Consider the following 126569-nt stretch of genomic DNA (forward strand, 5'->3'; position numbering starts at 1 on the left):
AATAGTTGTTGGCCTACCAGAAGGATTATGGGAATAGCAGAAATGTACATTGTGTACCGCTGCCTAGATCCCAAGTAACGTATCTTCAAGTAATGGCTAGGTGCAGATTTATCAACATCTGTTTCCTTCCATCCAATAAACTGAATGCATTCTATAAATTAAATATATCTGTTCTTGCTAGTTGTAACAACAAAATAGACAATGCTCTTGTACATTTGTGTCTAGTCTCCCGTATGTGCCAGGAGACAAAGTTATTGTCCCTACAGGTGGGATCAGCTGGCCTGGACAGCCCGGCATTCGGTGTTCAGGTGGGTGAGCATGGTCGTTACCAGCTCCGGTAGGTCGTATTCATGTTTCCAGCCCCAGTCGTTGCGGGCATTTTCATCATCAAAATTCATTGGCCAACTGTCGGCTAGAGGGCACAAGAAACAAGACACAGATTAGTTCAGCAGACTTGCTATGCCATGTAGATGGCCTCTATTGGCAGGAGTACCAGGCGGATTAAGTTCTCCTGCATTAAAAGTGGTCAGCTTTCAGTTTCGGCAAAGCCGAGGGTCCTGGAGTAGGGACCGCAACTATTTACTACTTGGGAAGAACAAGTCATAATGAACAACTATATAATGCATTAGTTAGGCTAATTAAAAAAAAAAAAAAAAAAACAAATCCTGGACCAACGGTGTGACACCTTTACTCATTTGATGTGGCCGATCATAAGGTGGATAAAAATAAAACCCAAATAATTGGACCAACAGTTGACAGTTTTAAAAACCAAAGATTCTTAAAGACATACAAACGATTCACGAAGCTGTAAACAAAAAGCAAAATTTTTGAAGATTTTTTTTTTTTTTCTTTACAAAAGAAACGTCTAAGCATATGGAAGCCACATGTCCACTTTTTCGTCCAGTCCACCAATTCTGGCCATATGATATGGGCATTAAATCCCTGGGCTTTGGAATATTCAAGCCTCTTACTTCACTTTAGAAAATATGGCCAATTTGGTAGATTTATAGGAAATTGTACCAACTCCATATAACCTAATAGTGCCACCATCACCCTGCACAATGGAGCTATTCTGTGTGATGAATATTCATAATTGAAAAAAAAAAAAACAACAAACTAGTATTGTATTCAATTATTGATGGCATCTGCTAATGGGACTTGGCGCCTCAATTGTAGTTGCACCCATGGCAGCTGGAACATCTGTTTGCATTACATGCCCAAGCGACGGAACTCTTCTAGCGAACAATCAAGCTAAAAATAAAACTAAAGCTAGCCGCTCTCACTTTTCAGTCTATGGACCTTGCACTTACCAATAGCCTGCCGGACGGCATCCATGTTGTAAACCACCTCTAGCTCCGGCAAATGTTTCTGCACCTCCTGGGCCAGCTCCTCGGGGCTGAAACTCATGGCGTTGATGTTGTAGGTCCTCATTGTGAGAGATTCAGCCGGAGCCTGCAGCATCTCGACCGTCGCTCGCAGGCAGTCATCAATGTACATCATCGGGAGACGGGTGTCCGGCTTCAAGTTACAGACAAATCTACCCGTCTTGATGGCATCATGGAATATCTGGACTGCGTAATCTACAAGGAGAAAATAGACCCCTTAATGCTTCATAGATGTTCTAGACTACTGGTCTCCAACCTTAGTTGGGGTGGGAGCTACTTGAGAAAAACGAGACGTCTTGAAGAGACACATTTTATGTTTGATAGCTAAAATCTGGCTAATAACCTGAATAGACAGGCACCACACCCACTTTAAAGTGCCGATGCACGTGGAGAGTGGTCAGTGGGGAGTAGGGGGCTACTGGATGGTTTGTGCAGACAGAACACAGTGGATGGCCATGTCCCTCATACCCTTTCAAAGTGCCCAATCTGTACCTCTGATGCCTGTTGAAAGCTATCAGCGGGGAGCAGGGTGCTGCTGGATGTATTATGCAGGTGGGACAGCAGATGGCCTGGTCCCACCCTCCTACCAAACAAGTGCCCGGTCAGCTGTGAGCCTGCTGGCAGTGTCGGTCATGCACTGCCGCCGCGTATGACATGCACATCCTATGCGTGGGATGCGCGCCATCAGGTTAGTGCTGCAAGGCGAGCTACACGCCGTGCTACCGTTGTAGCTGTAAGGCGAGCTACCCAGATTGTGGCCGCTAGACACCAGTAGCTCGTGAGCGACAGGTTGGTTCTAGACTTTGCAAGCTTACTACAATGCCTCATTTCAATGCCAGCAGGGACAGTCATTGAAGATCATTACTGTTCTGGTGCATCTATGTACGGTGTATAAAGTGCCATCAGTAGAAGCTATCTACCCATAGAAAAGAAGATTATTTGGTTTGGCCCCCAGCAACTTTTACCAATTACATTATTCTTTATCCTGTACTTTTTAGGTATATTTTACGATCAGGAAAACTGCCCACTTTCATTGTCCTTTGGGTTGAAGAAAAAAAAAAAAAAAAGGTACTGTCTAGACCAGTGGTTCTCAACCTCAACCCTCAAGTTTCCCCAACAGGCCATGTTTTGAGGATTTCTGTCCGTGGAAGCATGTGGGATAATTACTGACCCTGCAAATTAGATGAACTCACCTGTGCAGGATTGAAGAGATCCACAAAACATGACCTGTTGGGGGTACTTGAAGGCTGGAGTTAAGAAATCCTGGACTAGATAATGTTCTACTACAATCACAGCCTAACTCACGACTCACCATTTCCCCCAATATAACCAATGAGGGAGAAAACGCCTAGAGAATGATTATTCAGTAGACAGACGCTTGTAGGGGAGATGTATCAAACCTTGAAGAGAGATAGAGCACCAACAAATTAGCTCCTGTCATTTTACAGGATGTGTTTGAAAAATGACAGTTAGGAGCCAACTGTTAGGTACTTTCTCTCTCCAAGGTTTGATACCCCTCCCCCTGTATCCGTTTAGTCCACGTTACAATAAAATGTCTCATCTTTCAACAATGTTTGTAAGTAACCAATGTAATCTGAAATAGTGTATGCAAATGTTTTACCAATTAGGCCCATGTTCTACTAGTATATAGGGACAATATTTAACAGAAACCACCACAGCGGTTTACAGGTTTTGCTGAGCATTCTTTGTTAATGCATTGTTAAATAGAAGCTAAACATATTGTGCATTCAGTCTAAAGGAATCTTGACTGAACTGTAAGCGCTACAAGGTCAGGTGGCATATTTACTAAAACTTCTAAAAGAAGAAAAGTGGAGACGTTGCCCATAGCAACCAAAAAGATTCTAGCTATCATTTTTATCTTGTACAGGGGGAGCCGTATCAAGGCTAGGACAAAGAAAGTGGAGCGACAAACTACCAATGAGCCTCTGTCACTTTACAGGCTTTGTTTGGAAAATGAGCTGATTGGTTGGTATTTTATCGCTCTCCAAGCCTTGATACATCTCTCCCACAGTCTAGAAAAGGATAGCTACAATTGGATTGGCTGCTTTGGGAAACACCTCCCCTCTTTCTGTTTACACGAGACAGCTTACCCGTCGTCCCTCCTCCAGGCTGGGAGTCTGCTGAGATAATGCCGGGATACCGCAGGCATCGGAAGTCCAACCCGTATCGGTAGTGATAATACTGTAAAAAGAAAATGACACTGTATTTGACCTCAGATAGCCTTGGCTCAAATAACCAGCATTAAGCAGGCACTCACAATAGGAAATGCTGTGTTTACTTCCAGCCAGAGACTTACGTTTTTGGCTGGCATAACCTCCTGGATCGGCAGATGTATGCTAACTTTAGGAGACTGTCGAATCAGCAGAAAGAATGCTTCTTGTGAAGTAAATACGCCATTCAATTAGAACACGCCTTGGCAACTGAGCATTACCGAATGAATAAGGGCACAAGTCTGGATTTCACAAGTCGAGCTGTGAGCCAAGTTAACCCCATCCGTACAGCCAATACCGACACATTCATACCTTAATATATTAACAGGAGTATTTAATATATAAAACACAGTTCATCTTTTTCTGGCTGTGAGCTAAAGAGAAGAAAGGCTACCGGTGAGTACAATTTCTTCTTAAGTTCATAAAACGCGTGGTGAACACGTCTCATACAATAAACTAGCCGGACTACTTCTTTTACGTTTAACTTGCTTCATCCCTTTTGGTTTTGTTCAATCTTTTTTTCATCTCCTATTTCTCGGTTTGTGCCCTTATCTCTCTCTGACTTTTTTAGCAATATTTTCTATTTTGGAAAGGGCTTCTACATGAATAGATGAACAGGGGTTGGAATAATGGGTGAAGTGCAACAGAGAGAATAGTAAGATGGGTGGGAGCATTGTGAAGAATTCATACCTCTCCCATTAACTCTGCGTGGACTTTAGAAACCCCGTAGATGGTCCTTGGCCTCTGTATACACAGATCAGGGGTTGGGTTTCTTGGAGAGGTCGGTCCGAAAGCCCCTATCGTGCTGGGTATAAACAGGCGTAGGCCATGCTCTGCAGCTATGTCCAGGATATTGTGTAGACCTGTAGATTGTACATTACAGTTAGCATAGTCGGCAGGGCTAGAAGTAACACATGGCCACTAGTAAGTCAACTACTTATCTTACCAGTAATATTGACTGCTCTGGCCAGAGGGACATTTGCCTCGCCAACCGCGCTGAGCAGGGCGCTGTAGTGTATCAGCCAGGTGATCCGATTGTTTACCACTATTTCGCGGAGATTCTTGTAGTCCAAGATATCGGAATAAATGAAAGGTCCTTGGGGAAAGGAAAGGTCAGCTGTTTGATTGACTAGAGCGGGTTATTTGTTAGGGGTGCAAGTGTTAAGCTGGCCACACATGTAAAGATTTTCTGTCCAACCAGCCAACTAGTTGATTGGTTGGAATGAAAATCTGGTAACGTATGGGAGTAACTGATGATCAGCAATTTGCTCCTAAATGCCAGAAAACAGATGAAATTGGCCGTCAGACAAGTTTGTTAAATGTTTGATCTAAACAATTTGTTCAAACAACAGTTTTGGTCCATTTATCGGCGTTTGGGAGAAAATTGCTGATTGTCATTTACTCCCATACCTTACCAGATTTTCATTCCAACCAATCTCCTAGTTGGATGGTTGGACAGAAAATCTTTAGGTGTGTACCCAGCCTAAAATTTACGCTTTAAAATGTAAAAAGGCAGGCCCTGCCAAAATTCTTTTTTGTCAAATAGGTGCACTCTGTCGGATCCCGTGACAGATCTTAGATATTTTAAAGAACCAATAAATATATAAAAACATACACCCCTACGTCCTGGTGAAGTGCAAACCATAAACGGTGATCCTTATGTTAGGCTATGCTGCTCTTATTTGCCAATACTCCAGGTTACACGAGTGCAACTGCCGCTGAGTAAAGTAGGGCCACACACTGTATGATCCTAGAACTCTGTGTGGTCACCAACACAGTCAGCCTGGCTTCCTGACAATGTGGAGAATTTCCATGAACTCTCCTCCATAAAGTACCTCCTGAGTCTACAGTTTAAAGGGCCCAGATTGTCCTCCATTGAGGTTCACCTACAGGCCATACTGATCAGCTAAGAAACCTCATTGCGCTATGATCCAAAGGGCTGGTCCCTACACTGGTAATATGGGCCCAGCTGTCCAACTTCTGAGCAAAACCTAAACACATTTGTGTCTAAATGAAGACTAGACTAAGAGGTCCTTTTGCGACTGAAATGGACCTTAGTACTATCCAACTTCTGCACTGCGCTCTCTTCACACTAGAAAATGTACATACAGACCATAGCATTGTACCACCAGCGGTAGCGTATCTTCCCCACCCCCTTTTCACTGCTACAAAAGCATAAAGGAACACAAGACGCTGCACAGAATGTAAAGACTTGCAGTTCATGTAGAATTTTGTGCAACGGTGGAATAGAGCCAACGTAACCAGAACCTGTTCTCAGCTCAATCAATTCATTTTATCTTTACAGGACCGCCTGAAATGCAATCAGCGCACAGTGCAGGGTCTCTTACCACTATAGAAGACATCGTCTGGGGGCTTCCGGATGTCAGATAGGATAATGTTATTCTTCCCAAATTGTTTCCTACAAAGAGAAACGCGCACTAGTCACCGTCTTACACTCAGCTGCACAAATGTCCATACCACAAAGCTGCATGTATAGGAGACTTTATAGTAAACCCTGAATACGACCCAATCCTTCGTGTAATATTTCCCACAATTCAGTTCAAAGGCTGTTAATGTTACAGATGTAGCCAGCCTTACCTTTTCCAATACTGCTGGGCAGACCTGCTGCCAATGTACATCTAGGAGGGGTACATTTGCCCTCGCTTTACATTTGGTAGGTATCTAGCCATACAGAACTGCAGGGGGTGGGGAGGGGGATAATTAGATTGGGAGCCATACAGTTGCAGCTTTGCCACCAAAGTGGACCCTTTTATTGTGGAATGAGGTGTACGCTACAAGACACATTTTTCACTAAACTTTAATTGAATCAAAGCTTTCACCAAACCCCTTGTGCACAACATATTTAAAGATCTATCTCGAGCCATTGTAATCCACAAGCAGAGAGTTCCCAGGACTCCTGTTTAACGGCAGCCAATCACGAATCGACAGAGTGGGAAACCACTAGCGATTGGCTATCAGTTGAGGGAAGTCCCAGGGACCCCCTGCTTTGCTCATTTTCCATTGGTTGTTGGAAGCGTGCAAATGAAGTCATATTAAATAGGATATTTTCCCATCAAGGGTTTTGTACAATTATATATTATTTCTTTGGTATAATGGGTAGGGCTCTTAGAAATTTCTTTAAATAGAAAAAAAACGAGTGAGAGATGCATCAAACCTTTGAGTGAGATAAAGTGGAGAAATTGCCCATAGCATCCAATCAGCTTCTAGCTATCATTAACTCCCCACGGTCTGTGAAATGAAGGTTAGAAGCTGATTGGTTGCTATGGTCAACTTCTCCATTTTATCTCACACAAAGGTTAGATACATCTACCCCCAAGGTGTTTGAACTGGTGACCGTACCTTAGCAGTTTGGCGAGTCCAACTCCCAACTGGCCCAATCCTCCTGGGGGAGATAAAAGTACACATGTATACAGGGAAGAACAGAATGCAGAGTCAGACAGAAGAGTGGTCAGGAATCACAGATATGCTGGTAAACAAGCGAAGGTATTCCTGAGCCGTCATGGCCAGGGGAGGGGATCATGGCCACAGGCATAGAACAGATTCACTCTCTTACTTCCTACACAATAGTCTTAAATGCACAAACAAACAAACAAACAAACAAAGGTTCAGACCATTGTTACTGATGCTGAGGAAACCTATACAGATGGCAACGTGCACGTCACATATCCATAGTTACCCCTCACCATATAGTTTACACTAGTACAGTATCGTTTCAGCTATAGGGGCTATTCCACTCTGTGTAACAGAAAAAGTTTGTGGTTGGCGTAAGCAATGGAGGAGTGGAAGGAGCAGTGAGATGGGCAGGCAGAGGAGAGGCAGGAGCCGTGAGATGGGCAGGCAGGGGAGAGGCAGGAGCCGTGAGATGGGCAGGCAGGGGAGAGGCAGGAGCCGTGAGATGGGCAGGCAGGGGAGAGGCAGGAGCCGTGAGATGGGCAGGCAGGGGAGAGGCAGGAGCCGTGAGATGGGCAGGCAGGGGAGAGGCAGGAGCCGTGAGATGGGCAGGCAGGGGAGAGGCAGTATATGCAAGAAGGGCAGGCAGGGCAGTGGCAGGAGACACAAAAAGGGCAGGCAGGGGAGAGGCAGGAGGTGCAAGGAGGGCAGGCAGGTGAGAGGTAGGAGGCACAATATATAGAAGAACATGTGGGGAAGGTGTGTGCTGGATGCAGAAGGAGCAGGAGACAATAGTATGACATTGCATGTTTTCTAGGACAGAAGAAGTTACCCAATAAGTACATATTCAACAATCAATTCACAATCCTCGTCTGCAGAGCTCAGCAGGCGATCTGGGTATGATCACGTACCAGTGATGAGCACACGTGGGTGGTCTGCCTCGGAGAAGGACACAGAGTGGAAGTTGGCATCTGAGGTCACCTGACGAGGTGAGAAGCCGATAAAACGAACAGCTGTGACAGTCTGACACCCGCACACGGGGCTCTGCAGGACCTGCTTCGCCCCTCTCGTTAACGTCCTCACTACAGACATCTCTGGAACAGAAGACTGAGAGGAACGGACAACTTAATAGCCTGGAAAACAACATTTCCATGATATACGGGAAGGAGAGCACTAACTGGAGCTGCAGCATTCACTCTTACCCAGCCCCTATAATAAGTAATAGCAGTGTTATATACTGTAGCCCAGTATACAATCCATCACAACTACAATGACATGACACATTACACGGATGTTTTCAGCAACAGTTTAGGAGACAACACTTCTATTCCCTGTAAAGACTGGTGTTCCCCAAAAAAATAAAACAAAACTAAAAAACTGCTTATCCCAAATGATCTCATTGCATTATACACACACGCCCATGTCAGCCGGGAATCTGCGTCCTGAGGGGCCATGTAAACTATAGGGGTCTATTTACTAAGCAGTGTTAGGAGACAGAGTGAAAAGTGATAAGAAAGTAATAAGGTGCCAGCCAATCAGCTCCCAACTGTCATCTCACAGGCTGCGTTTGAAAAATGACAGTTGGGAGCTGATTGGCTGGCACCTTATCACTTTTCACTCTGCCTCCTAACATTGCTTAGTAATAGACCCCATAGACTGCAATTTGGTGCACCCCAAATCTGTAAGTGGCCATTACAAATAAGGGGGGTGAGCATGTTCTGCTGAGTACAGCACCACCTTAGATGGGGGTTCAGTCCAAAACACCAACACAGTACTACAATATTTATATATACAGTCAGACTTCACATGTAAACTACTTTAGGTGACCCCAAAAACCTCCTGTACACCACTCGACCTGTGTATTTCTTGCAGTGGGTTCTAGTGATTATATTATGTGGGTTTGGATCTGAAAGTTTGCAAGTGGGAGCCAGTCTGTACAGGCCGGTTCTCAGCCAGCTCAAGTGTTAAGCTGTGGATGAGAAAGCCCCCCTCTCGGTGTCAGATTGCTTGCGTGGCACAGCAGGAGACTTTAAGAGGATGCTGAGGGGTCACGTAATCCCAACTCAGGCAATCGATGGTTAAAGGGGGGGGTCTCGCTGCCTGGATCAGCTTCTCAGTCTCCGCACCACAGGCAGCACCCAGTGCAAAGTACTGTACATATAAAAGACTATTCAAAGTCGCCTAGAACTTTGTATTTTCCCTCTCAGATCACCGAGATGAGAAGACGGGTGTTAGACCAGACATGATTAACTTTGTTGTCTTAAATTCAGAAGCCAGCAACCCCTGGTCAATTAAATATTTTATCTACAAATATCTTTTAGATCAATTTGAGCAGATTTTCCTTAGAAAGTCAGCGGCGAAACAGACCAGCAACTTAGGGAATCAACAGATGAGCAATTAATACCCAACAGTCGTGCTTGCATAGGGGTGTGGGTAATAGCCGGAAACATAGTAACTGCATTAAAAAAGCCGGATACAATGTAAACTGTACTGAAAAAGCCGGAAATCCATAGAAAATGTATGAGAAAAGCCGGAAATCATATTACATGTATTGAAAAAGCCGGAAATCATAGTAAAGTGCATTAAAAAAAGCTGGAAATTATAGTAAATGCAATGAAAAAGCCGGCAATCATACATTTACTCTGGATTTTTGGCTTTTTCAATACATTTACTCTGGATTTCCGTTTTTTTCAATACATGTAATATGATTTCCGGCTTTTCTAATACACTTAGGGTCTGATTCAGACGCACTCGCAAGCGAGTCGATGGTGGACCAGTGCGCACGCGCGGTGTGAGCGAGCGCAAAAAGCACTCGCTCCGTGGCTCACTACAAAAGGGGCAGCTGTTGATGTTGATTGACAGCTCGCACCATTTTGGAGGCGTGGCCGGGGGGGGTGACTTCACAAACGGAGGCATTCCCAAGCGAACGCCTGCCGTTTGTGGGCGGCCCCACTGACATCACAAGTGATGTCAGTGGGAGAGCTTCCGTCTCTATTAGAGCCAGAAGCTCTCTGGGGTTTGCGGCCAAGAGACCCTACCACAAGGGTCTCGTCGCAAGCCCGATGGTCTTGACCATCACGACCATCATCCTGGCCGCTCGCAATAGCTGTGGGTGGTCACCCACAGCTATGCGAGCGGCCAGAGGCCAAAACTAAAAAAAAAAAAACAGCACCCGCCCTGATTCAGAGCGAGCGCTCGCTTTTTGCGAGCGCCTCTGAATCAGGCCCTTACTATGGAGTTACGGCTTTTTCAATGCATTTACTATGTTTCCAGCTTTTACCCTCTTCCATTGCATAGGATTAGGCAACAATAAGGTTACATATTCTTTTATATAATCTTGCATCCCCCCCTCCAACTGTATAACCCAATAAAATGGTAGGACAACCAGTGTCTCCCCATCAGTTGTGGAACTACAAGTCCCATCATTGGATCTTCTAGATCCAATAACTGGAGAGTCACTTGCTGCATTCCAGCTATACTGCAATAGCACATTACATAACCACACTGATGATGGTTTCCCTTACAGACTATATGACGTGGGTTTAAGAGTTCCAGTTTGCTAGAAGTAAGACCTTTAGTGCTCCGCACAGTTTCCGTAGGATAAGTCTGCACATCCCATTAATTACATTTGGATTGGAGACAATCTGTTTAATTACAGACAGGTTCTGTGTGACTAATATCCAGTAATAGTGTTCCCAGCATATAGTGCAATAACCCTGAACAATTTACACCCTTTGTGAATCACTAATCACTAGCCGATCTCCTTCCCAATTACACTGTGCTCCACACATGCAATTATTCCCCATGCAGAGATTACAGCGATTCATCCTGTCTGATGGCAGAAGAATCAATTCCAAGCGACGTTTGTAGAACATTAGATGCAGCCGATCTTCAGTCACAAGTGCAGCTCACACATACTGTAGTAAAGTCCCATCAGACTACATTCCGTCTATGGGACATGTACCTTGCAGTATTCCTATAGTAATAGGGCAGCCTGACCCGGCTATTCCTGCTATGTACATACATGTATACAGAAATGCTCATGTGAGATTACTCAAAAAAAAAAAAAAAAAAAATGAAATAAGGTTTTATTACTTCTCTGCAATGGTATAAATTCTGTATATCTAGTGCAATAACGCATGAACTCAACTAGACCATCTCCTGTACACGGCTACCTTTCTGGAACACAGAAATATACATACACACACTTTTTTAACCCTTTAAGAAAAAAAAAGTGATAGATTAAAAAAAAAAAAAAATCAAGCTCAATAAAGAATGGATCACAATAACTTGACAGGTAGAAGTCAAAAAAAGTTTCCAATAGAAAGCTCTTACCCACTGAGCCATGTTTTCCAAAAATACAATTAATCCCGTCCAATTTTGTTAGGATTTAAACAAAGGACATATAGGGAATCCCTGTATAATAGAACCAGGTGCAACAATACAATACATTATAATATATATAAACATAAATACAGTGACAGCTGTCTTCTTGCCTTACCTCACAACTGGCTGTGTGTATGTTTCTGACAAGACCAAACGTGTGCCTGGCTACTTATAGGACACATCCTCCAGAAGCGGCCAATTGGAGCCTGTGATGGAGTAGGTGTAGTCCCATATGTCAGAGGGACAGGGGTGGAGAGAATGGAGCAGAACACCAATACTCCCCACGTCTCCCAGCCCTCCCTCCCTGACTCATCTGCAGTGTAGGCATCTGGTCATGAGCTGCTGCTGGCAACATGTCCCTCGTGCTCTTCCCCGAATAGCATTCCACCTGCAGCCCCTGCATGGTGCCAGGGAGCTGGACAGCTTCCAGGGACCGCTCACGCCAGCTCCTGATCCCAGCATTAGCAGGCTGCTATACAAGTGTTCCTCATTCATAACCGGGAACCTGGTCATCCATTACCACTGAGCAAGTGCACAGCACCACTCCTAATGCAGATCTCAGTATCTGCTTATTCTGTATGATGGCTGTAACAGAATGCAGAGAATCACCATCTCACCTGCACAGCACCACTCCTAATGCAGATCTCAGTATCTGCTGATTCTGTATGATGGCTGTAACAGAATGCAGAGAATCACCATCTCACCTGCACAGTGCCACTCCTAATGCAGATCTCAGTATCTGCTTATTCTGTATGATGGCTGTAACAGAATGCAGAGAATCACCATCTCACCTGTACAGTGCCACTCCTAATGCAGATCTCAGTATCTGCTTATTCTGTATGATGGCTGTAACAGAATGCAGAGAATCACCATCTCACCAGCACAGCACCACTCCTAATGCAGATCTCAGTATCTGCTTATTCTGTATGATGGCTGTAACAGAATGCAGAGAATCACCATCTCACCTGCACAGCACCACTCCTAATGCAGATCTCAGTATCTGCTTATTCTGTATGATGGCTGTAACAGAATGCAGAGAATCACCATCTCACCTGTACAGCACCACTCCTAATGCAGATCTCAGTATCTGCTTATTCTGTATGATGGCTGTAACAGAATGCAGAGAACCACCATCTCACCTGCACAGCGCCACTCCTAATGCAGATCTCAGTATCTGCTTATTCTGTATGATGGCTGTAACAGAATGCAGAGAATCGCCATCTCACCTGCACAGTGTCACTACTAATGCAGATCTCAGTATCTGCTTATTCTGTATGATGGCTGTAACAGAATGCAGATAATCACCATCTCACCTGCACAGCGCCACTCCTAATGCAGATCTCAGTATCGGCTTATTCTGTATGATGGCTGTAACAGAATGCAGAGAATCACCATCTCACCTGCACAGTGTCACTACTAATGCAGATCTCAGTATCTGCTTATTCTGTATGATGGCTGTAACAGAATGCAGATAATCACCATCTCACCTGCACAGCGCCACTCCTAATGCAGATCTCAGTATCGGCTTATTCTGTATGATGGCTGTAACAGAATGCAGAGAATCACCATCTCACCTGCACAGTGTAACTCCTAATGCAGATCTCAGTATCTGCTTATTCTGTATGATGGCTGTAACAGAATGCAGATAATCACCATCTCACCTGCACAGCGCCACTCCTAATGCAGATCTCAGTATCGGCTTATTCTGTATGATGGCTGTAACAGAATGCAGAGAATCACCATCTCACCTGCACAGCGCCACTCCTAATGCAGATCTCAGTATCGGCTTATTCTGTATGATGGCTGTAACAGAATGCAGAGAATCACCATCTCACCTGCACAGTGTAACTCCTAATGCAGATCTCAGTATCTGCTTATTCTGTATGATGGCTGTAACAGAATGCAGATAATCGCCATCTCACCTGCACTTCTCCCATACTGTATGCTGGGCACAAGCCCTAATTGTAAAGCGCAACAGAATATGCTGAAGCTATATAAAAAGGTTAATAAATACTTCTTCTAAATGCATACACAGATCTACAGTACCCACTCTTATCCTGTATTCTCCTGCAATTCTCAGTAGGGATCTATTTACTAAGCCATGGATGGAGATAAACTGAACAGAGATAAAGTTCCAACCACTCAGCTCCTAACTGACATTTTTCAAACACAGCCTGTGGCATGGCAATTAGGAGCTGATTGGTTGAGACGTTCACTTTACCTCCATCCAAGGGCCGTATTCAATTAGACGCGAAAAGATGAAAAAGTTTTGCCTATTGACGCTTTTTCGCCTGTTTGCGTCTTATCTCAAAATTCAATTCCAGGTCGTTTTCGCCTAAACAGAAAGTTAATGCACTGAAACAGTTTCTCCAATGAATGACAGGCGGAAAAAAAATGCTAAATCTCTATTTTGGGGTGGAAATGTGGGAAATTGAATCAGAACCCTTTGGACACCCCCCAAAGGACAAATCAGCCAAAAAAATAATAATCTTAGAACACCCCAAAAAAGACGTCATTTTTGAGGGAAAAATTAAAAAAAGTGGGGGGACAAGGATAAAAAGTAGCGAAATAGCTTTCTTGGATGGGCTGTATGGATGTGGCAGGTGTTTTTAGGATTGCAGGTGCATGCAGCCAGTGTTTTTGTGATTGCAGGTGCATGCAGCTGGTGTTTTTAGGATTGCAGGTGCATGCAGCCGGTGTTTTTAGGATTGCAAGTGCATGCAGCCGGTGTTTTTAGGATTGCAGGTGCATGCAGCAGGTGGCTTTTTCACATTTTAGAAAAGTGCACTTTAGAGACACAAATATATGCTAGCACCCATTTTCACATACCCCAAATTTGACTGGACTATTTATTTTCACCAAAAAAATACTGTTTTCTATCATTATTCAAACACTTTTACAAATATGCTTTTAGAAAGTATTTAACATAAATTAAGGACACAAAGTACGTTTATTAGGGCTAATAGTACACATCTGTAATGATTTCCACTGTCAGTGCATCTTATTTTGGGGTACAGACTGATTCCCCCAATCTATTCAGTACTTTCCGCCTGTTATGCATTCGCCTATTTGCGTTTTCGCCTGTTCTGTAATTGAATAGGGCGAATCTCGGGGATGCGCATGCGGTGAATTCGCATTTCAAGCAGGCGAAAGCAGCGGAAAGTACAATAGGTAAAAAGTTTCCGACTTTTCGCGTCTAATTGAATATGGGCCCAAGGCTTAGTAAATAGACCCATTCTGTAATGAGCGACAACTGACCACCACCACTTCTCTTAGATAGGTGTGTATTCTAGACCAGTCATTACGTAGACATTGTCAGAATTTTGACATTAGGGTAATGCTGCGGGATGCCCAAGCCACACTGCACGGGAACTGCCATAGTGAATGGCACAGCCTTGGCATGATGAGTAATGAAAGTAGTGATTGCAGGGTGTTAGAGAAGAGTGGGTGGCACAGCCTTGGCATGATGTGGAAGGTGAGTAGTGTTGGCGAAGAGTGGGTGGCAGAGCCTTGGCATGATGTGGAAGGAGAGTAGTGATGGCAGGGTGTTAGAGAAGAGTGGGTGGCACAGCCTTGGCATGATATGGAAGGTGAGTAGTGATGGCAGGGTGTTAGAGAAGAGTGGGTGGCACAGCCTTGGCATGATATGGAAGGTGAGTAGTGATGGCAGGGTATTAGAGAAGAGCAGGTATAGCAAATCTCAATTAAGATAGAAAACATGTTGTCTATGTGCAGCAGCTAAATGTCTACTTCCTGATATTCCTGCACGTAACCCTCATTACCCAACTTAGGGCCCGACTGAGATTTGTACCCGATGGTTTACATACAAATCCGATGTTTGTGTCCTGCGTGATCGCTCACAGCCCTCCTTTAGCTGCACCATGATTAACATGCTTCGGCATTTTTGGGGGTCAGAGCAGGAACAGAGACCAGGACCGCTGTACCCCCGTTTTGCAGGCATGCCGAGCCCAGGGTCTTCTTCGTAGGATGCAGACTTCCTGTACCCAGCTAACCATATGTGACAGTCAGTCTGAGTGAGCTTCAGCTGAAGCAGATTGGTCGAGGGCTGCATCCATCACAACAGACGGTAGCGATTGGGATCCCATGCTGAGTCTTCGGGCGCAGTACCTGGATCGCAGATGCATGCAGGAGACGTCTGTTTCTTATAGACACCTCCTGCTGCATTTGCATTTTAGTTGTACGATGTTGAATAGGCGCTTCCCTGCATCTGCACAATACTGCCCACATCACAATCAGGGCTTTAACCTGTTCCCACAGCCCATTGCAATCTATTCTATCTCTATTATATTGTACATATCCAGCAGCGCTTTATACCAGCTATTTGCATCTCCATCACCCCCCGCCATGCTACATACACTGGGCTATATTTAGAGTGTGCAGTACACGGAGGATTGTAATTAGAAGTTAATGTACCTTGAATTAATGACTGGCGCATTCCCTCACTTATCAATGTAACGGGAGTAATGATTACTGGAAGCAGGACCAAGCGACCCATCCATGAAAGCAGTTCATTGGCATCCTCACGCCATCCATCATGATAGGTGGCACCTTTATAGAGGGTGTCGCTTAGTAATGAACAGATGCTTAGTGACATCCAGGTGATTTTAAGGAGGCAAAGCTGCCAATTCATACAAACACATTGTCGTCTATTCTACACTAATATTTGGCCATAAGAAGTCCTGATTGCTGTGGGCATGTGCCCTGGGGCTATCCAGAACCTAGAACTGTCCCAGGAGTGAGCACACACTCCCCAGCTCTCCATGTGTGCCCCCCCACGTAATAGAACAGCTCCATAGTGATAAAATGGGAATTATAAATGCACCCCATCCTCTAACTTTTGCCATTTACTGAGTATTTACTGTACAACAGGAGCGTATAACAGCCAATGGTCTGTGGTCCCCCCATGTTCTCCTGGGGAGATGTGTCAAGGTTTGGAGAGTAATAAAACGGAAAAAGTTGCCTAATGCAACCAATCAGCTTCTGTCATTTACTGTATCTAGCGCAGTCTATGAAGTGACAGTTAGAAGCGGATTGGTGGCTTTTGGGCAACTTCTCCACTCTCTCTCTCTCCAAGGCTTGGTACATCTCCCCAAACGAACCATATGTGAAATGTGTACATGCAACGATACATCTCCGTAAGCCTAATACAGAAGTTGGCAGCTATTCCGCAGCTATTAATAAGCATACTGGCTGTATTTGTAAGTGTCAAGCTGAAATGGATACAGTGTACAAATCGGTTTTATTGACACTTTGTATATAAATAAAGCATAAAACCATGGGAATAGAGTTTCATATCTCTGCATCGTGGCATGACTGGGAGCGGCCATATCACTATGGGGCCTATTCCTATGGCCTCCGAAGATGAAGTAATTGATCTCGCTGCGAGGGATACTTAAGTATCCAGCTTGCGGGGGGGGGGGGGGGGGGAGAGATCTCCAAAAAGCAGCTGTCCCCTCTGTTAGCATTGCAGCTACAGATGTAGCTGTGTTACTTACCTCCTCCCCGTCGCCCTGGCTACGCATGCGTGACCCGGGAAGGTGGTGAGGAGGCGGCGGAGGGATCCCTCTTCGAATCCCCGGAACTCCTTCCCACGAGAACAAGCGTTGTCTGAAGATGGCGCTTGTTCTCGTGGCCCCTGATAATGAATGGACCGGTAACTAAAATATGTGGAAACTAGCGCTCCCACATGATTACCGGGCCATCTACCGATGATGAATAGGCCCCTCTATCATTCTATCTAATTGTAATGGACCATGCAATCATAGGCCATGATTCTGATGTGGACAGTATTGCACAGCAAATGCAGCAGGAGGCACCTGTAGGAAATAGACACCTCCTGCCTGCAACTGCGATCCCAGTGCTGCATCCGAAGACGCAGTATCAGATCACTATGACAACCATCGGTAGCGATGGTTGCAGCCTTTGGTCAGTCTGCGTAAGCCAAAATTTAGATTGAAGTGGCAACTGGTCTGCCAGGTCCAGAAGTCTGCATCAGACAACACAGACCCTGGCACGCCTATAAAACTAGGGTGATATGCCTCCGTTTTGTAGACTGGTCCTGGACGCCGACCCCCACATGCTGCAGCAGGGGGATCGCGAGCGATCACAAAGGACCCATCCTGCACATGAGAATCGCATCATACGGCGCACTTCCTCCCCATTGCCACTTGAATTGCAACATTTTGCCAAGAGGGGGGGGGGTTTGAAAGGGCTCAATAACATGGCACCCGGTCTCGCGTCTGTCAGGGTGGGATTGCTGGTTACCATCGGGTTTATGTACAAGTCCGAATCAGGCCCATAGACAGCAATAGAACAGTGCCACCTAGTGGCCTCTTATGCCTTCATGCAACATTTGGGTCTCGAACACGAGTGGCGTTTCATTGAAAAAATTGTGTTCCTAAAGATTAGTAAAATATTTAAACAGACAGCCTAAAGCTTTTAAAACAAACAAAAACATTTACAAATGTAATCGTATTGTATCTACCAAAAGATAAGGCACCTGGCCCAGATGGTTTCACAAATAATTTTTATGTTCATTTTCAGTCTGAACTGGGCCCAATCCTTACGGCACTGTATAATGACTCTACCAAACAGCCTGGATTTCCTGATGAAATGTTGGAAGCTAGGATTATTACTATCCCCAAACCTGGCAAGGACCCTACCAGACCCCAAAATTATCGCCCAATTGCCCTTTTAAATTCTGATATTAAAATATTTGCAAAAATTTTAGCCAATAGACTTCTTCCTGCTTTGATAAATCAGGATCAAGTGGGATTTATTTTGGCAGACAAGCCCCCGATAATACGAGACGGACATTTAACCTTCTCAATTATTGTGATAAAGCTTCTGTTCCCTTGCTTCTCCTATCATTAGATGCTGAAAAAGCCTTTGATGGGCTCCATTGGCTATTTTTGTCCAAGGTCCTCGCTAAATTTGATCTGGAGGGGTTCTTCCTCAGGCCAATCCTTGCGTTATATACAAATCCTTCAGCTAGGTGTCACGACCAGAGTTTCTCGGCATGGTGGTCGACGGGTATTACCTGGCGGTGGCGCTGGTGTTTGGCGAGGGGCGTTGGCTGTGCGTGGTTCTGCGTGCATGGTTCTGTGCGGGCATGTTGTCACTTTGGGCTGGTGAGGCCTGGTGATGCTTCCGTTCCACTCCGGCATGGGCGCCGCCATCTTGCCTCCGGTCACGTGACCTAATCGCCCAATCCTGGTTTGTCACATGCTCTCTCTGGCCAGTCACGGCACAGCACTTGGTATTTAGGGAGGTTCAGAGCCTCACTTCATTGCCAGTGCAACGTGTTTCTCAGCATAGCTGAGAGAGAGTTCCCTGTGCTCACCACCTGTTTCCTGTGATACGCTACCTGCCTGCCTGTCTGCTCCAACCCTGCTGGACTACCCTGCATCCTCCATTACCTTCCCCTTGCCTGAGTACCTGAGGCTGCTGTTCACCCTGTACCTTGCCTCCACTGACACTCTGCTGGATGATCCTTCCTCAGCCTGCATTCTTCATTTCAGCCGCTACACCTGATTTCTGCAGCCTGTCATCACCTGGACATTTCCCTATTAACCAGTCACTACCTGGACAGTTCCCATTGTCTGCCACTACCTGAACATTATCTATTAACCAGTCACTTCCTGGACATTGTTCATTGCCTTTCACTAACTGGACTTTTCCCATTACTTCACCACAGCTCCCAAGTGCACTTAGTGCTATATCTGGACTTTAGTTTTGTCATATTCATGTCTATCAAACCATTCAACAAAAGTTCCACCTTTTCATTTAAACCTGCTTCAGTGTCTGCTCCTATCACCACCTCGGGCCCACAACAAAACCAGAACCTCACACTAGGGTTCTTAGCAATGGGTTTCTTTCCAATGCATTTTTTATTTCTAATTGAACCAGACAGGGGTGTCCTTGATCTCCCTTAATTTTTGCCCTTTCTATTGAACCGTTAGCTGAATGTATTAGATCTCATGACCAGATCACGGGTATTCTAGTTGGTTCCTCACATCATAAAATCTGTCTTTTTGCGGATGATGTGTTATTGTTTGTTACCAATCCGGAAATTACCCTTCCCGCTATCCGTTCTGTCCTCCATAGCTACTCTGAAGTTTCATACTACAAATTAAATAGTTCTAAGACGGATGCTTAGGCCCTTAGTATTGATCAAACACTCCTCTGGTCTCTTAAATCTAGATACACATATACGTGGTAGACTGTATCGTTGAATTATTTGGGTGTTCAGATCCCTGCTGACCTTCACTCGGTTATTGATTGCAATTATCTTGCTCTATTAAAACAGTTTATGACATTAACTAAATCGTGGATTAACTAGGAAATCTCTTGGTTGGGCAGGTTAGCTGCTGTGAAAATGATGCTATTACCCAAAATACTTTATCTCTTTAGAGCCATCCCATATATAATGCCCCACTATTTGTTTAATCAATTCTATGCAGTTTCCTCCTCCTTTATTTGGAACAGGAAACGTCCCAGACTTTCTCGTGTCCGAATGTCCAGGTCCAAACTTAGAGGTGGTCTTGCTGCACCCAACCTGGAATTTTACCAATTTGCCAGCTGGCTTGCGCAATTATCTGATTGGCTTGTTCTCGATTCTCCCAAACCCTTGGTGGCTATTGAACGTTCTTAATCTGTGGACATCCCCTTAGGGGATCTCCTCTGGTTGGACACTGGACATAGGCCGGTATCGAGATCCCTACTAAGAAGCACTTGAGAATCTCTACGAGTTTGGGATACATTGCTTGGTATTATAGGAATTATTAAACTTCCCTCAGACCATTTATCTCTAAAAGCGGTATCTAAACTTATTCCAGACCTGTCCCTGTCTCTCCGGTTGTATCAAGGGATCTCTAAATCTTTTGATCTTTTGGTTGATACTGGTGTCAACACTTTTTTGCAACTACAGTCACAATATGGTGTCCCTACCCACGATTTTTATAAGTATTTGCGTGTACGTCATATCCTCCAATCACTTTTTAGAAGTGATTTGGCTCCTCCTCAGTCCTTATCTATCCTTTCCATTTTACATACTCCATCCTTGAAAGGTGCTCTCTCTGTCTGGTATAAGATTCTTTTAGCTCCGGGTGAAAGAGATAGGTTGTCAATCCAAGCTAAATAGGAGGATGATCTGCATATTTCCCTTTCTGATGAAGAGTGTGACAAGATCTTTCAAAATATTTTGAAAATGTCTCAATGTGTTAATCATTCAGAAATGTTGGTTAAATTAATACAGAGGATTTATTTTACTGCTGAACGCTTGTGTAAATTTTGGCCAAACTCTTCTCCACTTTGTTGGAGACAATGTGGAGAGGTAGGCTCTCTCCTTGCCCAAAAATTCAGAGGCTCTGGTTTGAAGTATTCAATCTTTATATATATATATATATACACACACACACACACACACAGTAACTAGTATTAAGTTACCGCTTCGACCTGAAACAGCCCTTCTTCATCATTATCTGCCCTTTCTTCAAACCCATTGTAGATAGGTCACAGGACATATCTTTATTGCCACTAGATCAACCATAGCTCAGCTTTAGAAAAACTGTAATCCACCATGCCTTTATAAAATTGTAGGATATGAGGATATGTTCAAAGGAGTTATGATATGGAGACCATTGGTTTAAAATATTCCACATCTGTTACTTCCCCATTAACCAAGTGGCGATTGTGGTTTGAATACTATTCTACCTCCAAGTAGTTTTGTAGTCAGTGTTAGGAATGTCAATTTTATAATGACCGGGGCTTTTGTTTGTTTTTTAATTAGATTTTATTTACAGAATTATATGGGATTTTCTCTAGTTATTTCTGTGTTTCTTTTTTGATGTTTCAGGATTGTACCTATGACTCCCCCCCTTTTTTTTTTTCTTCCTTTTGTAACCTTTTTTTTTTTACATTGTATTGTTGTTGTAATTGATACTTGGATTGTCTAATGTTAGATAGATAGATAGATAGATAGATAGATAGATAGATATCTCTCTATATCTCCATCTATGGCTGCGAGTGGAAGAAGGATGAGACATCACTTCCGGAAGTGGAGAGGGGCAACAGGATGTATCGAAAGATGTTACTTCCGGCGCGGCAGGAATCTGAGGCTTTGGAACGCAAACCGGAAGTGATGAATGAAATGCACGCATCACTTCCGGTACGCGGCAAAAAAATGCGGGAAAAGAGGGGTATAAATACCCGTACTACACATCAGCAAGACATCCAAGCCTGAGGAAGGAGGAAGAACTCGAAACGCGTTGCCTGGACGGCCTTAGTGACTGACTTATCTGGATTTGACTGCCATCTATCCCACACTTGAACTCTTTTGCGGTGGTGCCATGGTTTGATACCCAGGACCTGAGCGCTATACCAGCCCACCGCAATCGTCCAAGGAGGGTGAGAGACCATATTGGCAGTCATAATTTGAAGAACCACCATATTGTCAGTTATATTCTGAAGCACTTTTGTATTTATTTTTCATATATGTGAATAAAATATCTGTTTTTAATCTGGTTTTAGTATTTCATCTAAGTGAATATTACATTCAAAAAAAGGGTTAAAAAAGGGTTAAAACCATGGGGGTATATGTTATGACAAATGGGAAAAGAACATTTTGGAGAAGAAAAAATTGGGACAAGCTATTAAAAACAGAAGTTCATGGGATAAAATGACATGGATAATAAGAGAAATATACAGTAAAAGGAATTAAAGCTTGAATAAATAAATAGGAGTAATAAATAAATTAGTTATAATAGAGACTGTTCTTATCTGTATCAGCATAGAGGGATCACTCACCAATGCGTTTTGTCTATGAGATTTCTTCACTTCCTTTTACTGAATATTTCTCTTATTATCCATGTCATTTTATCCCATGAACTCCTGTTTTTAATAACTAGTCCCAATTTTTTCTTTTCCCATTTGTCAGAACATATACCCCCATGGTTTAACCCTTTTTTGTATGTAATATTCACTTGTACAAATGTATACCACGGTTTTAGATTATACTATTGTGTAAATTAAATTAATTTTATATTTATATATTTATCCACCACTGCACTGTGTCTTCATTCACTTATTTTATGCATCTGCACTTTATAACCCGGCTTAAACACAGGTGCTTATTAATTGATTAAAACTGTTTGTCTATAGAAATTCACTTGTTAGAAACTAGACAGTCGCTGAACAGCACACCCATCTACATACCACCCACAGCACCTATCCCTTGCCTCCAAAACTGTACACCTGACACCCTAAATACATAAAGGGAGGCCAGATTCTACTCCTTTTTCCATAAGCCCATTTTAGTGCTGTGTGCTACATTTGGCTTTATTGTATATTGTTTACTTATTTGTTGCATCTTGAAGGGGGGGATTGTTATCTGTTATTGGTGCCATCTTATCTTCACTTACACACACAAAAATATAATATAATATAATATAATATAATATATATATATTGTGACACAGCCAGATTAGGGGTCCCTCTCCTGGGTAGAGGACTCCTTCCTTACACACACACACACACAGCAGCAGGGAAGCAGCACACCAGTCTGGATGCGAGTACAAGCTGGTCGGCGCCAGTCTTTATTGTACAATGTCAGAAATAACAAAGAAAACATAAACATAAATCCTAGCCCTGTCGGGGCACTAACTTCACAGGTAGTTCCCTCACTACCAGAACCTGGCAGGGCCTAATGCCCTCACCAGCAACAAAGCACAGCACAGTACTTACAGATAGGTTTTCCAAGTGTCTCTGAGCAAACTCCCTGTCTGCTCTCCCAGGTGAGACAATCAGCCCTCAACACACTAGGCTTATATTGGCCACTCTCAGGTGGGAACCCAATCAAGCCTGTTACCAGGCTAAGAGAGCCAAAACCTGGAGTGGACATGGGTGGAGCCCTCCCTCTCCTCTCACCCACAACCCCCAGGTCCCAAACCGGCTTTTCAAAAAGCCGAAACTCAAGCCTGCTACACTGCACACTTTCTCCTGGAGGTATAAAACACATAAGACAGGAATCTGGGATAAATGTCCCTGTCACAGACCACTTTACCAGTGATCCGATCACTATTACATATATATATATATATATATATATATATAGTGATGGGATCACTGGTAAAGTGGTCTGTGGCAGGTACATTTGTCTCAGATTCCTGTCTTATGTGTTTTAAATCCCCAGGAGAAAGTCTGCAGTGTAGCAGGCTTGAGTCTCGGCTTTTTGAAAAGCCGGTTTGGGACCTGGGGGTTGTGGGTGAGAGGAGAGGGAGGGCTCCACCCACGGCCACTCCAGGTTTTGGTTCTCTTAGCCTGGTAACAGGCTTGTTAGGGTTTCCACCTGAGAGTGGCCAATATAAGCCTAGTGTGTTTAGGGCTGAGTGTCTCACCTGGGAGAGCAGGCAGGGAGTTTGCTCAGAGACACTTGAAAACCTATTTGTAAGTGCTGTGCTGTGCTTTTGTTGCTGGCGAGGGCATTAGGCCCTGCTAGGTTCTTGTAGTGAGGGAAGTCACTTGTGAAGTTAGTGCCCCGACAGGGCTAGGATTTATGTTTGTTTTCTTTATGATTATTTCTGACATTGTACAATAAAGACTGGCGCCGACCAGCTTGTACTCGAATCCAGTCTGGCGTACTGTTTCCCAGCTGCTGTGTGTGTAAGGAAGGAGTCCTCTACCCAGGAGAGGGACCCCCTAACCTGACTGTGTCACAATATATATATATATATATATATATATATATATATATTCGCACTCAATACATCTTCAAAAAAAAAATCAAAAAAAAAAATCAGGTGCTTGGATATCAATTTTAAAACAAACAGAAGCAGGCCAGCACACCTTCCAAGTAGCAAAAACAATAAAAACATTTATTCAGAGACACATGGTGCCATCATGCTGTATTGTATCAACATAATACTTATCAAAGCCATGTAGTTGAAATTTCAGGCATAATGATAGCTCCCAGCCCTGTTTCGGTGTGTCCACCTTTATCAAGGTGGACACCTCTCTTCAGAGGTCGTGGATGGAAACCACTGGCCAGTAAGTGTGTTTTAGTCAGTTGGTTTTCTGAATATTTCTGTGGTAAACATACCCGCTGCAATTGAGATCAAAACATCTAAAAAAAGAAATGCAGAGTGGACTGCTGGAGCACATAAAGCTAATCGATCCAGGTAGAGCATTTAAGGAATCAACAAAGGCTACCGGCGCAAGGGCACCGCCTGTCCATATCATAAACAGATTGTCTATGTAACGTAAATAAAAAACTATTAATTTAGAATATAGATGGTTAGACATAATATGGTCCTTCTCATAATCTTACATGTAGAAATTGGCATAAGCTGGAGCCATATTGGATCCCATGGCGGTGCCCATGAGCTGGATGAAAAATATATTGTCAAACAAGAAGTAATTTTTGTGCAGGATAATTTCCATGAGAAGAAATAGGAACTCACTTGGTGGCCCATTATAATGGCATCATGGCATCCATTCCTTCTACATTATCAATATTAGTATATAGGCATTTGACATCCATTGTTACAAGTAAACACTGTTCTGGTGGCTGTCCAAATGCTTTCAATTTAAGAAATCTGTGGTATCTCTCACATAGTAAGGTGTCTCTTGCACTATAGGCTACAGATAATAGTCTACGTATTGTGATAATGCATGACTGAGTGAGCCTCTGATGGAAATAATGGGTCTACCCGAGGGTTGCACTAGGGATTTGTGTACTTTTGGTAATATATACAAAAGGGGTTCTTTGGGGGAATCCTGTGTTAAAAAATTAGCAGTCTGTTCATTGATCCACCCACTGGACAATCCCAATTTAATCATTGAATCTCGCTCACGTTTATACAGGCCCATAGGATCATAGGTTAAAACGCTGATAGCAAGAGGAGTCATTTAACTGTCGTAAAACCTCAGTAACATAATCCAATTGATTTAAGATTACCACACCCCCGCCTTTATCAGCGGGGTGAATTATAATATTGGGATTATTCTTACAGTTTGTATCGCATCTATCTCTTGTAGTTTTTAAGTCCTGATGGTATTTATTTTGTCGCTTTAATTTAGATAATGTGTCAGATTTAACTAGTCTAATGAAAGTATCAATTGATGGATTGTTCGAGGGGGGAAACAAATGAACTCTTGGTTCTGAATGGCAGAATTGAATCACTTTTCATGGGTTGCTTAACAAAAAAACTTTTAGTCGCTACTGCCTATGAAAACGGTATAATTCCATTTCCCAAGTGAATGCATTTTGTTTATGGGTTTGAACAAAGGATAAACCCCTAGATAAAACAGACATCTCAGCTGGTTGTGGCGTATAGTCAGATAAATTGAAAACCACTATCTCCTCATCCCCCGTTGTGATTTCTCTGGCTTTCTTTCTATGCCTGATGCCCCCTCGCCTGCAGGGTTTTTTTGTTTTGTTTCTGCTGTGAGTGTAGACCTTTTCTTTTTAAAAAAAAGGCCCTTTTGTGTGGAAAAATTGTCTGAATCACTCATAGATGTATGCGATTCTATATCTGTGTATGTATTATCAAGTTTCCCTCTATCCACCTGACCCCCTCTCCATGGGCATCTTGTGGTCTGATTTAATAACCAAGGGTACACCCTCAGTTTTTTACAATCGTTCCTTAGCTTTAATAAAACAAACTATACAAAAAGGTAAGTAAATCAAAATCTGAAAAGCTGATATATTATTTTCCAATTTGGACAACCACTCAGTACTTGTGTCACCTTTTAAGGTCTCTAAAGCTGGGCATACACTATACAAATTTCTGTCAGATATCTGTCCAATCTGGCTGGTTGGAATGAAAACCTGGTAATGTATGGGAGCAAATGACAATCGTCCATTTGCTCACAAACAATGGAAAATAGCCAAAAATGGTTGTTCAGACAAATTGGTAAAAACACACAAATGTAACAAATTTGAACATTTTTTTTTTCATTGTTTAAAACCATATGATAGACTGTCATTTGCTCCCATACATTACCAGGTTTTCATTCCAACCAGCCAGATTGGACAGCTTTAGCGATTGGATTCAAATGAAGCTATTTCCTTCTTAAGGCTTTCAATGTCAGAATTAACCTGTTGGATCACTAAGATCATTAGGTCGAAACTACACTGGTTCAAGATAAGACACCATTGTCTGCAGAATTCTTTGTTGTTTCTACCTATGGTTGGTTGGTTCAGAATACGAAATCTCCTAGGAATCAATCTGTCCTTGTGATACTGTGATAAAGTCAAACCATGTAATTCCAATTCTATGTATCTTTTCTTTAATTTCACAAGGTCAGAATAAACATCTGCGGGGCTATCTATATCGAAAGCTAGTTGATCAGTCTCTGCTAACAAAAGCTTGGAAATGTCTTTCTCCAAAAAAAACCTTTTGGTCCCAGTCAGGTCTCCAACAACTGTATCAAGCCTCAAAAAAATGGGCTTAATCAAACAAAGTGCTAGGCAAAAACTCTTCAATGTAGGTTTAAAAGTTGTGGTGCAATTCTTAGCCAAACAGCATGATTTGGTGATCCATAAACATATAGAAAATCGCACTCAACACGCCTTCAAAAACGTGGGTGCTCGGTTATAAATTTGATATATAGCAGCACACCCCTATTTGACTCTCACCAAAACAAATGGAAGGTGTGCTGGTTTGCTTCTAAGTAGCAAAAAATATCTAAACATTTATTCAGAGACACATGATGCCATCATGCTGTACTGTATCAACATAATACTTATCAAAGCTATGTAGTTGAAATTTCAGGCATAACGATAGCTCCCAGCCCCTACAGCTGTTTCGGTGTGTCCACCTTGATCAAGGGTCAGTCATAATAACTATGTCAGCAGAGGCTCTATAAATACTATAGAAATTGATGGTGAAGCCACTCACCTGTGCAAACACCTGATTGACATAAGTCTCAGATCAGAAAACGCCAGTTCATGAACGATGGAACTCAAGCAGCATTCACAGGGAACAGTGACCTGCCAAAGGGTTCCGCCAAACCTCACTGTCCATAGTTTGTAAACATTACGCAATTGCCCGAAATATAAAAAAGAAAAAAAAAACAAAAACAAAACCCAATCATCAACATAAATAAAAATATAAGTAAAAATATGAATGAAAAATATCTGAAAACCATTTCCTACACTAATGAGTGTATAAATTAACTTATCAAAATGAAACTACATAACATTCAAAAAAAATAAAGGTTGGGTATAAACAAAGCAAAATTAGAAAAATTGTTCAAGTAAAAGTGCAGATGTTAGTATACACAGCATGAGGATAAATCATGCCAAAATCAGAAACCGCTCTAAATTAAACACCTCAAAAACAGTCCATAAAGAACAATGTTCCTCATATCCTATTCCAAGAACATATTAATTACTCCCAACAGTATCACTCTAGCATCTAGCAACATAGCTCCAATTTGAAAGAACGCATAATTTGGGACCACAGGATCACCGGGTGCAGTGTCTGTTAATCGCAATCCTCACACCCCCCCCCCCCCCTGTGCATCTCATGGTTTATGGATTTCTGTCCTCAGAAACTAGTATTAGAGCCTTACTTACCCAGCCAAATAGACAATGTCATCTAAAGAAATACTGAAAACCACTAATTTAGGAACTTCTCCTGAAAATTGTAGTTTCCGCACGATTTACGTAACCAGCCTATATAACAAAGTAATAAAAGATATGTTATGAGTTAGGCAAACTAACAGACTACAGTCCCCATTTTTCTAATGGGGATTGCAGTCTGGCCCTATTCACCAAACTATGGGCTTCAATATCACTGACAAGGGGGGGGGGGGGGGGGGGTCGTCTTCTGTTCCCTCTCTGGTAGTTGCTGCAGGGTTCTAAAGTGTGAAGTTGTTCCCTGACAGATTTCACAATGAGCAGTAGCTTTGCCGAGATAGCTGCTTTTCATAAGCGCTGTCCAGGCTAGATAATTCTGAAAACAGAAGGAATTTTATATGCCTTGTAGAATTTAAACTACTAGGCTGTGTCAGAGTACACTTAAGAATTAAACATTTAAGGGGTGTCCCCTTTTTATGGTCTGAATTGTATAATAGTCCTATTACAGTTAATAGGTGGACTTTTGTTGCTGGTTAATAGTGATTTCACGGTTGGGAGGTCTCAGGTCTCTCGCCCCCACCCAGTTAATGGAATTGTCGTCTTTATTATTTTGCGGGGAAAAAAAAAAAAGGTAGCAGTGGCGGTCTTACTGTAGGTTTTGAGGTGCTCTACTCGCCAATCCATGGTATTAGGCTGATTCTACCCTTCTAGTGCCTGCGACATACCACTGATCCCAGTGGTCGTTTTTGTGTCATTTGTAGGGGAGTTTGAATACCTTGAGTTGCGAGTGATGGGCTGGCAGTTGGTTTCCATCTAATCATCAAGTTGTTGGTGATGGGCTGGCAGTTGGCACCCATCTAATCATTGAGTTGTTGGTGATGGGCTGGCAGTTGGCACCCATCTAATCATTGAGTTGTTGGTGATGGGCTGGCAGTTGGCACCCATCTAATCATTGAGTTGTTGGTGATGGGCTGGCAGTTAGCACCCATTTATTGAGTTGTTGGTGATGGGCTGGCAGTTGACACCCATCTAATCATTGAATTGTTGGTGACGGGCTGGCTGTTGGACCCCATCAAGTCCTTCCATTGAATTATTTGGGCAAGATAGCATTACAATGTGTAGGGCTATTCTTTCTTAGCTACCATACCTTTTTCCCTCCTTTCAATAAATAATGAAATAAAGCTGAGCATTTTCCAAGCCAATACAGTAATAATGTCCAGATTAGAGGTCTATAAGAGGGGAGCAGCCAGCTGGGGGATTTTACTTGGCCACAACACGGCTAACAATCTGTCCGAATGTGTGCCTGGAAAGGTGACTGGTTGTAGTGGTAGATCCCTCTCTAACGTTCCTCTGAAACCGCACGCATCTGACCTTGACCACCTAAACCAGTTAAATGCTGCTTCAGACTAAACTAGGTACAGCCCAGTTATTTACAATGTACTCCTCCAGTTTCATAGGTATTCTGTACATCTAGGAGGTGGAAGTTACATTAACCAATCACCTGTCTGAAGCCTCCAGCTCACAGAACAGTTTTATCAAGCAACATATAGGAGGTGCTGGATAAGCTTACAGGCAACAGAAGCCAGCTAGATAAGACCGACTCTTACCTGCTGGAAGCTTATGTTCATGCAAATCATATGACGCTCTGCCCTAAATAAAACATTCCTCTGTAATGAGGTTATCCAGAGGAGATATTACACTGCTCCAGAGCAAACCAGGTGACAGAGATTAGAAGCCTTCACGGTACCTGTATGGTATAGCCACATATATTGTACAGTATGGTGCAATGGTGTTTAGCCACCTCCCTGGTAAACAGAAATTATAAAATTGGCCAATGCTCCATGAAGATCCAGAAAGAATATTTTACTAGTGAAAAATGGAAAGGTCGCTCAATATAAAATTGTTTTTATCTCAACCAACCATTTAAAGCACAGTAAAGAAATATCATGGGTACTAGGTATTTATTATTATTATAATATTTATTTATATAGCACTTTCCTCCAAAAAAAAGTCTCAAAGTGCTTTTGGTCAATATCTTATTTTTATTTATGGGGGGTTATATATAGTGGGAGTTATAATCTGGGACTCCCAATATTACAGTGGTATTGTCATAAGTCTCCATAATATGCATTTCACAATAGACCATACAAGATATCAGCCATCTTGGGATCTAGGACAAGTAACCACTATTGATAAGGACGCAGCCTATCCGTTCACTTGTCGCACCGTGCCTCAGTGATGTCACTGGTAGTACAGAGACTGACAGGCATCATGTGACCCCCAAGTCTACACCTGTGGCCTCAGGTACATCCTGTTCTATGGTCAGATTGCTCTGTTGTACTGTAACTGGTAACATTTGCATTAAATGCCGCTGATCCCTTATTACAGATAGGCATCTATTTATGTCACAACATGTATTGTTTACAGTTATCTGGCACCAGGTTGTCAATTATTGGACTAATCCCTCATTCAAACAACAAATAAAATCTCTACTTTTAAAAGGCCTACAAAACAAAAGGCAGCTGTCCCTGCAGCTAATGAGTATACTCAGGTCATTTACTTTGGCTTAAATCTGATTTACAGACTCAGCTCTTCACAGTGCTCGGTCACCCATTCCTGGGGGGAGATCCCCAATATGTAATAATAACACATTGCTCTGAACGGTCAGTTTATAGATAACCAGAAATGTCTGGACCCTAGAGCAAACTGTGATGACACCCCCTTATGTACAAAGATCCACCTGAACCAATGTGTACTCCAACCCCATCAGTACCCAATAAGACAGAATACTACACATTAGCAGCAACCTGGCACATTGCTCTCTATTATACATACACAGCCATGTCATTATTATCCCGGGATAATCCATTTATGACACCTCGCTAGCACTAGGCATGCATTTACACTGGCCTCAGTACAGGTCTCCATATATATAATATTATGATAAAACGGGCAAAGTTACCACCATCAATATCCAAGGGATCACCCCACTTCACCTTCTAATCCCCACAGGGACCCTCTCACTCTGTGTGCCAGGACACACTAGTCTGTGACTCCTCCTAACACATGTATTGCTGTGGTTACATGTTACATGTAGTCCTCTTACCTCTGTGCTGCTATGGAATGATTTCCCCCCTTGTAAAACCCCCCCAGCTCTGGGATATATAGCGGCTGCGCCACGTGGGGCTCAGCCTAGCCGCAGCCAGAGCCCGGATTGGCCGCAGTCCAGAGCTTTGTTACAATGTATCCATAATAGAACGCTGCAGTGACGTAACAAAGGGATGGGTGGTGCATCCTCCTGGGGGAGCGTTGGAGGTGTGTCTGTCGGTGCCAATAGGAGACGGCGTGGTCTGGTGTGACTCGGTATCGGCTCCGCCTCCTCTAGGAATTCTCTGCTCTCTCAGCAGCTGCAGGGACCTGGTGTGTGTAATATATCACGCCGGCTGCTGCCATGTGACTGCTTCATAACCCCGACCTGTGCTCCATTACAAGCTATACATAACATTACACAGACATATACACTCATACACAGGCACCAGGGGCAAACATAGTAATAGTCATACCAGCCACAAACAGGCACACACACCACACACAGGGGTAAATTTGATTAAATCGTTTGTTTGTTTATTTTATTTGTAGCTGATTTTGGAGATGTACTAAAGTCAAAACTGACTTAAAAATCAACCAAATAACCGACTTTCGATCAAATTCGGACATAAGACCAACATAGATACTTTTATATAGACAACTATAGATACCAGAGTATTACTAACGGTCAGGGTACTTCCTCATCTTTGCGGCCCCCTGCTATAGGCGCTGGTTACGCTACTTACGTATCTTCACTGGTCAGTGAAGATACGCAAGTCGTGTAAAGATCAGCCAGTGTCCAACGTCATTCCCTACCATCCAAGTGGGCATGGAGGGGGAACATATCCATGTGGCAAGCGAAGCGAGCGTGCAAGGGGCTGAATGGTATTTCCTCATCTTTACGCTACTTGAGGAAGTACCACAGTCAGTTTTAAAACCCAACATAAATCAATGCAAAACGCCGGCAAACCCGATCAAACCATAACCAGCCCCGGACCCTTCAGCCTGGTCTGGTCATGAAAAATCGGGGGTGGGGGGGGGGGCGTTGGCAGTCAAACGGTGTGGGGTCCCTTTGATTTTCCACTAACCAGCACCAAGCTGAACCAGACGGGGGGCTTACACTATAGTAGAGAAAGAAACAGTGTGGGGTCCCCTTGCCATAACGAAAACCCAGTCCTAAATCGGTTAGCCCAGGGCTGGGAATGCTCAGAAAGTCGGGACACTGCGTGGGTGTCCTGTCATTATTTTAATATTTTCTTCATAGTGTGACTACAGATGCCAGCAGGCATTGAATGTCTAGGTATGCTGGCTTTTGTTGTTCCACAAGTGCCTGCATGCATTGAATGTCTAGGTATGCTGGCTTCTGTTGTTCCACAAGTGCCTGCATGTATTTAATGTCTAGGTATGCTGGCTTCTGTTGTTCCACAAGTGCCTGCATGTATTTAATGTCTAGGTATGCTGGCTTTTGTTGTTCCACAAGTGCCTGCATGCATGTAATGTCTAGGTATGCTGGCTTCTGTTGTTCCACAAGTGCCTGCATGCATTTAATGTCTAGGTATGCTGGCTTCTGTTGTTCCACAAGTGCCTGCATGCATTTAATGTCTAGGTATGCTGGCTTCTGTTGTTCCACAAGTGCCTGCATGCATTTAAAGTCTAGGTATGCTGGCTTCTGTTGTTCCACAAGTGCCTGCATGCATGTAATGTCTAGGTATGCTGGCTTCTGTTGTTCCACAAGTGCCTGCATGCATTTAATGTCTAGGTATGCTGGCTTCTGTTGTTCCACAAGTGCCTGCATGCATTTAATGTCTCGGTATGCTGGCTTCTGTTGTTCCAGAAGTGCCTGCAGGCATTTAATGTCTAGGTATGCTGGCTTCTGTTGTTCCACAAGTGCCTGCAGGCATTTAATGTCTAGGTATGCTGGCTTCTGTTGTTCCACAAGTGCCTGCATGTATGTAATGTCTAGGTATGCTGGCTTCTGTTGTTCCACAAGTGCCTGCATGCATGTAATGTCTAGGTATGCTGGCTTCTGTTGTTCCACAAGTGCCTGCATGCATGTAATGTCTAGGTATGCTGGCTTCTGTTGTTCCACAAGTGCCTGCATGCATGTAATGTCTAGGTATGCTGGCTTCTGTTGTTCCACAAGTGCCTGCGGGCATTTAATGTCTAGGTATGCTGGCTTCTGTTGTTCCACAAGTGCCTGCAGGCATTTAATGTCTAGGTATGCTGGCTTCTGTTGTTCCACAAGTGCCTGCAGGCATTGAATGTCTAGGTATGCTGGCTTCTGTTGTTCCACAAGTGCCTGCATGTATTGAATGTCTAGGTATGCTGGCTTCTGTTGTTCCACAAGTGCCTGCATGTATTGAATGTCTAGGTATGCTGGCTTCTGTTGTTCCACAAGTGCCTGCATGTATTGAATGTCTAGGTATGCTGGCTTCTGTTGTTCCACAAGTGCCTGCATGCATTGAATGTCTAGGTATGCTGGCTTCTGTTGTTCCACAAGTGCCTGCATGCATTGAATGTCTAGGTATGCTGGCTTCTGTTGTTCCACAAGTGCCTGCATGCATGTAATGTCTAGGTATGCTGGCTTCTGTTGTTCCACAAGTGCCTGCATGCATGTAATGTCTAAGTATGCTGGCTTCTGTTGTTCCACAAGTGCCTGCATGCATGTAATGTCTAGGTATGCTGGCTTCTGTTGTTCCACAAGTGCCTGCATGCATGTAATGTCTAGGTATGCTGGCTTTTGTTGTTGCACAAGTGCCTGCAGGCTGGTGTAATTTATAGGTAATAGAGGGCTTGATTCAGCAAGGAACGCAGTTGCGTATACACACGCAATCGGTCGCTGCGCATGCCTAGGCATCGCAGTGCGCGTGAAAGAACTAGCAATTGCTATGGGAACGGTATCTGGAGAGGCTACGCAGCTCCAGAACAGAGCGATTGCCAGGAAGTGCCGTTTGCGGGTGGTGATGGGGGGTGATCATGCGAACGCCGGCATTCCAGTGCGTTTCAGGGGTGTGAAGAAATTAGCCACTGCGTTACCTGACACCTCCTGAGGTCTCATAGCGTGCGCAGAAGTTAGCAATTCCTGAATGAGGTCTGGGCTTCCTTAACTTTGTGCATGGGTCCGCTGTTACTCAATGTTCCCGATTATTTCGCTATGTTCCCCTAGTATACGGATGTGAGTAAGAGGAAGTGGGCGTCCTTATGTCAGGCTGCGTACGCAATGTGAATGCAAACATTTACATATCACCGCTGATATTAGCAATGCAGTTGCGTGCGTACAAGCAGAATAGCGTTCCTTGCTGAATCAGGCCCAGAGTCACAGGGAGAATGTTGAAAGAAATTCGAAGCAAGATGCAAATCCCAAATTTTATTTTATTTACAGCACACAATAACAAACATATCAGTGGACTTCCCCTCTACAAGCTGAAATGTTAAAATGTTTTAGTTTTGTGAACCAATCACTTATTGCCCTGCATTCGGGCAGTATTTTGAGAAAACTTCCATAAACGGGAGGGTTTCGATGCATTCAGCCACTCAGATGCAGCCGATGGCCACCATCATCAGTCCGACGCATGACCTGCCTTTACTTAACCCACGTCTGCACCCCCTCCCACCCCAGTCTCAGCCCCCTTCACGCAAGGAGCCGTAAGTGCTAAATGTGATTTGATCGGCAGGCGTACGGTGATTCTGTGCAATGTGAAATGGCGCATTTTACGGGAAGAGGGGGGGGGGGTTCCCCATGTCTGCAGGAGACCCAGGATGACTGCTGAAAACTTTATTATGTTTGTAGCTTTTATTAACTTCCTTAAAAGTCCATGAAACAGCCCCAAATGCTGCTATCCCTAGATAGGGCCCAGCCACATCGTGATTCACTAGAATGTCTTCACCTGCAGGTGACATCTGCTGTATTCATACCATCACCTAAAGCAGCATTTCTAGGAAATCCAAACCTGACACTGACTGGTTTGTGCTGGTTTCTATGTCTGCACTTAATCACGCCTGACAATTTTAAAACTATTTACACTGAAGTGAGGACAGAGGTCGCTTCCAGGAACTGTGGGCCTGATTCAGACCCGGACGCTAAAAGGGGCCGGGTATGCAAATGTCGCGATCTCACTGTCTGGTGTAAGGACGCCCTTATTGTCTTAGAGAGCGACAGATGATCTAATGCACGCCGGGATGAAGACGCCCACTTTTCTCTCTTAACACACGTCATCTCCAGGAAGTGTATGAACAATCAGAACCATCGGAGCTGCACGCAGCGCTTGAGGTAGACCCTACCCCGCCACAAGCACTGCGATCACTGCAGGCTGAAATACAACCAAGTGACGTGTACAATGACGCTTCCATGTTAATTATGCACACCCATAAAACTCCGTTTTGACGGCCAGACACGCCTGCGTTCGCAGCACTACTCCCCCGTTCACAAGCACCTTCCCGTTACCACCCACAAATGGCGCTGTCACTCAAAGTAGCGTCCAGTCTGTGTACTACGAGCGCACAATTCCCGGCCACAGGGACTGGTTCGTGAATGCGTACTTTGACGCATACGTGCGAAAATCACCCATAGCGAGCGTCCACAGCTTAGTGAACAGGTCTGAATCAGGTCCTGTGTTCTCCATTCAGCCTGCTCACACAGTATAAATATATAAGGGCTGCCCCCACCACTTTGGCGTCTCTTACCGTAGTTGATCCTCACTCATTGCTGTCGTTTTGCTCGGATTTGCACATCTATACTATATTCGTCTGTCTCGTCTCCAAAATGCATGTATGGCACACTTGCCTACGCTCCTGGAACCTGTGGGAGGCTCCTGATTTTTCGTGTAGCTCCCCGCACCCCTGGGAAAGTAGGCACTCCTCCCACATCCCACCCTCTACCTAGTGACGTGGGCAGAATGGGAAGAATAATACCGGGAGTCCACAGATCCGTGAGGAGACAGGGACTAATGACTCAATTCTATGGCAATCACATTGTTTGGCCAAGAGGTGGATTATCGCCACCCCCTATGGACCTGCGATTCCAGGTATTATCTAACCATCCTGCCTACTTCAATAGGAACTGGGTGGCATGTGGGAGAACCACCCACTATCCTGGGGGACTGGGGCAGTCAGACGCCAGACCCCATAATGATATCACTTCCACCTCCACCATGACAAGGTAAAAAGCAGCGGGGGTGGAGGGGGGCTACTTTCAGTTGGGTGATAGGGGAAACCATGCTGGCATCTGCTCTGAGCAGCACTAGTATATAAGAAACAGTGAAGGGCCTATTGTGTGCCACTGCAGGGGAGCATGACCGGCACTATGGCAGTGTGACGAGTGATGTAGGGGCATGCCTGGTGCGTGTGTGTGGTCTACGCAGGAAGTGTGGCTATCTCCATGGTGGGCATATCTGGCACCTACCTTCAAGCACTTTACAGTGCAGCTATAACCAGTGGCGTCTCTCCCCGCATTGTCACCTGGTGTGGGGAGGGAAGCTGTGCTCGCGACGTAGCCGCGTGCCACCAAAAAAGGGGTGTGGTCACGTAAGTGGGCATGGCCTCACTGCCCAAACCCCTTAGTCCTGACTTCCGTGCTTTTTACTGGGGATCCCGGCTGGGGTGCAGAACGTGCGGACTGCCCTGTGTGCAGTGCCGGCTCCCTCACAGTGTCAGGAGCTGAGTGCTGCAGTTAATGCTACAGTGCAGCACTCGGCTCCCGTCACTGAGGGGGAGTCTGCACCTTGGGGTCGCCCCTCGGTGGGTGACACCCAGGTGCAGCCCGCACCCCCCTTGTGACACCACTGCCTATAACAAGTAAAAGTTTGGGTTTTTTTTAGTGATAGGGTGAGAACTGCACGGCCTGCCTTTACTTGATGGCTGGAATAGTTTAGATTAATAAGAAAAGAAAAAGAGAAGAGAAAAGAAAAAAAAAAGAAAAAATTGTTTTGCCATATTTCTATAAGTGTGCATCCCACATCCATATGCAATGCAACCCTATACACAACTCACACATATATTATATACTGTATATACCTTTCTCAAGATGAAACATCAAGACAAAGGAACGGTATGTATCGCCACAGTGACTAAAACATCATCCAAGCCCCACCTACCCATCTATGTATTATATCTAACAAAACCAAACTCTGTATATAATAATGGGCTTAGCTAACATGCACAATCAGCCTCATGTACAGCCATGGCCAAAAGCTTTGAAAGAATTGATTTTCACAAAGCATCCTGAGACCATTCATGTGGGGGGCTGCTTCTCAGCACAGGGAGTGGGCTCACTCACAATTTTGCCTAAGAACCAGGGCCGGTTCTCCCGTTACGCATGGTACGCAGCTGCGTAAGGCGCCACATAGTGAAGGGCGCCTCAGCTGCGTACCATGCGGGCCGCGGTGCAGACTGTGTCTCTGTGACACAGCTGCACCGCGTGTGTAGCGCTGACCGGACGGAGTTCGGTCAGCGCTACACAGCACAAACACACAGCCGCCAGCTGTGTGTTTGCTTTAGCAGCTGATGAGAGTCAGACAGACTCTCATCGGCTGCTGCTCCCACTGCCAGAGCCGGACATCTTCCGGCTCCCGCAGTGGGTAATGGGATTGACGCGTCACTCCCATAATGCAAAGCGGCGGACGAAGGAGCTGATCTCGGCGGCGGGACCAGGAGCAGGAGCTGGTGTCAGGTAAGTGTTTTTTTTATTATGTCTCTACTGCGGGGGGAGGTTGATTACTACTGGGGGCACTACAAGAGGGGGGACTATTACGAGGGGCTCTATAAAATGGGCACTGCATAGGGGGGTACCACTACTGTCGGATTCAATACAATGCAATGTTCACAGGGAATTTTTTTTTTCGTCTCCTGTCTGCCCAGCAGTGACTGGATCCTGTGGGCCTATTTTCATGGTGGGCCTGGAGCTGCAGTTCCACCTGCCCCATCACTACTCTGGCCCTGGTGAGTACACATTACAGGGGCCTGGGTTACAGCTTGAATTTTGGTTGGTGTTTGATGGTTTAAATAGCCTTTTCTCTCTGACCCTTAACTTTGTTGTCCTCTCCTGTCCCTGACCTTGGCTTGTCCCCAACCTCAAATCCTAAATAGACAAACATTACATACAGGACAAGAATGCAGGATCACACTTCCGGCACACTAATCAGCACAACACACACTTGTGTATAAGACTCTGTAATAATATTATACAGTGTAATATCTGAAATAAACTAAAGATTTCTAGTGCACATTTGATCATACTGTGAATGCCCATCTGATGTGACAAGGTGACCTCAGACGTTACCTACATTGGATTTCTACAACATCTGCATACAATATATATATTGCTGTAGTGACGTAGCTGTAAGTAACCCTAATTAAAAACACCTAGCAGTAAATGGGTGAGGTGAATGGACATCACTGGGCTCATTAATACGGATCACATATCTGCTTTGCTTTATTCTCACTCGGTGAGAGATTGATCAAAGCGCAGAGAGATAAAGTGGAGGTAGATAAACTACCAACCAATCAGCTCCTGTCACTTTTCGAACCCAGCCTGTAAAGTGACAGGAGCCGATTGGTTGGAACTTTCTCTCTCTCCAAGGCTTGATACATCTCCTACTTGGTCCGAGCTGATGGGAAGGTGGTGATTTGTGCCTGGTGTGTTACTAGAATGAAGCTGTATTTACACATTAGCAAAACTCTGCAACACACGGCGTGTATTGCATCAGGCACATACTAAGCGTTACAAGGGTAGACCCCTGATTTTTAAACTTCACAAAGCACTTGCACGTGTATGAGCTCACGGATTACAGAATTAGAGCAAGTCTACTGCACACGTACAAGCCCTGAGTACACAACAGGGGAACACGGTCTCTGAACTCAGCCAGACCCAATTAGACTGCTTCTAAAGAAACAATAAAAACATCAGCACTGTTCGTGTAGTAGTTAGCATCACTGCCTCACAGACCTGAGGCCATGAGTTCAATTATGAGCAAAGCTCTAACCATGTGGAGGTGAACAAAATAGGATGGCTGGTGCCCTAAGGGATAGGTTGTGGATTATTAAGACTACAGCCCTTGGAGAAAAATTAGAGTTATGGTATAACATACCTCAGTTAACATTTTCTTCGAGGTTTATATGGTCCAAAGGTTCTACTTTGGGGTATGTAGTGAAAACGATTCATTGCACCAAACAGCTTACTGCTTTGAAGCTACCAGCATGCACTGGTCCTCTTCACTATACACCCCGCCCACAGCCACAGGCATTCAGTTTGTAAACCAAGCCTAACGGCAAGAGACGTTAAGTGGAGAAGGAAGTACATCGCACACAGGAAACACTCAACATACGAAGAGGGAATCAGTGATATACAAAAAAGCAAAAGAACAGATCCCAACTGAGGCCAGGTGTGTCAGGGTGGGTGCCCTGTGGACCTCGAAGAAAAAGAGTTAACTGAGGTATGTTATACCATAACTCTAATTTTCTTCTTCAGGGTTCATACGGTCCACACGATCTACCTTGGGGACGCCCTAAAGCAGTTCCCTTAAGGGTGGGGACGCTCCTGCACAGAGAGGAGAATCCGCAGCCCAAAGGGAGCATCCTGGGAGGCAAAAGTGTAAAATGCATAGAAATTGATAAAAGTATTGATAGAAGACCAAGTGGCTGCCTTGCACAGCTGTTCAGCCGAGGCGCCATGTCTAACCGCCCACGATGGTCCCACAGACCGAGTAGAATGTGCTGTCACCTTGTTTGGGACAGGGAGACCAGCCTGTGTATAGACCTGAGAAATAGTCGTACGTAGATTTCCTGATGAAGCTGGTACAATCCACATAAATACGAAGGTCTCGAACCACATCCAGGGAAGCTTCACCTGTAGCCAGGTCTGATGACAATCTCCTCATTTATATGGAAACGGGAAACCCCCTTTGGAAGGTAACCCGCCTTAGTACGGAGGACAGCTCTATTTTGATGAAAAATCTAATATGGAGAGCGACATGACAGAGCTGCCAGGTCAGAAACTCTACGAGCCGAGGCGATAGCGAGGAGAAAAAGAGTCTTCGCTGTCAACCATCTTAAGTCCACCGTATCCAAAGGGAGCCGTCTGCAATGCCCTGAGGGACAAATGGAGGTTGCAGCCGGAGAACCCCCTGCAGGAATGTTCTAACATCCGGCAGAGGGGTAATTCTGTATTTGAACAAAACTGACAATGCAGAAACCTGAACTGTCAGGGTAGCCAGGGGAAGATCTAAGTCTAATCCAGCCTGAAGAAAAGAAAGTATTCTTGCGACCTTGAAAATCTTGGGGTCATATTTTCTGTGAGAACACCAAAGAAAAAATGAATGCCAAATTCTGTGATGCGGGCGGAAGCAGGCTTCCTTGCCCTCAGCATCGTCTGAATCACAGAGACCGAAAGATCTTTGGCCTTCAAGACGGCAGACTCAATAGCCATGCCGTCAAAGTCAGCTGAGGTAAATCCAGATATAGGCAGGGACCCTCCACTAGCAGATACAGCCGTAGAGGCAGTGGAAGTGGACTGTCTACGGATAGACATGTCAAGTCGGAGAATCAATGTCTCTTGGGCCAGGCAGGGGCTATTAGTATTATCCTGCCGCCTTCCTGCTTGAACTTACTCATGACTCTTGGGGAGGGAGATTGGAGGAAACAGGTATGCCAACCTGAAGTCCCACCTCACCGCCAGAGCATACACAAAGGCGGCTGAGAGGTCCCTTGTTCTGGACCCATACCAGGGGACTTTGTGATTATGACGTGACGCCATGAGGTCTACATCCGGTACTCCCCACTTGTCCACCAGAAGTTGAAAGACATCCGGATGAAGAGCCCATTCTCCAGCGTGTATGTCCTGGCGATTTAGGAACACCGCTTCCCAGTTGAGAACTCCTGGGATGAATATTGCCGAGATTGCTGGAATATGGCATTCTGCCCACAGCAGAATTTCCGCCACTTCCTTCATGGCTGACAGACTTTGTGTGCCTCCCTGATGGTTGATGTAGGCCACTGCTATCGCGTTGTCGGACTGAACCTGGACAGGCCTGCCTTGTAAGAGGTATTAGCGCTCTGTGCACTGCGCAAAGCTCCAAGATATTTATTGGTAGGAGACTTTCCTGAACCGTCCATCAACCCTGAAAGATGTGATGGCCTGTCACTGCTCCCCATCCTCGCAGGCTTGCATCCGTGGTGAGGAGAACCCAATAAGGGAACCATAACGGACGACCCTTGTTTAAGAGAGTCTCCTCCAGCCACCAAGCGAGGGAGAGCTGAACCTCTGGCGAGATGCAGATCATCTGAGGCTTTATCCGATGATACTGACCATCCCAATGAGCCAGAATCCAACTCTGCAGGGACCTGGAGTGGAACTGGGCATAAGCCACCAATCGAATGTGGATACCATGGAGCCCAGCACCTGCACTGCCAAGTGTACTGACACTCTTTGCTTGCAGAGAAGACTGAGTACACAAAACTGTAGTGCCACAATCTTGTCTTCTGGTAGAAGAATCCCCTGTCCCAGAGAATCCAGCAGCACCCCCAAGTGCACCATCTGCCGAGTTGAAGAGGAGACTTTTTCCAATTGATTATCCAGCTGTGCTCTTGTAAACAGACAATAGTCATCTGCAGATGACCCTGTAACATCTCCTGAGATTGTGCTAATATCAGGAGGTCGTCCAAATGTGGCAGTATCCTGACTCCTTGTCGTCTGAGATGAGCCGACATGACTGCCATTATCTTGGTAAATACCCGAGGGGCTGTGGCCAGTCTGGCCACAGCCCCTCGGGTAATTACCAAGACAATGGCACAAAGAGCGAATCTGATTTCCTGATGGAGCTGGTACGATCCACGTAAATACGAAGGTCTCGAACCACATTTATGGTATCTTCACCTGTAGACACGTCTGAAGATTGAAAGGCCGGAACTACAATCTCATTTATATGGAAATGGGAAACCACCTTTGGAAAATAACCCGCCTTAGTATAGAGGACAGCTCTATTTTGATGAAAAATCAAATATGGGTAGAGCTTGAAATTAGTAATGTTGCTAATCTACCGCCAATCTTAGAATCTTTGGTGGGATCGTGCAATCGAAACATGCAGATATGCATCCTGTATGTCCAGGGAGACCATGAAATCTCCAGGCTCCATCACCAGCATAAGTGACTCTAGGGTTTCCATACGGAATTTTGGCACATGGATGCATCTGTTGAGAGATTTCAGATTCAGGATAGGGTGATGCAACCCATTTGAGTTTTCAATCAAAAATACATTTGAATAATAACCCCTTCCCTGTTGCGTCACAGGAACGGGAACTATGACTCCTGACTTCAGTAGGGCCCCAACAGACTCCTGGTAGGCCGAAGCCCTGACCGGGTCTAAAGGAGTGGTTGTACCCACAAACCTCTGAGGGGGATGCCTCAGAAACGTTATGGCATAACCATGAGACCAGCTCTCGAACCCAGGCATCCGTAGTTGTCTGATACCAGGCCTGGGAGAGCTGTAAAAGTCGGCCTCCAACACTGAGACCCCCCAGGGGGAGACCCACCTCATCAGACTTACTATCTGGCTTGGAGGCAGGACGTTTGTTTGACCAAGATTTTTTGCGGGCATGACTGTCTAGAAGAAGACTGACCTTTTGCCCTACTCTGCGAGCGAAAGGACCGAGCTGTCAACTGCCTTAATGGTAGTCGTAGATGGCATTTCAGCCGACTTCGGTGTTGCCAGAGAAGTCATTATATCATCCAGCTCTGGTCTAAACAGTACCTTCCCCGCAAAAGGCAAAGATTCAAGAGCCTTCTTGGAACCTGCATACACCTTCCAGATCTTTAGCCAAAGGGATCTTCGAGCTGCATCCGAAGTTAACGAGACCCTAGAAGCCTAAATACCTGCATCAATGACCATTTCCCCCATATACACAGCTGCTTCTCACATCTGACTGAGAAGAGACTGCTGTTTTCTGGTAGCATCAGGCATAGTACCTTCCAGAGATTTTGTCTAATCTGCCATAGCTTTGGCCACCCAGGATACAGCCATAGCTGGTCTGGTCATAGCTCCAGATAATGACAATTATTTGAAATCAATGTTTTCAAGTTTTTTTTATCAGTAACCTCTTAAAGAGGATGCTGCAGGAATGGCTAATGTAGTGCTCCTGATCAACCTTTTCACATGAGTATCTATCGTTGGGGGAACTTCCCATTTGTTACACTCACCAAGAGCAAATGGGTATGGAGAGGTTATATTCCTTGTAGCATGGAAATGCGTACTAGGAATACCCCATGCCTCAGACATAAGATTCGTCAGTTGCTCAGACTGTGGAATTTAATCCTTAGTTACCTTCTGACGCCTAAAGACCGGAGCCTTAGAGGTCAGTGAAACCTCCTCTTCCTCTATACCGAGGACAGCTCTAACCGCTCTCACCAGAGATGGGACATCCACAAGGGACTGATGGTCTTCTTCCACTGACTAAGACCCAGAACTCTGAGTATCAGAGTCTGAAGAGGAGTCCGGGTTGTCATGAGGCAACAACTTCTCTTATGCCCTGCTTTACCGCCACCTGTCTATCTGGCTGCTGAGAGGCTATAGACGGCGCTGTACTCTGACTAGAGTGAGCAGTAGATATAACCCAACAGGAATTCATAAGGGGCCTACATATAGAAGGATGCAAATGCTGTGAACACCCCATAGCATGCGGAAATACCGCAGCCGAAGCTCGCGCTTCTGCAACTTTGTCAACTAAGTGTGACAAAACCTGACACCCGGGTGGCTCTAGCGCTGGAGCAGATGTACCAGATCGAACAGGTAGCTGTTTACAACAGTAACTACACAATCCATCCTGGTTAACATCCTGCTCAGACAGGCCTGAAAAACAAGACTCACATGATCTGAGTACTGGCATATCATCATTCTCACCTTCACCTTTATACATGACAAATGTATAAATGGTATAAGGTGTACAGTATAAATGCAATGTGACCCTTTATAAATGAAACCCCCCACACCCTTCAGAGGGATGAGGAGAAACACAGTGATAGGTATAACTGACAGTTTGGAAACAAAAAGGCAGTACAAATACAGCAGCTAGCATTACAGTCACATACAATGCATACAGTCAGGTGCAAAAATTTTGGGACATTGATAGAATTTTCATATTTTGGCCTCTATTCACCACCACAATGGCTTTGAAATGAAACAAACAGGATGTGCTTTAACTGCAGACTTTCAGATTTAATTTGAGGGTAATTACATCCAAATCAGGTGAACGGTGTAGGAATTACAACGGTTTCTATATGTGCCTCCCACTTTTTAAGGGGCCAAAAGTAATGGGACTAGCAACTCAAAAGCTATTTCATGGACAGGTGTGGGCTATTCCCTCGTTATTTCATTATCAATTAAGCAGATAAAAGGTCTGGAGTTGATTCTAGGTGTGACATTTGCATTTGGAATCAGTTGCTGTCGACTCTCAATATGAGATCCAAAGAGCTGTCACTATCAGTGAAGCAAGCCATCATTAGGCTGAAAAATCAAAACAAACCCATCAGAGAGCTAGCAAAAACATTAGGCATGTGTAAAATCAACTGTTTGGAACATTCTTAAAACGAAAGAACGCACCGGAGAGCTCAGCAACACCAAAAGACCCGGAAGACCACGGAAAACAACTGTGGTGGATGACAGAAGAATTATTTCCCTGGTGAAGAAAAACCCCTTCACAACAGTTGGCCAAATCAAGAACACTCTCCAAGAGGTAGGTGTATATGTGTCAAAGTCAACAATCAAGAGAAGACTTCACAAGAGTGAATATAGAGGGTTCACCACAAGATGTAAACCATTGGTGAGCCTCAAAAACAGGAAGACCAGATTAGCGTTTGCCAAACAACATCTAAAAAAGCCATTACAGTTCTGGAACAACATCCTATGGACAGATGAGACAAAGATCAACTTGTACCAGAGTGATGGGAAGAGAAGAGTATGGAGAAGGAAAGGAACTGCTCATGATCCAAAACATACCACCTCATCAGTGAAGCATGGTGGTGGTAGTGTCATGGCGTGGGCATGTATGGCTGCCAATGGAACTGGTTCCCCTGTATTTATTGATGATGTGACTGCTGACACAATTAATGAATTCTGAAGTGTTTTGGGCAATATTATATGCTCATATTCAGTCAAATGCTTCAGAACTCATTGGACAGCGCTTCACAGTGCAGATGGACAATGACCCGAAGCATACTGCAAAAGCAACCAAAAAGTTTTTTCAGGCTAAAAAGTGGAATGTTATGCAATGGCCAAGTCAATCTCCTGACCTGAATCCGATTGAGCATGCATTTCACTTGATGAAGACAAAACTGAAGGGAAAATGCCCCAAGAACAAGCAGGAACTGAAGACATTTGCAGTAGAGGCCTGGCAGAGCATCACCAGGGATGAAACCCAGCATCTGGTGATGTCTATGCGTTCCAGACTTCAGGCTGTAATTGCCTGCAAAGGATTTGCAACAAAGTATTAAAAAGTGAAAGTTAGATTTAGGATTGTTTAGTTTGTCCCATTACTTTTGGCCCCTTAAAAAGTGGGAGGCACATATAGAAACCATTGTAATTCCTACACCGTTCACCTGATTTGGATGTAATTACCCTCAAATTAAATCTGAAAGTCTGCAGTTAAAGCACATCTTGTTTGTTTCATTTCAAAGCCATTGTGGTGGTGAATAGATGGCCAAAATATGAAAATTCTGTCAATGTCCCAATATTTATGCACCTGACTGTAAATACGCACAATTTCTATTGCAAATGGACTCTAAATCAACTAACAAGGCCCGCAGGGTTAATGGTAGGATATAGAATGCTATATACCAGATCCAAAAGGAGAGGATTACAGGGAGACAGACCAAACTCTGAGACCAACAGTTACAGCAGTACACACACAAACGCTAACTGTGAGCGTCACACCACGAGGTGGTCAAATATTGGGTTGGGGGAGCGCCTATCTCCCCTAAGCTGCGATTTTGATGACACGGGTACGCTGGCCTCATAGTAGTAGACGCTTACTAGTGCGCTCTAGTGCGTCTACTACCCATCCCCAGCGACAGACTAAATGGACCCGGCCACCTTAGTGAGGACACTTCACACGAGACCTTCCCCCGCAGCTGCACCCGATGCGTCTCCCTGTGAGGAATCGCCTTACCTACCATCTCCATGCCTGACTGCAGTCCGGACCTCAGCAACAGCCGCTAGCTACGCCATGCAGATGCCCGCCGAAAACCTCGGGGCATATAGCGGTACTGGTGTTCCGGCGTCGGTGGAGGTAGTAGGAGTCGCAGTACCTGCGTCAATAATGGCCCTGGTACTGCTAAACTCAGTAGTTCAAAAACTAAGGTAAATCATAAAAGAAAAAAGCCTGGGATTGCCTAGGCAGTCCTGCTGTATAACAGGAGCGTAGTGCCGGGCACTAAACAAAAAAACTGCATGCCTGTGGCTGGGGGCGGGGTATATAGGGAGGAGGACCAGTGCATGCTGGGAGCTTCAAAGCTGTTTGGTGCAATGGATTGCTCCAACTACGTACCCCAAGGTAGATCCTGTAGACCAGTGATTCCCAACCTCGGTCCTCAAGACACACTCAGTCCTGGTTTTCGTGATATCCATGGTAAAGCACGGATGGTTAAATCAAAATAACTGAGATACTAATTAAGTCAGCTGTGCTCAAGTATGGTTATCCTTAAAACCTGGACTGTTAGTGTGCCTTGAGAACCGTGGTTGGGAACCCCTGCTGTAGACCCTATGGAACCTGAAGAAGAAATAGGAGCTCCCAGATAACTCCAAAAGAAATATATAGATTACAACTGTATAGCCAGCGCTGTATAAAACTCCACTTGCGATTGGTACCAAAATCTGCAACACCTTAATTACTCAAATGTGTTCACTATCGGGGCTCCCTAGCAACTGCACCCTCTGTACACACAGTACTTAAATCCATTCAGTAATATTATTCCTGAATACAAAATATCTGTGTGGAGTTTGTACATTCTCCCTGTGTTTGTGTATGTTTCCTCTGGGTGTTCTACTTTCCTCTCACACTCTTAAAGTATACTTATATGTTAAATGGCTTCTGATAGGACTGTGTGCCTGTCCATATGATAGTGAATATAGAGTAGATTGTAAGCTCCACTGGGGCAGGTGAATGAGTGAAATATCCTCTGTAAAGCATTGCAAAAATATGTGCACGCCATATAAATAACTGTTAATAAATACATCTCATTTGCATACATTAGCTAATGTATGTTTAAATCCGTATGAGAAATAACCACATATTGGTGTTAGAAGTCACTGGACACAGTTACTACTACGTTGCAAAATTAACGCTACGTAAAAAAAAAAAATTCAAAACATTCCAACGAACACACACAGGAGAAAAAGCTTCCACTCCCTCAACATCACGTTAACGACCTTTTATCAACACCTGCAGCTTGTCAGGTTGCAATTTGTGTTTTATGGAGTTGCCATATCGTAAAGTACTAGTGTACAATTACATCTGAGCAAGGGTTTTTGTTTTTTTTTTCAACTGACATTACTTATATAAACTACAGAGAAGTAAGTCAAGCGCATGTATTCGTGATTTAAAATAATTTTATGTTGTATAACAGGGGAGTTGGGATAGACCCCTGGATACCAGCAGCTGCTATATCAGATCAAGTGTGCGCAGGTTCTAACAACCTTACATATAGATAATGTCCTCACTGCACACTGTAATCATATACGTACCAAATAATCAGATGGTTATCTGTAAAGAACAGCGGGGAGGGGTTCAATAGACAATGGTAGAAATAGGTTGACACAAAATGGTCAACGGTCAATAGGGACAAAAGTTTGAAACACAAAAGGTCAACATGGTAATAGTCGACAGAAAAAGGTCAACGCATGTTGTTTTCTAACCCCAATCTTCACCCTAAACCCAACTCTCCCCTTGGTGCCTAACCCTAATCGTCGGGGTAAGTGCCTAACCCTAACCATACTCCCTTGTGCCCAACCCGCCGGTAAGTGCCTAACCCTAACCATCCCCCCTTGTGCCCAACCCTCCGGTAAGTGCCTAACCCTAACCATCCCCCCTTGTGCCCAACCCTCCGGTAAGTGCCTAACCCTAACCATCCCCCCTTGTGCCCAACCCTCCGGTAAGAGCCTAACCTTAACCATCCCCCCTTGTGCCCAACCCTCCGGTAAGTGCCTAACCCTCCGGTAAGTGCCTAACCCTAACCATCCCCCCTTGTGCCCAACCCTCCAGTAAGTGCCTAACCCTAACCATCCCCCCTTGTGCCCAACCCTCCGGTAAGTGCCTAACCCTAACTATCCCTCCTTGTGCCTAACCCTCCGGTAAGTGCCTAACCCTAACAAACAAAAAATGTGTCGATCATTCCCATGTCCAACGTTTAACCCAGTCAACCTACAGCCATGTCCACCTTTTGTCTCTGTCGACCTATTGCCTGTCAATCTTTCAACTGAAAACCGGGGAAACCGGACTTGCATTTATACTTTGTAACGTCCTTTATTTTTACTTAAGCAGTATTTTACCAGGATTGTGTAATACAGAATCTTCAAGAAGCAAAAGAGAAAGTGATCCCTGTGCATCTATGATTGCATGGGTGTATTCATTATAAAACTTAACCTTTATTAAATAGTATTAATAAACATGTAATTACAAACAAATTCAGCAAAATAAAATGGGTATAGACAAGAAAATATTAAATAAATGCTATGCTTATCTCTATGTCCCGTTAATTATATGGCTGCTTATATAGAGAAAATTGTTAAATACAAATGTATTAGGCTCTGTACAAAAAGGAGCATTAAATTACCAGGGAATTAATACCATACAAATATCCCCACAGGTTTTTAATGTATTGTAACAGTGTATGTAAAGAGATACAATGTCTCATATTCCATCCTCATGAATTCCTGAAACAGTGTATCTAATTGTCACTGAGAATTCTCAATTGATACACGCACTCAGCTATATGTGATCTATTGGATTCACAATGCTGAACGTACAAAAATGATGAATAAGATGTATTGTTTCAGTAATCCTCTACATATACGCTCTCATACAATATAAAATATTAGATGATGGAACTCCGTTTATTATTTTCATAGATATAAACGCTGCAGTTTGTACTAACAGCTGTTTAGATGGGAGCTATGGGCCTGATTCAGACCCACTCGCGAGCGGCTGTCCGCTCGCAAGTGGGTCGATGGTGTGCACTGCGCATGCGCACGACGGAGGGAGCTCTGTCGTGCGCATGCGCGAGACGCGACGAGCGAAGGACTTTCCTTCGCTCGTTGTGTCTGATCAAAGGGGGCGTGCTGTCGATGTTGATTGACAGCACGCCCCCTTTGGTGGGCGTTCCTCCCAGACGGGGGCGTTCCCAAGGGAACGCCTACCGTCAGAAGCCGGCCCCACTGACATCACTAGTGATGTCAGTGGGAGTGATTTGGGCTCTGATAGAGCCAAAATCACTCCGGGCCTTGCGGTTGAGAAACTCAACCGCAGGCTTCGGCTCGCAGTGGCGATGGTCGCGATGGTCAAGACCATCGCGACCATCAACCTGCACGCTCGTATATGCTGTGGGTGGTGACCCACAGCTATACGAGCGTCCAGGAGGACGCTCCATAATTATGGAGGTGGGCCCTGATTCAGAGCAAGCGCTCTGGTCAGAGCGTCCGGCTCTGAATCAGGGCCCATGTTATGATATTAAGGATTTATTGACAACTCCGTATATCCACTATTTAATAGATTGCAAGAGGGCTGCTGTATTCATACTCTATGAATAGCTTATTCAAGAATTACAGCTATACTGCAGCCACAATCTCTCTCACATTACAAGTCCATCGCTATGAGAAAGATGATGACATCGCACTGGTGTCAGTTCCCCAGCATGCGCTGTTAACAAATTGCAGGGACAACGCAACCGTGATCAATTTACAGCGTGTCTCATAACATTATCACCGCTAGGTTTAACATCGTTTCGATATTGATCCCCAGACTGTGGTCAATGTAACATGCGCTAATACACGCTAGTTTTTGAGCTTAGTAACACATCTCTGGCAGCATACACATTTATTCGGGCATTATTAGATAATTACAGCTAAACGCCGATGCGCGTTTCGCTGTAGCTTTATCAAAGAGGCAAAATGCAGAATCTATCTTGTAATGATGCCTCCAAAGATCTGGTGAGTCACTTGGCTGTTATTAATTCTTCGGGAACACGGGGAGATTGTGACATTTTTGCCCAACTGGAGAAGTGCATGTTTAAAGCATCCACAGGAGATTTTGTGGTATACATAATTTCACCTGGTGGCAGACATAAAACAAAGCCACTGCTGAATGGCCTTCCCCCCCCCCCCCAAAGATGTCAGGACTATACGGTGGTTCATTGGTTTTGTAGATTGGTCGGCCACTGGCTTTGAGACATTAAAGATGGCTGTCACTTTTGCCCCACCAATAGGTCATCTAGGCCTGTCTCACTGCTTCATGTTCCAGGTTGATGGCCTTGACCAGGCTGTAGATACCCTTGTGCCTCTTCCAAGATGTGTCCTACTGGCAGAAATGATGGAATCGGTGATGAGGATACACTGGCTACTATTTCATCCTTCAAAAAACAGGAGGCATCTGTCGGATGGTTCTCAGGATCCAATCTCTGAGTCTTATGGGTTATAGGAGTGTTGCGGGCGTTTCGTTGAACTAGTTGCAAAGTCAGGCGCATAACCGTTCACATTGAAGGTCTGATGGTCAATCTGCACCTATAGCATGAGGCTCGAGCAAGTTTTGATTTAAAGATACATTGAGCGGCTTTTCCAAATCATTTCAATAATTCACATCACCAGAACAAGAATAGAAGTTTTTCATTAATGACATGACTTTACCACCAATTGACCATGTGTTGCCCAAGATACAAACAGCTCTGGTGGTCCTCGTTCCCCAGAGGTCACTGGATCTCTTGTGGAGGGTCTGTCAGAGTATGTAGATATACAACTTAAGGTATAAGGATATAGTCTCGCATATAAAGGATTGTGTATAGATGTTGCAAATAACCCAGGATCAAGGATAACAAGAAAATTATATGTGAGACCATAGGTGGTTGCAGAGCTTCCACTTACCTGGCCTGAACTGTCACCAGCTGCCAACCTGCCACCAAGGGATTGCATTATATACCCCTGGTGTATGAGGATTAACCCCCACAGAGGGACGAAGAGGGACACACGTACCAACAATGGCACTGCACGATTGCCCTGACTAAAGTCTGTCACACCTTCGTAGAAGCTAAATACAGTTTTGCAGTAAAAAGAAGAGTTGTGGTAGACATATTGTTAACTATCTTTCTTCGAAGTCCATAGGGTCCACAGGGAGACAATGGGGTGTAGGTGGTGGTTAGGAAGCCCGGATACCAAACCGTTAAGCTTTTGCAATCCCAGAATGCCCCGGTCCTTCCCCCCTATAACCTGCCCCTGAGCCAATCAGTTTGTCATCAAGCCCAAGGCAGGAGCAGGAGAGGAGAGAAGGAAGACTGGTACACAGAAGAATCACACTTTCACACAATGGAGAAGGAAACCAGTGACCAAGAAACGTAACCCTCAGAAGCCAGGTGCGTCAGGGTGGGTGCCCTATGGACTTTGAAGAAAGAGAGTTAACAAAGGTAAGTCTACCATAACTATCCTTTTCTTCTTCAGGGTCCATAGGGCTCAACAGGGAGACAATGGGGATGTCCCAAAGCAGTTGTTCAAGAGTGGGGACGCTCCTGAGCTGAGAGGAGAATCCAGAATCCAAATGAAGCATTCTGAGAGGCAAATGTATCGAAGGCATAGAACCTAAGAAAAGTATGGAGAGAAAACCACGTGGCCGCCTTGCAATGTTGTTCAGCAGATGCGCCACGGTGGGCTGCCCACGAGGGAGCCACAGAGCAAGTAGAATGAGCAGAGACAGTATCTGGCACAGGAAGACCAGACTGCGAGTAAGCCTGTGAGATAATCCATATTGGACAAAGAGGGAATCCTTTTTCCTAATGGAACATGTACGGTAAACATAGATCCTTAGAGCACGGACCACATCCATGAAGGCATCACCCTCCGAGAGGTCTGGTGATTGGAAGGCCAGGACCACAATTTCCTAATGTGGAAAGGAGAAACAACCTTGGGAAGAAATCCAGGGCAGGTTCGAAGAACAGCCCTGTCCTGATGAAAGATCAAAAATGGGGAGCGACAGGAGAGCGCCCCTAAATCGGAGACCCTACAGGCAGACGCGATAGCCAGAAGAAAAAAGGTCTTCGCAGTGAGCCATTTGACGTCCACTGAATCCAGGGGTTCAAACGGAGGGTCCTGAAATGCTTGGAGAACCACTGACAAATCCCACGGAGCCACTGGAGGGACAAAGGGAGGCGGAATATGGAGACACCCTGAAGGAAGGTGTGAACAACCGGCAGTGGATCAATTTTGTGCTGGAACCCGATGGAGAGAGCAGAGATGTGCACCTTCAAAGAGGCTAGGTGGAGTCCGATATCCAATCCAGCTTGAAGGAAGGCAAGTATTCTAGAAACCTGAAAAACCTGAGGGTCAAGGCTTCTGGTAGCACACCACTGGAAGTATTTTTGCCATACTCCGTGATAGATCCGGGCGGAGGCCGGCTTACGCGCTTTGAGCATGGTCTGGACCGCAGAACTGGAGGGAAATAGATACGCCAAATGGAAGGTCCATTTCACTGATAAGGCATCTACGAAGGCTGCTTCGGGATCCCTTGTCCTGGATCCATACATCAGAAGCTTGCAATTGTGTTGAGGGGCCATGAGATCTATGTCTGGGAGGCTCCACTTGTCCACCGTGGCATTGTCGGATTGTACTTGTACTGATCTGCCCCGAAGAATGTCCTGAGCCAGAGTGAGAGCTCTGTAGATGGCTGGGAGTTCTAGGATGTTCATTGGTAAGGTCGTCTCGGCCGGAGTCCAGAGTCCATGGAAAGAGTGCTTGCCGGTCACTGCGCCCCACCCACGAAGGCTGGCGTCCGTGGTAAGGAGTACCCATTCCGGGATCCATAAGGGGCGACCCTTGTTCAAGTGGGACATCTGTAACCACCAGTAGAAGGACAGGCGAACATCCTGAGAGAAGATCATCGTCTGAGACCTGATCAGATGAGGCAGCCCATTCCACCTGGATAGGACTAGGTGTTGTAGGGGCCTGGAGTAGAACTGAGCGAACTTCACCATGTCGGAGGTGGATACCATGGACCCCAAGGTCTGCAATTGCTGTGGGAATTGACACTCGGCAACCGTGGAGTAACCTGCGCACCCATTCCTGCAGTACTGAGATCTTGTCTGCTATTATGAAGATTCTCTGAGCCTGAGAATCCAGAAGAGCTCCCAGAACCGGAGCATTCTGGGATTGCAAAAGATTAACTGTTTAGTGTCTAGTTTTCCTATCCACCACCTACACCCCATTGTCTCCCGGTGGAGCCGTATGGACCCTGAAGAAGAACATATAATGACACATTTAGGTCTCAGTGTAAATATAGAGATGGATTAAGGGGTGAAAAGTGAATTCTACCATTCTTCAATGAAGACCATTAAAAGTTTAGAATCTAATCATCCTTTCATTTTAATGTCATTATTCTGTAATGCTGTTTGTTATTCTCTTTCTACCCATCTACCATGAATCTGGGGTAACAGGATGGCTCGCCTTGGGAGAAGTATGCTGGGCACCTTGGCATTATAGCGCTGCTCGGAGCGTTGTACATGGTAAGAAGAGGCACCCACTGTACTGGTAGAATTACTTTATGTACATTTCACAATTACACATACAGAGAAATAACAATCGGGAACTTCATTTATACTTAGTGCAAACAGGACCATGATGGGGGGGTGACAGTGCGGCAGAGACCTGGACTGTAAGTGATCTAACACTGCCACCTGGTGGTAGGTTCAGTATCAAGAAAAGGAATGCAGTATTAAACATAAGACACGGGTAAAAGTGTACCCCACGTCTGGGCACAATGGAGGACGCGCCTCATCAATTCTCTAGCAATTACAGTGACATAACGGAGGCACAAAGTGCCCGGGTGGTGGGTACACCTTAAGTGACCGTCCTGCACACAGGCTTAAAGTGCGGCTCCCATGCAATAATAGCACAGCCGCCGTCACGTCACTCATTGGTCCGTAACAACAGGTTCTTCAGTACACGTGGGGTTATATACTGATCGCACCAGAGGAAACTGTAGTGCATGCATAACAGATAGTGTAAACATGTAGCCCTTGCCGGGGCACTGGGGTGTACAAGCACAATTGCGAGGGGTGAGGTAACAGGGTGGAGGACAGCGGCGCTACGGGGTTTCCAGTATCCCATCCTCCGTCTCCAGTTCCGCCAGCTGCCGCCTTAATGCGTTCACTTTGATTTGCAGCTCCTTATTGTACTCTATGATGTGGATCATCTCTTCGCTGGCGTCGTCCAGGTACTTGGAGCACCTGTTCCAGCGCAGGAACACACCTGGGAATCGGAGAGGAAAGTTATGAGCAGGCGTATAAAGGATGGCAAGGGCGCTGGTCTACGAGGAAGAGAGAGGGGAGAGTTTCCATGTCAACAGATGCTTATTACTGTATGCGGTGCAGTCAGAGGGCTTCTGTGTAACAGGGTGGGGGCTCATCCCTTCCCTCAGCCACAATGGGAGAGTTGTACTAAGCCTTGGTGAGAGGTAAAGTACCAACGTACCGCGTATCCATTACACGATACAATTAACGATTGAACAATAACGACATCGCTATCGTTCAATCATCCGCAATATTGCGCAGTGGATATTCCGTCAACGACCAGCGCTGACGATATGATCAGGTTGTGCAGGTTCGGGGATGAGGGACGGTGCAGGCACTGAACGCTATATCGCTCAGGATGGGCTCAATGTCCACTGCACAATATAATGAACGATAACAATGGCGTTATCGTTCATTATGTCGTGTAGTGGATCCGCGGCTTTAGTACATCTACCCCTATGAGAGAAATCCAGCACTTACCAAGGCTGCACTTTCCCAGCTGAAAATGATCAATCGCTGCCATGTACTAATAGCCCCCAAAACTGTCTGGTACATTACTAGCAGCTCAATGCGGTATTACAGCAGAGGCACTGGTCCCCAGGCAAGCTGGACGGCCTCAGGGACACACGTCTAGGAAGCAGGCTGGGGTGACGCTGTATAATGTGACTGCTGTTCGTGGGTCATCAATGACAGGTTCATTTACGGGGTTGTATTATTCTAAATCTACAATGACTTTTTTCACTGGTTAGAAAATCTCTCTCTAGCGGTTCTCCTCATCGGGAATGAAAAGCTGTACTACGGGTACCCCTGACTAAAGCTGCTACATGGATAATAAAGAATACATATACGATATGTCGATCTTCATGCTGTCAACATGACAATCGCATTATATCGAGGGGACATTGCTAACACTGTTGTAATGTTATTAAAAAAACGGCGTCAGTATAATAACTTTAAACATGATCATAAAGCATTAAAAGTAACATTTAAACAGTGTCGGCATTGTCCAGTCGATTGTATTACGGTGGACAAACTAACTACTTCCCGGATAGTACTGTTCTCAACAGCAGTCTGCATTACACTGTTTTGCTATCGCAGCTTGGCCCATCCCCTGCCTCCGTCTCTGCTGACCCCCTGTGTGTCTGTCACCAGCTTTGTATAATTCTCTTGGTCTTTAAAAAATAAAAAAAAAGCAAGAAAGGAGCAATTTGCTCCTGGAACACCCCAAGCTGCAATGCAAACCTTTATTATTTGTTCCGTGCAGGGAAATTACTGGCTCTTTTTGCATGTAACGACCATATAATGGCCAAGCTTTGTTTTTAGACTGCAGTTCGGGTCTAGATTTACGAAGCGCTTCATGGCCGGTTTGATCTGGAAATGTAAAACTCCAATACTATTAAGTGCAAAACAAAACACGACGAGCTTTGCAGTTGATATTATTGAATTTCCCAGGACATACCCGTGTAAATCTAGCCCTCAGAATTGAGCTAGGCCACAGTCTTCCCAACTGTAAATCCTCCCCACCTACACTGTAACATTTGTTTTGTCAAGGTTCAAATGTGCTCTGGTTTCAGTCTCTTCTTTTTAGCTCCTAATTCTGCATATGCTCCTGTATCTCTGTCTCCCCATGTGTCTCTCTCCCCGCTCCTTTGTGTGTATGTCTCCCATTGTCCCCCCATTCCATCTCTTCCACCCTTTTTGTCCCATCTGCTCCCACAACCCACTGTCCGATTGCGCAACATCTTCTCCCCACTCTTCACAGTTTTATTCCCTGCTCTTTCTGTCAATGTGATAGGCAAAACCAGTGCCGGTAAATGCCGACCAGAAGCTATGCGGACAAACAGAAGCGTCCACCACAATGTAACTGAACCTAAGGATGACAGGAGAGAAGCACAATTTTTTTTATAGGACTCTGTTTCGATGATTATCTCAGTTGGAAACTTTTGGCCTGGGGGTGCTATGGAATAAATGCTGAGAAAACAGGGCACTGTAATTCGAGAAATTTTGGGAACCACTGGTCTAAGCCACGTGCAGTAGTTACATTGCAGAGCAGACAGATCCTGGAGCAAGATTGCCCCAGAAGGTAAATGGTAAAGAATACGTAGGAGGGGATTGGGAAGAGTGGCAGGGACCTGTAGTGAATAAAGTAGTCAGATTAGAATGGAAATTATATTGCATTAGATCTAGCTAGCAGTTTCGGTTCCACTACAGGAACAATGTGACATCATCCATAAGCAACACTTTTCTACTCAAATGGCACCGTGGACTAATGAGTAGATAACACTCAGCTCCACAGTGGTTCTACAATGAGGCAACATCATCAATAGTAGCAGAAAGAAAATGGATGGTGGAAACAGACAGGTTCTAGGGGGCAATACAATTGTAAAGGACTAAATGTAGAGGGTCTAACAGAATTAAGATTTAAATCTGACGACCATTGGGCACTTACACTTGTCTGCCGTTTGTTTATTTTGATGAACAATTAGATGCTGAAATAATAAGAGTTATGGTATAACATATCTTTGTTAACTCTTTCTTCGAGGTCCATAGGGTCCACAGGAATTACCTTTGGGTATGTGGTTGGAGTGATCCAGGCACCAAACAGTTACAAGGTTTAGCTCCCAGGATGCACTGGGTCCTCCTCCATATATACCCCGCCCCTACAGGCACTCAGTTTGTAACCAAGCCCAAGGCAGGAGAAAGAAAGATGAGAAGGAACGACAATGTACACCAGAAACACTCTCTCTAAGACGAGGGAATCATTGAAATACAAAAGAAAAAAAGATTACCCAATAACAACCAGATGCGTTAGGGTGGGTGTCCTGTGGACCCTATGGACCTCGAAGAAGAGTTAACAAAGGTATGTTATACCATAACTCTTATTTTCTTCTTCGGGTTCCATAGGGTCCATAGGACTTACCTTGGGGATGTCCCAAAGCAGTTCCCTTAAGGATGGGGATGCTACTGATCAGAAAAAGGAGAATCCGGCGCCCAAAGGAAGCATCCTGAGTAGCAAAAGTATCAAAGGTGTAAAACCTGAGAAAAGTGTGGACGGAAGACCACGTGGCTGCCTTGCACAATTGTTCAACAGAGGCACCACGTCAAAAAGCCCACGATGGTCCCACATATCGAGTAGAATGTGCTGTCACTGTGTTTGGAACAGGGAGATCAGCTTGTGTGTAAGCCTGAGAAATAGTCATACGAAGCCATCTAGCCAGAGTCTGTTTATTAGCTGGCCAGCCTCACTTGTGAAAGCCATACAACACAAAAAGAGAGAGTCTGATTTCCTAAAGGAGTTGGAATGATCCACGTAGATACGGAGGGCACGTACAAAATCCAGAGAAGATTCACCTACAAAGAGGTCTGAAGACTGGAACCACAATTTCTTCATTTACATGAAAAAGGGGAAACTACCTTAGGAAGGTAACCTGCCCTGGTACGAAGAACAGCTCTATCCTGGTGAAAAATCAAAAAGGGGGAGCGACAAGAAATCGCTGCCAAATTAGAGACCCTGCGGGCAGAGGAGATATCGAGAAGAAAAACTGTCTTTGCTGTCAACCACTTGAGGTCTACTGGATTCAGGGGTTCAAATGGGGGAGCCTGTAGAGCCTTGAGAATCAAAGACAAATCCCATGAAGCTACCGAAGGGACAAGGGGAGGCTGAACCCTCAAAACACCCAGCAAAAATGTTCTAACATCTGGCAGGGGGTTGATCCTTCGCTGAAACCAAACTGATAGTGCAGATACCTGAACTCTCAGGATGGCCAGGCGAATACCAAGGTTTAACCCGGCCTGGACAAAAGCAAGCACTTGGGAGACCCTAAAAACTGTAGGGTCATATTTACTATGGAAACACCATTGAACATAGGAGTGTCAAACTCTGTAATAGATGTGGGCAGTGAAAGGCTTTTGTGCCCTAAGCATCGTTTGAATTACAGAGCTAGTAAGATCCTTTGGCTCCTAAGATGGAAGACTCAAGAACCATGCCGTCCAAGACAGACGAGGAAGGTCCAGATGCAGGCACGGACCCTGTGCTAACAGGTCCGGCCTTAGAGGAAGAGGCCATGGAGTGTCTATGGAGAAACTCTGAACGTCGGTGAACCAATGGCGTCTGGTCCAAGCAGGAGCTATCAGTTATAATGTGCCGCCCTCTTGCTTGAATTTCCTGATGACCCTTAGGAGGAGGGAGATTGGAGAAAATTGGTATGCCAGATTGAAGTCCCATGTTACTGCCAGAGTATCCACGAAGGTGGCTGAGGGGTCTCTGGTTCTGGATCCGTGCGTGGGGAACTTGTGATTGTGACGCGAGACCATCAGGTATACTTATGGTAGTCCCCATTTGTCCACTAGGATCTGAAAGACGTGCGGATTAAGAGCCCATTCCCCGGCGCATATGTCCTGACGACTTAGGAAGTTCGCTTCCCAGTTTAGGATGAATATTGCCAGAAGATGACATTTTGCCCAAACTAGAATGTTTGCAACTTCCTTCATGGCTGACCGCCTTCGCATGCCTCCCTGATGATTGAGGTAGGCCACTGTGGTCGCATTGTCGGACTGGATTTGGACATGCCTGCCCTTTAGGATATCCTGTGCTTGCATGAGTGCTTTGTACACTGCTCAAAGTTCCAGGATGTTTATGGATAGTTGACTTTCCTGAGTAGCCCATCTTCCCTGAAAGGTATGATGGCATGTCACCACGCCCCAACCGTGAAGGCTGGCATCCGTGGTGAGGAGCACCCACCTTGGATTTCAAAAGGGGGCGAACCTTGTTCAGATGAGATGTTTTCAGCCACCATGACAGGGAAAACCGAAGTTCCCGAAAGAGAAGGAAAGTCTGGGACCATATCAGATGGCTGCAAACAAAAAGTATGGTGGTCGCTCATATTAGCTTAATGACATAGCACATGTGCTTGTAAAGGGCGGGGTTTACACTGAACACAGAATAAAAAGAGATTTGCCCTCCAGCACACTGCAGCATGAAGGGAGCCAGCATTGGGAGGATGTGCTGGTCCTTATAGTGCCATGTGGAGGTTTCTGGGGTACCTCCAAGGTGAGTCAGCTCTCAGCTTATACATGTGCTGTTATTAGGCAGTACACCAATTTGTAATTAAATTACCCAGAGTGGCTGCTACTATTATGTAGCAATAATTATTTTGGGGTGAGTGTTTGGGAGTGGGGCCCCCGGAGTTGTTCTGGTTGGACCTTTTTCAGGGAATCACCACTTAATTCACATAGAATATTTTTATCACTTCTCTAATTGTTTGTATATTATTTATGTCATTTTAATTCTTTCACATTTCATTAACACTTATTGATTTATCATTACACATCTATCCTTTACACTTCACTATCACCTTTTTTCCCCTTTTCGTGTGATGCCCTGTGGATAGCCCTTGGCTGGAATTTTTTGGGGTGCCTTGCTTCTCGGACGTGAACCCCTTAATGTTAGGGATGCCAGTATAGAGGAGCCTTGACGATTGGCCTGGCGCTTATTCATATATTTGCAAATGTATGTAACTAATACCTCTGAATCTCTATTATTATGTAGGATTTAAGTATTTTTGATTTTGCTACAGTGTGCTGGGGGGGCAAATCTCTTTTTTTTCTGTGTTCAGTGTTAACCCCGCCCTTTACAAGCACCTGTGGTATGTCATTAAGCTGATTTGAGCAACTACCATATTTTTTGTAAGCAAACAAGTTGGTAGGATTCCAGTGCTATATACCTTGGTCCTAGGAGGAAGGTATACATAGAGATAGAGCCCAAATCTCCCCTCAGCAAACACTCAATTGCAGCTGAGCGTCTCCAATTAATTAGGAGAGAAAGGGATGGGCAGCTCAGTCTTCACAAGCAAATTTGAAGTACAATTTAACCCCTACACACCTGGTAGTTGAGGGTTAAATGGAGCAATAGCAGTGATAGTTATAACTGACAGTCATAAATAAAACCTGCATGACCTCATGTTTCCCCTTACACTTAGCATATATAAATCTAAAAGTAACAATGCAATGTGACCACCTTCACAAATATCTAATAAATGTGAAGTACACAGAAAGCCCCCATACCCTGTCAGAGGGATGAGGAGATATAGCAGTGATAGTTATAATGGATAGTTTTTTTTAGGAAAAAAAAAATAAAGGCAGTATAACACACGGCAGAACTAGAAGTCACATACAATGCATTTAAGCAATATATTTGCAATGGGCTCTTAATCAACTAGCAAAAGCAGAAAGCTTTGTAGGATATTGAGCTCTGTATAACCTGGCTACCAAAAGGAGAGGTATACAGGGAGACTGGCCAAACCTCCTGAGATTCGCAGCTACAGTAGAGCACTTGGAACAAATTTAGGTGGAAAGCGCTGCACAGACAGACATGGAATCAAAAGAAGTGTAATAAATCACTATTTAATAAACAGTAATACACAATAATATACCTCCAGTCTACTGATACTAGAAGGTTAATGTCTGGAATAGCATGGTACACTGCTAACATAAATAAACAATGTAACAATACCAATGGATACAATAAAAAAATGTCAAATAAATCGTAGATAAAAATGACTGAATAGTCCCTCCTACATAAAAATAAAGTCACTAGTAGGACCGTAATGTTTGTCCATAGAAAAAAGATATTTGTTATATGCTTATGGACCACACTCTAAATGAAACAGTGGTGGCTTTGCTAGATGAATCAATCAGGACAATTGATGGCTGTTATTAGCTGATGAAATGTCCACATATATTGCACATACCCACAGCGTTTCCTCAGGTAGACAGATCTGTCCCTGCCGCAATGGATATGTCCTCTGGCAACACAGTGGGATCGCTGTTCCTACCAGCTGTATATTAGCCCTGCGGTCAGTGCTAGGCCCAGTCCTCTCCTGTGGGTATGTCTGTGCCGCGCCAGTGTGAGCCGTGTCCTCACAGCCGAAGTCTGCTGTGTTGTAGAGAGGACGTCCTACACCACACAGGGCGAGTGGGTCACGTCAGGAGTGTCAGCTATCCGACAATGCGAAGTAGCGACGCCGGTGTACGCGGCTCCACGGGACAGCAAGCTACAGCTCCAGAGATGTGGGAGTGCACAAATTGAACAGTCGTGTTCCCTTTAACGCGTTTCACCGCTAGCAGCGGCTTTATCAAAAAGGCAGGAGCACTTGAAAGTGGTCTCTGGGTGTCTCATATACAGATGAGGCCGGCAGGAGCAACCCAGACGCGCGAAAACCTTGCGCTGGAACCACCTTACCTGCGTCCCCGTGTCTTCCGGCTGCAGTCTCGGGCCCAGTGTCAGCACTAGTCAAACTCCGCTGGCGCCCGCCGAAATCACCAGTTCCCTCACTGGTGTTGCAGCGCTGGCGGGGATAGATGGAGCAGGAGCGCGGGCGTCCTTTAGGACGCTTTGTGCTGCTTGCTCTGAGAGAAAAAAAAAAAAACAAAGCTTGGGACAGCCTGAGCCGTCTCCTGTCTAAGAAGGTGCACTGATCCTGCTCACCAAACAAAAAACTGAGTGCCTGTAGTCAGGGGTGGGGTATATATGGAGGAGGACCCACTGCATCCTGGGAGCTACAGCTTGTAACTGATTGGTGCCTGGATCACTCCAACCACATACCCCAAGGTAATTCCTGTGGACCCTTTGGAACCCGAAGAAAATATGAGATATGGTAAGAACTTACCTTTGTTATCTCTATTTCTACGGTCCATAGGGTTCCACAGGATACCTTGGGGGTATAGGTGTGACGTCAGTCATCGGGCACCATAGAGTTAAGCTTTCAGCCTCCCAGGATACACTAGGGTCCCCCTCCTATACCCCGCCCCCGAGCCAAGGCACCTCAGTTTTAGTTTGGTGCCCGGCCGGAGTCGGGTGCACCTGTTGGAGTGGGGGCTAAGAAGAGCCCCTGAAGTTCCGTCCGGTGGACGTTCCGGTTCGCTTACCTGTTTCCTCCGGTTTCCCTTCTTCCACGGGTAATCCGGAAATTCAAACAGGAAGGAGGGACGCTCCTGTTGATAGCTCCTGCGTGGCCCAGACGGCGCTGGTTCTCAGACCTTCAGGGTCTGTCCGTGGACAGTCCTCTGTGGTTGCCGCTACGACCGGACCTTCTGTCGCAGGGTCCTTGTCTTCACCCGGACCTGACTCGGCTGTCTTTGACGGCGTGGCTGTTGAGACAGCCATGTTGAGGTCCAGGGGGTTTTCCAGCTCTGTAGTGCGTACCATGTTACGAGCTCGGAAACAGTCTTCCGCGAGGATATACCATCGCGTGTGGCATACGTTCTTCCAGTGGTGTCGACCGAGAGGTTATGCACCACGGGAGTTTCGTCTGTCTTGGATACTCGCCTTCCTATAAGCGGACCCTAACCCCCTAACAATCCTTAGTGGTGCCTAACCTTAACCACCGCCCCTAGTGCCTAACCCTAACCTCCCCCCAGGGGTGCCTAACACTAACCCCCCCTTACCGCACCCTAAACCTAACCCTCCCGGGGCGGTGCCTAACCCTAACCCTCCCCCCTAAGGGTGTCTAACCTTAACCTCCCCCCCAAAACCTAACCCCGCTACGCTCCTTAAACCTAAAAGGGGCTAACGCTAAGGGGCGCCCCGGACTTACCTCGTTTGGGCTGGCATCCTTCAGCGCTCCGGCGTCGGGATTAAGATAGGCGCGGGCATTTCGACACCTATCTAAAGTCCCTTGTCGGGATTCAGCGGTCGGTATTGAGACCGTGGCATCGCTGGTGCCAGACTCATAACTACATCCCCACCTAACTATGATCTGGCATTTGCAATCTGTTGTAGTGTGTGTGGTCAGTACAATACATCTTGTGCAGATAATAGAATTACCTTCCCACAGCTGCAGACTCTGGGGGGCTACGGACGGCCAGATCACCAGACCATTGGCTTCGAAGAGTGGATTAGTGAATTTGTGGAGCTCTTTGGGTTGGTTCACCCAGGACCAGAGGGACATGGTCTTCTGCTGTAGCTTCAGTTTACTCCTAAAACACAAAACATGCGTCATTTAATAAATTATACAAACATCCGTGACTACGACGGATATAACGCATAACAGCGCCTGTGTCTTGCACTATTGTTCCTGTTATAGATTATTATGAATAACTAAAACTCAACTGGATCAGATTTATCCTGGAAGGCAAAACAGAGCAGCTAAAAGGGTGAGCGGGCATGATGGAGCAGGGGCCGGGCAGGCCTGAGCGGAGCAGACTGATGTGACCTAGTATGTGCCAGGTCCCTTTACTAGTCTAATATATTCAAGTGTCCTGCTGGTGAGAGTTATGACACATGAAGTGTAGAGAATCCTTTGTAGGTCTACGAGACACAGTAGGTAGGAATGATGATGTTCGTCCATGTCAGATGACGTTTTGCCTCGTTCTGAGTTCCGTTTTTTGGGAGGGAAAAATACGAACTCCACGTGCAAACTCGAACCTATCCGAGCCTGCACATCCCTAATATATATATATATATATACACTGAATAAAAATGGGATGCGGTTATAATACCAACAGTCGAGGTGCTGGAGCTTAGAATGCCGGTGCCGGAATCCGACTCCTGTCGAAATCCCGGACTCGGCATCCCGACAGTAAGTATTGGGATTAGAGGGGTGGGTTAGGGTTAGGCACTAGGGAGGTAGGGTTAAATTTAAAGTGCGGGGGAGGGGGGAGGTTAGGTTTAGGCAGCAGGGAGAGATGTTAGGGGCAGGGAGACGGGGAGGGTTAGGATACTGACCGACAGGTGTTGGTATTCTAACCCTGTCGCGATGCCAGCGTCGGGTTTCTGACCGCCGGGAGCCCAAGTGCCCGCATCCTGTAAATGTTTAATAGCAGATGGAAGCGACCATCATCTCTCAGTATTTGCTGACACTTGACCATCGGGTGCAGGCCACGTGTACTCTGTGGGACCTCCCAGATCAGTGTGTTTAGTGAAGGGTATGCAGCCTCATCATCTTCCTCACCTACACAGCTTAAATAAAAGGGACCCCCACAATTTGTCTTCTTGTCCCAGTATCACGCTGCATTTAATTCACATTTTGTACAATTTACAGTTTAAGAACAGAGCTGGGGGGGGGAAGACGGACGATGACAGTCAGTACACTTTGCTGTGTTGCATGGATGGGGTGAGAAGTCTTGCAGCCAACACGCAGCGAGGGGCCTAGAACTCACCGAACGGGATTTAACATGTTGCTCAATACTAATCCCCCCCCCCCCCCCCAATCCAGAATATTTGCAGACTGACATTATTAGCATTTTCTCTGGTGAAGTAACATATGTTTAAGCCGTTTCAACCCGAACTACTTGTGAGTAGGAGAATTCTGCAGACACGAGAAGTTTGAGTTGGGAAAGGAGAACAGTCCGAGCTAGCGCGTTTCTCCCCGACTCCCTCTATAACAGGGCGTGACGGCCAGTGGTCAAAATAATGCTGCGCTCTACAAAACGAAACCCTTTATTGGCTTCCCTACAGCAGGTGAATATCCTTGTCGCACCCAAACAGGACCCAGATCTACCTCCCGCCCTGTAGATCGGCCAGGCCAGACAGAAACATAGCGATCACTCCCAGCCTCCAGTTCCAGTACAGTGGGCGGAATCCATTATACACAGCGCTCAATGTCCGGGCTGTAGCCCCAATGCTGAACGGCTGCTGTGGACACCCAAAAAGTCATGAAATAGTGTAGTGGCCGCACCCCCCGCACCCCCACCCCCCTCTTCATTCTACTATAACGTGTACTGTATCATGGCCGCCCCACCTCTAACCCTACTAGATGTGTCATAGCTGTGGGTGACTGCGTTCCTGGGAATCCGTGTATGGCGCTTCCATAGTATAAAATAAACCCGTAGTGAGTAATTTAATGGAAACCATTGTTAGAGGTGAGCAGAAAAAACTGAACAGAAAATATAGAAGTACAGAATATAGAAGTAAATACAGGACAATATTATGATGTATATGCAAAGGACATTAATTAGGGGTGGGCAATAAGCCCACTACACATCCCAGCCTGCCCTGCCACAGGTTTGCTATTTAGCCATGATAAAATTGTTGTAAGGCATGCTGGGATTTGTAGTTCAACAACAGCTGGAGGGAAGCTTAATGCCCACCCGGTCATAAGTGATGCTTTATGACAGGTGACAGAATGCTCGTAGAATGTGACCCTTATAACAATGGAGCAGAAGGTAAAGTGGTAACTGGGAATACGATACAATGTTTGGGAGCCATCACACAGTGCACTGACCTCTCACACTCGCTGCTGCCCAGAAAGGTTCCGAACTGAGAGGCGTAAGCGTGCTCGAAGAGCGTGACGAGAAAGCGCTCGTTGAACTGGAAGGAACAAGGGAACTGGCGGACTATCTGCCAGACGCAGTCCAGGAAGAGCAGGAACGTCGGAGCCTCCCACTTCTGCTTGCTGTTAGAGTAGGCGGACTGTGCGCATCGATGCTGGAACGGGTGACCCGCCTGGGGACACGGAACAAATGCAGAATATTATAGGGGTATTATGACGGGTGCACTGGCTTGTACATGCCCACCACCAACTTTGGATAAATTTATTTTTTATCTGCCTGGCTTTGTTCTGTGCGTTCCAGTGATGGTTTTATATCATTCTGGTAATTGTTTTCCTTGGGTACGACACAGAACTGCTCTTTGGACACAGTGGAATTCGGGAACTGAGAGCATATGCATTGTATCCAAGGACAAAAATAAATTTCTCTTTTGCTGGGCTGGGGGACACTGGACCATGGGATTATAGGTGGGAAGGTGTGGAGTTGGCACTGACACTGAAGCAGACTCGCTCGCAAGCGGGTCGATGGTAGGGCGCTGCGCACGCAAGCCCCGGAGTGAGTGAGAAATTCACTCGCTCCGGAGCTCGCTACAAACGGGGCGGCTGTCAATGTTGATCGACAGCTCACCCCGTTTTGTAGGCGGGGAGGGGGGGGGGGTGGCTGGAGAAAGGGAGGGGTTCACGAAGAAACGCCTGCCGTTTGTGGCCGGCCCTACTGACATCATTCGTGATGTCAGTAGTGAACTTCCTGCAGGAAGTTCACTTGGGCTTGGGGGAACAGAGACCCTACCACAAGGCTCTAGTCGCAAGCCCGATGGTCACGATAATTGCGACCATTGCCAGGCCGCTCGTACAAGCTGTGGGTGGTCACCAGCAGCTATGCGAGCGGCCTGGAGGCAGATGATTTTTTTTTTTTTAATTCGCCCTGATTCAGAGCGAGCGCTCGCAAATAGCGAGCGCTCGCAAATAGCGAGCACCTCTGAATCAGGCCCTTAGTCAGGAAGGTGCTCTCTGTCCCTCCCCCATCCATCTGGCTGGGCATGAAGTTACTGGGTACGATGGTCTCTACCTTTGAGACCCATCCAGTACGGCCGCTTCCATTCACGGATTCTCCAGTGGGAGATTCTCCGGAATTGGATGGGCCGCTCGGACGACCTCTCCTCTCTATTGCTGGTTCTGTCAGACAGCACTCGTCAGTCACTTCACTGGTGGTTGACTACCAGTCACCTTCTCCAGAGTCGGTCCCTGGCTACTCCCAACTGGATCATTGTCACCACAGACGCAAGTCTCAGCGGTTGGGGAGCGGTGACGGAGAACCTCTGTCTCCAGGGGACCTGGTCGGCATCAGAGATAGGGTTGTCAATAAATATGCTGGAGTTCAGGGCCATTTATCTGGCACTGTGCGGGGCTCAGGCCCTCCTGGCGGGCCGACCAGTGAGGATCCAATCAGACAACGCCATGGCGGTGGCGTATGTAAACCACCAGGGCAAACCAAAAGCGCGCTTGCCATGGCAGAGGCAAGTCTCATTCTTACTTGGGCGGAGAGGTTTCTCCCGGCAATTTCAGCGGTCTTCATACAGGGGGTGGAGAATTGGGAGGACTACCTCAGCAGGACCATTTTCCGACCAGGGGAGTGATCTCTCCACCCGGAGGTTTTCCAGCAGTTGGTCCAGAAGTGGGGGCTGCCGGAGGTGGACCTGATGGCGTCTCACCACAATTGCAAGGTCCCTCGATTTTGTGCGAGGGCCAGAGATCTTTCGGCATTCGCAGTAGATGCCATGATGGTTTCTTGGAACTTCCATCTGGCCTACATTTTTGCAGACCTTCCCACCTACAACCCCATGATCCGGTGTCCCCCAGCCTGACTCAGAGAAAAGGATTAAACGGTAAGTACCAAAAATCCTCTTTTTATTAATCTAGTCCAGCTTTACTGCCAGGCACAGATAACATGAGGCATTCCTACTGCAGCTTACTTCGCTATTACTTACTGCCAGTGGGGGGTACTGGTTAAACTCAAGTACGACACGAGGCTCTGTGTGTTTATCCTGTGGTCCTGCTGCATCCTGCCTACCTGCTACATCTGTGTCCTAATGGTGCATCATGTGTCCGTGCCGTCATGGTAACTAGAAGCCGCACTGTCAGATCAGTCCGCCATTTACCTAGAACTCTATTGTGCCAACCACTAACTTATCAATGACCACGTACAGGTGAGCATACCAGTTGTATGATAACAGGTATTGCTATAGGTGAAACGCTCGTCAAGATCTGCTCTGATAATGTAAGGATAAAGGGTTTCATGACAAGAGCCATATTTTGGAAAATAACAATTAGTGGTCACCTATATAGTGGAAGCAGCCATTTTGCGTCATTCATCTGCTGCGACTAAACTACCCAAAGTGATGACTGCAGAATGCGGCACATAAAACAGAGCCAGGTCTATTTTAATTACTGCTTAATCATCTCCTTATACGATACAGCAGAGGTTCCCAAACTTCGCAATTACAGTCCACATATTGAGTCAATATGATTTAACCATATGGATATCCTTAAAACCTGGACTGCAATGGTGGAGTTTGGGAACCTCTGCAATGCAGTCTTCCGTACTAACTTGTAACCACTCCTTCTCCACCAGGGCCTCAAACCCACGGATGGTCCTGCACTTGGGGTCCAGAATGATTTGGGCCAAAGAGGTCACCTGTAGGGTGGAATCCATGCCTTCTGATCCGTGCACCAACACAGAGGCCCCCTCCCTATTAGGCAAACAGAGAACCTATTAAGTCTTAATACAATTATAGTGCGACACATATAGACTGATGAAAGATAAGCAACGCCACATGACACTGCTATGCTGTATGCAGTCAGGCATAATTAATATTGTATTTCTAACAGATATAAATCCAAGAGCTATATGTCACTGTAGCGACCATTAAACTAAAGGTGCGTACACACGGTACGATATCTATGAACGATAACGATAAATCGTTCACTTTTATGCAGAGAACGACCAGTGACGCGCGTTCCCGCTTGGACGATAACGATATCTATGGTCGTTCGTACATGCAGGTCAACTTGGATGATTTCATCACGATTTGCCTGATCAGAGATGCGGCAGCATGACTTCACTGAATGATATCTATCATAGATGGTGTGTACACCCAATATCGTTTGTCCTGCACTACAGAAAGTTCAAGGGAAATCATTCAGTTAGTTGTGCAGATCGTACCGTGTGTACGCAACTTAAAGGCGGGTATCCACTAGACAATATGCTCCATGAGCGATATCATGTAGTGTGTCCCTGTCAGTGGGGTGGTCAATGTCATTAATGACACTGAGGACCTCATTCAGAGCCGGTCGCACAGACGTCCTCCTTTGCGGTGGTAAGGCTGTGGGGTAACACCCACAGCCTTACGACTGCCTAAGATGATGGTCACGATGGTCAAGACCATCGCGACCATCGGGGCTTACGACGAGACTCTAGGGTAGGGTCTCCCTTGTCGTAAGCCCCGGAGAGCTTTCGGCTCTGTCTGAGCCGGAAGCTCTCCACTGACATCACTAGTGATGTCAATAAGGCCGCCCCCAAACGGTAGGCGTTCCCATGGGAACGCCCCCATTTGGGCTGCCACCCCCCTGGCCCGCCTTCCAAACGGGCCGAGCCGTCAATCAACATCGACAGCTTGCCCCCTTTGGAGCGAGACCCGCTACGACCAGCGCTGTCGGTCGTAGCGGGTCTCACGCATGCGCAAGATGGCGCCGCCGCGCGCATGCTCTGTGGGGGGCCATCGACCCGGTCCGGCGCTAACGACCGGGTCTGAATGACCCCCTGAGCACCCACACTGAACGATATATCGTTCGGTGACGTCACCATCCCTCATCCCCGTACTTGCAGGACCCGACGATATCGTCAGGTTGCCCTGCAAGTACGGGCGATTATAGATGTCGTCAACGACCAGCGAGAGCGCGCATCGCTGGTTCTTGACGGCATATCCACTTCACCATACTGCGAACGATGAACGATAACGTTATCGTTCAAATCGTCCAATTTATCGTGTAGTGGATATGTGCCTTAACTATTATCAGTCAGGACTCAGATTATGAACAGCTATAAACTTTGCACGCCAATGCTTTGGCTCTGAAAACGGGGGAGCTGTGTGACATATTGGGGAGGGGGGAGTGGTAGGATGAATAAAAAGCTTTGCACAACCAGTACATGCAGAGCTCTCTGCCGTCCTCACCGGTCGATGCACTGAGCTGCCAGGCAGGCAGTGGTCAGGATCTCCTTAATGTGACTCAGCCAGTTTGAGGCCTCCAGCTTGCTGAGCCATCGGTCCATGTTGTGGGACTGGTCATTACAGGCCTCCACCAGCTTAATCAGACTCTCCTGCAGGATGTTAAATCTACAACGAAAAGAACCACGGTATGAATGACATTGCGGTTGTGTTCGGTTGGGTTTACAATAGAAAAGATGGGCTAACAAGGATGAATAGTAAGGGGTGAAGCAGATTTCCATGTGAAAAAAAATAAAAATAAAATAAAGACAATAGCCTGTTACACCCGTCCCCATTAGAATTGCTATACCTAGGGGCCTATGCAGTCTAGAAATTCCTTCACTCACCACCACCTGAGTCCAATCATCCTATCCCTGACAACCCTGCACTGCCGCACACATCTCACATACTATGAGGAACTTCAGAAGTTCTACATGCTGACATCTCCTGCCAGGAGAAAGAGTGGGTTAGTGTTATGCAGCCGTGTCAGGTCTCCTAGTCCCTTAGACGGTAGCTGTACGCAGCCATATCAGGTACAGTATATACACACGGGGGAATCAGTATGTTATATCGCTGGCCGCATGGCTCAAATCCCAACAGCGGAAGCCCGGCAGGGGTGAAGATCCCAAACCTAAAAAGGTAAGTACAACTAACCCTATTCTACCCCCTAACCCTAAACCTCACCACCCCCCTACTGCCTAAACCTAACCCCCCCACCTAAGTGCCTAAACCTATCCACCCCTTCCCCTAACCTAACCCTCCCCCGCAGCCAGCTTACCTTCGATCGGCACGCCGGGTGTCAGGCTCCCGGCGCAGGTCTAATGACAGGCATCGGGATTTCGACATTAGTACCTTGCTGGGATTTGACAGTCGGGAAGCTGGCGGTCGGCATTACGACCGTCGGCTTTCTGACTGCATCCCACACACGGGACAGGTCTCCTAGCAGCATAGACGGCAGATGTATCATGTATATATACAGGGGACAGGTCTCTTAGCAGCACTGAAGGCTGATGTATGCATCTGTCTCAAGTATATACAGGATTCCTAGCAGCATGGAAGGCAAATATATGCAGCCATGTCAAATACATACACACGGGACAGGTCTCCTAGCACTGACGGCAGCTATATGCAGCCGTGTCAGGTATATACACACAGGACAGGATTCCTAGCAGCGTGGAGGGCAGATGTATGCAGCCGTGTCAGGTATATACACACAGGACGGGATCCTAGCAGCGTGGAGGGCAGATGTATGCAGCCGTGTCAGGTATATACACACAGGACAGGATCCTAGCAGTAAGGAGGGCAGATGTATGCAGCCGTGTCAGGTATATACACACAGGACGGGATCCTAGCAGCGTGGAGGGCAGATGTATGCAGCCGTGTCAGGTATATACACACAGGACAGAATCCTAGCAGTAAGGAGGGCAGATGTATGCAGCCGTGTCAGGTATATACACACAGGACAGGATCCTAGCAGTAAGGAGGGCAGATGTATGCAGCCGTGTCAGGTATATACACACAGGACAGGATCCTAGCAGTAAGGAGGGCAGATGTATGCAGCCGTGTCAGGTATATACACACAGGACGGGATCCTAGCAGCGTGGAGGGCAGATGTATGCAGCCGTGTCAGGTATATACACACAGGACGGGATCCTAGCAGCGTGGAGGGCAGATGTATGCAGCCGTGTCAGGTATATACACACAGGACAGGATCCTAGCAGTAAGGAGGGCAGATGTATGCAGCCGTGTCAGGTATATACACACAGGACGGGATCCTAGCAGCGTGGAGGGCAGATGTATGCAGCCGTGTCAGGTATATACACACAGGACAGAATCCTAGCAGTAAGGAGGGCAGATGTATGCAGCCGTGTCAGGTATATACACACAGGACAGGATCCTAGCAGTAAGGAGGGCAGATGTATGCAGCCGTGTCAGGTATATACACACAGGACAGGATCCTAGCAGCGTGGAGGGCAGATGTATGCAGCCGTGTCAGGTATATACACACAGGACAGGATACTAGCAGTAAGGAGGGCAGATGTATGCAGCCGTGTCAGGTATATACACACAGGACAGGATCCTAGCAGCATGGAGGGCAGATGTATGCAGCCGTGTCAGGTATATACACACAGGACAGGATCCTAGCAGTAAGGAGGGCAGATGTATGCAGCCGTGTCAGGTATATACACACAGGACAGGATCCTAGCAGCGTGGAGGGCAGATGTATGCAGCCGTGTCAGGTATATACACACAGGACGGGATCCTAGCAGCGTGGAGGGCAGATGTATGCAGCCGTGTCAGGTATATACACACAGGACAGGATCCTAGCAGTAAGGAGGGCAGATGTATGCAGCCGTGTCAGGTATATACACACAGGACAGGATCCTAGCAGTAAGGAGGGCAGATGTATGCAGCCGTGTCAGGTATATACACACAGGACAGGATCCTAGCAGCGTGGAGGGCAGATGTATGCAGCCGTGTCAGGTATATACACACAGGACAGGATCCTAGCAGCATGGAGGGCAGATGTATGCAGCCGTGTCAGGTTTATACACACAGGACAGGATCCTAGCAGCATGGAGGGCAGATGTATGCAGCCGTGTCAGGTATATACACACAGGACAGGATACTAGCAGTAAGGAGGGCAGATGTATGCAGCCGTGTCAGGTATATACACACAGGACAGGATACTAGCAGTAAGGAGGGCAGATGTATGCAGCCGTGTCAGGTATATACACACAGGACAGGATACTAGCAGTATGGAGGGCAGATGTATGCAGCCGTGTCATGTATATACACACAGGACAGGATCCTAGCAGCATGGAGGACAGATGTATGCAGCCATGTCAGGTATATACACACAGGACAGGATACTAGCAGTAAGGAGGGCAGATGTATGCAGCCATGTCAGGTACATACACACAGGACAGGATACTAGCAGCATGGAGGGCAGATGTATGCAGCCGTGTCAGGTATATACACACAGGACAGGATCCTAGCAGCATGGAGGGCAGATGTATGCAGCCGTGTCAGGTATATACACACAGGACAGGATCCTAGCAGCATGGAGGGCAGATGTATGCAGCCGTGTCAGGTATATACACACAGGACAGGATCCTAGCAGTAAGGAGGGCAGATGTATGCAGCCATGTCAGACACACAGGACAGGATACTAGCAGCATGGAGGGCAGATGTATGCAGCCGTGTCATGTATATACACACAGGACAGAATGGAGGCTTGGGGGGGGGGGGGGGGGGGGTTGTGGATGCATACATGTAGTTCTATCAGGTATATACACAGAGGGTTATGGTACCTTTCGATGGTTTTGTGGATTCTCCTCCATTGCGGGTAATAGGCGTCCTGCTCAAAGCCACCTCCCTTGGCTCTAGCTTGCTGTGCCACATTCAGAGTGCGGGTATCTATGATGTATCCTCGTTTTCCAGGTCTTAAAGTGGCGTTAATGAGCTTCTCATCTTCCTTACAGCGCTTGCCATTAGTCCCCGTGAGAGGCTGACTGCTACGCATCATCACCTAGCGGAACAACACAATGAATTTGGGTGGAGGTAGTAAAGCGAGAGGGAGCACGCAGAATGGATTTGGAGGGGGGTACAGAAGCGAGAGGGAGCACACAATATGGATTTGGAGGGGGGTACAGAAGTGAGAATGAGCACACAGAATGGATTTGGAGGGGGGTACAGAAGTGAGAATGAGCACACAGAATGGATTTGGAGGGGGGTACAGAAGTGAGATGGAGCACACAGAATGGATTTGGAGGGGGGTACAGAAGTGAGATGGAGCACACAGAATATATTTGGAGGGGGGTACAGAAGTGAGATGGAGCACACAGTATGGATTTGGAGGGGGGTACAGAAGTGAGATGGAGCACACAGAATGGATCTGGAGGGGGGTACAGAAGTGAGATGGAGCACACAGAATGGATCTGGAGGGGGGTACAGAAGTGAGAGGGAGCACACAGAATGGATTTGGAGGGGGGTATAGAAGTGAGATGGAGCACACAGAATGGATTTGGAGGGGGGTACAGAAGTGAGATGGAGCACGCAGAATGGATTTGGAGGGGGGTACAGAAGTGAGATGGAGCACACAGAATGGACCTGGAGGGGGGTACAGAAGTGAGATGGAGCACACAGAATGGATCTGGAGGGGGGTACAGAAGTGAGAGGGAGCACACAGAATGGATTTGGAGGGGGGTACAGAAGTGAGAGGGAGCACACAGAATGGATTTGGAGGGGGGTACAGAAGTGAGATGGAGCACACAGAATGGATTTGGAGGGGGGATGGAGCACGCAGAATGGATTTCGATGGAGGAGAGGTATGATGTGGACTAAAGGGGGTGTAATGTCTATAAGAGGGATGAGCCAGATGAAGAGGATGGGGGCTTTATGTACAACATTTATTAGAAGATACTATATAAAAATCCTATTACTACTGCATTACTAAGGTGTTGCTTGGGATAAAAAAAAATCAGAATAGAATTATACAAAAATCAATTTACCAAATGTAATTGGATTAGATTACATTGAGTTAGAAAAAAAAAGAAAAAAGGAAAACACTTTATTATTTTATGATTTTTGTGCCAATTTCAGACTTTGACACGTCCGCAGCGAACGGTTAGAAACAACGCTGCAGTGTGTGCCCGGCCATTATCTCTCAGCCAGCGGACGATGAGGCAGAAAATGGACGCCGCTCAGGAGAGCTGACAGCACGGCATGAACGGGAGCAGTGATTGATGTAGTGATTTGCAGCGCGTGCAGAGCAAGTCCTCAATCTATCTCACTACTCCTATACAATAAGCTGCTGAACTGGCCACGTTACACACTGCAGAGCTGGGGGAGACTGCGTTAGGTATCAGATGCAATGCTTTCATGTGCAGATACCAGCAGAGCTGGGGGAGACTGCGTTAGTTATCAGATGCAATGCTTTCATGTGCAGATACCAGCAGAGCTGGGGGAGACTGCGTTAGTTATCAGATGCAATGCTTTCATGTGCAGATACCAGCAGAGCTCCACGCACACAAGTAAAACAACCTCTCGGAGGTTAAAGAACAAGAGGGTGGAGACTGCTAATTGGGTGAATGACAGGGCGGGGGAGGAGCCTCAGAGAATAACAACATACACATGGACGGGATGTAGTTATAATCCTGACAGTTGGGATGCCGGTGCACAGAATCCCGGCACAGGAATCCCAACAACGGAATCCCGACGGTAAGTACTAGGGTTAGGCACTAGAGGGAGGATTAGGGGAGAGGGTTATGGTAGGTTAGGTTTAGGCACTGGGGGGAGGGTGAGTTAGGGTTAGGGAGAGCAATGACAGACAGGTATCGGTATCCTAACCCTAACATCATAAGGACATTTACGTATTACCACCTGGCACGGAGACACTATGGCGTTTTGTGCGGAGAACACAAGGACCTTTCTAGACTCTGTGTTTCCTACGCAATAGGCTCTTGATATCAGCGCATTGAATGGTGAAGGGGCCACAGGCGTTAGGCGCATTGGGGCCCATTTATCATCAGGTCCTAGACCCGATAATTTGAATTTCTTATTGCTGCTATTTGCAGAAATAAGAAGTTCTGCAGGGATGTATTAGAAAACCCATAGAGGGACATATCGGAGCCCGTCCCTGCGATGTGTAACGTAAACTGATCACATCGGCGATCGCTTTACTCTGTGCTGCTGGACCCCCCCGGCTGCCTGCATGTGCGAGTGGCCGTAACTTGGAAGGGACCTGGAGCATCCCTCTCCGGGCAAGAGCTGCGGTCAGTATCATGCAGGCTACAATGGCAAAATAAAATCTTAGGACGGTGTCAGCTAATGGATTCGAGCTCCGGGAATGCGAAGCTTGGAAAATTTCACAATATAGCAGCACCCACAATAGGGAACAAATGACCTGCATCACATACGTCCTGGGGACGCTTACATTTTACAGGTATCCCCCAAAAATCAATTTCCCGCAAAATTGGTTTGATAAATATGCCCCATTGTCCCTAGCACAAATCCAATAGAAATGTGAGTGCAGTGCAATCTATTGTTCCCGTCACAGTGCCCTAAGGCAGGAGAATTTTGAAGGGCCGACTGCCTAAGAGATAAAGAGTGGGGAGAAGGATGGACCAGTGCAAAATGCCGTGTACAGTATGTACAGGCAATCACAGAGAGTTACATCCATCCATCACAGAGTGTTCCATCCATCCATCACAGAGTGTTACATCCATCCATCACAGAGTGTTCCATCCATCCATCACAGAGAGTTACATCCATCCATCACAGAGTGTTCCATCCATCCATCACAGAGTGTTCCATCCATCCATCACAGAGTGTTCCATCCATCCATCACAGAGTGTTCCATCCATCCATCACAGAGTGTTACACCCATCAATCAGAGTGTTACACCCATCAATCACAGAGTGTTACACCCATCAATCACAGAGTGTTACACCCATCAATCACAGAGTGTTACATCAATCACAGAGTGTTACATCAATCACAGAGTGTTACATCAATCACAGTGTGTTACATCAATCACAGAGTGTTACACCCATCAATCACAGAGTGTTACACCCATCACAGAGTGTTACATCCAATCATAGAGTGTTACATCAATCACAGAGTGTTACATCAATCACAGTGTGTTACATCAATCACAGAGTGTTACATCAATCACAGAGTGTTACATCAATCACAGAGTGTTACATCCATCAATCACAGAGTGTTACATCCATCAATCACAGAGTGTTACATCCATCAATCACAGAGTGTTACATCCATCAATCACAGAGTGTTACATCTATCAATCACAGAGTGTTACATCTATCAATCACAGAGTGTTACATCTATCGCAAAGTGGTGATCAAAATCAGGATGCACACAGCTTGGTATTGGACCGAAATTAGATTTTGTACCACCTTGCTGTGTGCTTCCCATTGCAGACACATGTGGTTCCCAAAGGTCTCTGCAAGCTATTCCTGAACCTTAGACCGTAGACTTTAAAATTATTTAATTTATTAAATTATTTGTCTACTTTCCTTTCTATTATTGATTCAGTTCTCACTGTTGGTGGTTCAAGAATTCACACCAAGCTGATACCAACATTCTGCTATTATTGTCACATTGTGGCAGAGTGTTTGTAATTGGGACTGCTGTGCGATAGATACGCGGCACCATAATACAATGCTGAGCTGGATGTTACACAATCCCTTATTTCCTGTGGATTCACGACTCTCTTGACCTCATTGTGTCAGCTTCTGATATTTCCCCATAATCTTTTGTTCTAAGTTCATTTTGTTTTTTTTCCCGTTTTAGTTCATGTATGTAAAAACTAAGCACCTCTGGCAAACGAATGCTACAGTACATTTCCCGGCAACGATGTCTTATCAGTCCAAGTCTCAAAGAGGACACGGGTAGAAATGCAAATTCATTTCAGAATTCTAAATCGGCAGTAATTTGGAATAACGTCAGGTGTGACCAACGTGACTGTTACAGCACAAAATAGGAGTTCAGTATCTCCACAAAAGGCACGAGCAGCTGACAGAGGACCCCCCCCCCATGTTCTGACAATGCTTTGGAGGTCATTAAGCCCCATCAGGCAGCCTGGCTTTTACAGGACCATGAGATGGGTGTTGATGGACTTTTACAGCTCAAAACGTCCAACTACCATATTGTGCTATTCCACTAAGTGCCATTCCACCAAGTGCCATTCCACCAAGTGCCATTCCACCAAGTGCCATTCCACCAAGTGCCATTCCACCAAGTGCCATTCCACCAAGTGCCATTCCACCAAGTGCCATTCCACCAAGTGCCATTCCACCAAGTGCCATTCCACCAAGTGCCATTCCACCAAGTGCCATTCCACCAAGTGCCATTCCACCAAGTGCCATTCCACCAAGTGCCATTCCACCAAGTGCCATTCCACCAAGTGCCATTCCACCAAAGTGCCATTCCACCAAGTGCCATTCCACTTGGATAACGGACCGGATTCTGCAGCGATCGCAGATGCAACTGCGCACGCACATCGGCCGATTGTTCACAAGTGTGAATGCGTAAAAACCGCACTGCGCGTGCGCTGTGATCGCACTGCGACTACGAACGGAGGGAGCCATCGCAGAGTGAGTGACAGACTGTGAGCGTTTGAGGGTGGTGACGGGGGGAGTGGTCATAAAAATGCAGGCGTGCCTGTCCGTTTGAACGCAGTTTCATGGGCGTGCATAAATTAGCCACTGCGATTGCATACAACCCCTGGGTGCGACGAGACTTTAGTTTCTGCGGCTGGTCAGACCTGGTGTAAATTGTGCGTTAGGGACCGATGTGCATCGATGGTACCGATGTATACAACGTAGTGAGGAAGTGAGAAAGCAGCAGGGGGCGTCTCTATGCCCGCTGCGATGTGGCAGGCATTAGCATACATTCGCAGCTGCATACACAACAGCGATCCTTGCTGCATCAGGCCCAATGCCATTCTAACCTGAGTGTATGTAACATGTTCTGGCTCAGGCGGTGTAGGACTGACTGTAGCAGATTACATGTCTCGCCAATAAATGGCTTTGCCCATCAGAAACACTGTATGTTTGCAAAACAGGGGAGGTGGTCTCTCATGGGCATTACAGTTGGGGACCCATAATCACAGCTGAGCTCCACTAGCTGCACATTACACCTAATGGGGATATAGATGTACATATGTCTAACTGCTATCATAGATTATTTTGTCTTGCTCAGTGGTAAAACAAAAAACCAAGGTATTCTCACGTAGGCGAAGCTCAGAACGCCGTGTCGTTGGAGCTGCGGGCTTAGCAGAGTAGCGTGTACGTAGTGTTCACTCTAGGACCGGCGACAGACCTAGCGAAAGGGCACATCTGGTGCGCTGCTGAAGGGGGACCTGGCCAAGGAAAATGGGGAGAGTCTTTAAGACATGTCCCCTTTTCGTCACTCTTGGGGGGTGCACGGCACTTACGGACATGCCAAGCCGCCCCCAAGCGCTGCTGTGTATGTGAATAAATGCCCGGCATCCATTCACCGGCGGTGACAGCTACACCACAGTTTTCCCCACCCGCGGGACACTGCGACCTGCGGGTGGGGATGGCACCCACAGGCTGTTTTAGCGCGGCATCGCACTGGAGAGCAGGGTGCTTTTTGCCCTTTTAAAAATAGGGCAAGGTGCAGCCTACGCAGGCATAAGCACACCTGTTTTCAGACAGATCTTTTAAAAACAGTATAGATTGGTGCAGATGTGCGCTGATATTGATAACAGGTATCAGACCCAGCGTACAGATAGTAGCGATTCATGTGGTAGCGTCTGCGGGGAAGAATTGTTCATGATTGGTTAGACGTGTGGGAATCACTTCTGGAGGTATCTGCCCCGCAGGCAGCTTGTTCAGCTTGTGTACATAGGATCCGGACTATTTTTTGGTCGCAGTGGCGCTTCGGTGTACGCAATAGAGGAGTAATCATAGCCGACCTGCGTTCATCTACATACAGGTGAATATGCGCATTTAGTTCTGTGCACGCAATGCGAGTGTAATTACAGCAGACTTACCTTCAACTTGATGAGACTACAAAACGCATACCCGTACAGAACCTCCCCCCGCTCTCGCTAAGTATCACCTATGGACGTCATTCAAGCCCATAAGATATGTGCTAATACTGTGGCCAGGCCATTAGAACGCTAAGTTAGACTGTCAACAATTTGGGGAAAAACAAATAGTCACATACTTACCATACTGTTCTTTTTATGGTAATAGCTGAACACAGGGAAACGTCCACCTTGACGAAACGCAGCCACTTTCCGAAGAGACTCGTCGTCGATGGATTTGGGGACAATGACGATCGGAGGGTAGGACGGGCAAACGGAGAAGTCTCGGTTCACATAGCTCAGCCTCCATTCATCGGTCTGAAAGAGGAGAAGTCACAGTCTGTAATCTGGCACTGGGTACTGCTGTAATGTTATCCTGCATTTCAAAAATAGACAAACTTTTACGAACAACCAATGTTTAGTTGAGGGCAAAGGCAGCGTGACTGGGGAATAATATTTGGGGTAATTAAATGCTGCTATGATACTGTGATCGTTTATTACTAAACTCACCCCCCAAACCAACAATCTATGTAGATAACAAACAGACACAAGATCGACAACTCCTTACTTCTGGCTAAACGTACAATGGTTAGACGTTGCTCTGCAGGTATATGCCTACACACTGATGACCCTGAATGAACCGGTGTACCATTCCCCTGGAATATTTGCTGCCAGTTTGGACGTACATTGGAGTAAATTGGGCAGAGTAATAAACACGGACAGAACGGATTCCCCATCCAGCAGTCTCTAGGTGCCCGTGCCAAATCTCATATCGGTATATGTGTAACCGCCACGATTGCCTCCTTTCTGTGCACCCATTTCTATACATGTACCGCACGCTGAAAGACCACGGTCTGCATATACAGTTACCGGGGGAAAACAACATGCAGTACCAATGAGAAGATATAAAAACACTTTACAGATAAAAATACATCTGCTGCTAATAGGACAAAGTAACAGAATAACTTACAGCGCACCTACATCCTACCTGACATGTTTCCTTAGCGGCTTTGCGCAATAACAGGACTTGCAGATGATCTATAGGGGATACATTCAGTATCCAGACAGTCAAGATGCTGGCTCTGAGAATACCGACCCTTGACAGAATCCCCGCGCTGGCATCCCAGCGGTAAGTATCGTTGTTAGGGGGAGGGGTAAGGCACTAAGAGGGGAGGGTTAGGTTGAGGGTGTGGGGAAGGGGAGGTTAGGTTTAGGCACTAAAGGGGAGGAAGGTTTAAGGTTAGGGGGTAGGGAGTGGGGAGGGTTAGGGTTAGGCACTAGGGTGATGGTTAGAGATGAGGAGGAGGGTTAGACACTAAGGGGGGAGGTTAGATTTAGGCATCGGGGAGGGAGGGTTAAGGTTAAAAGGGAGAGTTAGGCACTAGGGGGAGGGTTAGGGATAAGGAGGAGGGTTAGACACTAAGGGGGGAGCGTTAGGTTGAGGGTGTGGGGAGGTTAGGTTTTATGCACCAGGGAGGGAGGGTTAAGGTTAGGAGTAGGGAGAGGGGGAGAGCTAGGGTTAGGCACTAGGGGGAGGATTAGGGATAAGGAGGAGGGTTAGACACTAAGAGGGGAGGGTTAGGTTTAGGCATTAAAGGGGAGGATAGGTTTAGGTAACGGGGAGGGAGGGTTAGTTAGGGGTAGGGAGAAGGGGAGGGTTAGGGTTAGGCACTAGGGGAAGGGTTAGGGATAAGGAGGAGGGTTATACACTAAGGGGGGAGGGTTAGGTTGAGGGTGTGGAGAGGTTAGGTTTTATGCACCAGGGAGGGAGGGTTAAGGTTAGGAGTAGGGTGAGGGTTAGGTTGAGGGTGTGGGGAGAGGGAGGTCAGGTTTAGACACCAGGGAGGGAGGGTTAAGGTTAGGGGTAGGGTGAGGGGGAGGGTTAGGCACTAGGGGGAAGATTAGGGATAAGGAGGAGGGTTAGACATTAAGGGGGAGGGTTAGGTTGAGGGTGTGGGGTAGAGGGAGGTTAGGTTTCATGCACCAGGGAAAGAGGGTTAAGGTTAGGGGTATTGAGATGGGGAGGGTTAGGCACTAGGGGGAGGATTAGGGATAAGGAGGAGGGTTAGACATTAAGGGGGGAGGGTTAGGTTGAGGGTGTAGGGAGAGGGAGGTTAGGTTTCATGCACCAGGGAAAGAGGGTTAAGGTTAGGAGTAGGGAGAGGGGAGGATTAGGATACTGACAGACGAGTGTCTGTATCCTTACCCTGTCAGGATGTTGGCATCTGGATTTTGACCGCCAAGATCCCGAGCGCCGGCATCCCATATTCATCCTGATGTATAGAGCTACTGCAGAATGATGTGATAGAGCTACGGGCTGTTATACCTCCAATCTAGCATCAGTCCGGCAGCATCTGTCAGCAACAGCCGGACTCTTGCAGGGAAGACGCAGAATATTAAAGTACAGGCACCTGAGCAGCGGCTGACGTAGACTTTGCAGATTAGCTCATGTATGAAGTGCGCAGGTTTAAAAGGAATGTAAAAGGTTGTCCTGATACCCTGCTACAGTGATGCCCTCATCCATTCCACCCAGATATGTATCTTCCAACAATGGAGAGGGTACAACAGAGACCGGACCATGTCACAAGACTCCCACCCAGCACAGACCACCCATCTTAGTGTCGCAGCTGTTGTAGAAACACGTGAGGATGATCCCCACCGCGCCTTTAATCAAGACAGTGCACAGGTTTAGGGGTAAACTTCCATGTTTAATCACAATATATGACAGTTCCAGACAGTGTCCATCATGTGTTCTACATTCAGGATGTTGAATTGGATATTTATATACATTTAACATTTCTTTGACATGTGAGCGGCTAATCTTCCATATTATCTACTGTTTCCTTCCACTTCTACCACACTGCTCCTCAGCTGCCTAATCTCTAGAAAACAGTGCAGGAGCAGGCCATGATGGACCCACCATTAATAAATATATATATATATATATATATATATTACACACACATACATACACACACACATACACACAGCCACATGTACATACTTGAATAATGTTTCTCCTCCTTGCAAGATCACAGAATCATTGTGTCATGTATAGATCCTGTAGGTTCTTGCTGTGGTGCAGACACTCCCAGGTGTATTTATCAAATAAAAAAAAAATGAACTAATAAAATCAGAAAACCCGCACTTCGGCATATTCATCACATTATTTAAGTTTCCCCACGATCTAATAAAAATCATTACGAGAAATTTCAAAAATATCCTTGCTGAATTAAAACATCACAACAGGCCTGGACCTCCTCTCTCTCTCGGCTGCTCCTCCCCTGATAAAATGAGGAGCGTCACAAAACATGTGTTACTGGCGTGCCGAGGGAAGGAGGATGATAAAGGCTTCGTTTATACTGGATGATCATTGGAATCTGATAATCAGCTGTGGAAACCTGAATTTGCAGCCTGTTCAGATCCGGCCGACTCACCTCTGCGCTGAGCAGTTCGAACTCTTGTTCGGGGAAGAAGGAATGCCAGCCGTCCTCCGTCACCTCAAACATCGGCCGGTAAAAGAACGGGTACATCAGCGTGGTAGAGTCCAGAGTGGATAAGGCCTGCGGAGAGCACAGCAAGGTCACTGATGTGCACAATTTTATACATTTTTAAATCTTGCAATTTTATGTTAGTTTCTTTGCGACCAGTTTACCCGTATTGATGGAATCGGCCATTAGTTATTGGGAAGATGGCCGCCATAAAGAGAGGCACGTGGTACGCACGGTCTACAGTGGTCAGTAGAGTAGGGAAACACATACAAGGAAATGATGACTGAAATAAGATATTTCACTATAAAAGAATCAAGAAGAGCAGTATATTTATACATACGCATTGCTCCGTCTTACCTCAATTGAATTAGCAACGTTCAGACATTCATCCATACCGGTTATCTCCAGCTGGATTATACGCAAATCCTTACATTTTATGGTAATGGTCCCAGACGAGCCGACAAACCTGCGAGATAAAAGTGGTGAAATATAATCTGTATACTGAGTTACAGTCAACTATTTTATTCTCAAAATCAATAATCAGATGTGCCCAGTACAGGACTTAAAATGATGCATTGTGCCATGAGCTGGCGGGTAAAACATTTTTTTTTTTAGAAGCACAGTATAGACAGTATAGAGACACAAGTGACATCATAGAGGTATATGCAGTATAGAGACAAAAGTGACATCATAGAGGTATATGCAGTATAGAGACACAAGTGACATCATAGAGGTATATGCAGTATAGAGACACAAGTGACATCATAGAGGTATAGACAGTATAGAGACACAAGTGACATCATAGAGGTATATGCAGTATAGAGACACAAGTGACATCATAGAGGTAAATGCAGTATAGAGACAAGTGACATCATACAGGTATATGCAGTATAGAGACACAAGTGACATCATAGAGGTATATGCAGTATAGAGACACGACAAGTGACATCATAGAGGTATATACAGTATAGAGAAAAGTGACATCATACAGGTATATGCAGTATAGAGACAAGTGACATCATACAGGTACATGCAGTATAGAGAAAAGAGACATCATAGAGGTATATGCAGTATAGAGACAAGTGACATCATACAGGTATATGCAGTACAGAGACAAGTGACATCATAGAGGTATATGCAGTATAGAGACACAAGTGACATCATAGAGGTATATGCAGTACAGAGACAAGTGACATCACAGAGGTATATGCAGTATAGAGAAACAAGTGACATCATAGAGGTATATGCAGTACAGAGACACAAGTGACATCATACAGGTATATGAAGTATAGAGACACAAGTGACATCATCGAGGTATATGCAGTATAGAGACAAGAGACATCATAGAGGTATAAGCAGTATAGAGACACAAGTGACATCATAGATGTATATGCAGTACAGACAAGTGACATCATCGAGGTATATGCAGTATAGAGACACAAGTGACATCATACATAGAGGAACATGCAGCACAGAAACAAGTAAAACTATAGATGTACGTATTGTACAGGCACGTGATATTACAGAGGTACATACAGTATAGGCACATGACACTATAGATTACATATAGTATAGAGACATGTGCAGTAAAGGCACAGGTGACACTATAGAGGTACATACAGTACAGATACAAGTGACACTAGATTACGTATAGTATAGAGACACGTACAGTATAGGTCCAGGGGCACAGTATAGGCACAGGTGACACAATGGGGGTATGTACAGTATAGACACAGGTGACATTATTGGTGTACAGTATAGGCACAGGTGACACTATGGGGGTATGTACAGTATAGGCACAGGTGACAATATGGGGGTACAGTATAGACACAGGTGACACTATGGGGTAATGTACAGTAGAGGCACAGGTGACACTATGGGGGTACAGTATAGGCACAAATGACACTATGGGGTACATACAGTATAGACACAGGTGACACTATGGGGGTACAGTATAGGCACAGGACACTATGGGGGTACATACAGTATAGGCACAAGTGACACTATAGGGATACATACAGTATAGGCACAGGTGACACTATAGAGGTACATACAGTACAGACACAAGTGACACTAGATTACGTATAGTATAGAGACACGTACAGTATAGGTCCAGGGGCACAGTATAGGCACAGGTGACACAAAGGGGGTATGTACAGTATAGACACAGGTGACACTATTGGTGTACAGTATAGGCACAGGTGACACTATGGGGGTACATACAGTATAGGCACATGTAACACTATGGGGGTATGTACAGTATAGGCACAGGTGACAATATGGGGGTACAGTATAGACACAGGTGACACTATGGGGGTACATACAGTATAGGCACAAGTGACACTATAGGGATACATACAGTATAGGCACAGGTGACACTATAGAGGTACATACAGTACAGACACAAGTGACACTAGATTACGTATAGTATAGAGACACGTACAGTATAGGTCCAGGGGCACAGTATAGGCACAGGTGACACAAAGGGGGTATGTACAGTATAGACACAGGTGACACTATTGGTGTACAGTATAGGCACAGGTGACACTATGGGGGTACATACAGTATAGGCACATGTAACACTATGGGGGTATGTACAGTATAGGCACAGGTGACAATATGGGGGTACAGTATAGACACAGGTGACACTATGGGGGTAAGTACAGTATAGACACAGGCGACACTATGGGGGTACATACAGTATAGACACAGGTGACACTATGGGGGTACGGTATAGGCACAGGACACTATGGGGGTACGGTATAGGCACAGGTGACACTATGGGGGTACAGTATAGGCACAGGTGACGCTATGGGGATACATACAGTATAGACACGTGACGCTAAGGGGGTATGTACAGTATAGGCACAGGTGACACTATGGGGGTACAGTATAGGCCGAGGTGACACTATGGGGATACATACAGTATAGGCACAGGTGACACTATGGGGGTAATTACAATATAGCCACAGGTGACACTATGGGGGTATGTAAAGTATAGGCACAAGTGACACTATGGGGGTACAATATAGGCACAGGTGACACTATGGGGGTATGTACAGTATAGGCACAGGTGACACTATGGGGGTATGTACAGTATAGACAGGTGACACTATGGGTGTACAGTATAGACACAGGTGACACTGTGGGGGTATGTACAGTATAGACAGGTGACACTACGAATGTACAGTATAGACACAGGTGACACTATGGGTGTACATACAGTATAGGCACAGGTGACACTATGGGGATACATACAGTATAGGCACAGGTGACACTAAGGGGATACATACAGTATAGGCACAGGTGACACTATGGGGGTACATACAGTATAGACACAAGTGACACTATGGGGGTACAGTATAGGCACAAGTGACACTATAGGGATACATACAGTATAGGCACAGGTGACACTATGGAGGTACATACAGTATAGGCACAGGTGACACTATGGGGGTACATAAAGTATAGGCACAAGAGACACTATGGGGGTACAGTATAGGCACAGGTAACACTATGGGGGTACATACAGTATAGGCACAGGTGACACTATGGGGATACATACAGTATAGGCACAGGTGACACTATGGGGGGACATACAGTATAGGCACAGGTGACACTATGGGGGGACATACAGTATAGGCACAGGTGACACTATGGGGGGACATACAGTATAGGCACAGGTGACACTATGGGGGGACATACAGTATAGGCACAGGTGACACTATGGGGGGACGTACAGTATAGGCACAAGTGACACTATGGGGGTACAGTATAGGCACAGGTGACACTATGGGGGTATGTACAGTATAGGCACAGGTGACACTATGGGGGTATGTACAGTATAGACAGGTGACACTATGGGTGTACAGTATAGACACAGGTGACACTGTGGGGGTATGTACAGTATAGACAGGTGACACTACGAATGTACAGTATAGACACAGGTGACACTATGGGGGTCATACAGTATAGGCACAGGTGACACTATGGGGATACATACAGTATAGGCACAGGTGACACTATGGGAATACATACAGTATAGGCACAGGTGACACTATGGGGGTACATACAGTATAGACACAAGTGACACTATGGGGGTACAGTATAGGCACAAGTGACACTATAGGGATACATACAGTATAGGCACAGGTGACACTATGGAGGTACATACAGTATAGGCACAGGTGACACTAAGGGGGTACATAAAGTATAGGCACAAGAGACACTATGGGGGTACAGTATAGGCACAGGTAACACTATGGGGGTACATACAGTACAGGCACAGGTGACACTATGGGGATATACAGTATAGGCACAGGTGACACTGTGGGGGTATGTACAGTATAGGCACAGGTGACACTATGGGGGTATGTACAGTATAGACAGGTGACACTATGGGTGTACAGTATAGACACAGGTGACACTGTGGGGGTATGTACAGTATAGACAGGTGACACAACGAATGTACAGTATAGACACAGGTGACACTATGGGGGTACATACAATATAGGCACAGGTGACACTATGGGGATACATACAGTATAGGCACAGGTGACACTATGGGGATACATACAGTATAGGCACAGGTGACACTATGGGGATACATACAGTATAGGCACAGGTGACACTATGGGGGTACAGTATAGGCACAAGTGACACTATAGGGATACATACAGTATAGGCACAGGTGACACTATGGAGGTACATACAGTATAGGCACAGGTGACACTATGGGGGTACATAAAGGATAGGCACAAGAGACACTATGGGGGTACAGTATAGGCACAGGTAACACTATGGGGGTACATACAGTATAGGCACAGGTGACACTATGGGGATATACAGAATAGGTACAGGTGGCACTATGGGGATACATACAGTATAGGCACAAGTGACACTATGGGGGTACAGTATAGGCACAGGTGACACTATGGGGGTACATACAGTATAGGCACAGGTGACACTATGGGGATATACAGTATAGGCACAGGTGACACTATGGGGGTATGTACAGTATAGGCACAGGTGACACTATGGGGGTATGTACAGTATAGACAGGTGACACTATGGGTGTACAGTATAGACACGTGACACTGTGGGGGTATGTACAGTATAGACAGGTGACACTACGAATGTACAGTATAGACACAGGTGACACTATGGGGGTACATACAGAAAAGGCACAGGTGACACTATGGGGATACATACAGTATAGGCACAGGTGACACTATGGGGATACATACAGTATAGGCACAGGTGACACTATGGGGGTACAGTATAGGCACAAGTGACACTATAGGGATACATACAGTATAGGCACAGGTGACACTATGGAGGTACATACAGTATAGGCACAGGTGACACTATGGGGATATACAGAATAGGTACAGGTGACACTAAGGGGATACATACAGTATAGGCACAGGTGACACTATGGAGGTACATACAGTATAGGCACAGGTGACACTATGGGGGTACAGTATAGGCACAGGTGACACTATGGGGATACATACAGTATAGGCACAAGTGACACTATGGGGATACATACAGTATAGGAATAAGTGACACTATGGGGATATACAGTATAGGCACAGGTGACACTATAGGGATACATACAGTAAAGGCACAGGTGACACTATGGGGGTACAGTATAGACACAAGTGACACTATGGGGATACAGTATAGGCACAGGTGACACTATGGGGATACATACAGTATAGGCAAAGGTGACACTATGGGGGTACATACAGTATAGGAACAGGCGACACTATGGGGGTACATACAGTATAGGCACAGGTGACACTATGGGGGTACATACAGTATAGGCACAGGTGACACTATGGGGATACATACAGTATAGGCACAAGTGACACTATGGGGATACATACAGTATAGGAATAAGTGACACTATGGGGATATACAGTATAGGCACAGGTGACACTATAGGGATACATACAGTAAAGGCACAGGTGACACTATGGGGGTACAGTATAGACACAAGTGACACTATGGGGATACAGTATAGGCACAGGTGACACTATGGGGATACATACAGTATAGGCAAAGGTGACACTATGGGGGTACATACAGTATAGGAACAGGCGACACTATGGGGGTACATACAGTATAGGCACAGGTGACACTATTGGGGTACATACAGTATAGGCACAGGTGACACAAAGGGGATACATACAGTATAGGCACAAGTGACACTATGGGGGTATACAGTATAGGCACAGGTGACACTATGGGGATACATACAGTATAGGCACAGGTGACACTATGGGGATACATACAGTATAGGCACAGATGACACTATGGAGATACATACAGTATAGGCACAGGTGATACTATGGGGATACAAACAGTATAGGCTCAGGTGACACTAGGGGGGTACAGTATAGGCACAAGTGACACTATGGGGATACATACATTATAGGCACAGGTGACACTATGGGGTACAGTATAGGCACAGGTGACACTATAGGGATACATACAGTATAGGCAAAGGTGACACTATGGGGGTACATACAGTATAGGCACAGGTGACAGTATAGGGATACATACAGTATAGGCACAGGTGATACTATGGGGGTACATACAGTAATGGCACAAGTGACACTATGGGGTACATACAGTATAGGCACAACTGACACTATGGGGGTACAGTATAGGCACAGGTGACACTATGGGGATACATACAGTATAGGCACAAGTGACACTATGGGGATACATACAGTATAGGAATAAGTGACACTATGGGGATATACAGTATAGGCACAGGTGACACTATAGGGATACATACAGTAAAGGCACAGGTGACACTATGGGGGTACAGTATAGACACAAGTGACACTATGGGGATACAGTATAGGCACAGGTGACACTATGGGGATACATACAGTATAGGCAAAGGTGACACTATGGGGGTACATACAGTATAGGAACAGGTGACACTATGGGGGTACATACAGTATAGGCACAGGTGACACTATGGGGGTACATACAGTATAGGCACAGGTGACACTAAGGGGATACATACAGTATAGGCACAAGTGACACTATGGGGGTACATACAGTATAGGTACAGGTGACACAATGGGGGTACATACAGTATAGGTACAGGTGATACTACGGGGATACACACAGTATAGGAACAAGTGACACTATGAGGATACACACAGTATAGGAACAAGTGACACTATGGGGATATACAGTATAGGCACAGGTGACACTATGGGGATACATACAGTATAGGCACAGGTGACACTATGGGGATACATACAGTAAAGGCTCAGGTGACACTATGGGGATACATACATTATAGGCTCAGGTGACACTATGGGGATACATACAGTATAGGAACAAGTGACACTATGGGGATATACAGTATAGGCACAGGTGACACTATGGAGATACATACAGTATAGGCACAGGTGATACTATGGGGATACATACTGTATAGGCTCAGGTGACACTAGGGGGGTACAGTATAGGCACAAGTGACACTATGGGGATACATACATTATAGGCTCAGGTGACACTATGGGGTACAGTATAGGCACAGGTGACACTATGGGGATACATACAGTATAGGCACAGGTGACACTATGGGGATACATACATTATAGGCTCAGGTGACACTATGGGGTACAGTATAGGCTCAGGTGACACTATGGGGTACAGTATAGGCACAGGTGACACTATGGGGTACAGTATAGGCACAGGTGACACTATGGGGACACATACAGTATAGGCACAGGTGACACTATGCGTATACATACAGTATAGGCACAGGTGACACCACAGGGGTACATACAGTATAGGCACAGGTGACACTATGGGGGTACATACAGTATAGGCACAGGTGACACTAAGGGGATACATACAGTATAGGCACAAGTGACACTATGGGGGTACATACAGTATAGGTACAGGTGACACAATGGGGGTACATACAGTATAGGTACAGGTGATACTACGGGGATACACACAGTATAGGAACAAGTGACACTATGAGGATACACACAGTATAGGAACAAGTGACACTATGGGGATATACAGTATAGGCACAGGTGACACTATGGGGATACATACAGTATAGGCACAGGTGACACTATGGGGATACATACAGTAAAGGCTCAGGTGACACTATGGGGATACATACATTATAGGCTCAGGTGACACTATGGGGATACATACAGTATAGGAACAAGTGACACTATGGGGATATACAGTATAGGCACAGGTGACACTATGGAGATACATACAGTATAGGCACAGGTGATACTATGGGGATACATACAGTATAGGCTCAGGTGACACTAGGGGGGTACAGTATAGGCACAAGTGACACTATGGGGATACATACATTATAGGCTCAGGTGACACTATGGGGTACAGTATAGGCACAGGTGACACTATGGGGATACATACAGTATAGGCACAGGTGACACTATGGGGATACATACAGTAAAGGCTCAGGTGACACTATGGGGATACATACATTATAGGCTCAGGTGACACTATGGGGATACATACAGTATAGGAACAAGTGACACTATGGGGATATACAGTATAGGCACAGGTGACACTATGGGGATACATACAGTATAGGCAAAAGTGACACTATGGGGATATACAGTATAGGCACAATTGACACTATGGGGATACATACAGTATAGGCGCAAGTGACACTATGGGGATACATACAGTATAGGCGCAAGTGACACTATGGGGATACATACAGTATAGGCGCAAGTGACACTATGGGGTACATACAGTATAGGCACAAGCGACACTATGGGGGTACATACAGTACAGGCACAAGAGACACTACGGGATACATACAGTATAGGCACAGGTGACACTATGGGGATACATACAGTATAGGCACAAGTGACACTATGGGTATACATACAGTATAGGCACAAGTGACACTATGGGGGTACAGTATAGGCACAAGTGACACTATGGGGATACATACAGTATAGGCACAAGTGACACTATGGGGATAAATACAGTACAGGCACAAGTGACACTACGGGGGTACATACAGTACAGGCACAAGTGACACTACAAGGGTACATACAGTACAGGCACAGGTGACACTTCGGGGGTACATACAGTATAGGCACAGGTGACACTACGGGGATACATACAATATAGGCACAGGTGACACTATGGGGATACATACAATATAGGCACAGGTGACACTATGGGGATACATACAATATAGGCACAGGTGACACTATGGGGGTACATACAGTATAGGCACAGGTGACACTATGGGGATATACAGTATAGGCACAGGTGAAACTATGGGGTTACATACAGTATAGGCACAAGTGACACTATGGGGTACATACAGTATAGGCACAACTGACACTATGGGGGTACAGTATAGGCACAGGTGACACTATGGGGATACATACAGTATAGGCACAAGTGACACTATGGGGATACATACAGTATAGAAATAAGTGACACTATGGGGATATACAGTATAGGCACAGGTGACACTATAGGGATACATACAGTAAAGGCACAGGTGACACTATGGGGGTACAGTATAGACACAAATGACACTATGGGGATACAGTATAGGCACAGGTGACACTATGGGGATACATACAGTATAGGCAAAGGTGACACTATGGGGGTACATACAGTATAGGCACAGGTGACACTATGGGGGTACATACAGTATAGGCACAGGTGACACTATGGGGGTACATACAGTATAGGCACAGGTGACACTAAGGGGATACATACAGTATAGGCACAAGTGACACTATGGGGGTACATACAGTATAGGTACAGGTGACACAATGGGGGTACATACAGTATAGGTACAGGTGATACTATGGGGATACATACAGTATAGGAACAAGTGACACTATGGGGATATACAGTATAGGCACAGGTGACACTATGGGGATACATACAGTATAGGCACAGGTGACACTATGGGGATACATACAGTATAGGCACAGGTGACACTATGGGGATACATACATTATAGGCTCAGGTGACACTATGGGGATACATACATTATAGGCTCAGGTGACACTATGGGGTACAGTATAGGCTCAGGTGACACTATGGGGATACATACAGTATAGGCACAGGTGACACTATGGGGATACATACATTATAGGCTCAGGTGACACTATGGGGTACAGTATAGGCTCAGGTGACACTATGGGGGTACAGTATAGGCACAGGTGACACTATGGGGACACATACAGTATAGGCACAGGTGACACTATGCATATACATACAGTATAGGCACAGGTGACACCACAGGGGTACATACAGTATAGGCACAGGTGACACTATGGGGGTACAGTATAGGCACAGGTGACACTATGGGGATACATACAATATAGGCACAAGTGACACTATGGGGATACATACAGTATAGGCACAGGTGCACTATGGAGATACATACAGTATAGGCACAGGTGATACTATGGGGATACATACAGTATAGGCTCAGGAGACACTAGGGGGGTACAGTATAGGCACAAGTGACACTATGGGGATACATACATTATAGGCTCAGGTGACACTATGGGGTACAGTATAGGCACAGGTGACACTAAGGGGATACATACAGTATAGGCACAGGTGACACCATGGGGATACATACAGTATAGGCACAGGTGACACTATGGGGATACATACATTATAGGCTCAGGTGACACTATGGGGTACAGTATAGGCTCAGCTGACACTATGGGGGTACAGTATAGGCACAGGTGACACTATGGGGACACATACAGTATAGGCACAGGTGACACTATGGGGGTACATACAGTATAGGCACAGGTGACACTATGGGGGTACATACAGTATAGGCACAGGTGACACTATGGGGATACATACAGTATAGGCACAGGTGACACTATGGGGGTACAGTATAGGCACAGGTGACACTATGGGGATACATACAGTATAGGCACAGGTGACACTATGGGGATACATACAGTATAGGTACAGGTGACACTATGGGGATACATACAGTATAGGCAAAAGTGACACTATGGGGATATACAGTATAGGCACAATTGACACTATGGGGATACATACAGTATAGGCGCAAGTGACACTATGGGGATACATACAGTATAGGCGCAAGTGACACTATGGGGTACATACAGTATAGGCACAAGCGACACTATGGGGGTACATACAGTACAGGCACAAGAGACACTACGGGATACATACAGTATAGGCACAGGTGACACTATGGGGATACATACAGTATAGGAACAAGTGACACTATGGGGATATACAGTATAGGCACAGGTGACACTATGGGGATACATACAGTATAGGCACAGGTGACACTACGGGGATACATACAGTATAGGCACAGGTGACACAATGGGGATACATACAGTATAGGCACAGGTGACACTATGGGGATACATACAGTATAGGCTCAGGTGACACTATGGGGATACATACATTATAGGCTCAGGTGACACTATGGGGATACATACAGTATAGGAACAAGTGACACTATGGGGATATACAGTATAGGCACAGGTGACACTATGGGGATATACAGTATAGGCACAGGTGACACTATGGAGATACATACAGTATAGGCACAGGTGATACTATGGGGATACATACAGTAAAGGCTCAGGTGACACTAGGGGGGTACATACAGTATAGGCACAAGTGACACTATGGGGATACATACATTATAGGCTCAGGTGACACTATGGGGTACAGTATAGGCACAGGTGACACTATGGGGATACATACAGTATAGGCACAGGTGACACTATGGGGATACATACATTATAGGCTCAGGTGATACTATGGGGTACAGTATAGGCTCAGGTGACACTATGGGGGTACAGTATAGGCACAGGTGACACTATGGGGACACATACAGTATAGGCACAGGTGACACTATGCGTATACATACAGTATAGGCACAGGTGACACCACAGGGGTACATACAGTATAGGCACAGGTGACACTATGGGGGTACAGTATAGGCACAGGTGACACTATGGGGATACATACAATATAGGCACAAGTGACACTATGGGGGTATATACAGTATAGGCACAGGTGACACTATGGGGGTACATACAGTATAGGCACAGGTGACACTATGGGGGTACATACAGTATAGGCACAGGTGACACTATGGGGATATACAGTATAGGCACAGGTGACACTATGGGGATACATACAGTATAGGCACAAGTGACACAATGGGGATATACAGTATAGGCACAGGTGACACTATGGGTGTACATACAGTATAGGCACAGGTGACACTATGGGGATACATACAGTATAGGCACAGGTGACATTATGGGGATACATACAGTATAGGCACAGGTGACACTATGGGGGTACATACAGTATAGGCACAGGTGACACTATGGGGATACATACAGTATAGGCACAGGTGACACTATGGGGGTACAGTATAGGCACAGGTGACACTATGGGGATACATACAGTATAGGCACAGGTGACACTATGGGGATACATACAGTATAGGTACAGGTGACACTATGGGGATACATACAGTATAGGCACAAGTGACACTATGGGGATATACAGTATAGGCACAATTGACACTATGGGGATACATTCAGTATAGGCGCAAGTGACACTATGGGGATACATACAGTATAGGCGCAAGTGACATTATGGGGTACATACAGTATAGGCACAAGTGACACTATGGGGGTACATACAGTACAGGCACAAGTGACACTACGGGGATACATACAGTATAGGCACAGGTGACACTATGGGGATACATACAGTATAGGCACAAGTGACACTATGGGGATACATACAGTATAGGCACAAGTGACACTATGGGGGTACAGAATAGGCACAAGTGACACTATGGGGATACATACAGTATAGGCACAAGTGACACTATGGGGATAAATACAGTACAGGCACAAGTGACACTACGGGGGTACATACAGTACAGGCACAGGTGACACTACGGGGGTACATACAGTATAGGCACAGGTGACACTACGGGGGTACATACAGTATAGGCACAGGTGACACTACGGGGATACATACAGTATAGGTACAGGTGACACTATGGGGATACATACAATATAGGCACAGGTGACACTATGGGGGTACATACAGTATAGGCACAGGTGACACTATGGGGTTACATACAGTATAGGCACAAGTGACACTATGGGGATACATACAATATAGGCACAGGTGACACTATGGGGGTACAGTATAGGCACAAGTGACACTATGGGGGTACAGTATAGGCACAAGTGACACTATGGGGATACATACAGTATAGGCACAAGCGACACTATGGGGGTACATACAGTATAGGCACAGGTGACACTATGGGGATATACAGTATAGGCACAGGTGACACTACGGGGGTACATACAGTATAGGCACAAGTGACACTATAGGGATACATACAGTATAGGCACAGGTGACACTATGGGGGTACATACAGTATAGGCACAGATGACACTATGGGGATACAAACAGTATAGGCACAAGTGACACTATGGGGATACATACAGTATAGGCACAGATGACACTATGGGGGAACAGTATAGGCACAGATGACACTATGGGGATACAGTATAGGCACAGATGACACTATGGGGGTACATACAGTATAGGCACAGTAGATATGAACACTATGGGGGTACATACAGTATAGGCACAGGTGACACTATGGGGGTACAGTATAGGCACAAGTGACACTATGGGGATACAAACAGTATAGGCCACAGGTGACACTATGGGGGTACAGTATAGGCACAAGTGACACTATGGGGATACATACAGTATAGGCACAAGTGACACTATGGGGATACATACAATATAGGCACAGGTGACACTATGGGGATACATACAGTACAGGCACAGGTGACACTATGGGGGTACATACAGTATAGGTACAGGTGACACTATGGGGATACATACAGTATAGGCACAAGTGACACTATGGGGATACATACAGTTTAGGCTCAGGTGACACTATGGGGTACAGTATAGGCACAGGTGACACTATGGGGATACATACATTATAGGCTCAGGTGACACTATAGGGTACAGTATAGGCTCAGGTGACACTATGGGGGTACAGTATAGGCACAGGTGACACTATGGGGACACATACAGTATAGGGCACAGGTGACACTATGCGTATACATACAGTATAGGCACAGGTGACACCACAGGGGTACATACAGTATAGGCACAGGTGACACTATGGGGATACATACAGTATAGGCACAAGTGACACTATGGGGATACATACAGTATAGGCACAGGTGACACTATGGGGATACATACAGTATAGGCACTGGTGACACGATGGGGGTACATACAGTATTGGCACAGGTGACACTATGGGGATACATACAGTATAGGCACAGGAGACACTATGGGGATACATACAGTATAGGCACAGGAGACACTATGGGGGTACATACAGTATAGGCACAGGTGACACTATGGGGGTACATACAGTATAGGCACAGGTGACACTATGGGGATACATACAGTATAGGCACAGGTGACACTATGGGGATACATACAGTATAGGCACAGGTGACACTATGGGGGTACAGTATAGGCACTGGTGACACGATGGGGGTACATACAGTATTGGCACAGGTGACACTATGGGGATACATACAGTATAGGCACAGGAGACACTATGGGGATACATACAGTATAGGCACAGGTGACACTATGGGGATACATACAGTATAGGCACAGGTGACACTATGGGGGTACATACAGTATAGGCACAAGTTACACTATAGGGATACATACAGTATAGGCACAAGTGACACTATGGGGGTACATACAGTATAGGCACAAGTGACACTATAGGGATACATACAGTATAGGCACAGGTGACACTATGGGGGTACAGTATAGGCACAGATGACACTATGGGGGTACATATAGTATAGGCACAGGTGACACTACAGGGGTACATACAGTATAGGCTCTAGTGACACTATGGGGATACATACAGTATAGGCACAGGTGACACTATGGGGGTACATACAGTATAGGCACAGGTGACACTATGGGGGTACATACAGTATAGGCACAAGTGACACTATGGGGATACATACAGTATAGGCACAGGTGACACTATGGGGGTACATACAGTATAGGCACAGGTGACACTATGGGGGTACATACAGTATAGGCACAGGTGACACTATGGGGGTACGGTGTAGGCACAGGTGACACTATGGGGGTACGGTGTAGGCACAGGTGACACTATGGGGGTACGGTGTAGGCACAGGTGACACTATGGGGATATACAGTATAGGCACAGGTGACACTATGGGGATACATACAATATAGGCACAGGTGACACTATGGGGATACATACAGTATAGGCACAGGTGACACTATGGGGGTACATACAGTATAGGCACAGGTGACACTATGGGGGTACATACAGTATAGGCACAGGTGACACTATGGGGATACATACAGTATAGGCACAGGTGACACTATGGGGGTACATACAGTATAGGCACAAGTGACACTATGGGGATATACAGTATAGACACAGGTGACACTATGGGGTTACATTCAGTATAGGCACAGGTGACACTATGGGGTTACATACAGTATAGGCACAAGTGACACTATGGGGATACATACAGTATAGGCACAGGTGACACTATGGGGGTACAGTATAGGCACAGGTGACACTATGGGGGTACAGTATAGGCACAGGTGACACTATGGGGATACATACAGTATAGGCACAGGTGACACTATGGGGGTACATACAGTATAGGCACAGGTGACACTGTGGGGATACATACAGTATAGGCACAGGTGACACTGTGGGGATACATACAGTATAGGCACAAGTGACGCTATGGGGATACATACAGTATAGGCACAGGTGACACTATGGGGGTACATACAGTATAGGCACAGGTGACACTATGGGGGTACATACAGTATAGGCACAGGTGACACTATGGGGGTACATACAGTATAGGCACAGGTGACACTATGGGGGTACATACAGTATAGGCACAGGTGACACTATGGGGGTACGGTGTAGGCACAGGTGACACTATGGGGGTACGGTGTAGGCACAGGTGACACTATGGGGGTACGGTGTAGGCACAGGTGACACTATGGGGGTACGATGTAGGCACAGGTGACACTATGGGGGTACGGTGTAGGCACAGGTGACACTATGGGGATATACAGTATAGGCACAGGTGACACTATGGGGATATACAGTATAGGCACAGGTAACACTATGGGGATACATACAATATAGGCACAGGTGACACTAAGGGGATACATACAGTATAGGCACAGGTGACACTATGGGGATACATACAGTATACGCACAGGTGATACTATGGGGGTACATACAGTATAGGCACAGGTGACACTATGGGGATATACAGTATAGGCACAGGTGACACTATGGGGATATACAGTATAGGCACAGGTGACACTATGGGGGTACATACAGTATAGGCACAGGTGACACTATGGGGATATACAGTATAGGCACAGGTGACACTATGGGGGTACATACAGTATAGGCACAAGTGACACTATGGGGATATACAGTATAGGCACAGGTGACACTATGGGGATACATTCAGTATAGGCACAGGTGACACTATGGGGTTACATACAGTATAGGCACAAGTGACACTATGGGGATACATACAGTATAGGCACAGGTGACACTATGGGGGTACAGTATAGGCACAGGTGACACTATGGGGGTACATTATAGGCACAGGTGACACTATGGGGGTACAGTATAGGCACAGGTGACACTATGGGGGTACATACAGTATAGGCACAGGTGACACTATGGGGGTACATACAGCATAGGCACAGATGACACTGTGGGGAAACATACAGTACAGGCACAGGTGACACTATGGGGCTACATACAGTATAGGCATAAGTGACACTATGGGGCTACATACAGTATAGGCATAAGTGACACTATGGGGGTACATACAGTATAGGCACAAGTGACGCTATGGGGATACATACAGTATAGGCACAGGTGACACTATGAGGGTACAGTATAGGCACAGGTGACACTATGGGGGTACATACAGTATGGGCACAGGTGACACTATGGGTGTACATACAGTATAGGCACAGGTGAAACTATGGGGACACATACAGTATAGGCACAGGTGACACTATGCGTATACATACAGTATAGGCACAGGTGACACCACAGGGGTACATACAGTATAGGCACAGGTGACACTATGGGGGTACAGTATAGGCACAGGTGACACTATGGGGATACATACAATATAGGCACAAGTGACACTATGGGGATACATACAGTATAGGCACAGGTGCACTATGGAGATACATACAGTATAGGCACAGGTGATACTATGGGGATACATACAGTATAGGCACAGGTGACACTATGGGGATACAAACAGTATAGGCACAGGTGACACTATGGGGGTACATACAGTATAGGCACTGGTGACACTATGGGGATACATACAGTATAGGCACAGGTGACACTATGGGGACACATACAGTATAGGCACAAGTGACACTACGGGGATACATACAGTATAGGCACAGGTGACACTATGGGGATACATACAGTATAGGCACAAGTGACACTATGGGGATACATACAGTATAGGCACAAGTGACACTATGGGGGTACAGTATAGGCACAAGTGACACTATGGGGATACATACAGTATAGGCACAAGTGACACTATGGGGGTACATACAGTACAGGCAGAGGTGACACTACGGGGATACATACAGTATAGGCACAGGTGACACTATGGGGATATACAGTATAGGCACAGGTGACACTATGGAGATACATACAGTATAGGCACAGGTGATACTAGGGGGGTACAGTATAGGCACAAGTGACACTATGGGGATACATACATTATAGGCTCAGGTGACACTATGGGGTACAGTATAGGCACAGGTGACACTATGGGGATACATACAGTATAGGCACAGGTGACACTATGGGGATACATACATTATAGGCTCAGGTGACACTATGGGGTACAGTATAGGCTCAGGTGACACTATGGGGGTACAGTATAGGCACAGGTGACACTATGGGGACACATACAGTATAGGCACAGGTGACACTATGCGTATACATACAGTATAGGCACAGGTGACACCACAGGGGTACATACAGTATAGGCACAGGTGACACTATGGGGGTACAGTATAGGCACAGGTGACACTATGGGGATACATACAATATAGGCACAAGTGACACTATGGGGATACATACAGTATAGGCACAGGTGCACTATGGAGATACATACAGTATAGGCACAGGTGATACTATGGGGATACATACAGTATAGGCTCAGGAGACACTAGGGGGGTACAGTATAGGCACAAGTGACACTATGGGGATACATACATTATAGGCTCAGGTGACACTATGGGGTACAGTATAGGCACAGGTGACACTAAGGGGATACATACAGTATAGGCACAGGTGACACTATGGGGATACATACAGTATAGGCTCAGGTGACACTATGGGGTACAGTATAGGCTCAGCTGACACTATGGGGGTACAGTATAGGCACAGGTGACACTATGGGGACACATACAGTATAGGCACAGGTGACACTATGGGGACACATACAGTATAGGCACAGGTGACACTATAGGCACAGGTGACACTATGGGGATACATACAGTATAGGCACAGGTGACACTATGGGGGTACAGTATAGGCACAGGTGACACTATGGGGATACATACAGTATAGGCACAGGTGACACTATGGGGATACATACAGTATAGGTACAGGTGACACTATGGGGATACATACAGTATAGGCAAAAGTGACGCTATGGGGATATACAGTATAGGCAAAAGTGACACTATGGGGATATACAGTATAGGCACAATTGACACTATGGGGATACATACAGTATAGGCGCAAGTGACACTATGGGGATACATACAGTATAGGCGCAAGTGACACTATGGGGTACATACAGTATAGGCACAAGCGACACTATGGGGGTACATACAGTACAGGCACAAGAGACACTACGGGATACATACAGTATAGGCACAGGTGACACTATGGGGATACATACAGTATAGGCACAAGTGACACTATGGGGATACATACAGTATAGGCACAAGTGACACTATGGGGGTACAGTATAGGCACAAGTGACACTATGGGGATACATACAGTATAGGCACAAGTGACACTATGGGGATAAATACAGTACAGGCACAAGTGACACTACGGGGGTACATACAGTACAGGCACAAGTGACACTACGGGGGTACATACAGTACAGGCACAGGTGACACTACGGGGGTACATACAGTATAGGCACAAATGACACTACGGGGGTACATACAGTATAGGCACAGGTGACACTATGGGGATACATACAATATAGGCACAGGTGACACTATGGGGATACATACAATATAGGCACAGGTGACACTATGGGGGTACATACAGTATAGTCACAGGTGACACTATGGGGATATACAGTATAGGCACAGGTGACACTATGGGGTTACATACAGTATAGGCACAAGTGACACTATGGGGTACATACAGTATAGGCACAACTGACACTATGGGGGTACAGTATAGGCACAGGTGACACATACAGTATAGGCACAAGTGACACTATGGGGATACATACAGTATAGGAATAAGTGACACTATGGGGATATACAGTATAGGCACAGGTGACACTATAGGGATACATACAGTAAAGGCACAGGTGACACTATGGGGGTACAGTATAGACACAAGTGACACTATGGGGATACAGTATAGGCACAGGTGACACTATGGGGATACATACAGTAAAGGCAAAGGTGACACTATGGGGGTACATACAGTATAGGCACAGGTGACACTATGGGGGTACATACAGTATAGGCACAGGTGACACTATGGGGGTACATACAGTATAGGCACAGGTGACACTAAGGGGATACATACAGTATAGGCACAAGTGACACTATGGGGGTACATACAGTACAGGTACAGGTGACACAATGGGGGTACATACAGTATAGGTACAGGTGATACTATGGGGATACATACAGTATAGGAACAAGTGACACTATGGGGATATACAGTATAGGCACAGGTGACACTATGGGGATACATACAGTATAGGCACAGGTGACACTACGGGGATACATACAGTATAGGCACAGGTGACACTATGGGGATACATACAGTATAGGCACAGGTGACACTATGGGGATACATACAGTATAGGCTCAGGTGACACTATGGGGATACATACATTATAGGCTCAGGTGACACTATGGGGATACATACAGTATAGGAACAAGTGACACTATGGGGATATACAGTATAGGCACAGGCGACACTATGGAGATACATACAGTATAGGCACAGGTGATACTATGGGGATACATACAGTAAAGGCTCAGGTGACACTAGGGGGGTACAGTATAGGCACAAGTGACACTATGGGGATACATACATTATAGGCTCAGGTGACACTATGGGGTACAGTATAGGCACAGGTGACACTATGGGGATACATACAGTATAGGCACAGGTGACACTATGGGGATACATACATTATAGGCTCAGGTGATACTATGGGGGTACATACAGTATAGGCACAGGTGACACTATGGGGGTACATACAGTATAGGCACAGGTGACACCACAGGGGTACATACAGTATAGGCACAGGTGACACTATGGGGGTACAGTATAGGCACAGGTGACACTATGGGGATACATACAATATAGGCACAAGTGACACTATGGGGGTACATACAGTATAGGCACAGGTGACACTATGGGGGTACATACAGTATAGGCACAGGTGACACTATGGGGGTACATACAGTATAGGCACAGGTGACACTATGGGGATATACAGTATAGGCACAGGTGACACTATGGGGATACATACAGTATAGGCACAGGTGACACTATGGGGATACATACAGTATAGGTACAGGTGACACTATGGGGATCCATACAGTATAGGCACAAGTGACACTATGGGGATATACAGTATAGGCACAATTGACACTATGGGGATACATTCAGTATAGGCGCAAGTGACACTATGGGGATACATACAGTATAGGCACAAGTGACACTATGGGGGTACATACAGTACAGGCACAAGTGACACTACGGGGATACATACAGTATAGGCACAGGTGACACTATGGGGATACATACAGTATAGGCACAAGTGACACTATGGGGATACATACAGTATAGGCTCAGCTGACACTATGGGGGTACAGAATAGGCACAAGTGACACTATGGGGATACATACAGTATAGGCACAAGTGACACTATGGGGATAAATACAGTACAGGCACAAGTGACACTACGGGGGTATATACAGTACAGGCACAGGTGACACTACGGGGGTACATACAGTATAGGCACAGGTGACACTACGGGGATACATACAGTATAGGTACAGGTGACACTATGGGGATACATACAGTATAGGCACAGGTGCACTATGGAGATACATACAGTATAGGCACAGGTGATACTATGGGGATACATACAGTATAGGCTCAGGAGACACTAGGGGGGTACAGTATAGGCACAAGTGACACTATGGGGATACATACATTATAGGCTCAGGTGACACTATGGGGTATAGTATAGGCACAGGTGACACTAAGGGGATACATACAGTATAGGCACAGGTGACACTATGGGGATACATACATTATAGGCTCAGGTGACACTATGGGGTACAGTATAGGCTCAGCTGACACTATGGGGGTACAGTATAGGCACAGGTGACACTATGGGGACACATACAGTATAGGCACAGGTGACACTATGGGGGTACATACAGTATAGGCACAGGTGACACTATGGGGGTACATACAGTATAGGCACAGGTGACACTATGGGGATACATACAGTATAGGCACAGGTGACACTATGGGGGTACAGTATAGGCACAGGTGACACTATGGGGATACATACAGTATAGGCACAGGTGACACTATGGGGATACATACAGTATAGGTACAGGTGACACTATGGGGATACATACAGTATAGGCAAAAGTGACACTATGGGGATATACAGTATAGGCACAATTGACACTATGGGGATACATACAGTATAGGCGCAAGTGACACTATGGGGATACATACAGTATAGGCGCAAGTGACACTATGGGGTACATACAGTATAGGCACAAGCGACACTATGGGGGTACATACAGTACAGGCACAAGAGACACTACGGGATACATACAGTATAGCCACAGGTGACACTATGGGGATACATACAGTATAGGCACAAGTGACACTATGGGGATACATACAGTATAGGCACAAGTGACACTATGGGGGTACAGTATAGGCACAAGTGACACTATGGGGATACATACAGTATAGGCACAAGTGACACTATGGGGATAAATACAGTACAGGCACAAGTGACACTACGGGGGTACATACAGTACAGGCACAAGTGACACTACGGGGGTACATACAGTACAGGCACAGGTGACACTACGGGGGTACATACAGTATAGGCACAAATGACACTACGGGGGTACATACAGTATAGGCACAGGTGACACTATGGGGATACATACAATATAGGCACAGGTGACACTATGGGGATACATACAATATAGGCACAGGTGACACTATGGGGGTACATACAGTATAGTCACAGGTGACACTATGGGGGTACATACAGTATAGGCACAGGTGACACTATGGGGTTACATACAGTATAGGCACAAGTGACACTATGGGGTACATACAGTATAGGCACAACTGACACTATGGGGGTACAGTATAGGCACAGGTGACACTATGGGGATACATACAGTATAGGCACAAGTGACACTATGGGGATACATACAGTATAGGAATAAGTGACACTATGGGGATATACAGTATAGGCACAGGTGACACTATAGGGATACATACAGTAAAGGCACAGGTGACACTATGGGGGTACAGTATAGACACAAGTGACACTATGGGGATACAGTATAGGCACAGGTGACACTATGGGGATACATACAGTATAGGCAAAGGTGACACTATGGGGGTACATACAGTATAGGCACAGGTGACACTATGGGGGTACATACAGTATAGGCACAGGTGACACTATGTGGGTACATACAGTATAGGCACAGGTGACACTAAGGGGATACATACAGTATAGGCACAAGTGACACTATGGGGGTACATACAGTACAGGTACAGGTGACACAATGGGGGTACATACAGTATAGGTACAGGTGATACTATGGGGATACATACAGTATAGGAACAAGTGACACTATGGGGATATACAGTATAGGCACAGGTGACACTACGGGGATACATACAGTATAGGCACAGGTGACACTACGGGGATACATACAGTATAGGCACAGGTGACACTATGGGGATACATACAGTATAGGCACAGGTGACACTATGGGGATACATACAGTATAGGCTCAGGTGACACTATGGGGATACATACATTATAGGCTCAGGTGACACTATGGGGATACATACAGTATAGGAACAAGTGACACTATGGGGATATACAGTATAGGCACAGGTGACACTATGGAGATACATACAGTATAGGCACAGGTGATATTATGGGGATACATACAGTAAAGGCTCAGGTGACACTAGGGGGGTACAGTATAGGCACAAGTGACACTATGGGGATACATACATTATAGGCTCAGGTGACACTATGGGGTACAGTATAGGCACAGGTGACACTATGGGGATACATACAGTATAGGCACAGGTGACACTATGGGGATACATACATTATAGGCTCAGGTGATACTATGGGGTACAGTATAGGCTCAGGTGACACTATGGGGGTACAGTATAGGCACAGGTGACACTATGGGGACACATACAGTATAGGCACAGGTGACACTATGCGTATACATACAGTATAGGCACAGGTGACACCACAGGGGTACATACAGTATAGGCACAGGTGACACTATGGGGGTACAGTATAGGCACAGGTGACACTATGGGGATACATACAATATAGGCACAAGTGACACTATGGGGGTACATACAGTATAGGCACAGGTGACACTATGGGGGTACATACAGTATAGGCACAGGTGACACTATGGGGGTACATACAGTATAGGCACAGGTGACACTATGGGGATATACAGTATAGGCACAGGTGACACTATGGGGATACATACAGTATAGGCACAAGTGACACTATGGGGATATACAGTATAGGCACAGGTGACACTATGGGGATACATACAGTATAGGCACAGGTGACACTATGGGGGTACATACAGTATAGGCACAGGTGACACTATGGGGATATACAGTATAGGCACAGGTGACACTATGGGGGTACATACAGTATAGGCACAAGTGACACTATGGGGATATACAGTATAGGCACAGGTGACACTATGGGGATACATTCAGTATAGGCACAGGTGACACTATGGGGTTACATACAGTATAGGCACAAGTGACACTATGGGGATACATACAGTATAGGCACAGGTGACACTATGAGGGTACAGTATAGGCACAGGTGACACTATGGGGGTACATTATAGGCACAGGTGACACTATGGGGGTACAGTATAGGCACAGGTGACACTATGGGGATACATACAGTATAGGCACAGGTGACACTATGGGGGTACATACAGTATAGGCACAGGTGACACTGTGGGGAAACATACAGTACAGGCACAGGTGACACTATGGGGCTACATACAGTATAGGCATAAGTGACACTATGGGGGTACATACAGTATAGGCACAAGTGACGCTATGGGGATACATACAGTATAGGCACAGGTGACACTATGAGGGTACAGTATAGGCACAGGTGACACTATGGGGGTACATACAGTATAGGCACAGGTGAAACTATGGGGACACATACAGTATAGGCACAGGTGACACTATGGGGATACAAACAGTATAGGCACAGGTGACACTATGGGGGTACATACAGTATAGGCACTGGTGACACTATGGGGATACATACAGTATAGGCACAGGTGACACTATGGGGACACATACAGTATAGGCACAAGTGACACTACGGGGATACATACAGTATAGGCACAGGTGACACTATGGGGATACATACAGTATAGGCACAAGTGACACTATGGGGATACATACAGTATAGGCACAAGTGACACTATGGGGGTACAGTATAGGCACAAGTGACACTATGGGGATACATACAGTATAGGCACAAGTGACACTATGGGGGTACATACAGTACAGGCAGAGGTGACACTACGGGGATACATACAGTATAGGTACAGGTGACACTATGGGGATACATACAATATAGGCACAGGTGACACTATGGGGGTACATACAGTATAGGCACAGGTGACACTATGGGGATACATACAGTATAGGCACAGGTGACACTATGGGGATATACAGTATAGGCACAGGTGACACTATGGGGATACATACAGTATAGGCACAGGTGACACTATGGGGATACATAGAGTATAGGCACAAGTGACACTATGGGGGTACAGTATAGGCACAAGTGACACTATGGGGGTACAGTATAGGCACAAGTGACACTATGGGGATACATACAGTATAGGCACAAGTGACACTATGGGGATACATACAGTATAGGCACAAGTGACACTATGGGGATACATACAGTATAGGCACAAGTGACACTATAGGGATACATACAGTATAGGCACAGGTGACACTATGGGGGTACATACAGTATAGGCACAAGTGACACTATGGGGGTACATACAGTATAGGCACAGGTGACACTATGGGGATACATACAGTATAGGCACAGGTGACACTATGGGGATACAAACAGTATAGGCACAGGTGACACTATGGGGGTACATACAGTATAGGCACAGATGACACTATGGGGATACATACAGTATAGGCACAAGTGACACTATGGGGATACATACAGTATAGGCACAGATGACACTATGGGGGAACAGTATAGGCACAGATGACACTATGGGGATACAGTATAGGCACAGGTGACACCATGGGGGTACATACAGTATAGGCACAGGTGACACTATGGGGGTACATACAGTATAGGCACAGGTGACACTATAGGGGTACAGTATAGGCACAAGTGACAATATGGGGATACATACAGTATAGGCACAGGTGACACTATGGGGGTACAGTATAGGCACAAGTGACACTATGGGGATACATACAGTATAGGCACAAGTGACACTATGGGGATACATACAGTATAGGCACAAGTGACTCTATGGGGATACATACAGTATAGGCACAAGTGACTCTATGGGGATACATACAGTATAGGCACAGGTGACACTATGGGGATACATACAGTACAGGCACAGGTGACACTATGGGGGTACATACAGTATAGGTACAAGTGAAAATATGGGGATACATACAGTATAGGCACAAGTGACACTATGGGGATACATACAGTATAGGCACAAGTGACACTATGGGGGTACAGTATAGGTACAAGTGACACTATGGGAGTAGAGTATAGGCACAAGTGACACTATGGGGGTACAGTATAGGCACAAGTGACACTATGGGGGTACAGTATAGGCACAGGTGACACTATGGGGATACATACAGTATAGGCACAGGTGACACTATGGGGGTACATACAGTATAGGCATGGATGACACTACGGGGGTACATACAGTATAGGCACAGGTGACACTATGGGGGTCCGTACAGTATAGGCCGAGGTGACACTATGGGGGTACAGTATAGGCACAGGTAATACTATGGGGGTACAGGTGACAATAAGGGGGTACAGTATAGGCACAGGTGACACTATGGGGGTACAGTATAGGCTGAGGTGACACTATGGGGATACATACAGTATAGGCACAGGGGACACTATGGGGATACAGTATAGGCTCAGGTGACACTATGGGGGTACAGTACAGGCACAGGTGAAACTATGGGGGTACAGTATAGGCTCAGGTGACACTATGGGGGTACAGTACAGGCACAGGTGACACTATGGGGGTAGAGTATAGGCACAGGTGACACTATGGGGGTACAGTATAGGCACAGGTGACACTATGGGGGTACAGTATAGGTACAGGTGACACTATGGGGATACATACAGTATAGGCACAAGTGACACTATGGGGGTACATACAGTATAGGCACAGGTGACACTATGGGGGTATACAGTATAGACACAGGTGACACTATGGGGGTACATACAGTATAGGCACAGGTGACAGTATGGGGATACATACAATATAAGCACAGGTGACACTACGGGGGTACATACAGTATAGGCACAGGCAACACTACGGGGGTACATACAGTATAGGCACAGGCAACACTACGGGGGTACATACAGTATAGGCACAGGCGACACTATGGGGTTACATACAGTATAGGCACAGGTGACACTATGGGGGTGCATACAGTATAGGTACAGGTGACACTATGGGGATACATACAGTATAGGCAGAAGTGACACTATGGGGGTACATACAGTATAGGCACAAGTGACACTATGGGGGTACACTATAGGCACAAGTGACACTATGGGGGTACAGTATAGGCACAAGTGACACAATGGGGGTACAGTATAGGCACAAGTGACACTATGGGGGTACAGTATAGGCACAAGTGACACTATAGGGATACATACAGTATAGGCACAAGTGACACTATGGGGGTACAGTATAGGCACAGGTGACACTATGGGGATACATACAGTATAGGCACAGGTGACACTATGGGGGTACATACAGTATAGGCATAAGTGACACTACGGGGGTACATACAGTATAGGCACAGGTGACACTATGGGGGTCCGTACAGTATAGGCCGAGGTGACACTATGGGGGTACAGTATAGGCACAGGTAACACTATGGGGGTACAGGTGACACTAAGGGGGTACAGTATAGGCACAGGTGACACTATGGGGGTACAGTATAGGCTGAGGTGACACTATGGGGATACATACAGTATAGGCACAGGGGACACTATGGGGATACAGTATAGGCTCAGGTGACACTATGGGGGTACAGTACAGGCACAGGTGACACTATGGGGGTACAGTACAGGCTCAGGTGACACTATGGGGATACAGTACAGGCTCAGGTGACACTATGGGGGTACAGTACAGGCACAGGTGACACTATGGGGGTACAGTACAGGCTCAGGTGACACTATGGGGGTACAGTATAGGCACAGGTGACACTATGTACATACAGTATAGGCACAGGTGACAGTATGGGGATACATACAGTATAGGCACAGGTGACACTATGGGGATACATACAGTATAGGCACAAGTGACAATATGGGGATACATACAGTATAGGCACAGGTGACACTATGGGGATACATACAGTATAGGCACAGGTGACACTATGGGGGTACATACAGTATAGGCATAAGTGACACTACGGGGGTACATACAGTATAGGCACAGGTGACACTATGGGGGTACATACAGTATAGGCCGAGGTGACACTATGGGGGTACAGTATAGGCACAGGTAACACTATGGGGGTACAGCTGACACTAAGGGGGTACAGTATAGGCACAGGTGACACTATGGGGGTACAGTATAGGCTGAGGTGACACTATGGGGATACATACAGTATAGGCACAGGGGACACTATGGGGATACAGTATAGGCTCAGGTGACACTATGGGGGTACAGTACAGGCACAGGTGACACTATGGGGGTACAGTACATGCTCAGGTGACACTATGGGGATACAGTACAGGCTCAGGTGACACTATGGGGGTACAGTACAGGCACAGGTGACACTATGGGGGTACAGTACAGGCTCAGGTGACACTATGGGGGTACAGTATAGGCACAGGTGACACTATGGGGGTACAGTATAGGCACAGGTGACACTATGGGGGTACAGTATAGGCACAGGTGACACTATGGGGGTACATACAGTATAGGCACAGGTGACACTATGGGTGTACATACAGTATAGGCACAGGTGACACTATGGGTGTACATACAGTATAGGCACAGGTGACACTATGGGGATACATACAGTATAGGCACAAGTGACAATATGGGGGTACATACAGTATTGGCACAGGTGACACTATGGGGATACATACAGTATAGGCACAGGTGACACTATGGGGATACATACAGTATAGGCACAGGTGACACTATGGGGGTACAGTATAGGCACAGGTGACACTATGGGGGTACAGTATAGGCACAGGTGACACTATGGGGGTACATACAGTATAGGCACAGGTGACACTATGGGGATACATACAGTATAGGCACAGGTGACACTATGGGGGTACAGTATAGGCACAGGTGACACTATGGGGGTACAGTATAGGCACAGGTGACACTATGGGGGTACATACAGTATAGGCACAGGTGACACTATGGGGATACATACAGTATAGGCACAGGTGACACTATGGGGGTACATACAGTATAGGCACAGGTGACACTATGGGGATACATACAGTATAGGCACAGGTGACACTATGGGGGTACAGTATAGGCACAGGTGACACTATGGGGGTACAGTATAGGCACAGGTGACACTATGGGTGTACTGTACATACAGTATAGGCACAGGTGACACTATGGGGGTACATACAGTATAGGCACAGGTGACACTATGGGGATATACAGTATAGGCACAGGTGACACTATGGGGTTACATACAGTATAGGCACAAGTGACACTATGGGGTACAAACAGTATAGGCACAAGTGACACTATGGGGGTACAGTATAGGCACAGGTGACACTATGGGGGTACAGTATAGACACAAGTGACACTATGGGGATACAGTATAGGCACAGGTGACACTATGGGGATACATACAGTATAGGCACAGGTGACACTATGGGGATACATACAGTATAGGCTCAGGTGACACTATGGGGATACATACAGTATAGGAACAAGTGACACTATGGGGATATACAGTATAGGCACAGGTGACACTATGGAGATACATACAGTATAGGCACAAGTGACACTATGGGGATACAGTATAGGCACAGGTGACACTATGGGGATACATACAGTATAGGCTCAGGTGACACTATGGGGATACATACAGTATAGGAACAAGTGACACTATGGGGATATACAGTATAGGCACAGGTGTCACTATGGAGATACATACAGTATAGGCACAAGTGACACTATGGGGATACATACAGTATAGGCACAGGTGATACTATGGGGGTACAGTATAGGCACAGGTGACACTATGGGGGTACATACAGTATAGGCTCAGGTGACACTATGGGGATACATACAGTATAGGAACAAGTGACACTATGGGGATATACAGTATAGGCACAGGTGTCACTATGGAGATACATACAGTATAGGCACAAGTGACACTATGGGGGTCCGTACAGTATAGGCACAGGTGACACTATGGGGGTACAGTATAGGCACAGGTGACACTATGGGGGTACATACAGTATAGGCACAGGTGACACTATGGGGGTACAGTACAGGCTCAGGTGACACTATGGGGATACAGTACAGGCTCAGGTGACACTATGGGGGTACAGTACAGGCACAGGTGACACTATGGGGGTACAGTACAGGCTCAGGTGACACTATGGGGGTACAGTATAGGCACAGGTGACACTATGGGGATACATACAGTATAGGCACAGGTGACACTATGGGGATACATACAGTATAGGCACAGGTGACACTATGGGGATACATACAGTATAGGCACAGGTGACACTATGGGTGTACATACAGTATAGGCACAGGTGACACTATGGGTGTACATACAGTATAGGCACAGGTGACACTATGGGGATACATACAGTATAGGCACAAGTGACAATATGGGGGTACATACAGTATTCGCACAGGTGACACTATGGGGATACATACAGTATAGGCACAGGTGACACTATGGGGATACATACAGTATAGGCACAGGTGACACTATGGGGGTACAGTATAGGCACAGGTGACACTATGGGGGTACAGTATAGGCACAGGTGACACTATGGGGGTACATTAAGTATAGGCACAGGTGACACTATGGGGATACATACAGTATAGGCACAGGTGACACTATGGGGGTACAGTATAGGCACAGGTGACACTATGGGGGTACAGTATAGGCACAGGTGACACTATGGGGTTACATACAGTATAGGCACAAGTGACACTATGGGGTACAAACAGTATAGGCACAAGTGACACTATGGGGGTTCAGTATAGGCACAGGTGACACTATGGGGGTACAGTACAGACACAAGTGACACTATGGGGATACAGTATAGGCACAGGTGACACTATGGGGATACATACAGTATAGGCACAGGTGACACTATGGGGATACATACAGTATAGGCTCAGGTGACACTATGGGGATACATACAGTATAGGAACAAGTGACACTATGGGGATATACAGTATAGGCACAGGTGACACTATGGAGATACATACAGTATAGGCACAAGTGACACTATGGGGATACAGTATAGGCACAGGTGACACTATGGGGATACATACAGTATAGGCTCATGTGACACTATGGGGATACATACAGTATAGGAACAAGTGACACTATGGGGATATACAGTATAGGCACAGGTGACACTATGGAGATACATACAGTATAGGCACAAGTGACACTATGGGGATACATACAGTATAGGCACAAGTGACACTATGGGGATACATACAGTATAGGCACAAGTGACACTATGGGGGTCCGTACAGTATAGGCACAGGTGACACTATGGGGGTACAGTATAGGCACAGGTGACACTATGGGGGTACATACAGTATAGGCACAGGTGACACTATGGGGATACATACAGTATAGGCACAGGTGACACTATGGGGGTACAGTATAGGCACAGGTGACACTATGGGTGTACATACAGTATAGGCACAGGTGACACTATGGGGGTACATACAGTATAGGCACAGGTGACACTATGGGGGTACAGTATAGGCACAGGTGACACTATGGGGGTACAGTATAGGCACAGGTGACACTATGGGGGTACAGTATAGGCACAGGTGACACTATGTGGGTTACATACAGTATAGGCACAGGTGACACTATGGGGATACATACAGTATAGGCACAGGTGACACTATGGGGGTACAGTATAGGCACAGGTGACACTATGGGGGTACAGTATAGGCACAGGTGACACTATGGGTGTACATACAGTATAGGCACAGGTGACACTATGGGGTTACATACAGTATAGGCACAGGTGACACTATGGAGATATACAGTATAGGCACAGGTGACACTATGGGGTTACATATAGTATAGGCACAAGTGACACTATGGGGTACAAACAGTATAGGCACAAGTGACACTATGGGGGTACAGTATAGGCACAGGTGACACTATGGGGGTACAGTATAGACACAAGTGACACTATGGGGATACATACAGTATAGGCACAGGTGACACTATGGGGATACATACAGTATAGGCACAGGTGACACTATGGAGATACATACAGTATAGGCACAAGTGACACTATGGGGATACATACAGTATAGGCACAGGTGATACTATGGGGATACATACAGTATAGGCACAAGTGACACTATGGGGGTCCGTACAGTATAGGCACAGGTGACACTATGGGGGTACAGTATAGGCACAGGTGACACTATGGGGGTACGTACAGTATAAGCACAGGTGACACCATGTATGGGGGGGCACAGGTGACACTATGGGGGTACATACAGTATAGGCACAGGTGACACTATGGGGGTACATACAGTATAGGCACAGGTGACACTATGGGGATACATACAGTATAGGCACAGGTGACACTATGGGGGTACAGTATAGGCACAGGTGACACTATGGGGGTACATACAGTATAGGCACAGGTGACACTATGGGGGTACATACAGTATAGGCACAGGTGACACTATGGGGGTACATACAGTATAGGCACAGGTGACACTATGGGGATACATACAGTATAGGCACAGGTGACACTATGGGGGTACAGTATATGCACAGGTGACACTATGGGGGTACAGTATAGGCACAGGTGACACTATGGGGGTACAGTATAGGCACAGGTGACACTATGGGTGTACATACAGTATAGGCACAGGTGACACTATGGGGGTACATACAGTATAGGCACAAGTGACACTATGGGGTACAAACAGTATAGGCACAAGTGACACTATGGGGGTACATACAGTATAGGCACAGGTGACACTATGGGGGTACATACAGTATAGGCACAGGTGACACTATGGGGATACATACAGTATAGGCACAGGTGACACTATGGGGGTACAGTATAGGCACAGGTGACACTATGGGGGTACATACAGTATAGGCACAGGTGACACTATGGGGGTACATACAGTATAGGCACAGGTGACACTATGGGGGTACATACAGTATAGGCACAGGTGACACTATGGGGATACATACAGTATAGGCACAGGTGACACTATGGGGGTACAGTATAGGCACAGGTGACACTATGGGGGTACAGTATAGGCACAGGTGACACTATGGGGGTACAGTATAGGCACAGGTGACACTATGGGGGTACATACAGTATAGGCACAAGTGACACTATGGGGTACAAACAGTATAGGCACAAGTGACACTATGGGGGTACATACAGTATAGGCACAGGTGACACTATGGGGATACATACAGTATAGGCACAGGTGACACTATGGGGATACATACAGTATAGGCACAGGTGACACTATGGGGGTATACAGTATAGGCACAGGTGACACTATGGGGGTACATACAGTATAGGCACAAGTGACACTATGGGGTACAAACAGTATAGGCACAAGTGACACTATGGGGGTACATACAGTATAGGCACAGGTGACACTATGGGGGTACATACAGTATAGGCACAGGTGACACTATGGGGGTACAGTATAGGCACAGGTGACACTACGGGGGTACATACAGTATAGGCACAAGTGACACTATGGGGGTACATACAGTATAGGCACAGGTGACACTATGGGGGTACATACAGTATAGGCACAGGTGACACTATGGGGATACATACAGTATAGGCACAGGTGACACTATGGGGGTACATACAGTATAGGCACAGGTGACACTATGGGGATACATACAGTATAGGCACAGGTGACACTATGGGGGTACAGTATAGGCACAGGTGACACTATGGGGGTACATACAGTATAGGCACAAGTGACACTATGGGGTACAAACAGTATAGGCACAAGTGACACTATGGGGGTACATACAGTATAGGCACAGGTGACACTATGGGGGTATACAGTATAGGCACAGGTGACACTATGGGGGTACGTACAGTATAAGCACAGGTGACACCATGTATGGGGGGGCACAGGTCACATTACCTCTTGTCTATAGAGTCGATGTTGGAGTGCAGCAGCCAGAGCTCCTCGCTGTTGTCCTGCCTGGAGCTGAGGATGAGGTGGTGACCGGTCAGGCACAGGGTCCCGCCCACTGGAGGGTGAAAGGGCCGGTGGAGGACAACCTTATCCACACGGGGTGTTTTGATGAGCTCCGCAAACTCCATGGCGGTGGTGGCAGCAAGACACGGTCTGAGTGCGTTACAGGGGGGACATACTGTCTGGTAGGGAGTGTAGGGAGCAGAAGGCCGGATCCAATGTCGGTGCCCGCTCCTGCCTCTCACCCCGCTACCGCGCATGCGCGACCCCGCCGCCTGCGCGCTCCCGCCCACCTCCTCCTGGCCTCTACTGCGCAGACGCTTCCGGCAAGTCTGTCATTGTGCATACCGTGGCCTTACGTCTGCCTGTGGCCTCCTCTGCAGACGGTAGGTGGCGCTGTCTGAGACTAAGAAGCTGGCGGAATAAGAAGATAACTTCATCCTCGCACTGTAAAGTACAGAGATGTGTATATTCGTGTAATCGCAGCTGACGCCGATAGGTGGCGCTGTCTGACAGACCATGGAGGGCTGCTGACACTCATTGCCATGGCAACAGCATCACTACTATAATCACTGTGCATAATGATACATATAATGCATAACTACATCCTTAGCACTATTACATTATAAAGCTGAGAGATGAAAGAAGAATAGACGGTGAGAATAGGATTTTATTAACAGAATAAAAAGAGGAATTCCCATTGACTTATTCATTAAAACCCATGACTTTCCCTGAAAATTAGGGTTACTTGGCCAATAGGACTTATTCCGATGTCCACAGTCCCCAAACAAGCTCCCAGGTTTTTAGTGCTGCAAAAAATAAATCATCATGAAACATGAACTTAGGGCATGGTCTACCAGTTTCATATAGGACCTGGATGGAAGGAGATTTCATGTCTCCCAATTTATATTAATATTATTGCTAGGTGTGGTCACACTCTCTATGTATATAGGGCCTGATTAATAGTGGATCACTATTGAAGTCGCAGCTGCGATTACGCACGGAGGGCTGCTGTGAAAATATGCTAATGAATGCAATCGCAAAGCTGTCGCACAACCAGCATAGAGACACCCACTACCGCTATCTCACATCCATAATACCTCTCAGTCCTGCATATACATCGGTAACATCGAGGACCATCGGCCCCTCACGCAGACTGACAGCAGGTCTGACCTTACTCAGAAATTACTAACCTTGATGTACGCAGTGAGTACACAAGCTGCGTATGCCGTCGCAGTGGTTAATTTATGCACGCCCACGCAATGGTGTTCAAACGGACAGACACGCCTGCGTTTCTCAGACCACTCCCCTGTCACCACCCCCAAACACTTACCTCCCGTCACTCACTCTTTCTGCGTGAGTGATCGTAGAGCGATCGCAATGCTAACTCACTCACGCCCACTGCGATGTGTAGGCATGCGCAGTGCGCACCATCCACCGGTCTGCGTACGCTGTTGCAGTTGCAATCCGTAATGAATCGGGCCTATAGTCTATGTTGCTGCAATCCTTATATTTCATAGTGGGGATTTTTCCATGTGAGAGCCAGTTACAGAGCCAGCTGTCCGAATCCAGGAGAATATGGCAGCCGGGTAACCAATATTTTACCCACACTCGAGCTATAGGATTATGGACCTCATTCAGAGTCGGTCGTAAGCGGCTGTTCGGTCGTACACATCCGATGTTTCCAAACCACGCATGCGTACGGTTAGTTGTGCGCATGTGCGTACGAGACCGTGCGATCCAAAATACTGTCGATCGTATGGCTTACGAGCAGGAAGTGGCTTCCGAGAGTAGATTGACATGAAAGGCCGTTTGTGGGTGTTGACGGGGGCGGTGGTCTAAAAACGCAGGCGTTCCTCACCGTTTTCAGGGCGTTTTAGGGGCGTACATAAATTACCTGCTACGACCGACATAGAAGGCTGGAAGTAGTAAAACGTCACTCTGTGAGCAGGTTAGAGGCCTGGCTGATCGTACAGCTTGAGGTTGGGTATGTGCTCTCTCAAGCCCCAGAGTACAATCGATACAATCGAATGTGACTGATGTTATGACTGATGTTTCAATTTTGTGCCACACAATGCAAGCAGCTAACAATCGTTGTTGTAGCTAATAACACTGCTAATTGGCTTGTAATTGATTCAGCTGCGTTTGCATTAGCGAAAAATAAGAATAAATAAATTTCATGGTGATGGCTTATTCTATGCGTTTTTTTGTTAATTTTTGGTGTAATTTGCACACAACACAAGCGGCCGCAACCATCAGAAGAAAATTGACATACAGTGACTGACACCGATTGACACGATCGCTAGCTGCTATCACTCGCTAGCTAGAGGAGGTGCATTGTTCACATATGGGCGTCACTTTGGTTGCGACCGACCGGCCGTGCGATCGCTTCCTTTTTCAGTTTTGCAGTCGTTAGGCGTACGGCCGAGCGGCCGCTTACGACCGACTCTGAATGAGGTCCTATGTGTGTACAGGTTGCAGTGATATGGCAGAACATACTTGCCTATACCCTAACAAGATTCTCCATGTTACACAAACATTCTGTTATGGTCCACGACAGCAGATCATCTTGTTGGAAGGTCCCGGCCATTTCAGGCGACTAGGACATTGCATCATGCCTTGATTCCAGTGTCGGCTGTCGCAGGCAGCTGGAACTCTGTGTCTGTGTGCAGGTCATTGCTGCATTCCTGCCTGTCAGTTTGTGTGCAGCTGTCAGCTGCAATCCATCCTGTGAATATGGAAGGTCTCTGCAGGGATTGCTCTGATTGGTTCCTGCTTCTGTTAAGTTAAAGCCAGCCCTACATTTCGGGCTTGTGATATTGTCTGACTTCCAGAGTATGTGTTCGTCCCTGTGCTCTGAAGCCTGAGTTTAACCGATCTCACCTTGTTCTGAGTTTCTGCGTTCAGTAGTTATTATCATCAGTTCACCTGTTGTCCTGATCATACGTCGTCCTGGTCTCTGCTGTTGTGATACCCGCTCACATCCTTGCTGTTGATACCATCCGGAGCAGCGACTTCTGCAGCCGCACCCAATCTCTCTGCAGTCCGCCCGCGGCATTTCCACACCACAGCCTGTCTAGTCACGTCAGTCAGTGACCAGCCACTTCAAGCCAGCAGGGACCTCCATCTCACTGCCTCCAGCCTGTGTTCTAAGCCGCACCTGTGATCATCTGTCTGTCATATCGTAGTCGGTGGCTTGTTGCACCTCGGCCTCAAGACCGCACCTCTGCCCTCAAGGCTGCACCTTGCTACGCTTGTCGCACCTCGGGCCTCAAGGCCACACTTTGCTGATTTGTTGCACCTCAGCCCTCAAGGCCGCACCTTGCTGTTCTTGTCGCACCTTGGCTCTCATGGCCGCATCTTGGCACTCAAGGCCACACCTTGCTGATCTTGTCACACCTCGGCCCTCAAGGCCACATCTTGCTACTCTTGCCGCACCTTGGCCCTCAAGGCCGCACCTTGAACCTAAGCTTGTTACTTCATCCAGTGGCCCAGATTATAGTTCATGTTGTACCTTAGGCCACATCACCATCCATGGACCAGTTGCTTTAGTCTACGGTCAAAACCGCATCAGCATCCGCCTGCCTGTCATACCTTAGCCGCGGCATAGCCACATCATAGTCTTCAGTCCAGTTATCCGATAGCCTGCGGCCTGGTCACTCCAGACCACTCTCCAGCCGCTCCACAGTCCGCGGCACTGCCGCACCGGATTTTTTGTCTGTCTCATCATAGCCTGAAACCCAACAGTACAACAGTACAGGTCACTCCTGCTCCACAGCTTGAACTTGTTGTCTAGCCACATGCCTGGCGACCCAGCTGCACCAAAGTCCCAAGACGTACCTGAGACCTTCACCATTTGCTGCTGCTAGTGTTCCTTGTCCATATTCCTGTGCAAGTTGCTATCTACCTGCAGCGTCACTCCAGCTAGTTCTTGTAGTGGAAGGACTGCCACTTCTCAGCTCAATCTTGTATCCAGGCAGCAGTCCTGCAGTCTCTCGTCGGTTGTGTAAGCCTCTACTGCTGGAGGCTTAAATCCAGGTGGCCGCATAAGTACAGCTGTGAATATCTATCACTAAGGGAACAACGGGTGGCTGCTATTGGTGGAAGATCCTCTCCTTGGCTCTAGTGGTCTTACACAACCGTGCAGGAACTGTTACATATTTATTTAAAGCTTTCACGCAGCAACCTGGAAACAATTTAGGGTTAGACAAATAAGAAAGCATCAACATTTTAAGTAACTTGAGTCCACTTTTCTTGGAAGTGTTAGCAGTAAGACTCTCCTCGCTGACTGAGTGGACCACACCAACAGACTCTGTATTCACAAACAAAGGGCTGCTGTTACTATTACTGCCGTTGATGTCTTCCACACTTGTGAAATTTGAATTTTTCAAAGTCTCTTTGCCTATCTTGGACCTCAATTCACACCAGTTGGTCCTTGAATTTGATTTCTGGACGTCTTGAGGTTCACTGAATGCAATATTTGCAAATTCCTCATTTTGTATGGAAAGGTGCTGCGCTAATAATTAACCTCTCTAATTTGCTTTGGCTGAAATAAGATTTAGACATGCCTGCATATAGAATATAATACATTTTGTTAAATAAATTCTAAAATTCATCATGCTACTATGATACTCAACACATTTATGCATTTATAGTATACCAAATAATAAAAATATATATATATATAAAAATATATACAAATATAACATAAAAATGACATTTGTATCAAACAGTAATTATGGTCCATGGGTACAGTATGTCATTATTGCACCATAAAATATAGGAAGACAGTCAGACCTGTGTCATTAGGTTCTTTGTCCTAAATCCAATTAAGAAAGGAATATCCGAGTCCATTGCATGTATAGAACGATATTGAAAGTAGATTTGCTAGTGTTGCCAATACTTATTGTACCAGCGGCTGCTTATTTCATATAACTGTGAATGAGTTGTGTATTCACTTACACAGTTCAGCTCCAGATGGTCTAACATGCAGCCTGTATGTGTATATATTCCTTCTCACTGCGAGCAGGTAATTCTGTGCACAATGTGCAGGTGAGTGATATAGAGACTCACGTCTCAAGGCCCCCATACATCAGAGATTGATTGCAGCAATCGTGCAATTTGCAATCGATTGTGTATAAAAATCTTTCCCTTTTTCAATCGATTGCAAATTGCAGAATTGCCACAATCGATTGAAAAAGGGAAAGATTTTTATACACATGGGGGCCTTCACATGTAGAGCCGATCTAACCCGGACTCCTTGCATGGCAACACAGGCACTGTAAATGTCATGAACTCAGCAAGCACAGGTCCAATCCAACGGTGAGCAGCTGATAACCACCTATAATAGCTCCTCGCAGCTTATCTAAGGCGTTTCGCTCCTGTTAGTAGCTGTATCAAAGAGTGATTGTATTAATCCATTGACGGCTTTAAATATCAGCTGTTTTTTATTTTCTCCATTCTTATTGGTTCTTTGCTTTCACCGCAGGTGTAGTCCACATGAGCAAAATCCAAACTGGCTTTCACATGTTGCATTTGATTTCAGTACCAGAGTGATGTGAATATATAATATTAGGTAAAAATATATAATAATGATAATAGTGATATTCATTCTTAACGCATTATACTTGGTTATATACATACCGGCATGTCTTAACATCCAATATAATTATGATATACATTGAATTTTTAATTAGATGAATAAAATAAAAACATGAACACATAAATAATGCACTTAAAAAAAATAAACTTATTCTGCTGGGATTCAAACCCCGGTAATTCTCCATAACAAACCTCTTCTCTACCCAGTACTCTATAACAACTCTCAATGCAAGCCTAGATACAATGATAAGTTATCATGGATGGAATATTAGAAGTTATAAACAATTACTTATTCTACTGAATAAGAACCCAAGTTCACCATACTAAGGGGTACATTTACTAAAGAGAGAGTTTTTAGAAGTGAGTTTTAAAAGTGATGTTGCCCATAGTAACCAATCAGATTCTAGCTATTATCTTCTAGAAGGTGCTAGTTAAATGTTAAGTAGAATCTGATTGGTTGCTATGGGCAACATCACTTTTAAAACTCACTTCTAAAAACTCTCACTTTAGTAAATTTACCGCTAAACCTCTTCCTTACCTATACTCTATCATTTCTATAAATACAAACCTACTAAAGAGTATTTTAAAGATATTTTGTGGAACTCATATCTTTTAAATACCCCATGGAGGCAACTTTATATTCTATAATGATGTAAAAAATCCAAAGTGTACCTAGGGCCTGATTCAGCAAGCAACGCAAAGGAGAGAACGCACACACTTGGCCGATGTTTTTGTACTGCGCATGCATCGCACTGCGCGTGCGTGAACTAGACAGTGCGGTCGGGTAAGGCGTACGCAGACTACACGCAGCGTGTACGCAGACCCCTTTCCGATATTGATTGACAGGAAGTGCGGTTTGTGGGTAGTGACCAGGGGTGGTCGGGCGAATGCAGGCGTGTCTGTGCATTGGGACGCCATTTTAGGGGTGTCCATAATTAAGCCAGTGCTGCAACGGACGCAGCGATGAGCCTCCGTGCACACAGGAAATTGCCAAGATCCTGCGCAAGGTCTGGTCAACCACTATTACACAAATGTGGTCGATGGTTCTCGATGTAACCGATGTTTATGCTATCTTGCGTACTCATCAGGCTGTGAGTGAAGGAAGATGGGCGGCTTCATATAGGGCTGGGCGTCTGCATATTGTGCTGCTGTCTCCGTGCGTATGCATTGATTAGCATATTCTCGCAGCGGCCGGGTGCGTGCGTTCTCTCCTTTGCAAATCAGGCCCCAAGATAATTTGTTCAGGAGAAAAACAGGCAATTAATTCAAGAAATACTGAGATCAGTTCCTTCTATGTATTTGATTTAATCGATTACTACGCAAACGATTCAACATCTATATTGTCATTAAGGGCCTGATTCAGAGCCGCTCGTAAGCGGCCGCTCGTTCGTTCCGAGCGATGTTTGCACAACTGCGCATGCCTACGGATCGTAATACACATGCGCGAACCAGTCAGTGCGGCCGAAAATCGTCTGTTCGCTAAATAGCAAATGCCTGCTATTTTGAGTGACAGAATGAGGCGTATGTGGGTGGTAACAGGAGAAGGTGCTTGAAAACGGGGAGTGGAGATCAGAACGCAGGCGTGCTTAAAGGTCAAAACGGGCGTTTTATGGGTGTGCATAATTAATACAGCAGCGTCATTGACCACGTCACTGGGTTATTTTATAGTCAGAACTGCTCGCAAGATTGCGGTAGGAAAAACCAACCACAAGAATAGCGAGCAGTTTATACGCTGGTCGATGTACTCGATTAATCTAATAAATAGCGGACATGACGTAGGATGCCAGCGGCCAGGGGGCGTAGTTTCCCAAAAAACGACCGCAAGTTTTGTTCGCTCGTTCAGACCTAGAGGCGTGAACAGACCGCAAAGAGCGAACGGTTCATTTGAATAGCCACCCCTTTTTTCTAAACGAGCGAGCGCAAATAGCGTCCGGCTCTGAATCAGGCCCTAAGTCCGTCCGGAAACATGATATTTAGCCAAAAAATCCAAGGTGCTTCTTGAGAGCATAAATTTCTAACTCTACCTCCCCCGCTTTTTGTGTTTACCACATGATGCGCTCCTATTACAGACAGACCCTTAGGGTCACCTTGATGTGTATCTGTAAAATGTTTTGATACATTGTGTAATTGATATTTTTTTATAATATTTAAGCGGTGTTCTCTAAATCTAGTTTTTAGTACCCAAGTAGTTCTACCCAACTCAACCCATACTGCAGGTGATTTCCCTACATTTGATCTCACAGAAATTATTTTCTATGGTTGAATGTCCATACGGGTAGCCTCTGGTTCAGTCATTTCTCTAGCTGCTGGCATATCCAGTGACACGTACTCGCTCTGCATTTTAAATTTCGTCTTTTCTGTGATTCTTAAATATGACATCTCTTGATTTGACAAACTTTAAGGTACTTGGATTCCATAATCTGTATCCTTTACTTTCATGGCAATAGCCGAACTTGATGCACTTCATAGATTTTGAATCAAACTTGTGTCTTTCTTTTGCTACAGTATAGGCACATAGGGCCCATTTCAGAGTTGTACGCAAACCCGATGGTTTGCGTACTACTCTGATGGTGGGGCGCATGCACAGGACCCATTTGGCGCATGTGCAGGGTGGGTCCTGTGTCCTTGCACACAGTACACCCACAAAAAAGGCGGTCAATGTCATTGAGGACTCTCCACTACGTGAGAGGGAACTTGAAGAGTTGGGAGACCAGCTGCTGGCAGACCAGGTATCCAAAACCAAGTATTTTCAGAGCTTTGTGAGTTTAGGTCCCCATACTATTGTATGGGATCAGCGGGCCAGGTTGGTACTGAGAGACAAGCGGGAGATAGCCGTGATACAGTATCTCCTGCATTACCTTCATAATGAATGGCAATTACTACAAAAGTAGATGAAAATGTCTTCCTCTCCTCAGGCGTTAGATGGGCATCATGGCAGGTGTGGAAAAAAGTTTTGCCCTCGGGGGTCCCAAATCTGGCCCTGAAACATGAATGTGGCTTCTTGATGTTGAACTTAATAGGGATGGTCATCAACCACCAATGGTCAATGGTTTTGCCATTGATGGTGGAGATCTGATGGTCATTGCTGGCAGAGAGGCAGCAATGGTTTTGTTTTTTCTCCTTGGCACAGGGGGCACACTGCTAAACCCCACCCCTTCCCTAAATGGCCTACCGTTCTCCACAGTAGGGATGTCCATCGATAGGTGCAAACCATTTATTGTTCACATCG

At 46.0% G+C, this 126569-nt stretch overlaps 2 protein-coding genes across 2 annotated transcripts in view; both read right to left on the reverse strand.

Moving 5' to 3' along the window:
* Nucleotides 1-11555, reverse strand: part of LOC148505912 (L-threonine 3-dehydrogenase, mitochondrial-like) — a 14219-nt gene extending 2664 nt beyond the window's left edge. Inside the window, exons 1-9 of the mRNA XM_088447542.1 lie at nt 11529-11555; nt 7939-8134; nt 6977-7019; nt 5965-6035; nt 4563-4712; nt 4307-4479; nt 3497-3587; nt 1311-1580; nt 1-412 (exon numbers count right to left, since the gene is read on the reverse strand). The exon at nt 1-412 is cut by the window's left edge and continues 2664 nt beyond it. Of these exons, the coding sequence (XP_088303668.1) occupies nt 273-412; nt 1311-1580; nt 3497-3587; nt 4307-4479; nt 4563-4712; nt 5965-6035; nt 6977-7019; nt 7939-8119 (1119 nt within the window). The 5' untranslated portion in view covers nt 8120-8134; nt 11529-11555 and the 3' untranslated portion in view covers nt 1-272. The remainder of the gene's footprint in view (nt 413-1310; nt 1581-3496; nt 3588-4306; nt 4480-4562; nt 4713-5964; nt 6036-6976; nt 7020-7938; nt 8135-11528) is intronic.
* A 42303-nt stretch (nt 11556-53858) lies between these two features.
* On the reverse strand, nt 53859-118059 carry MTMR9 (myotubularin related protein 9). The gene is made up of 10 exons (XM_088447543.1): nt 117686-118059; nt 83585-83693; nt 83174-83299; nt 79881-80054; nt 73471-73688; nt 70124-70285; nt 68500-68641; nt 65847-66067; nt 63449-63600; nt 53859-54583 (listed from the first exon to the last, which is right to left on the reverse strand). Exons 1-10 carry the CDS (start codon nt 117997-117999, stop codon nt 54420-54422), a joined length of 1782 nt encoding a protein of 593 aa, XP_088303669.1. The 5' UTR covers nt 118000-118059; the 3' UTR covers nt 53859-54419.
* Between the last annotated feature and the right edge of the window lie 8510 nt (nt 118060-126569).

This window comes from Taudactylus pleione, unplaced genomic scaffold, assembly GCF_031769625.1.
Source record: "Taudactylus pleione unplaced genomic scaffold, aTauple2 ptg000434l, whole genome shotgun sequence".
Taxonomy (NCBI): Eukaryota; Metazoa; Chordata; class Amphibia; order Anura; family Myobatrachidae; genus Taudactylus; species Taudactylus pleione.

What these genes read in the sequence shown, in the direction of transcription:
- MTMR9 (XM_088447543.1), bottom strand. Translation starts at nt 117,999, where the DNA reads ATGCGCGGTAGCGGGGTGAGAGGCAGGAGCGGGCACCGACATTGGATC. An exon ending in TCGAACTGCTCAGCGCAGAG is followed by an intron (nt 80,055 to 83,173) that starts GTGAGTCGGCCG and finishes CTCCTCTTTCAG; the next exon opens with ACCGATGAATGGAGGCTGAG. An exon ending in GAGTCTGCAGCTGTGGGAAG is followed by an intron (nt 54,584 to 63,448) that starts GTAATTCTATTA and finishes TCCGATTCCCAG; the next exon opens with GTGTGTTCCTGCGCTGGAAC.